Source organism: Sciurus carolinensis, chromosome 18, assembly GCF_902686445.1.
Source record: "Sciurus carolinensis chromosome 18, mSciCar1.2, whole genome shotgun sequence".
Taxonomy (NCBI): domain Eukaryota; kingdom Metazoa; phylum Chordata; class Mammalia; order Rodentia; family Sciuridae; genus Sciurus; species Sciurus carolinensis.
Window position 1 is genome coordinate 9,187,810 of NC_062230.1, and position 128,245 is coordinate 9,316,054.

Genomic DNA, 128,245 nt, shown 5'->3' on the forward strand with positions numbered 1-128,245 from the left:
TCCAAGGTCTGGTGGCTTTGCCTCTTGGCTCATATTAGAAAGCTCCTCGGGCTGATTGGAACTGAGGGAGGAGCCATGGGCAGCCATCTGTTGGTTGAGTGTGCAGGAACCTGGCCATTCCAACAGGCGACCAGATTTTCAGATCTTGGGCTGCAGCATGCAGTTCAGTGTTAAAGCACATGCTTAGCATGGACAAGGCCCTGGGTTTGTCACACGCATACACGCAACACGCACACACACACACACATCTGCAGATCTTTTCTGTTATGTTGGTTAGTTTCCCTGGAGATGAATCATTCAACCTCTGGGACATTTATACTTATCTCCTTCCATTCTTGCATTCACTGGGCCGGGCACAGGAACAAGGTCAAGTTGTTCGTGTTCATTAAGTGAAATATTTGCTCGATCTGCATTTTCAGTGTTACTCCTCAGCTGTGATACTCACCAAATTCATAGTCCTCAAAGTTCATCCTCCTGGAGAGCCTCCATGCTTTTAGTCTAGGAACTAAAAATTTACCCAGATGAAGTTCCAGATTCCATTAGTGGGGATTATTATTGACATCAGTATTAGCTGATGTCAGGTGCTGGATGTTCTTTAAAATGGGTGGTGGCACAGCCCTATTAAAGATAAGGACACATGTTCCAGGGGTGAAGATAAACACAGTAATGGCAGAGTCAGGATTCACCCCGCAGGTCGACAAAGCTCCAGCCCTGTGAGTTAGGGGGAGCAGTTCTGCTCAGTGGGGGACACAAGCATACACCACTGCATCTTTCAGAGTTCTGGCTGTGGTCACTTGCCTGAGTGCCATTCAGGAAAATGGCAAAAAGCAAAATTCTTGCACTTCAACCAAGACTCTGGGGTGGGACTGATATTACTGATGTTTTTAACAGTTTTCCAGGAGGAGTTGATGTTTAAAGTTTGGAAGAAAATCTGAGATGAAGTTCCTGTCCTCAGGGAGTTGACATTCTCCTCTTTTTTGGTCTGTGTGGTACCAGGGATTGAACCCAGAGGCACTCTGTTCCTGAGCTCCATCCCTAACCCTTTTCATTTTTTATGTTGAGACAGGATCTCACTGAATTGCCCAGGCTGGCCTCAAACTTGTGATCCTTCCACCTCAGCTACCTGAGTAACGGATTACAGGCATGTGCCTCTGTGCTGGGGTAATATTCCGGTCTTTATTTGGTGGGGCATGGGTTACCTGGGATTGAACTCAAGGGCACTCAACCACTGAACCACATCCCTAGCCCTATTTTGTATTTTATTTAGAGACAGGGTCTCACTGAGTTGCTTAGGGCCTCACTAAGTTGCTGGATTTGAACTCACAATCCTCCTGCCTCAGCCTCCCCAGCTGCTGGAATTACAGGTGTGTGCCAACATGCCCAGCTATTTTCTAGTCTTAACTGACACACATCAATACTGAAAAATTAAACCATAACTCTGGTTCTTATTCAAGTCCAAAAGATCTTGTTAAGTCCAATTTTGTCAAGATAGGAACAAAAACATTTTAAATTTTATATTAAAAATACAATGAAAAATATATATAATATAAATCCCAGGCAGAGGCAGGAGGATCCTTTGAGTCTAGGAGTTTGAGGCCAGCCTGAGCAACATAGCAAGAACCCCATCTCAAAAAAATATATATAAACCATTTATATATAGAATGTGCATGGTGAGTGTATATTAATTCAAAGCCAGCCTCCACAACTTAACAAGAACTTGCATCAAAATGAAAAATGTAAAAAAAGGGCTGGGGATGTAACCTACTGATAGAACACCCCTGTGTTTAATCCCCAGTATCATAAAGTTTAAGAAAATATATTAATATGTAGTATGCATATATAAAATATTTATAATGTTTGTATATTACATATAGCATTAAGAATAAAAAGTTACAAATGGAAAGAAATGATCCTACCACCACTATATTTATGTTTGCACTTTCTCTTCCAGTTTGAGTCTGCATACACATATACGTGTATATGTTTTTATAGTCGGTCTTCCAAAAGGCTGAGGAAAAGCCATACACACATTTTTAATGTGATGGGGATCAGAATTTTTTTTCATCATTTTAAAGCATCGCTTTCCCCCCATCAGTAGACAGAAGTTGAGAAGATAACATAGTTTACAAAAATATGTCTGTAAGAGAGAAATGTCTTAAATTTAAAAAGTTGGAGACCCTGTTGAACTTAGTCACCATTGCGCAAGTGGCCTAGCTTGGGCTTATCACAGGGCGAGCCTCTTTTTTCTCCTCTCTCAGTCAACCATTCTTTACTCAAATTGCAAAACAAAGGAGCATTTGTAGTTTGAAGTTACTGATACCAACTCGTCTAGCAGGGTTTTTTAAAAAGGAGTTATTTGCCTTTTGTAAATGGTCTGGGTGCCCAGAGATGGTGTTAGTCACCTTCTGGCCAGGTGCCCATGCTTGGACTCAGCCTGTTGGGATGGCTGGCGGGGCACCAAACACTGGAAGGCAAGGGTGACTGGCAATAGGTCAGCTTACAGCATGAAAGCTGAACTGGAACAACTCTGACCTTGCACTTGCCCCCAGATTGGTCATGTACCATAGAAGAAATTCTCTTGGCTGGGCATGCACAATACATAACTTACCTACTCTCTGTTTTTCTGGAATGTGGAGTGTGGCTGTTTGACCATCGCAGCTCGCCCTGTAGGGCAGCATGTGGGACTTCAGGAAGGGGAGGGAAAGTGACTTGAAGCCACAAGCCCTGGATTTCAGTCCTGAGTCTTTTTCTAAATAGTTTCTACAGCTCGATCCCTCGTGTACTTTCTCTGTCCACGGAGAACCTCACCTGTCAATTATTTTCTGTCCATACCTTTGGGCTTCAGTTTTTCATCCCTAAAATCAAGGAGCCAAATGTTAAACCTAGGTGAGGCAAAAATGGTTACCCTTAGTGTGTAAGAAACTAGAGCTCATGGGTCCGTGTATATGTCTGTTTTGTATTCCGGGAACACAGTTCCTGTGGCTGGGTTACTTTATAAAAAATAAATTTATTTTGCCTCCAGTTCAGGAGATTCAATGGCCTGTATCTAGAGAAGATTTTTTTTTTTTTTTTTTAAACTGGGAGAGTCCCACGGTGGCACAGGGTGTCACATGGTAAGAGACAGAGAGCACATGTGTATGAATTTCAGTCTCTCTCCCCCTTATAAAGCCACCAGTATTCAATCACGGGAGCTCCACCCTGATAAACTTATCTAATCCTAGTCACCTCCCAAAGGCCCCCGCCTCTAACTGCCATGGTTGTAATGTTTCCATCCTTCTTAACACCTTAAAATGGGAATTAAATTTCAACATACAAACACTGGGGGAACACACTCAAATCAAATCCAAACCATGGCAGTTAACCAACTTTTCCTGTATCTTTTAATGAGTGGTACATCAGGGACTTGGGTACAAAGCCCTGTGGATTAGTTATCTGCAATGTAACTAATTTCCCAAAATATTTTTTTTCCTAATTCTCTTTTATAGTTGTAGATGGACAGCATGCCTATCCTTTATTTATTTGTTTTTATGTGGTACCGAGGATCCAACCCAGTGCCTCACACGTGCTAGGCAAGTGCTCTATCACTGAGCTACAGCCCTAGATTCCCAAAACATTAATGGCTTAAAAAAATTTTATCGTACTCAGTTTCTGCAGCCAAGACTCTGGGGACAGATTCTTAAAGCTGGGTGGTTCTGGCTCCTGGTCTTTGATGAGGTTGTACTCCAGCTGTGACCAGAACTACAGACTCATCTGGAGGCCCAGGTGGGAGGCGATCTACTCACTCAGTGCATGTAAGTGGTAGGTAGCAGCTTCATTTCCTCACTGGCTGTTGGCTGGCATTTCAGTTCTGTGTCACCTGGCCTCCCCCTAGGCTGCCCGAATCTCCTGATGACTAGGCAGCTTGGCTCTCCAGAGCAAGTGATAGGTGTGAGAGAGAAAGAGAGGGAATGCATGGGGGAGAGAATGCTCCAGGAAGAAGCCACAATCCTTCCAGCCTGATCTTGAAGTGACATATCATCAACCAGGGCTCTGGTACCTGCCTGTGACCCCTGTGACTCAGGAGGCTGAGGCAGGAGGTTGTTAAATCTGAGACCAGCCTCAGCAACTTAGAGAGACCCTCAGCAAACTTACAAGACCTTGTCTTAAAAATAAAACTCAGTGTAGCTCAGTGGTAAAGTGCCCCAGTACCAAAAAAAAAAAAAAAAAAAAAAAAAAAAATATATATATATATATATATATATATAGAGAGAGAGAGAGAGAGAGAGAGAGATGCATAGATAACTGATAAACATGATAAATATATATAGAGAGAGATGCATAGATACATAAATATGAAAATTTATCAGAATTGAAGAAAATGAATCTCTAGGCTAAAAGAGCTTGCTGAATGAATGACAAGCAAAATAAATGAAAAAAAATATCAATTCCTGGATTCAATGCCGTGAAATTTTAGAATACCAACAATAAACAGGAGATCCTAAACAAGTTTCCAGAGAGAGGGAGGAAAATAAAATAGGTTACCTACAAGAGAATGATACTCAGCCTGGCATGAGGTTTGTCTTCGGGAATACGGACTGCTAGAAGATAATGGAACAGCGCTTTCAACATCGCGCAGGAAAATTAGTCAGAACTTGGAAGTCTATAGCCCTCTAAGGCAGAGTAATCCTATTTTTGGATATAAACTCAGAAGGATTAGCTTTCAAGTGGTAAGTAAACTACATGAGATTGTTCTCCATCAAAAAGATGAAGAAAACCTACGCCCTGCCCCTCCGCTGGAGAGAGGAAGACATAGAACACGAAGGCGGAGCCTGCCCAGGAGTCCATGGGAAAGTTTAAGAACCATGCGGAAAGCCTGGAAAGAGGCTTTCCCCCCATTAGAACAGAAAGGCAGAGAGTTCCAAGTACTGTGTCAATCGATGAGAAGAATAAAGTCGATTCCAAGTCAATAGGTTGTCAGTAGAGGCTAAGAAGTCGCATGACATTAGTGCTATGGTGAAGATAATGTGTTTTCCAACAGTAAGCAGGAAATAAGGCAATTAAGAGCAATAGGGGAAAATAGCATAAGAAACTACAAATTTGAAGCAAACTCAATGTGATATGATCTTGATCTTGATTTTAAAACAATAGTGGAAGTTGCCAGGTGCAGTGGCCTTTGCCTGTAATCCTGGTGACTGGAGGCTGAGGCAGGAGGATCGCAATTTCAAATCCAGCCAGCCATGTAAGGAGGCCCTGAGCAACTTAGTGAGATCCTGTCTCAAAATTTAAAAAACAACAACAAAAAAAAATAAACAAAGTGGGGGTGTGGGTCCGTGGTTAAGCACCTTGGGTTCAATCCCACCCTGTACCAAACCAAATCAAACAAAAACCCCGAAACACAGGGAAGTCAACTGTGTCTATAGAAGTGAGTGCAAATTTTGTCATCCTTGACACTGTTCAAGTTCAACTGGCAAAAGATGAAGGTGGGAATGCAGAGACGTGGAACAGAGGGCTGGAGACCAGCATCTTCAACAGGGAGAAGCCACAGGTAACAAGGTGATAGAAGAGGAAACACAGTGTCAAATGAATGACTTTAAAATACAAATAGAAGCACTGAAAATATAAACTATGGGAATGGAGGCAGGGGGAGGGACGTCTAATCACCTAACTCCTCATCTGTCATAATGGGGAATAACAGAGTCTTCAATTGGTTAAATTACAAAGAAATAACAGTGTACATATACTATTTGTTAAAATATCAAGTATCTGGTTATATACATATGTATATGTTATAAATATATAAATATATAAGTATATATATGTATGTGTGTGTGAGTGTGTGTATATATATATATGTATGTATGTATGTATATATATAAATTTTGGAATACTGTTTGCCAAACTGAGAGATAGAACTCAGGAATATCTCCATTTTGTCATTGCTGGGTTTTCAGTAATGAAAAAAAAAAGTTACAATCTCAAATACACTAGAATTGTGCAATGCCATGTAACAGGCATATGGTTCTGAACCCACACTTCTGAAGCATAACCACGTCCAAAGTCTGACAAAGGACTGGGGAGGTCCCTGTGCAGTCTTTCCGTGTGTGAGTTATTCTCCTCCAAAGGAAGTGCTCTTTTGCTCACGTTGGGTGAATCATAAATTGAAAGATATTCCATATCCCTGAGGTACTTGTCTTTGAGGAATGTGATATTTAAAAAGAACATTTAAGATGTTTTGGGGTTTTGTTTTTGTTTTCTCTGGGGCCAGGATCACAACATCATTTATTTTAAATTATGGGAAAGTTTTATTATTATTTTTTGTAATGATGATCTGGTCAGAAACTGTGTATTCTGTTGAGTCGACACATGAAGGAAACCAAATTTTCTTTCTTTGGAAACTTGCAGGTGTCCATACAAATACTCTGAGGTCAGGAAATGTTTAAATGACTCCTTTGCAAAGTTCTTTCACAGACCCCGTTTTCTCTACCAATAATGCTTATAAGAACAGAATGACATTGGTGTCACCTCTAGTTTACAGGTGAGGAATCAGAGGTTCAAGGGAATCACCCAATGTCCCATAACAAAGTTGGAAGGACAGCACCAAAGTCTATTCTGCTGATGCCCACCCATCCCAAGTAATATCTCTGTCATGAAAATCACCAGGAAATTCATTGCTCTGGGGTCTCTCCTGGTCTTACATGCCTTGGGTTTTTAGCCCTCCATGTATTTTCTGGGAAGAAGATTCTGGTGTGTGTTGACTTTTTACAAAATAGTTCCTGGTTTGAGGGAACATGGGGAAAGTAACATATGAGTTACCAAGAAATCAGAATCCAGAGGAGGAGCCAAAGCCAGATGTTTATGGGACACCTCATGAAGGATTTCCAAGGGATCTACTCACCCCAATAACCCTGGTATATGGTTGACAGATGCTTCTCTTTGTGCACAGTCATAAGTCCAGTTTTCTGACTTACAGACACTACCAAAACCCCAGGAATCTTTTAATGTGAGTGACTGAGGGTCAAGGTGGCAACTTTTCCTTTTGAACTGCCAGGACAATTCTTTTTGACCAAACAACCTAGTGCTACCCAACAACATATTCTAGGTGACTGGTTGGTTCATAATTCTCCTAAGTTGTTCATAGTTGGCACAAGTCCCAGGCGGAAAGTCCTTCAGGGGAAGAATGAATTAGTCCAACGGGTTTCATGAAACTGTCCCTAGTGAAACAGCCCCACCCTCTTTCCAAGACAAGCCTCCTTGACCAACCCATTATTATCAAATATTCCACTCAGATGTACTGTGGCTTGCAACAGTTAACATTCAAGACTTCTCTTCATTTTTTGTCTATGAGTTGAGAGCTCAGCCACATCCATACATTCAACGGTCACCAGTCCAGTAGCAGCTAGTACTTTCCTTAGTGAAAATAAAGCCATTTTCCCATTTCATGCCGAGGACTCCCCCTTATTAAACAGAGGCATAGCAGCCCTGCTCTGGTGCTGAGTTAAGACATCCCAGATTGCTCTCTGAGCAGATTGCAATGTCTGAAATGATTAGATCTCTAAGTGACAACCTAAGATGAAAACTCACAGCAGAAATAGAAGTGAAATATAAATACAGAGCTGCTTAAGGCCTTTCAGAAAGCAAAGGTTGGGGTTTGCCTCACAAGAAATAAAGTTACCAAAGCTACATCCCAAGAATGTGGCATTGGAGTGGTTGATGTTTCTGAATTAATCACTACTAATTTCTGTATATCTTAAGAAACTAAGATATGTGGCAAAACCAAGACATGGAAGTGTCCACAAAGAAAGGGGAGACTTCTTTCTGACCTTCTATCGCATTTGTACATAGTTTTAATGATTAGCTTAGAGAGCTGGTCTCCACTACTAGATGTGAACCAAACCCATAGGGATCAGAGACTTCATGGACCCCTTAGTATTCCTTGCATGGTAGCATATTGCCTGGTCCCCAGGAGGTTCATAGTAAATGTTTGCTTAATAATCTACAGAACAAGAAAGAGAGAAAAAAATGAAATACTCTTTTTAAGAGTTGCATATAAATGGCAAAATGGTGTTTTCTAAAATATGACTCCTGAGATTAAAAAAAAAAAAAAATTGAAGTCTTAAAGCCATTTCACAGACTAAGTTCCATTCCTCCAGAAAGGTCCTAGGCAGGTAGCATGTTAATGCAGGTTCGGGGAGAGAAGAGATGGACACAGTGTTCACTTTTAGCATACTACAGTATATGACAGGCATCGAAAAAAGGGGACGAGACTGGATTGGAAATATCTATCCTTGAAAATCTTTATTGTGTTCCCTAGGCAGAGAGAGTAGCTGGTAATTATACGGCATCCCTCCCTCACACAAACCAGATGTTATTAAACCCCAAATTAACTTAATTTGTTTAGATGAATGCCTTAAAGGAATGAGGTACATCTCCCACCCCTTTCTGGGTACTAGGGGAATCTTTGTCACATTTATGTGTACTTGTTTCTATTTTTGCACAAACAGGGTGAGATTAGAGCTTTGCTGGATCTCAGCAGAAAGATGAGTTTGATTTTGATATGGTGGGCAAAGCAGCCATCAAGTCAGGATTCTGTTACCAGTTCAGCCCATCGGTAGGATGCCAGCAGAAATTATGGTTGGTTTTTCACCACAACTGGCACTTCCTATAGCTCCTTTTAATAATCTGTACAAGAAGGCCTGGTTCATGGATTTTCCAGTTTGCTTAAAATCATAGACTTCCTTCAGCCTCTTCATCTTCATATTAGAGCCAGTGTGTCCTTGAGGAATCAAAAACGAACTCTAATTGAAATGCTGGTGTTTAATCCAACCCCAGGATATGTAAATCTGCTGCTCTCTTTCCTGCATCATGTAACTGAGACAACCACCAAGCATTAGAGGGCTGTTCAGTCCCCTTCCTACTGTGGGGGGAAACCCCTACTGTGTGTATTTACGGCAGAAGATCGTATCCAGTTTTCTCTACTAAATTAAAGGGACTTCTTGTTTCCTCCTTGAAGTTCCCAGGCAGCCTTGGCTGTTGAGATGTATTGATCTCTGCATTCTGACATAAGATCTACAAGGATCCTAAGACTCCCTTGAAGTTCTAATACCGCCCATTTTTGCTTCGGTTACCTACAGTTGTTAACATCTGAGCTCCAACACCTTTGCCTTGGATTTTGTACATTGCCGCTCTCTCTCTTTTAAGTTAAAACAACAGAAAAGTAACTGTATACTTCTGATTGTGGTTCTCAAATGCAAGCTTGCAGCAGAATCACCTAAAGGGCTTGTTAAAGCATAGGTGGCTGGGCTCCATCCCCTGGGTTCATCCCCACCTTCTTTATTTATTTATTTTTTAAATTTTGAGACAGGGTCCTGCTAAGTTGCTGAGGCTGGCTTTGAACTTGTGATCCTCCTGTCTCAGTCTCCCCAGTCGCTGGGATTATAGGTGTGTGCCACTGCATGAGGCCAAAATTACATTTTTAAATGAACAACAACAATTCAATAATCATCTAATTTTCACTCATGACCTTAGCTGTATCTGAACATAAATTGTGGGGTATAGCTAGGGTCTTTAAAAGACTTTGTATTCATTTATTCATTCATTCATTTTTAGAATCATCCCTGATACCTGGCTACATATGTTGGAAGAAATTGTATCTCACATAATTCCATGGCCATATAACCCAACAATGAAACACTTATTAGAATGGCTAAAATAAAAAATAGTGATAACACCAAATGCGGGCAAAGATGCCGAGAAACGTTGCTGGTGGAAAAGTAAAAGGCTACAGCCACTTTGGAAAACAGGTTGGCAGTTTCTTATAAAATGAAGCATGCAATTTCCATATGACTCAGCAATTGCACTCTTGGGCACATATCCCAGAGAAATAAAAACGTATGCTCACATAAAAACCCGTACAGAACTGTTCATAGCAGTTTACATGTAAGAGTTCCAAACGGGAGTGTCAGCCAGGTGTTCTTCAAAGGATGAATGGTTAACACACTGCCAGTGCTTCCCTACCTCGGAATGGGAGGAACCTGCTGTTGATCCCTGTAACAACTCAGACGAATTTTCATGCAATTACACTGTGCGTGTATGTCGGGGCAGGGGGACCAGTTTCTAAAGATTACATCCTGTATGATTTCATTCCTATAGTATTTTTGAAATGAGGATATTTTAGAAATAAAGAGCAGAATCATGACTGGCAGGTGTTGCAGGGTGAGGTTATAAAAGGGCAACAGGAAGGATTTGTGTGGTTTTGGAAGAGTTCAGTATGTTGGCTGTGGTGGTAAATACAGGAACCTACACACACACCCCAGTACAAGTAAACTGGGGGGATTTGAATAAGATCATTAGCTTGTACCCATGTCAGTATCCTGGTTGTGATACACTACAGTTTTGCACAATATTACCATTGATTGAAACTGGGTAAAAGGTACAAGGGATCTCTTTGTATTATTTCTTACAATTATTATTATTGCATTATTTCAATTATTATTTACAATTATTATTTGTATTATTTCTTACAATTATTATTTCTTATTGTGAATCTGCAATGATCTCAATAAAAATTTCAGTTGAAAAATAACATGGATCACTCCTTTTATTAGGGGGAAAGGACTTACATCATGACCTTCATAATGCTTAATTCCTATTTTGTTTTGTTTTTGAGAAAGGGTCTCACTCAGTTGCTTAGGGCCTCACAAAGTTGCTGAGGCTGGCCTTGAACTAGCCTTCCTCCTGCCACAGCCTCCCAAGTTGCTGGGATTACAGGTTAGTTCCTATTTTGATCAGTTGTATATGAATACACACTCTTGTTGCTTTTGCTGTTCCAGTTAAAATAATATACATTCCATAAAGTACTTCTCCCATTAAGTTTGATTATGTATACTTTGCTTAGTTCTGTTTCAAAAATAAAATTTGTTAATGTCTATTTTATGTAAAATATGAAAATTTAAAAACAAGTAATAAACCTGATCAATAATAATATTGCAATGCTTATATATCGGTGACAATTAATTTAGGTTGTAATGAGAAAGAGCCCAAAGACCTCTGGGAATGAATAAATAAAGGGTTGGGAACGCAGCTCACTGGTAGAGTACTAGCCTAGCATGTCTGAAGCTCTGGGTGTTTTTTGTAGTTTGACCCTCAGCACCAAAATGAATAAACAAAAAGAAAAGAAGAATACAGGTGCTAATGAATTCCAATTTTCTACATCCAATTGTTAAAAAATTTGATGTAGGGGCGGGGGTATGAAGGACAGTGGCATGAGACAGACATCATTACCCTCTGTACATGTATGATTATATGAATGGTGTGAATTCACATCGTGCACAACCATAGAAACCAAAAGTACCCCATTTGTGTACAATGAATCAAAATGCAGTCTGTAAAAATAAAAATAAAATTTGATGTATTAAGTGAAAGGCAAAAGAAACCTAGATCTACTTGTAGCTGTGAACTTGAAGGCTGATATGACTGCGGGCACTGAGGTTCCATCTCAGGTACAGAAACATGTTCTCAAGGGGCATTTGCTATAGCTGTTCACTCCCACGAGGGATCCTCTGTGCCATATCACAACAGATTTCCTCAGGGTAATAGCACTAGTAGGTTTTGGAGCCAAGTCTGCTCCACACATTTTACATGTGTTAATAAGAACTACCATCTATTGAGGGCCTGCTGTATTAGATTGCTAAATCTACATCCATGATTTAATTTAAGCCTCACCAATAGCTTTCAAGGAGAGTATTATCCCCATTTTACAGATGAGCAAAGTAAGGCTTGGGGAATTTCATTAACTTGCTTCAGCATTAGCTGTGGTGACAGAGTAGGGGGAGAGTGTGGCTCCATGTGGGTCACAACTGTTCAGTTTTTAGCACACCCGATACCTTTATGAGGGTCTACTCCTGATCTGGCTCCTTCAACATGTACGTCTGGGATACTCCCAGTATTATTTGCTTGACCATTTCCTTTAGGATAGTTCTTCGTCTAAGGTTTATGGTCCCTTACTAGATCCACAAATTGGTTTCAGGAGATCATAAACCCACTGAAATCAGATTAAAATTGATGTGTATTTGAACATCTGAATTTTTCTGGGGGAAAGGGTCTAGAGTGTGTATCAGATCCTCAAAGACATTTGGGATTCAAAAATGAGGGTTAAGAATGATTGCAGTCAGGTCCAAAGAGTTTTGTTTTTTTTTTTTTTTTTAAACTGGAAAATGTTTCAAATGCCCAGTAACACTGACACAGGAAAAGTGATACATTTTAGGAAATAAAATCAGTTACCAAGTCCTACATAGAAGCCAGGGTCAAAACTGCTGTTTGTAAAGCCATTGCAAAGAGGACACTTGAAGAAACTCACTGAGTGCGACTTCTGTCTCAATAGAATTGTTTGACATTTCATAATTATTTATGCCAGATAGTTCTAGGAAAGAGTATGTTTGTCAGATTTGATACCCGATGAAAGTATACACCTTAAATTTAATGAGGGCCAGGCTCATAGCCTTGTAACAAAATAGCGGCTCATGATTTTTAAGTGGCAAGTACCTTTTATTATCTTTATCCACTTTTAATGGAGTGAAGGGTGTGGACAGAAGATACAGCAAACACAACTGCACTTTCGTTGAAAACTGAGCTGGAAAATGCCTTTATTCTCATGGCTTAGGCTGTTCCTCCTGACTATAATGCCCTTTCCCCCAGCTCTTTGGCCAGCAAACTTGAACACTGCTTTTAAGTCCTCAGACCAAGGTCTTCTGTGACTCCTTTGAGTCATTCCCATTTCTCAGGCAGAATTATTCTGTAATCTATGTTCTAGCCCTCTGCACACATCCCTATCACAGAATCACTGCTGTTTCAGAGAATGGAGTCTTCAACATGCTGAAGCTGTGACTGATTTGTGTTCCTTGTCCCTAGACACATAGTAGGTGGTTGATGTTTGTGGAATGAATAAAACATTAGCTTTCATCTAGGAAAGTCATCCTTGATCAGGATGTTGTGAAATACACTGTTAGGTGTATATCTAGTTAAGTGACAACATGAACTACGTGTTAATGAGTAAGGCAAATGACTTTCAGTAACCTCCAGATGCAAACTTGTGACTCAAAGGTTGAGGAAACAACCAAGCAAAGAAAGGCCCAGACATCTAGGCAGGTAAGAAAATAATGAGGTGGAGCCAGAAAAGGTTTCATAGTCAGGAACAGTTGGGGACAGGAACAGGGACTGGACTCCTGTAAGGGGGAAGTGGGAAAGAGGGAGAGGGAAGATGCTTAGTTTGGCATACAAAGACTTCTTGAACATGAAATACTGACTGGATTGAGAGAATGGGAATTACCTGGAGGCATTAGAGACCCTGGTCAGATTTATGCAGTTACTAAGGGCTTATTCTTAGTGATGACTCCCCACAAATGGAAGCAGAGCTGGATTTGGGTCTACTGCCGTTGCTCATATTCTTCCCTGTCTCACTAGGATCACTGAAAGTCTGAACTGCAAAGGGTCATAGAAATGGTCTGGGGTCATCCTTTTATTTGATGGACTGAAACTTTAAAAAATGATCCCTTGAAACCAGCCCACCAGAGACTGCTTTCACTGGGCACACCTGCGACAGGCAGGCATGTCGAAGTGTTCTAGGTAGTCGACTCTAATTGAAGACTGTGACCTCAGGAAAGGCTCAAGGCTTCAGAAAATGCAGCAAGAGCCCAGAACCTTGTTTCCTTGGGACACAACCAAATAAAGGCTCTCCAAGAATTTGTAAGTTAAATGAATTAGGAAGCAGATCAAGAATAAGTTTGATAAACAAACCCAGTTTTTCCTAATAACATTTTCTTTACTTCCTCTCTATAACATGTTACCATAGAGATGAATTTGTTTGCAGGAGAAAGCATTGCTTTTAGTTTTTATCTGTAACTCTGGGAGGAGGGGAAATTTAGCAAAAAGCAGGTGAACACAAGCCCTATTGCGGCTTGTTGGTTTATGTGCAGATTGCGTAACAACAAACATCTACCTCTCAACTTTATTCTTCTCATCTTGTTTACCTTGTCCATATTTGGTACTTCCTGCGATTCTGGCAACTTTGTTACCAATCAGTGTCAATAGAGCACACTGGTTGCACAGAGTACACCTGAGAATCTGTCTCTTTGAGAAGTCCCTCTCTTGAAACTGCAGGATCTAAAAGCTCTTTACTCAAACATGGTATCGCATGCCCGTATGCAAGGTGCTCAGTGTAGGTACAGGCCGCCGTCTCCGGCAGTCCTTCTTTTCATAGCTCGTTAGGAGCCTGGAGACCTGGAAAGCAAATCCATTCCCTGAACCTCAGGGTCCGCATCTGCAAATCGGTTCGCTCAGAAATGTGGTCACGACTAAAGGCGACGGTGCGCAGCAGCGCCTTCCTACCCGCGTTGGGGCGCAGGTGCGCGTTCCGCCCCAGTTCCCGCTCTCCCGGCTCCCGGGTACACACTACGCGCCGGAGTCGCGAAGCCCCAGGCCCCGGGTCCAAGACCCGCGCGCGCCAGGCAGAAGGGCGGGAGGGCGACGTCGCGGCGCGCCCCGCCCCTCCTCGGCGTGGCCCGCGGGCGCGCGCACGCACGCAGTCGCGGGGGCGCACGGCGCGGGGGCGCGCAGGGCCGGGCCGGCACGGCGGCGGGCACGCGCGCGGCTCCGGGAGGCGGCGGCGGCGGAAGCGGCGAGGGCGGCGGGCGTCCGGCTCTGAGGAGGTGGAAGCAGCGGCGGCGGCTCGGGACTGGGCTCGGCTGGCAGGAGCGAGGATCGGGGCGCCGAGCCGAGCGCCGATCCCCTGGCTGGACCACCCGCCCGCCGCCCAGACGCCTGGGCCGCGGAGTTTGTGTCCCGGCTCGGACCCCGGCGCCCAGCCCGGAGCCGTAACCTTGAGGCGGCGGCGGCGGGGCCGGGCCGGGCCGGGCCGGGGGGCGGCGGCGCTGGATCCGCGGCTGCCCGATCGTTGGCGGGAGATGTCGAACCCCGGGACGCGCAGGAACGGCTCCAGCATCAAGATCCGTCTGACAGGTACGGCTGGCGGGAGGCCCACCCGCCCCTCGGGCGCCCCCTCGACCCCCGCACGGCCCCGGAATTCCCCGCAGGGCGCCCTTGGAAGTGGCCCTCCCCCACGCCGGCCGTTGTCCCAGGACCTCGTCACCCCCCTCGGCGTGTGCCCCTCGCTTCTCCCTCCCGGCCCCGCCCCCTCGCCTCTCCCCGGCCCCGCCCCCTCGCCGGTCGCCCCCTCCGCTCCCCTCGCTCTCCCACACCTGCCCCCGGCCGCTCCGGCCCCGCCCCCTCGCGCTCCCCTTCTGCTCGCCACCGCCGTCGTCGCCCCCTCCATCCTTCCCCTTGCTTCCCTTTCTCTCCCCCAGCAGCCTGCCCGCTTCCCCCTGCTGCCCCCACCTGCCCCTCGCTTCTCCCCTCTGGTCCCGACCCTCGCTTCCCACTACCTTTCCATCCTCTCCTTTGCCTCCCTTCCTCTTCCCCAACCTGCCCTTCCACTTGGCCCCGCTGGTGCCCCTCACCGCTTCTCTTCCCCTTCCAGCCTGTCTTGCGCTCCCCCCGCGCCGCCTCGCTTCCCCCCACCTCCTTCTCGCCCCCTCCTCTGCTCCATCCTTCGCTTCCCTTTCCCCCAGCCTCCTTCCTTCTGCCTCCCTGGCCCCGCCCCCTCACTTTCCCTAGGCCACGCCCCTCGTGCCTACCTAGCCCCGCCCCCGCTTATCTCCCAGCCCCGCCCCCTCGCTGTCTCGCGGCCTCCACCCTTTTCCTTCAGACCCGAATTCCTCGAGCCTGTGTAGTAGCGAGCGTCACCCAGTCGGTTCTCCTCGCTTCTCCGGTGGTCCAGCTCTCTTCAGTCTAGCTCACTTCCGTCTTCCCTCGGGCCGGGCCACTAGCTGCTGTCCACTGTGCTTCTTCAGTTCTTGGTTTTCTGTCTCGCACTTCGCGGTCACCCCGACTCCACAACCTTGAGCCCCTGTTGGGCGCGATCCCCCTCCCACACACTGGAGGCTGTGGCAGCTGCACCGGCGCAGGCTCCTTGATTCACTCCCATTTAGTCTTCAATGAAATGCCCGTGTTTCCTAGGTGGCTCTGTAGTGCCACCTTCAAGGGTGAGCGCCAATCTCTGCTGTGGGCCTGCGACGTGGTGGTTTGGGTGCGTGGAGATTCCAGCTTTCTGCTACCGCAGATTCTGGACCGACCTGCAGCCTCATCTTCCCTCCTCGCTCCCCTCTGTACTAGCTGCTGCCTGGTCTCCAGTTCAACCCCCAGGGCTTGCCCGTTGAAATTCATCCCTAAGGCTGGATTGTAGTGTTGCAGATAAGGTTCTGCTTTGGGACTTTCCAAACTCGAATTTTTTCAACTTGAGAAGGAAATAAAAAGTTCATGCTAATGCCTGTCCGGGATTTTTTCCTGGATTTTTCTGTTCAGTAGCCAGTCTGTTGAGGACTTCAAAGTCGGGGTCTGGTCAGGTTCTTTCAAAGACAAGGATGTGAGGATTTTGAAATTTTATCGCACATGCAGAGCCATAAAGTCATTGGTTAAAAAAATCTGTGAAAATTGGTAATTTTTTTCAAACTGAAATTTACTTTGAAAGTCTGTAGCTGTTGAGTGATCTGTTTTCTTTTAAGAAACGTGTTATTTTTGTATAAAGAGATCAGATAATGATTTGAACCTTATCCCAGACCCTGGTTTTGTAAAGTGACAGGTATATCCTCCTGATCTCTGCTTCTGGAGAAACCTACACCTTTTACACCAGAGCAGACGCTTCCCACAGGTAGATACTGTATATACATAGTTACTTTTGTGTTTACATTAAATCACATTTTTTTGACATTGTAACACTGACAACATTGGTTCTGATTTATAATGTAACCTGCAATTGACCTCTGATTGTTTTCAGTTTTCTTGTTAAAAGCGGAAGTATCTGATTTGGGGAGTTTAGTAGAAATGAGCTGAATGTTTTAGAAGGAATAGGTTTTAATTAAGGTATTTGTGTCAGGTGGATATGTATATTAACCAATCTTAGTTGACTGATCTGGGTCTTTTCCTTGTGAAAGGGAGAATTTAGTTAGTTTAGATGGTATGGATGAAGGAATGCTTTAGAGTTTGGGTAGCCTTTGATATGGAAGGATCAGGTGATAAGTGTTCTTTCAGAAACACTTTTTCCCTTTCCCCCACTTAAGAGGATCTGAGTGTGATCATTCTTACAAGAGTATAGTGGTAATTGTATTCACGTGTGATGCCAGTAGTTGCTTAAATGTGTTGAAGATAAGACAGGTTTGGCCTTATCTTTAAGGGAAATTTAAAACATTGGGTTTTAAACATCTTTCAAAAGTTGAATACTTTTGTTATAGGTTTTCAGAATTTATTTTCAAATTTAATATTTGAAAAAAAATCATTTAAAGTGAGCAATATTGTAGTTAGTTAATGACTAACTAATTAACTAATGTAATACAAAGAGAATAAAATCAGTCAGATGCCGGGTGCACTCCTGGAATCCCAATGGCTTGGGAGACTGAGGCAGGAGGATCGTGAGTTCAAAGCCAGCCTCAGCAAAAGTGAGACGCTAAGTAACTCAGTGAGACCCTATCTCTAAATAAAATACAAAGTAGGGCTGGGGATGTGGCTCAGTGGTTGAGTTCATCCCTGATACAAAAACCAAAACCAAAAAACAAAATTATGGAAGTTATTAAAGAACATTTATTTAGTGTATGGAGTTCACAATTGTGTTTGGTGAACAGAGCATTAGATTTAGATTAGGAGACTTGGACTGGTTAGATCTATCATTAACTGCATGATATGGAACAAATTATTTAACCTGTCTTCGTCTCAGTTTCCTCATTTATCAAATGAGATTTGAACTCCATTATTACATTCTTTGATCCTCTTTCTTGCAGGATGTACCAGTTTGGCTACTCACTTATTTTTAAGCTGTTGGATGTGTATGCTTTCTGTTGTTCTCGGTCCTGATATTTAGGAGTTTGTGTTGAAGCACGGCACTTTCTGTTTGATTTATGCCTCACATTAATTTTATGTATTGATTACATTTATGCTTTTTTCCCTTTCTTCCTATGGGACCCTTTTTGTTTTGAAAACTATTGGGCAATATGGCAAACTGCCTTGGAAATCTGGTCTAAACAGTAGAAGAATGAGTTTTCATATTTAAAGTAATTTAATGAATGTGGTATTTTAGTAGGAAAATAGTTTTTAAATAATTTCATTATGTTTGGGGGCATAATATGTGCAAAATCAAGTGATCGCTGTTAAAAAGTATTACCTTGCAGACATCTTGCCAGTTTACTGGCAAATCAAACACTTTCGGAAACATTTTCATTTGAAATTCAAGCAGGATTTGCAAAAACTTTGTTCTTATGTGGTATACAAATGAATCCCAGATACATTATTTGCACCACTTTGGGTAAAAGAATGGAATTTTGAGTTCTAAGGTTCCACAGTGCTTTTCAAAAAAATTAAATTTTATTCTGATGTTAACCAGTTGGTTGAAATACCAAATATCTAAACTTTTTTTTTTTTTTTTGCACTTTTATGCCTTGAAATACTGTCAGAATTCCTTCTGTATTTATGTCTTTTGGAGTGTGACTATATATTGTGAAAAGAAAAATTCTAATTCCAAGTAGAGGGAGGGGAACGAGTATTCATTGGTAGTATATGGAAATACAAGAATGTTTTAAAGTTGGAACATATGTGATATAAGGCGACTTGTGTTTGGCATTTGGATTTTGCATCTTGGAGTGAAACAGTTGTTAGTAATAGCTGTTAAACTTTGATTTGATCGATAACAGTTGGCCTAATTGATTCAAAATAGTTAAGTGTCTCTTAAGAAAGATTAAAAAAAACTTTTAAGAGTATCAATTGCTCCAGCAAAGAACCTCACTTAATAAGGCACACAGAACTTTATTTCAGTAACTGTGATAAGATGGACTGAGTGGTCTGGTTAGGTTTTAGCTGAGCTCTGCACCACAATTTACTTGACATTTCCCTGAGTTTGCCTCAAAGTTAGTAGGGTACAGGCAAGGCATTTCTTTGTGCTGAATTATCTAAACTTATAGGATAGGTTAGATCAAATGTTCCTGCAGAGTTTACTTTTATATTTTAAAAGGAATCAATGACAAGTTCTGTCATTGATTTTGTGAGTTAACAACCTTTGTGGATTTGTGGGTGGTTTTTTTGTGTGGTTGGGTGTGTTGTTGTTGTTTTTTTTTTCCTTTTGGTACCAGGGATTGAACCCAGAGGCACTTAACCACTAAACTATATCCCCAGCCCTTTTTATTTTTTGAGAGAGGATTCACAAAGTTGCCCATTCTGGCCTTGAACTTGGGATTTTCCTGACTCATACACCTGAGTTTCTGGGATTGCAGGCATGAGCCACCAATGCTGGGGTAAAACCTTTCGTATACTTTATTTCTACCTTTATTTAAAAAGTAGTTCTGATCCATCAAATTACTCCAGGTTTGTTTGTCAAAGTCCAAAACTTGTATTTTTGCAACCATAAAAGTTGTTTCTTGAGTGTTAGATTTCTCCTTCTCTTCCATGAATTTCTTCTCTTCCATGAGTTTTCATTTTCTTGGTTCAGTGGAGGAGAGGTTCTGGTGGCTGGGTTACTTATGGAGTAGTTTCTTATGAATTGAGAGAGAGAGAGAGAGAGAGAGAGAAAGAGAGAGAGGTGGGGGGAGCAATATCCATATTTCAACATTAGTTCAATGATCCAGTTAACTAGACTGGTTTGTAACCCATTTGTGGGCACCACTTAAATGCTAAAAACAGCCAAATCGTGCATTTTATTAAGTAGTTGCCAAAACTCAGATGGATGAAATATTACCATATCTTCCCAGTGCTCTCATGTTCTGGTGGGGAACCTTAACTTTGGGATTCTTACTTGGATCAAATTTTTGTAATTCAAAATCATTTTAGAGCCTAAATATTTTTAAACAAAGAATTTTTTAAAATCTGTTTTTGTTACGGAGCAACTTAAACCACTGCTTAGCTTATTGTTTGGTAAGTGAATTTTATCAAGAGAAACCCCTCAATTTAAATTTGATTGCTGTCCACAGCACACTCTCTGGCTCTTTCCCGAGCTGACTAGTTCCTAAGGTCATTGTAGTTAAAGGAGAGCGGTGGAGCTGTGTTGTAAAAACAAAAGCACACAGCCATGTGGATCGGCATATCTTTTAAAAATGTTAGAATGACTGTTGTGTCTACAGATGCAATTTAACCCATTTGGATATTTAAGCTAAATGGAATGTTGTTTCCACATTTCTAGATTAACGGGAAGAAAACCTTTTATTGTTTTAAAACAAGGCTTAAGTAATGTATAATCAATGCGTCTGGTGCTGCGCCCCGCTCTGCAATTCCAGCTGTGTGCACCTCCATTGCAGCTGAAAGGAATTCTAATTGGCTGAGGAATGTCGGCAACATCATGTATCACTGAGCATGAACCTATTCTGCTGGCTGCCGGCTGATGCATTTCAGATGTTTTAAGCTCCTGAATCCAAGTTGGAGGTTGCCTTCAGGAGCCTGGAGGAGAATGTTGCGAAGCTTCAGTTGTAGATGGCAGCCCTCTTTCTTTGTATGTTGAGCATCCCTGAGTGTTCTGAAGGCCATGGTGCTTTCTGGTGGCCAAACATAGGCTGGGGAATCAGAGCCTAACTCACAGAATACCTCAATGAAGAAAGGGGGTGTGTAGAATTACAATCTTTTCATGACTCAGTTTTCCTCTCTGTAATTTGAGGTATCTGCCTTTTTTATAACACGTAAGACCCGATAAAGATGGATTTAACATTTTAATGAGCACTTATGAATTATTTATGAAATAGCACAGTGTGAACACCAGTCATAGATTGGTGTTTTATATACATACATATATATATATATACATATATATATATATATATTTTTTTTTTCCCCCCCCCGGTACTGGGATTAAACCCAGGGACACTTAACTACTGAGCCACATTCCAGCCCTTTTTTATACTTTTTACTTAGAGACAGGGTCTTACTGAGTTACTTAGGGCTTCACTAAGTTGCTGAGGCTGACTTTGAATTCTCAGTCCTCCTGCCTCAGCCTCCCCAGCTGTTGGGATTACAGGCCTGTGCCACCACGCCTGGAAGATTGTTGTGATTTCTTATGTCTAAACAACCATGTAAATGATGGGGCTAAAGCTGTGCTTGGATACTAAAGAAAACTGATGGAACCGATTGATAGATAAGCATGGGAAGATAAGACTCAGAAATGAATTGTTAAATTTAACGTTTTCAGAAACTTCTATAGAGAAATAGTTACCAGCTAAAGCTAGCATCATCTTTAATGGTGAAACCTTGGAAGCATTCCTGTTAAAACCAGGAGCAAGGAGGTAATCTAACAATCAGAATTATTATTAACTAGAGAAAGACTTCAGAAAGCAGGAAACTGAACTGTTATGATTTGCAGATGATATGGTTATATATCTTTGAAAAAACCCAAAAGATCAGCTGAAAACTGTTATAAACAATAAATAATTTTAATCAAGTAGCTGGATAGAAAATTTCTTATGCTAAAAATAGAATGAAATATGTATGCAAAGGTAAACTAGGAAAAATAAATTGTAATCTGAAGAAAATGAAAGTCTGGTATTCTTAATATATAAAAAGCTTTTAAAAATCAATTTGAAAAAGGGCAAGTGACCTGATAAAGAATATAGACACTTCACAGAAAAGAAAAAGTGGATTTCAAACTTGTGAAAAGACATTTTCTTTTATTAAGAATTATAATTTTTAATAATGTCTCTAGTCATATTAAATGAAATATACATTTTTAAATTAAGAGTGAATCTGTTCTTCATGTAGCAGATGGGCAGACCCGAGAGTTTGAAATATTTTCTATGATAAGGGTATGGAAAAGTAACCTTTTTACATTGTTGGTTTAGAATGCAAACTTACCCAGTAAGTGCTATCAGATAAGAAACCTGTGTATCCTTTGATCTAGTAATTCTGCCCCAAGGCTTTTTTCTTGCAGGTATATTTATACATTTATTTAATATCACATGGCAACATGTTTGCAGCATTGTTTGAAATTACAAAAGACTGAAATCAATCATCAATCAATAAGAACTAGTTACATCAATACAGAACTAGTTACATAAATTATCATGTATCCCCAAGGACGCATAGCTGTTCAAAAGCATAAGATAGTGCTTTAATTGTGATGTGGAATATTCTCTAAGATATATTACTGAGTGGAAAATAAGATTCATGAGTGGATTGTATACTTACTATATGAGATATAATTTATATATATGTACTATATATATAAAATACATCTCAAATAGTATTTTCAGTATACTTAGTATACTCAAATAGTATATTATAAATATGTTACATATATATAAATTTATAAACGTTTGTATAGGACATCACTGGAAGGATACTGTTGAAAATATTGACCATGGTTGGGCGTGGCAATGCACACCCGTAATCTAGCTACTCTGGTGGCTGAGGCAGGAGGATTGAGAATCACAAGTTCTAAGGCCAACCTGGGCAACTGTAAGACCTTGTCTTGAAAAATAAAAAGGAACCAGCTGCAGCGGTGCATGCCTGTCATTCCATATACTCTGGAGACTGAAGCAGGAAGATCAAGGATCACAAGTTTGAGGTCAGCCTCAATAACTTAGCCAGACTCTGTCTCAAACTTAAAAAAAGGATGCAGCTCAGTGATAAAGTGCCCCTGGGTTCAATCCCTATCACCAAAAAAATAAAAAGGGCTGGGGATGAGATTCAGTATTCAGTCCCCAGTGCCACAAAGCAAAACAAAAACAAAACTCAAAATCATTAAAAATAAAAAAGAATCTACTCTTAAGAAGAGTTTTTTTTTTTTTTTTTTTGCACCCGCCCCATCTTAAGAAGAGTTTTGTAGAGCAACTAGCACATTAATTGCCAGTAGTAATCGTTGTACAATGTGGGTGTTCTGAAAATTCAAAATAATTGTGTCAAATGTATTTTAAAGGCCAAAGTATTGTACTAGTGTATTCATGTTTCCAGGTGTGACCTCACCAGGAAGGCTTCTGGGTTTTGCAGAGTAAAATACTTTGTACACTTGTCTTATAGCTCTGGAATGTTTCCATAGAATGTATTTATTCTGATACTCTGAACAACCCTGTCCCACCAAAGAAGCTGTTCTAGAGTTTTGGAATAAGCCTAAATTATTCTTTCCAGATCCAGAAATTTAGAACTCCTTAAACCTAGTTCACATAGTGAGTTTTTTTGAGAAACTGGGGTCTTGATTCTGAATACTCATGCTATTTTATGTAACTTATTTAAAATGTCATTTGGGGTTACCTCTGACTAAAGTTTTGTAAAATAACCTTATCTCTAAAGTGAACATAAAAATGCAAACTTACACAAGCTGGTAGTAATAATTTAGTATTTTCCCAAGTATTTATAAACAGTATGTTTGCTCTGAACTTCTTTAAGGACTTGTTTTTAATTTTAGCAGTGCCTGAAAAGGAAATTTTGATATCTGATTCTAGAAAAGTAGAAAAAGTGATAATTCCATGTAATATATTGCATAACCACCCCGCTTAGATCTGTCGGATGAAAAAGTCCAAAGTGTCACCCAATTGTATTTCTGAGTGTATTACCTCCCAATTATATATTTAAGAATTATTTGGTGCTTGTTGGTACACGCCAGTGATACTAATGTCTTAGATCTGTTTCATAGTTTCCAAAGGGTTCTCACAGACAATTCCTCTTTTGAGCCAAGACATCACGCCAAGCTCAAAAAAAAAGCCTTTTTTTTTTTTTTTTGTATGCATTTTATTTCTAGGTTAAAAAATAGCACACAATTTGTTTTATTCTCTAAAAACAGATTGTACAGGAGAGAAAAGGATGTTCTCTTGTCCTAAATGGAAAACCATCTCTTGTGCAGGTACAAAATACTCAGAGGCACCCTTAAATTCATATGCTAAGTCTACTCATGGGACATTGATTTAACTCATCTTAGGCTGTAGTGAAGGTAATTCGCACTTACAAAATTGGCAAGTTTTTTTTTCTGTTTTGTTTTGCTTTAGGTCAGGTAGCCTTTTCTCCCCCCTGTAATTATGCAAGATTGGAAACTTGACATTCTCCTCCCTGGTAGATGTTCTAAGCTTAACACTCTTAGTAGTCAACTTAAGCTAACATGTCCAAACAGCCTTCCTGACCTTCCCCTCCGAAGTCTTCCTCCCCTCTTTATTTAATCTACCCACTTGCTCAAATAAAAAAATCAGGACCCTCGTCATCCATCATGTCTCTTTTGCCCTAAGTCGTCTTGTTCCTGTCTCCAGTGCCTATCTGGACTTTGTCTCTCTTCATGCCTGTTTCACCATCCCAGTTCAAGCATCCTCAACTCTTGCTCAGACAGCCACATCTTGCCCTGTTTTATTTAGTTATCACTTATAACCTAAACCATCCTGCTGGGGTGTTATTTTCCATTTCAAAGATGTTGAAAGATTGCTTGTGAAAGTCCTTGAAGATGGAGGGAGATTTGCTGCTAACCTTGCTTTTTCTCTGGGCTGGTGGAACCCCCTTCACTTACCTCCAGCTACAGCTCTGGGGAGGTTGACCTGTCATCTCTGTCAGGTTAAAGAGGTGCTCTGATGACTTAGAGATGGCCAAAGACAAGTTGAACGGTGTCCAAGACTGCTTTGTGGAGTGGTGAGAGAGACCAGGAAACCAGACTGAAGACTTCTGCTGGAAAGAGTTGAAAAACACTTCTAGAACACATCGTGCTCTCAGACACAACAGCATGCGGTTTCCTCGGCTTGGCTCATGATTTTATCCCTCACCCGAGTCTCAAGGGTCTTTGACCCTCCTCTGCTTCATCTTAAGTGTCACCACATGTCACTTAGACCACAAACTTTGCTATTCTTCTTGATTCCCTTGTTCCCTAGAAGTTGTCCCTGTCCCTCTTAAACCCTGCCTAGATCTTTCTGCTTTTCCCCATCTTCATTATCACTCCTGGTCCTAGGCATTATTCCACTCACTTGGATGCCTATAATAGTTTCCTAATGGTCTTTGTGCTTCTGTGTGTTGAAATGTCACTTATCTACACAAAAGGGCAGTGAACAGAGTGTTGAAATTTTATAAACTGAACTTACCTGTGTAACTAGCATCTAGATCAGCAGTTCTTAGGTGGGGGTTTTGCATCCCCCCCGGGACATTTAGCAATGTCTGGAACACATTTTTGTTTGTCATGACTTCGTGGGTGCTTCTGTCTCTACAGCATAGAGACCAGAGATGCTGCCCAAATGTTCTCCAGTGCAGACCCCCAAAGAATTATCCAGTTCAGAATGTCAGTAGTGATGAAAAAAACTGGATGTAGATCAAGAATGATTATATGATTACTAGTACCAGGAATGTTTCCACAATACTGTGCTTCCCGGTTTCTGTGCCCTCAGTCCCTAAAGATAATCACTATCCTGACTTGTAACAACCTGATTTTGAACTTCATATTAATGGAATCATACTATATGCAGTCTTTTTATTCAACATTGTGAGATTTGCATGTATTGGTGTGTGTGGTTATAGATATTTATCCACTTTGCTGTTCAGTTTTCTGATGTGTGAATATACCATATAGTTTATAACTTTACCTGCTGACGGGTAACTGGGTACTTTCTAGTTTTGACTTTTATGAGTACTGTTGTTAGGAATGTCTATATATATATATATAAAAATATATATATATATATATATATTTATATATATATATATAATATTCTTTTTAGTTGTCAGTGAACCTTTATTTTATTTATTTATACGTGGTACTGAGAATTGAACCCATGGCTCACACATGCTAGGCAAGCGCTCTACCACTGAGCCACAACCCCAGCTACCGTGTGTATATCTTTTGGATAGTATTTGTATATATTTCTGTTGGGTATATACTTAGAATTGCTGAGTAGGAATAGAGTGAGCGAGCATATGTTCAACTTTAGCAAAACTTGCCAAACACTTTCCCAAAGTGCTGGTACCAAGTTACCAGCAGCATAGGAGAGTTCTGGTTACCCCAGATCTGTTTCACTCTTGTGTGTGTGTGTGTGTGTGTGTGTTTTTTTTTAATCTTTTTCAGTTTAACCCTTTCAGTGGTTGTCACTTGGTATCACACTGTAGTTCTGCTTCTACTTTATTGCATTTTATTCTGCAATCTATACTTTAAATGGAAGCCTTAGGAATCTTTTCTTCTCCTCTGCCTCCTTTTTAAATAAACACCTTATATTTGGCTGAGTATGATGGTGCAAACTGATAATCCCAGTGACTTGGGAGGCTGAGGCAGGAGGATCTCAAGTTCAAGACTATCCTCAGCCACTTAGGAAGACCGTCTCAAAAAATAAATAAAGCCAAAGATCTGGGGATATAACTCAGTGGTAAAGCATCCCTGGGTTCATCCTCAGTACCTTACCCCACAAAACAAACAAACAAACAAAAAAACCAAAAAACCCACAACATATATTTGAAGTAATTATAACCTCACAGGAGATTTGGAATGAAATGTACAGGGAAGGTCTGTGCGTCCTCATCTCAGCCTCTCTTAATTTATTTTTGCTCCTGTTTTGAACATCTTGTATACCCATGGCATCATATCAAAACCAGGAGATTGACAATCACTATCAGTACAGTCCACAGAGGTTCTTCAGATTCTACCAGTTGTATGTGCAGTGTGTGTAGCTTTCTGTGCAGTATTTAAAAAAAAAATTGTTTTTAGATGTTGATGGACCTGTATTTTATTCACTTATTTATATGCGGTGCTGAGGATCGAACCCAGTGCCTCACATGTGCTAGGCAAGCGCTCTACCACTGAGCCACAACCCCAGCCCTGTGCAGTTTTATCACATATGCAGATTCATGTAGCCACAACCACAATGAAGACTCAGAACTGTACCGCCACCACCACTGCAAGGGTCCTTGTCACTCTCCCTTTACAGCCACACCCCCTTTCCTGGCTGCAACCAGTAATCTATTCACCTGCTCAGAATCTTTTCAGAGCATAAGTCAGATCATGCTATATTCCCTTTCTTAAAGCCTCCTGTGGGAGCCCCTCAGAATAGAATCAGACTCCCTGTGCGATCCTGCGGGCTGTCCCCTCTGTGCCTCTCTGCTTTACTCTGCAGGCACAGCCACCCTGCTCCTAAAGCAAGGCAAGCTTATTCCTGCTTTAGGGTCGTGCATGAATTATTCCTTTTTATCCCCTTTGGTGAAATGCTCCAATGCTCCTCTTGACTTTGTTTTTTAGCTTCTTGTCACTCATATGCCAACCTAAGTGTCCTCACCCTTCACAAAGTCACTTGTACATTCTTATGTAGCCTGTGTGCAGGGCATTTATCACTTCATGGTATTTTTCTGGTTGTTCATCCATCTGGCTGTCCAGTCAGTTTTATTTTCTGTCTCTGCTCCTATTGTGTAAATTCTATGGAGCTGGGATCTCCTTGTCTTCTTTATTCCTGTGTCCCTGCTAAATACTGCTTGGTACCTGGTGGAGTTCATAAACACTAGTTGACTGAAAGAATTGACGGCCTTCTTAATGAGCGGGTTCCTTGGCCACCACTAATAGTTATCTGTCAGTAGGTCACTTTTTTTTGTTATTTAAAAAAACTTTTTAATGTGTTCTTTTTAGTTATACATGACAGTATAGTGTTTTTTGATATATCATACATACATGGAGTCTAACTTCCCATTCTTGTGGTTGTACATGATGCATTACACTAGTTGTGTATTCATACATTAACATAGGAAGGGATGTCTGATTCATTCTACTGTCTCCCCGATTCCCATTCCCCTTCCCTTCCCTCACTCCCCTTTGTCTAACCCCCCCACCCCACTTCCCACCATTGTGAGTCAGTATCCCTGCCAATTGGAGAGAACATTTGGCCTTTGGTTTTTTGGGATTGGCTTATTTCACTTAGTATGCTAGTGTCCAGGTCTATCCAATTACTGGCAGATGACATAATTTCATTCTTCTTTATGGCTGAGTAATATTCCATTGTGTATAAGTCCCGCATTTTCTTTATCTATTCACGTGTTGAAGGGCAAGTAGGTCACTTCTTGATGTGCTTTAGGGGCTTAGGGGCTGGGCAATCACAAGTTGTCCTCAGCCAGGCTTGGGGTTTCTTTGGCTTTGTGATGCCTAAAATCCTAGTCTACTTTCTTCTAGGCAGCCGGGCAGTTCCAGGGCTTGAACTGAAGCCTGACATTTTCTTAAGTTTCACTTTTACTCAACTTCATTGCCTTTGGTTTCCTGACCTCTTCCTCAGGGCTGTGGGAACTCACATGGATGCTGGGACATCACTCATTTCCCCCTTGCCTGATTTTCCTTCTCCTGTCTCCTTCTGGGTTCTTCTAAGTGCTGCGAAGTAGGCACATCTCCAAAGGGGCATTTCATCATCTTGAATCTCTCCTATGAAGTTCCATAATGTGCCTTGTCATCTCCGTTCGCATTAGGCACCAATCTGGTTGTCTGTTTCTCAGATTAAAAACAGAAAGTTCTTCTGCCGGGTTAGAGGAATTCATTGACTTTGAAAATGCCTCCTCTCTGCAGCTGATTGCTCATTTTTAGTTCTCCTTTCATTTACAGTGTTGCCTTTTTATTATTTTTAAAAAGCAAGATACTTTCAGATTTAAGCAGCAAACAGCCTAAATTGGCTCAAAAAAGAGAATTTTTTTCCAATTAATTAAATTAAAAATCGTAAAGTGGATCCGGTGGCATGGTGAGGGCCTGGCTCCTCTCCATTTCCTGGTGTTGTGACCTCAGAACCATTGTTGACCATCTCTTGCCCCTGTGCTCAGGTGGTGGCCAGTGGCTCCCATGACTATTTGCTTCTTACTTTAGAGCCAGCAAAAAAAGTAGGAGAGTTTCAAGATGATGAAATGCCCTGTTGGAGATGTGCCTACTGCTCAGCCCAGTCTTGAGTCGAAGCCCTGGAATTGTATCCTCTTGTCTGATTGGCCTAATTCAGGTCAAGTTGTGTCTCTAAATTAACTGCCGTGGCTACCGACAGGATGTGCTGGCTGGACAGTTGGGGTCCATCTTGGGATCCCAGTAATGGGGTTAGTCCCACCCAAAATGCAGGATGGGAACACTTGGGGGGACTGGACGGTGGATGCTGGGAAGGCAAGCAACAGAAAACTAGATAACATCAATTGTTTTCTTTTGGAAGTTATTACATTAGCTTTGGGTATGCTAGTGTAAGGATGGTAAAGCTACCATTTATTTTGAAAAAGAAGCCCGTCATATTCTTAGTAGTACGAAGTAAAACATGTATTTTTGTAAAAATGCCAAGTATTTTTGCCAGGGGTTGGGAGTGGTACTTCTATTTGTGAACCTACCCCAGTAAATTTAACTGTTGCTTGGTGTTGTAGAATGTTCCTGGATTATTGTATAGTGTTGTTTTACTTGGTACTATTTTAATACTAAGTCTTCAATAAAATTCAGGTACAGATTGTAGGAATATATTCTACTTTATTTTCCTAGAGATCATAGGGCGTTTTAAAAAAAAGAACAATATATGTATATTTATTGTTTGTAAATTGAACTCAGAATGTATAGAAAGAGAAAAGTAATTTGGTTTTTATGCAAAAATATAATTTTTTAAAAGGCAAATGATTATCAATCCTTTGCTATAATAAATGCTTAGAATTAATGTCTGTTCTTGATATTTGGAGCCCTGTATTTTCACTTTTATATTAAAAAAAAAAAAAAAAAGGTGCTTATAAGACTCTTGGCGGAGGTTTGAATCCTGGCCCTGGGCAGTGATCGGCTGTCTCAGACCCCAAACTCTTTCCTCTGTGGAGTCAGCGAGGTGGGTGGCCCACGGCTGGGTTGGAGCCAGCCTGAGTCTTGAGACAAGTGACTGCCTTTCTTAGTTTCCTTGGCTATAAAAAGGGGGGAAATGATTGGAACCACTTCAGAGTGTTTCTGTGGGTATAAATGAGATAATCTACACTCACTGTCTGGGACATTGTATCAGCTAATATTAACATCGTCTTACTTCAGTGACTCTCAGATGACTTTGCCTGAAAGTCGCATCATTGTTTAGTGTACCACTAAAAGAGAAACACCAGTAACTACATTATGGGATTCACTCAATGATTTCAGAGATGTTAGAACATGAAAAAAATGTGTCTTAGAATCCACGAGATATGAGGTGATGGCTGCCTCTTACTTGAAAGGCCTGGAAATTGTTTGTATACTCACAAATTAATGCCATGTGTCTTTGTTTTAAACATCACACAGTGTGATCTAAAGTTTCTTCATTTTTTTGTTTTGTCCGAAACTTACATTGGATTCGGCCATGTGTTTTGCAATTTTGGAAATTTAATCATCACTAATTCACTCTGTAGGTTTAAATGATGGATTACAAGACCCAAGATAGACTGGGCAACTTTGCTTATTTGCTTTTCTTCAGTGAGTTTGGAAAAATATGAGCAATGTTTTTGGAAGTCATTACTATGGGTTGGATAGATCTGTTTGGAAGCTAAAGGCGGGTTAAATGGCGGTGTCCATAACCTTTAGAATAGCAGTTATTGGCAGAGAGCCTGCCCAGGAAAATACCCTAGATACACCCAGTTTAGAAAGCATTATATTGATATTTGAAAGCAATGTGGGGTAGTTGATTTTCCACTAAAATTTAAATGTGGACAGTATATTGTAGCGCTTGAGTGATAGTCACAGGCAGTTTAAGTGCCAACTTGGTGGAGTAGAGAGTTGCTATGTAATATGCTTAGCATAACTGTAGAAGTAAAACCCTGAAGATATTATATAACCAAGATAGAGCACGGCTTCTCTTAGGGGCCTGTTTAGAATGTCATAAATGGGTGGTATACACCTATCTTTTTTTGTAAGGTCTGTTTTTCTGTATTAATATTGCAGTGAATTATAGAAGTCTTTTTGGGAACTTGACCTGTTTGCTTATTGCATTATTTATGGTTCGCCTCATCCATTGAATGTTGGCGGGATTCTACTTTTGTATAAGACAGCCATGCAAAAGGAACAGATGTACCGTTGGGTTACCTTGTCGTGAGCTCCAGGATCTGCTCCCTGGCACATCTAGCTCATGAAATACCTGAATATTATTTGAGAATGTCAGTTTTAATTTTGTAAAAGACTGTATTCCAGTGCATTCCATGTTTTATTATATTCTGAAATAGCAGTGTTTTCTTTTTGGAAACCTAAGAGGGTCTATTTACTGTATTCTGTACAGGGTTGAGCTTAACAGTACCAAAAATACCTTTATGTTTTAGAAAAAGAGTTTTGTTTTGGAAATGGTACCTAAATTGAAATAAAAGAAACATTATTCTGCAACGGAGACAGTAAATCAACTGAAGTGTTTCTTGCGTCACCTGCATAGTGGTCCTGTTGATGTTTAGAGTAAACAGAGGCCAGTCTGTGACCTCGCAGCAAGACTTTACAGAAGGACGTGGTCATGCCAGTGCGACTCTGTCTGTTCAGTTTCAAGCAGGATGAGTCAAGGATTCAGTCTTTCCTCTACTAGAATAGATTGGACTTTTTTCAGAAAAGAAAAACTCATTAATTTGAAGTGCACACCTCATAGCTTAACATTTATTTTAGCTACTGTTTTAAAATAGATAATGCATGCATGTGATATAAAAGGATATCCATTAAAAGTAAGTCTCCCTTCCTCCCTGAGCCTCGTCAGCCAGCCAGCCAGCCTTCAGAGAAGCAGCTGTTCTCACATGGCTTTACTCCTTTCCTCTGTGTTCTTCCAGAGATTTTCTGTGCTCCCTCCCTCCTTCCCTCCCTAAGACATTTGATAGCGCACCTGTGCACTGGTGTGTACCTTGCTTTCCCCATAGTATAGATCAGGGATCTCTCCATTTTCCAACCACCTGGGCTGCCCCTGTGGCAGGGACATTCATGATGTCTCCACACTCTTCACCTCTTCCCAGGTGACTTGTCCCACTTCAGGCTGGGGGCATTAAGGGTCTCCACTCTGCCATGGGAGCCCCCAGAAGCTGTGTGCCCTGTGATGGAACCTCCATCAGCCTGGGTCCCTGAATGGTTATATGTTGCTGAGGATGTCCTTCCTCCCTGTCCCTCTCAGACCCACCCTGTACAGGTAGTTACAGCAAGGAATAAGCCCCTTTTAATTTATTTCCATATCATCTCAGCCTTTCCTAATTGATATAGTCTGTGTTTTTTTAACTACTGTGAAGTGCATAACATTTTGAATGAAACCCAGATTATCTGATAGTTTATTAAAGAACAAAAAAACAACTAATTAAAGAACAATAATTTTAATAAACAAATACCAGATATAATGCATTTTACCCCAAAATGTTATTGCACAAATAGATATATATAGTTTTTAAAGAGATTTCTTATTGAAAAAATGCAAAGGAGAGATAAGTATTATTTTAATGAGACTGATTCTTTTAACATTGCCCATAATTTTTGTATTGAACTTTGGTAATAATTATCGAGTCAAGTTATTTATAAAGTATGATAAACACCAAAGCTGTATACACTATCTATACTCATTACTGTGATATAGAATATAATAATTAGCATCACAGGATGCAAAGAGTTTTTTAAAAAAAGTCTCTACCAGGAGTCTCACAGGGCATAAGAAGACAGTCACTAGAAACAGTTAAGTGACATTAAAAGTGCCAGATTGAAAGGTGAATTCCTTGTGGATCTATGAAGTCTGACTACGTGGGAGGCCTAATTCAAAAGGCTCTGGAAAGATCTGGATGGGCAGAAGGATTGTGCAATAACCTATGACAAAGACCAAGCAGAGCAAGAGGGTGACAGAATTCTGTAAAAGTGACAGCAGGTAGAGCAAACAGAGGTCACATGGCTTCTGGGATGGGCTCAGGGTTCTGGGCTGGAGTGTGGTAGCAGAGGGGAGCATGGGAGATGGGAGCAGGAGGTGAGGAAATCAGTTCTGACCTGTACAGTAAAGGGTCATTTTTTCAAGCCCAGCGGGCAGCACATGATCCAGTGAGCAAGTAGCAAGTAGGCAGAGGGTGGGGGCTGGAGGCCAGTGACTGGAGGTTCAATCCTGGCCTTGCCACCTTCTAACTGTATAAAGTGCCAGGAAGGGTACAGAGGGACAGTGCTTAGAGGGTACTAGTGTTGGGGACTGCTGTGACTGCCACTGCTGCTACTTCCAAAGGACTATGGAAACAGCGCTCTAATGAGGGAATAAATTAGTTCCTCTCACAAAGTGGTGAGTGTTGTGTTACGGTGCTTGTGCAGTAGACTTTCTTTCCAGGGTGTTTAACAAGGACTCCTTTATTGGGGCTAAGTTAGACTGAATGGCTTATGAAGATTCTTAAAAACAAAAACAAACAAAAAACAAAACAAAACACCAACATTTATCAAATAAAGCTGCCTGGCAAGTGGTATCCTGGCTGTAATGAAAGACACAGAGACTGGATGAAGGAAATAGTTACAAAAGTAACATCAGATCCCTTTTGGCCCTTGAAAAACCATTCCATCTAGAGATGATGAGGAGCGTCTGCAAGCAAATTCAATGTTAAGGACTCATGATGCTGCGTATCCAGATACAGTGCAGTGGACACTCCCGGGAAGTGCAGTTATTGGCTTATTCTAACTTGCTTTCTTAAAACATTCTGAGAAGTACTAATTGGAGCCCAGCTAGTTGATGGGAAGTTGGTATTTGTGTGACGATTTCCCTGCGTCTTTTGACACTGGTCCTCTTTCCATTTACTGTGGGCAAGGGAGGTCAAAGCTGAAGTGTGCAGGAGGGAAGTGGTCAGCGAGGAGACAGGTCCTGTGGCAGCCCCAGCCTGCTTCCCTGGATCACTGAAGCTGGAACTATGCAGCCTTCACACCCAAAGCTTGGAGCTTCTCCCCAAAGATTCCAGAATCAGATGCTGTCACGGGCTAGCTTTAACCCTTTGGGATTGGGACATAAATCTTTTGAATGCCCCTTCTGTCCTTTGGTCCTTTCTATGGAAATGAGGTCAGGTTGGCAAACTACACCATAGCTGGCTAGAGGACTGGTTTTCCATTGCAACTAACTTTGGTTCCATTCCAGCTTTGCTCCTGGTAGCTGGGTGACTTTGGACAATTATAATAAAGGTTTTTTGCCAATCTTAAAGCCTTTAGTATTTGCCAGGCAGGAAGTATGCTAAGCACTTTCCACGATTTGTCTTTCCTCTTCTCAGTAAACTCATGTGGTAGGTACTGTCTGCGTTCCCATTTTGGAGACGTGCAGTGCACTGGAGTTAGCAACCCAGTTCCACCAGATTCTAGTGGCATTGGGCAGATCGAAGCCTCAGACAATCGCCACCTCATTGGCCTGGATGAAGTAACTCAGCACCCAGCTGATGCCAGGGCCGGGTAGTGGCTAGCTTGCCAAGTCTTCACTGACAGTATTTTGTAAGTAGACTTACGTTGAACTGCTTTGTGAAGTCACTTGGCTTCCTAGCTTATAAGTTAAAGTAAAAAGCGCTTCTGAATCTTTTGTCTTTTTCATCTCCAAATTAAACTCTCATCATCACAAAGTTTGGAGCTCCCATGACCTTCCCAGGAAGCACATCAATCCAAGCGTTGTGCATAGAGGAAATGATTTTGGCTTAATGGGGACAGAGAAGAGTAAGAATATAAAAGGAAAATAGAATATTTGTTCTCCCCAAACTTCCACCCTCTTTTCCAATCTTTGTTTTCTTATTGCCACTTAAAACTTGACCTACACCCTTATTGATTTTTTATTAAAAAATCAGAATAAACTTTCCTTTATTATTACTCATTGCATCTATTTTTGAAATGTTATTTTGTAATTATAGTTCACTAAAAAAATAAAGTTTCAGTGACTTCTCAGAGTTTGAAAATTCTTGGTTCAGCCCTGCTCTGGGTTACTGTTTGACCTGTTCCTTAGGCGCTTCCCTGTGAAAGAACTTTGCTTTGTATTTGATTGAGACTGGTGGTGATGGTTGTGACTTTGAGAAAGAGCAGTTTGTAGTTCTGCTTCATCAGCCTGTGAACCCATGAACCAAGTTTAGGAGAGAATTTATGAGTATAGATCATTGCTGGATCTTGGAGACATTTTGAATGGTATCCAAATACAACACTAGTAGTTGTCTAGGAGACACCAGAGAAATGATGTGAAATTGTGATTATGTAAAAAAATGCTTGGCGGTATAGTTGATGTCAGTTGAATTGAGTCAGCCTTCAAGGACACTTAACCTTTCAAAAACATCTAAAATCAGATTCTTCTGGTATTTTTTTCTCCTGTCCAACATCATTTGTTGCTATTGGCTTCAAGCAGCTCCTGAGGTGGCGCAGTGAAGGTAACCCACACATTGGCAGAGGATGGACTCCTGGTGTCCCCCTGGCACCTCTGATTCCTGGGTGGAGTCCTTTGGGCACTTTCCGACCAATGACTTTCCACAGCATTTGAGGATCTTGTCTTGGGTGTGGCGCTATGATTTTATCTCTCAGCAATGAATGCTCCAGGAGGTTTGAGTGGAAACAAACAAACAAACAAACAAAAAAACCCTGCCAAACCACCTGTCAAACAGTTAGAAAAGAGACCTCTTGGGATAGGGCAGACAAAGTGGTCTAAGAGCTGAAGCATTTCCTGGACCAAGTGTCTCTTAAGGCTGAGCTTTACTTCCAAACTAAGCTTGAGCAGAATCTGGGAATGTTTCCCAGCTGACTGGGGGTGGGAAGGAAAGGAGAATGCAAATCTTCAAGAACAGAGAAAATATCACTGTCTCCTACTTTTATTTATTTCTCTACTTATTTATGTATTTTGTTGTTATAGGGGATCAAACCCAGAGCGCTTTACCACTAAGCTATACCACCAGCCCTTTTTATTTTTTATTTCGAGGAATGGTCTGAGTTGCCCAGGCTGGCATCGAACTTATGATCCTCTTGCCTCAGCCCCCTGGGATTACAGGTGAATCTGAATCTAGCTCTCTTCTTTTTATCTTCTCTAAATTATCTGCTATCATCTGTATACAGATGTAACCTGCAAAATAGAAGCTGCTTTGAAGTAGGAGAGAGCTACTAAATGTTCATTTTAAAATGATATGTAAATATTTACATTTTATTTTGGAAATGGAACACTGGATGCAATTAGCTTTTAAATGGACCGACCATACTGTTCAAGATTTAAAAAAAAACATAGAATATAGCTTTATCTTCCTCTTGTCATTAATCTTAAGTCACACCCGTTTTTTGCTATGACCCTTATTCTCTCTGAGTTCACGATCTGCATCGACATATCTGGGAAGAACAGGGTGTGTGGAAAGAGCAGGTAGGCAGCTGGTTTCCTCTCACTCCTGACTCAGTGTTAGGGAACTCCACTTCCCACCACGTGTCGCTTCCTGATTATGCCTTCGCTGACATCCTGGTACACCAAGTTCATTGCTCTTTTCAAGTCTTATAAGGATGATCTGCCTTCCTCAGTTCACTCATCGTTCCCTGAAAGCTTTTGTTGATCCTTTGTACCCTTTATTGGGAATTAAGATGTTGGTGATGCCAGAAGAAAATTTCTTTGGGCTGAAGAGTGCCAGCTTCACTTCCTCAGCGATGACACATTTATATGTATTTTAAAGTTGCCCCCATCCCCCGCCACACTGCTGCGCAAACGGGTTCCCTAGCTACAGAGGTTGGCATGGGTGGTGAAAGACTTTAATCTAAATTTAGATTCTCTTCAGAGGTTTCGCAGAATACTTCCTCAAATTAAGTCTCAGGCTGGAATAACTGCTGCTTAGCAGGGCTTCCAGTTTGGTTATTTTTTTATTTTCTGGCTCGAGACCTAAGAAGACAGGGCAGGAAGGCTGACTCTTCCCCCAAGTCTCTTGGGGAGGTCCTACTATTGACAGAATTGCTGGGAGCTTCTCGAAAGAATCTTTAGATTAGGAGAGAGGATTTGGTGGTGATCTGAGAGGAGTAGAAACAATCCAAGTCTGAGGGAGTGTGGGCGAAGCTAGTCACTTTGTTTGGGTGATGTTGTCAGATTGTAGGTTGGAATGGGAGTGGTAGGACTTCCTTTGGTCTGACACCTGTAAGTGTACCTGGAGACTTAAACCCATGCGTTTAAGTTTTAGAGACAGTACTACAGTTGGAAGATCTTCAAAGTCAAGAGTTGAAAATGAGTGTTGGACCATAATCATGGGTATCTTATACAATCTTTTCCTTGCATCATAGAAACAGTGTTTTCAGGTTGCTTTCAATATGGAGGACTTGCTTGCCTATCAGGGAGTGCTGGGGAGATCTGAAGTGGATGGAGGCAGAAAGGAGGTAGGGGCAGTTTTCCTGCCCCTCGAGAGACGTGGGTCTGTGGACTGCCTGCTGGGGACCCTTGTAGCTGGTCATACCTGTTGTCACTCAAACAGCCTTTTAGTCTCTAGCTTTTACACTGTTTACATAATCTTACATTGGGGAAATGCCTAATCAGATTCTTAAAAATCATTCCAGTGTCCATCACTGTTAGTTAAACACACAGAGACTCTCAGTTCCAGTGTTTTTCCCCCAGCATGGGTCAATAACCTTCCCATGAGCAAATTTTCATTATATAACTACCCCTCTCCTTAAATATTTACTCTTTTTAAAAAGGTTAATTTGTTTTTTGGGGAAAGGTAATATATACACAGCACAGCATTGAAACTGTACAAGATGGGATGTTTGGAAAGGAAGTCTCTTCACACTGGCCCTGGCCTTCCAGCTCTCCCCAGAGGCAACCCGCTACTTCCCCAACCCCTCCCCTTTTTAAGGGAGAGTGAACTATGTACAATTCTGTACCTTGCTTTTTTCACTCAATATATCTTGGAGATCTTCCCATATCAGTATAAAGGAGCTGTCTCATTTTTCAAACATTGAGATAAAATTCATGCACCATAAAATTCACTGTATAATTAATCCAGTGGCTTGTAGTGCATTCCCAGTGTAGTCTAGCCACCTCTACCATCTAACTCTAGTGCGTTTTCATCACCCCAAAAGAAACCTAATACACCTCAAGCAGTCATTCTCCATTCCCCCAACCCTGACCTTGGCAACGACTGACCTTTCTGTCCTATAGATTGACCTATTCTGAACATTTCATAAAAATGGAATCTCATAGTATGTGGCATTTTGTGTCTGGCTGCTTTGACCTGGCATAATATTTTTAAGATTCATTCATATTGTAATATGCATCGGTATTTAACTCCTTAATTTTTTTTTTTTTTTTTTTTAAATTTAGCAATTGGGGATGGTGTGCAGGACTTTGCCCTCCCACCCACCCCATGAACTACACCTCAGCTCCTGTGCTTCATTGCTTTTATGAATGACTAGTTACACGGATAGACCACATTTTGTTATCCACTCATCTACTAACATTTAGGTTGTTTCCCACTTTTTGACTAAAATATATAATGCTGCCATGAACATTCATGGGCAAGTTTTCATATGAACTTATGTTTGCATTGCTCTTGGGGATGTACCTAGGAACAGAAATACTGGATCATATGGAATTGGATGTTTAAATTTGGGAAATTTCCAAACTTCTCCACAGGGGCTGCATCATTTTACCATCCCCCTAGCAAGTTACAAGTGTTTCAGTTTTCCCATATCCTACCCAACACTTTTCTATCATTTGGATTTTGTTTTGTTTTCTTTTCAGTTATTACTATAGCTATCCTAATGGGCATGAAGTGGTATCTTATGATTTTGATTTGTTTTCTCTGTGACTGCTAAGGATGTTTTCACATGTCTATTGGTCATTTGTGTATCTTCTTTAGAGAAATGACAATTGATTGAGCTGTCTTTTTTTTTTTTTTTTTTTTTTTGGCGGGGGTATTGGGTATTGAACTCAGGAACCACATCCCCAGCCCTTTGTCGCATTTTCTTTAGAGACAGGGTCTCACTGAGTTGCTTAGTGCCTTGCTATTGCTGTGCTTTGAACTCAAGATCCTCCTGCCTCAGCCTCCCAAGCCGCTGGGATTACAGGCGTGCACCACTGCGCCCTGCTTGAGCTTTTTGTTGTTTTTATATCTTGATACCAAACCCTTATGAGACTTATCATTTCCAAATACCTTCTCCCATTCTGTGGGTTGTCTTCTTGCTTTCTTTTCTTTTCTTTTGGTACCAGGGATTGAACCCAGGGGTGCTTAACTACTGAACTACATCCCCAGCCCTTTTTTATATTTTATATTTTATTTAGAGACACTGGGTTACTGAAGGCCTTGCTAAGTTGCTGAGGCTGGCTTTGAACTCACAGTGCTCCTGCCTCAGCCTTCTGAGTCACTGGGATTACAGTGACATTGCACCTGGCTAATAGTGCCCTTTGATGCATAAAAGTTTTTAATTTTGATGAAGTTCTTAATTTTAAAAAATTGTTGTTGTGCTTTTGGTACTATATTGAGAAAAAATAATTATTTACTCAAAGTAATAAATAACTTGGTCTTGTCTTCTAAGAGTTATAGTTCTTAGGTTTTTAGTTCTTAACTTAGGTTTAATGTGGATTTTTCCTTTATTAATGTGATATATTACATTGATTTTGTGTGTGTGTGTGTGTGTGTGTGTGTGTGTGTGTATGTTTGTGGTTCTGGGTATTGAACCCAGGGCCTTGTGCATGCGAGGCAAGTACTCTACCGGCTGAGCTGTATCCCCAGCCCTCATGATTGATTTTTGTGTATTGAACCATCCTTGCATTCCTGGGATAAATCCCTTGGTCATAGAGTATAATACTTTTAATGTAGTGCTATATTCAATTTGTTGGTATTTCACTGAGGATTATTTATTATATTCATAAAGGATATTGTGCTGCAATATCTTTTTCTGACTTTTATGTTAAGGTGATACTGGCTTTCCAGAATGAGTTAGGAAGTTATTTCTTCCTCCTTTATTTCTGGAAGAGTTTATGAAGGATTTTTTGTTAATTTTTAAAACATGTTCGATAAAATGTAAAGCCATCTAGTCCTGGAACTTTCTTTTTTGGAAGTTTTTTGGTTACTGAATTGTTGTTTTACGTGTTTTAGGTCTGTTCAGGTTTGCACATTCTTCTTGAGTCAGTTGTGGTAGTGTGTATGCTTCTCAGAATTTGCTCTTTTCATCTAGGTTACCTAATTTGTTGTGTTAGGATTGTTCTTCATGTTTTCTTACATCTCTTTATTTTTGTAAGGTCAGTAGTAATGCCTCCATGTTTGTTCTTTATTTATTTGGGACTTCTTTTTAGTTTGCCCTTTTGGTTGATCTTTTCAAAGAACCAACTTTTGGTTTTGTTGATTCTTTCTGTTCCTGTTTTATTCTCTAATTCACTTATCTCTACCCTACACTGAATTATTTCTTCCTCACACTTGCTTCAGGACCGTGTGCTAGCTTTCCACTGCCTTGGAAACAACTGACAAGTTGCTGTTGCTGATGAGAACAACTTAGAGGAGGGAAGATTTATTTTGGCTCATGGTCAGGGGTTGACTCCACTGTCAGCTGGCTCAATGGAGCTCTTTGGGCCTGAGGTGAGGCAGAACATCATGGCAGAAGGGCTTGGTGGAGGGAAAGTACTCAGCTCATGGCAGCTGGGAAGGAGAGAGAGAGGGAAGAAGGGAGGGAGAGGCAGGCCAGAGAGAAGATAAACCCTTCCAGGTCATGCCTCCAGAGGCCTGCTTTCACCAGCTAGGTCCCACTTCCCGGTACTCCATTCAGTCATTTGGTGGATTAACCCATCAATGAGCTCAGAGCCCTCATGAGCTATCATTACCTAAAAGCCCCACCTCTGAACCTTACTACACTGGGGACCATGCTTTTTTGGGGCATATTTCTAAACAGACAGTTTCTGTTCATTTCCTCCTCCTGTTAATCAGGCTTTGCAAATGGCGTGTGTGTGTGTGTGTGTGTGTGTGTGTGTGTGTGTGTGTGTGTATCTATCTATCTGTGTGTCTGTGGAGGCAAAACTTCAACTCTCAGCCAGGTAGTTTACAACTCTACCTGAGTCTTCACTTCCTGCCTGCAAAGAGCCTGAAGGTCAGCCAAGGTGAGAGCATTAGGGAGCTTCTGAGGTGTTTTTCTGAGCTGTGCCCAGCCTTAGCATGCATGTAGCCTTTCTGATCCACAGGAATATATATGTGGGAGCTTTTTCAAAGTCCATATTCCCTGAGGCATCTCATGCCTCAATGTTTCCTCTGAAGCTTTTGCATCAGTTGTTTGCCTCAAGTGGTTGTCCCTTGCCCCAGGAGATATCAACTAGTACATTGGCCTTTAAATGTTTTCATCAAATGTAGACGCCCCCATTACCCACTCCCCTGCCATGAGCCCTGGGAGAGTTCTGAGTTAGGCACAATGAGGTCATACCCTTTGGGCCACTTCTTTTGGGGGGCATCAGATAGGTCAAAACATCCAACCACAGTTCTTTGAGGATAAAGTCTGTACTGTTCCCTCTGGTCCTGGGTACCTGTCATGGTCCTGGGTACCTGTCATGTCAGGAACATCAGCTGTTGTTTTCAAGGCTGCTGCCTAGTTGGGGTGTGGGAAGGGGCCAGGTTAAGTTAAAATGTCACAAAGTTCTTGTACTGAAATTCAACTGTTTATCCTTAAGTGTTCCCTTGCTTGCAGTTAGTTTTTGATTGTTTTCCAGAGTTCTGAAAAGTTGATTATGACTTTTTTTTTTTTCCGGTTTGTCATAGAGTGACAGGCTTTTGGCATTCCCTACTCTGACATTTTCACTCTTACTCCTTTTTAATAACTGCATAGTATGCCATTGCATGGATTTGCATTCAATCAACTGGCCCTCTTTGATGAGCTTGTAGAGTGTTTCTAGTCTTAGGCTTTTATTTACAATGCTACAGTGAATATCCTTGGATATATAGAATTTTACACATAGGCAAGCATATCTGTGGGTTAGCATCTATAATATGTATTTAATTTAAATTTGCTAAATAGCTTTTCATAGAGATTAATTTGTATTCCTACCAGAGTTGTATGAAAATCAAATTCCTTGATCTTTGAAAATTGATAGATAAGAATTGCTGTCCATTTTGGTTTACTTGACTGTTATTTTGTGATTTTTTTTTTTTTTTTCCTGGTACTGGTGAGTGAACAGGAGCATTCTACTCTGGGTACATCCCTAGCCCTTTTAATTTTGTATTCTGAGACAGGGTCTTTCTGAGTTACCCAGGTTTGCCTCAAATTTGTGATCCTCCTGTCTCAGTCTCTCCATTTGCTGGGATTACAGATGTGCATCACTGTGCACAGATGGATAAACATCCTTTCTTGTGTCATTTGTATTTTTGCCCTCTGTGCTTTTTTAAAAATAAAAGGCCATTAGGTCATTGGCCTTTTAAATTTATTAATTATGTTATTTTGAGTTTTTATTACCTGTTGACTAGGTTCAGAAATCAAACCGAGGTTAAAAGGAGTGCTTAGTAAGTCTTGGACCTGCTTTTGCTTCATTTATCCTTTCCCTTCTCTCTCCACAGGTAATTTTAGTAACTAAAATGATGAGTTTCTTGTTTATCCTTCCAATGATCTTAAAAATGAGAATAAACAAACATAATATACTTTTTCCCACCCCCCTCATTCAGAAAAGGTGGCACCTTATGTATAACGTTCTGCATCCTGCTTTTATCAGGCAGTGTTTCCCTGGAGATCTCTCTCATCAGAGAATTCTGTGGATGCACCAGAGTTCACTTAGCCAGCCCAGGTTGCTGGGCCACTTGGTTTTCAGCGATGTGCGTGCTGGTAACCCCAAGCATAAGTCATTTCTGTACGTGCACCAGTTTGTCTATGGACTGTGTTCCCAGAGAAGATTGCTGAGTCAACAGGCACATATGTTTTTAAAATATGATAGATATGGCTGGATTTCCCTCCGTAGGTGTTGAACCATTCTGCATTTGTTCCAGTCTGTTTCCTCACAATCTTTTCAATAGATCCTTTTATCAGACCTGGATTTTTGCCAATCTGATGGGTGAGAAATAGCATCTCGGTGTAGCTTTAATCTGTGTCTCTCTTAAGTGAGGTTGAGTGTCCATTCAAATATTCTCAGGCCATTTAGCTTTATTTTCTGAGTTATCTGTTGATATCTAGTTCCCCTTTTCCAAGAAAGATTCCATTGGTATTTTAACAAGATTGCATTGTTTCTAGATTCATTTGGAACAAACCGATGTTTACAACATTGATTATTTCCACAACTTGTTATGTTTTCTCATTTGTTCAGTTCTTCATATAATTTTATTTATTTCTAGGAATTTTATCTTTTTTTGCCATTACTTTAAATGAGGTTTTCCTGATCTCATTATTGTAATTGTGTTCCCAGTTATATTACTGAATTATCCTTTATAACAGTTTTCAGTTGATTCTCCCGATAACCATAGCGTTTAAAAATAAAACATGCTGAAGGACCTTATGTTTTATTTCCAGCTCTTTCTCTTATCCTGTTGAGTCATTAGCGCCTCCCAAACACTCCTCAGCAGTACTACTAGTAGTGTTGGTGGTGCTGGGGATGTCCTTGCTTGCTCCTGACTGATGAAAATGTTTCTAGTGTTCCCCCAAAGCCTGATGCTACCTTTTGAGTTGAAGTGTGTATCTTTTATAATAGAGCATTTTATATCTTGTTCTTGCATCAAGTTTTAAAAAATCATGAATGGATGTCAGATTTGACCCAGTACTTTCCAGCGTCATTGGTGATCGAGTTAACACGGGGCGGCGTGAGGACAGTGTGCAACTCTGTCCCAGCATGCTGGTGTCTTGAGGAGGCTGGCAGAGGCTGGTGCTAAGAGAGGAGAGAAGGTGGAGGCTGGAACCACCATCTGCTGCTGCTCGGGTGCTACTGGCAGAAAGAGGAAAACAGGAAGGCAGCCCCATCTCTCTCTCCTCTTCCACCCTCCTGGGGACTTCCCTGAGCAGGAGGGAGCCTGCCAGCCTGGGGTCCGGGAGGCACAGTCTGCAGATCTCTAACCAGCACCAGGAGTAGAGAGCGCGGCAGAGGGGCTGGGGAGGAGAGAACAGGCAGATAACTCAGCAAGGAGTCGTGCTGTTCCTGCACATGTTATTTCTAGATGAACAGAACGATTTGCAACATGGTGAATTAACTTCTGAGTATCTCATTAGGAGAAATCAATCTTTTCTGAATTCTAGATCATGTCAAAAGTTTGTTCACCCTGTACGTACCGAATCCCTGGCTCTTCCTGACTGTCCCCCTGAATGTAGGTGTGCATTTTGCTTCAGGCTGGCAGCTCTGTCTCTAGTGATTGAATTGAAAAAATGGCTCTGCAGCCCTGCTCTGTCCTCACGTCTCTGATGAACCAGAAGGTGATCTCTTCCTGCATTAGCTTATTATAGGGACCATGTATTTCTTTCTTTCTTTCTTTCTTTCTTTCTTTCTTTCTTTCTTTCTTTCTTTCTTTCTTTCTTTCTTTTTTTTTTCTTTTCTGTTCTTGGAATTGAACCCAGGGTCACTCAACCACTGAGCCACATCCCCAGCCCTATTTTGTATTTTATTTAGAGACAGGGTCTCACTGGGTTGCTTAGTGCCTTGATTTTGCTGAGACTGGTTTTGAACTTGTGATCCTCCAGCCTCAGCCTCCAGAGCCACTGGGATTATAGGCATGCACCACCGTGCCTGGTTGGACCATGTATTTCAAGTCTTAGCCACATTGTACCTTCCTTTTGTTCCCAGTTCCTATGAATGCAGCTGTCATCAAACAGTATGCCTAATAGCAGGTAAATTAGTAAATTAGTGCATGCTTTGGCATCTGTGGGATAGAAGACATATCTCTTGGAAGTGGGAAAATTTTATCTTGTGGGCATATTCTGGGGTGACCATATTTTCTGTTTTTGCCTGGAACATTTCTGTTTTAAATCTATTATCCTGGCATAATTAATTGCTGCATCCCCTGTTTTTCCAGTTGCCCTGGGTTTGGTTGATGTGGGCAGTTTACATAAAGTCTCTCTGACTGATGGTCAAGCCCCCTTCTCTGTATAACTCTATTCTTAGAAATTCTAAAAGTTAACCTTTCAGATGTTTAGCTGTGTTCCCTCACAGGTCACCATGTGAGGGAGACAGAGGCTAGCTATCATCTACACTGGGGTGACACCTGGGCCTACACTGTCAGGTCACGTGTGTCCATATGGACCTGCACATGCAGGATCTTGGGCTTAGATGCTTTCATAGGAGGTGTGCTTATGTCAAACACGAGCACATCTCTAAAGAGATTTTTTTTCCTGTAAGTGTCAATTTATAATTAATAATGAAATTTATTTATCTTTAAATATATTTCATTAGCATTTAGTTATACATAACAGCAGGGTTCATTTTGCCATAATCATATGTGCATGGAATATAATTTGCTCCACTTCAGTCCCCAGAACTTCCTCTTTCCCTCCCCCTTTGCTACCCCCACCCTACTGGCCCTGTTCCTCTTCTTCTAGTCTATGGTCTTCCTTGTATGTGTTTATTGTTTGTTTATTGGTGCTTTGTAGATATGCATAAAGGTGAAATTCTCTGTGGCATCTAGCATTGTCATTTTTCAATAAAGGCCTGATTCTTTTCAAGATGAGGGGTCCTATTAATCTTTTAGAGTTACAAGTTTTGAATCCAAGGGCGTAACAGGGAATGCCTGGTATGGCCAGTGGCTTAGACTGCACTACAACAATGGTCCAGTGTTCCTTGGGTCATGAGCTGGGTGTGGGTTTCACCACAGTTGGTTAGGTTTGCCCCGTTTATGATTTTCACATACTTTCAAGTGATTTTCTTAAACTTTTGAATTTGGGATGTCTGTTATGAATGAGTTTCCAGGAAGAATGGTTTCTGAAAGTGTTTCACAGGCAAATTAGATCAATAACCCCACTTTGCATCCTTTGGGGACATTTGTCCCATGTTTTTGGGGACAAGTGTGTGTACATGCAAATAGGTTTGCCATTGAGGTGAAAAAAGACTGTCTAAATACTTCAGTGTTACTAGGACCCCAAAGAAAAAGGGCGACATTTTATTAAGATTTAGCTCTTTTCTCTAGGAATGCCAGACACTCAATGCCACTTCGGAGCTGGCAGGTTGGGACCAGCTTCCTAATCTCCTAATTACTTGCTTCCTATAACAGTATGCCGTTTGGACAGAAGGATCACTTCCTTTGGGAGTTGCTGGGGCTGACACCTAACTTTCTCTGTCCAACAAGAATCATCCCCCATTGAGTCAGGTGGGATTCAAGGGGGTTTCAAGGAAGGCCTCATGCACCTGAGTGACGTGGGATCAACTGACCCCCATGGGAAATGCCTTCCAGTAGGTCTCTGTTTTTCACCACTAAACCTTAGTGTCCCTAAAGAATGCTGTCTTTAGGTGCTGTGCTGGCAGGTTCCTCTGTGTGAAGGCCACTTTTGCCACCCCTTCCTGCCGATGGCCTGGGATGGCTCCTCCTTTAGGTCTGCAGGTGGTATGCGTAATGAGATGTCTTTTGTTAAATCTTATTTCTTCTGGTGACACAGAAATGTGCCTTTACCAAAAACTCATCACAGAATCTAGTGTGCTATTTCCTTTTGGTTAATAATTATAATTCCATTTGAATTTCTTCCTGCCATCGTTCTACATTTACTTAGGGGGAGTACAAGGTCATGTTCTGTCTTCATGGCAGTAGTGCTGAGGATAAACAGGGTTGAACAGGTAGCTCAAAAAGCAAAAAATGTCTTAGCTTTGATGTAACTTGTACATTGCTTGAGGAAAACCAACTGAGGGAAAAGAGGTTGCAGAAGGCCATGGAAATCTTCAAGTGAGAGTCTGGCTGTCTTGTCTGATTGGCCTGCGGTGATTACTCTCGCTGCTTACTGCAGTAGCGGCCAGAAAGCTAGGTCCTTTTCCTTGTGGTTCATGTGACCTTGTGTTCCCAGTATTTACCGAATATTTCAAATAGTTATCCAAAAAATTTCCTCTTTCATTTTGCAGTGTGCTCAGACCATAAAAGGACCTATTGAGATAAATGTTAAAAGTCCACAAATCACAGTGCATCTCAATGAGAGGTTTTTAGATTTAAAAGGTGTTTGTAGTAGTTTCATGATAAGCTGAGTGTTTCTAAATCTTTTATATTTTCCAGTTTGCCTCCTTGGGATCACATCTGGTAGAGAAGTTTAAATACCCCGAGTTCCTTAACTTAAGTAGTGATTAATTGAGCACCTACTTCTTATAATAACTGTTTTCTGTATATTAGTTAATACCAAGTAAAGGAAGAGAATTTGTCAGATGTAGTCCCTACTTTCTAGAACTTTACTTTGGGAAGGGTGCAGTCAGGAGAAAGAATTTCAGTTCAACTAGAAGTAGACCAAATCACAAGAATATAGGGGAGAGACAGATTGATTCTAGCTGGAGGGATTTGAAAAAGGTTTGTGGAAGATTTGGCATTTGAACTTGGCCTTGCATGATTGGTTAGAACAATTCTGTGGGCTGGACTCATGGTCCAAGTGGGAGAAGCTACAGTAGAAGATTAGGTACATATTTATGGGAGTCCAACTCTGTGGCAAATATCCTCTTGCCATTTAGGTGCCCCCTGTGACACAATAAAAGTTTAATATATAATTAAGGACTCAAAAATCTGTCATGATAAGACAAAAGTCAAGAAGCACAGATTTTGTAGCTGAATTACCTGGATTCAGATTCTTAGTAGCAGTGCGACCTTGTACAGGTTATTCAGTCTCTCTGATGCCTCAGTTTCCTCACATATAACATGGGGATAATAATGGTACTTATTAAGGGTTAATTGCAAGAATTAGATTGTTAGTATGGAAAGTGTTTGCAACAGAGCCTGATGAATAGTACAATACTATACAAGTGTTAGTAATTAGCATCAGCAGTAGCTGCAGTTTTAGTATTCGTATTTGGGTATAAAGGGAAGTTTGATTTCTTTTCTCTGAGAAAGATTAGTCTTTCTATAGCTTATATATTCTATAAGTATATCATCCCAGGCTTGTAAGTGCATGATCCTCACAGCAGAATTTTCCCTAGGATGCAAATGTCTGTGTGCTTAGCATTACGACTACTTCCTGGGTCACGGTGGAGTTTGAAGGTTGGCTGGTTGTGTCGCTTATCATTTATGTATGTGGGTGTGCATATACACATGCATGCACATCTGCATGTGTTAAAGGTTTTCAGTGAGTCACTTTTGAAATTTATGGGATCTTATGGAACAGAATGGTATCTTTCAGTAGGTGTTTTGGCGGCAAGCCACAGAAACTGACTTTGGCTAATTTAAGCATAAGAGAATTTACTGGAAGGCTTTTGGTAGCCCTGGAAGGGCTAGATGGCAGGACATAAACTTGAGAACACGTGAGAACCATGGAAGCTTGCGGTTTGGTTTGCAGGTGAAGAGCCTGAGCCACTGGTAGTCTTTGTTGTTGTCATTGAAACTGTGATTCAGGATCTCCACCTTTCAACTGTTCCCACTCTCCTTGTATAGCTGCCCCGTTGTATGATAGCAAAAAATTGGGATGTATTTTATACACCTGGCAGTGGGTACCTGGATTCATTATGGAATAGCCATGTAGTGGCATATCTGATGACAGGGAGAGGGTCGGACATTCTATTAAGTGCAAATGGCAGGTTGCAGAATGGCAGGGGATAATTACATCAAAAATTTGATGAAGCATATGCTGCTGCTATTTCTGTTTTTACTAGGGGGCATAGTGATATTGACTTTTGCCCAAGGTTACCTGGCTGGTAAGTGAAGGAGGAACATTTGAACCTGGGGTTTAGGCTCACTCTGACAAAGACAGAAGGACTCAACATAAAAAACAGTTACAGCTAGGTGGTGAGATTATTGGTGCTTTTGATATTTATTTTATTCTATTTCTATCATGAGCTTATGTTACCTCTCATGACCAAGGTAGTTTATGAGGCTGAACTGTAAAAAAAGAAAGTTTAGAATACTTCCAGTGCAAAGTTATTTGTCCAGATATGTACACTGGAAAATGCCTTTTTATGTATCAAGAAATCCCAATAATCATCTCCATTAACATAAGAATTTCCTCTTTGAGCTTGTGTGTTTATCATGGATAGGACAAGGAGTCGCCATCACCAAAACCAGAAAATGTCACTGGAATTTTAAATTCAATGTTGCTGCATCTTCGGGATTACATAAAAGCATCGATAAAATTGTTCATGCTTTAAATGTAAGATTTACATCTGTGAAACTTTTTAAGATTTGTGTTTGTCACGTCTTGGCATGAGTTTCTTATTTGTGAAGTCTGGTTATGAAAAGAGTCTGGTTTCCATATGTATATTTAAAATACTCTGAGTCATGAATTCAGATTAGGAATTGACACATCTTTGTCAGATTTCTGCTCTGTCATACCTTGACATGAGGGCAGTCTATTTAGTAATTAAGAGCAAATTCTTTTAATTGGCAAAATGGTATTCATTTGAAGGATTCTTCCCCAATGTCTTGTATGATTTCCCAGAAATTACTTTTAGTGGACCAAAAAAAAAAAAAAAAAAAAAAAAAATGGTGTTTGGTTTCGAAGGAAGCCTAGGAAAAGGGCCCTCAGAGGTGCATAGCCACAGGTATATGGTTTGCAGACGCAGAGTTTGGAAAACAAAAAACATCATATCACCATTTCTCCACTGTGGTTAGTAAGTCTCAACCCACATCTCAAATTGCATCAATTGCAAGATGTACAATTTTACACACCATTAAATCAGAAAACATGCTGCATTAAATGATGACCATGCTTTCCACTTACCTATAGATAACTTTTATACTACTGAAAGAACCACTTATTTAATTATAGGGTTTTATCAGGTATTGTTCTCATGCATACATAAATGAAAAGTAGAAAAATAGACTAAAATATCTTCCCATTTGGTGTCCATCTATTTTGGATCAGCTGACAAAATCAGTATTTGTGTTCCTACGTAGCATGCCGTCAAGTGTTGGCAACCCAACTTTTTTAGAGTGTTCTGAAAGCATTTTTTTAGAAAGCAGTCTTATTAAGAGACAGTTCACATACTCTCTTAATAAGAGAGTAATTCACCTGTTTAAAGTATCAAAATCAATGGGTTTTGGCATATTACAATATTCATTTTAAAAAAATTATGATAGAATATATGTAACAAAGTTTGCAATTTTAACTGTTTTTAACTATACAATTTAGAGGCATTGGTTACATTCAGACTGTCATGGAACCATCACCATTATTTTAAAAAAACTTTAAAAAGTAACCCCAGATACTTTGTAACTATGAAGTGATAGCTCTCCATTTATGTAAGTGTTACATCTGTAAGTTAGGCCAGGATGTGGTCTCTGCTCCGTTAGTAGATTTCTCCAGGAGTTCGTTCTTCCTGTCTCTTGGTTTCCTTAACCGGTGAATTAAGGAATAATCACACACACTCCACAACCATAGAGCATACCTTTGTCATGACATTGATGGGATTATCTAGTGGATAGATTCTGCAAACTCTTTAGAGACAGATGTATCGGGTATTATTAATATGGACAAAGAACAGAAAAATATTGAAATGATTTCATCAAAATGTTAGTGATATTTTAGGATGTTTAATAACTCCAAATCACTGTTCATAGGCTCATATTTAGCTTCTCTTTTGTATAGAGTGCAGATTTAAATGGAATGAAAATTCATAATCCTAGTATGGCCTAGATGACCAATTTATGCCTTATCCTTATTTCAGATATGCACCATATCACATTAAAAGTCTTTGGAAGCCGGGCGCAGTAGCCCATGCCTGTAATTTAGTGACTTGTGAGGCTGTGGTAGGAGGATTGTGAGTTCAAAGCCAGCCTCAGCAACCTGGCCAGGTTCTAAGCAACTCAGTGAGATACTGTTTCTAATAAAATATAAAAAAGGGCTGGGGATGTGACTCAGTGTTTGAGAGTCCCTGAGTTCAAACCTTGGTACCGAAAAAAAAAAAAAAAAAGGTCTTTGGACTTGCATAGTCATGGAAGCACAAAATATGAAAAACTCAATTATTGTGTATTTTTGCATATTTTGCTTTTTTCCCCCTTCAAGTAAGATTGAAATGTCTAGACTTTCAGATGTGGATTCTTTCTTCCATTTAGAAAAAATTGATTGCACATTGTACAGTAAATTAAATTTGCTTTCTGTGTTTCAGTTTAAAATTTAATTGTGCATGTCTCTTGTAGTGTTTAAACCTGTGCTCCGAATATGAGTGACGAATGCTGTATCTCAGGTTTCGTGTGTGCGCGCGCGCACATGTCTGCAGGGCTGGGGATGAAACCCAGGGCCGTGCAGGCCAGGCAAGTGCTCTACCACAGAGCTACACTCCTGGCCCTGTATCTCAGTTTTCAAACTAGTGGAAAATGCATGTGACATTGAGGGTACATTCTTACCCTACTCTGTACCTCCCAGATTTTTTGAGAACTTAGTAAGAGCATTGCTTCATGTCAGGATTCAAATTCATAGGAAGTTTTTCAGAAAATTAGACTGAATTCTGAAATGAAAAGAAACAGCTGAAAAATGCATTGAGTAAGTTGAAGATTTCCTCTGTTTTAAAAAAGTCTCAAAATCACTTGACTTGTATAGTGTTCTTTTCCCTGCCTGGTTTATCTCTGGGCCATCCTTTCTTGTATTTGGATTTAAAATCCAGTAAGAATTATCTTGTATCTCTCTTTGACTCTGCATATTTTTGTTGCTTTATAGGATGTGTATGTATAAATTCTACCTTGATTTCTCTCCAATCATGAGTCTTTCTTTAATCTTCTACTTCAAATTTCAGTTTGATTATTAATAGATTGTTGCTATTCACCTACAAGCTGCGACCATGAGTTAATGATTGTTGTTCTAACAAAGAAAAGAAATATATTCAAATTAAACTCCTTCTTGACATTAGTTCTCTGGGAAAGCTGGATATATCATTCTGTGATGTTGAACTTGGAACTTGGAACTGCATTTTTAAATTGAGGTCAAGTGCTGGCTGCCCTTTCACTTTCCTATTAGGTAAAGTACTACACCTTTTCCATTTTAAATTCATGAATTTCCTTCTATCTGGCCTCTTATTAGTTTCAGTGTATATAAATGAATGCTTGAGTGTTAATTATAAGACTTAGTTCTTAATGATTTAAAATTGTTTACTGTTTTAAAGAAAGAGCATCTTTTAGTTTCAAGCACAATTTGCTTCAAACCTTCTGAACACAGAAATAAATGCCTGCATTTCTATTCCAGTTGATTAAATTGTTAAGGCCTATATATATTTATTGTGTGTTTTTTCCATATATATATAATTTTTTTGTGTGCACGATAGTTGTATATAATGGTGGGATTTGTTACTACACATTCGTACATGCATATTTATTGTGCATTTTTTAGCCCAAATGCCTGAATAGCACTGGACTTTGTAAAGACAGGGACCATTGATCAAGCTGAAGAGATGAACTTGACAGTTTTTAAATAGATCTTATTCTGTGTAGGAAATCAAGAGTATGAAGTGTTGATATTACTTAAAAATCCCTCCCCACTTTTTTTTTTAACTATTATTTTGTTTTTTGTTTTGTTTTGTTTTATTTTTTGGTACTGGGAATTGAACCCGGGGGCACGCAACCACTGAGCCACATCCCCAGCCTTTTTTTTTTTTTAATATATTTTTATTAGTTGTTGATAGGCCTTTATTTTATTTACTTATTTATATGTGGTGCTGAGACTTGAACCCAGTACTTCACACATGCTAGGCAAGTGCTTTATCACTGAGCCCTAAACCCAGCCTTTTTTTTTTAACTTTTAACTTTTGCTAAGTTGCTTAGGGTCTTGCTAAGTTGCTGAGGCTGACTTTGAACTTGGCATTCTCCTGCCTCAGCCTCCCAAGCCGCTGGGATTACAGATGTGCCCCACCATGCCCGACTCCAATAAATTTTAAGCTGTTTGTTTATAGATGGGGGAAAAAAAAAAAACCCTATCATCACAGGTACCATATTTTTAAACATATACATGAGAGTTTTATTGAAATATATTTTACATACTTTAGTGTGCAGCTTTTCAGAGTACACAATTCAGTGGCTTTTACTTTTTTTTTTTTTTTTTTTGCGGTACTGGGATCGAACTCAGGGCATTGTGCTTGCGAGGCAAGCACTCTACCAGCTGAGCTATCTCCCCAGCCCTCAGTGGCTTTTAGTATATTCACCAGTTATACTACCATCACCTCTGTCTTATTTTAACATTTTCATCCCTCTGAAAAGAGATCTCTACACATTAGCAATCACTCTCCATGTCTCCTCCCCCAACCCTTGGCAATCACTGATTTACTTTCTCTGGAATTGCCTACTCTGTATACTTCATATCAATGGAGTCATACAATGTGGTCTTTTCTTTCACTTAGCATAATGTTTTCAAGGTTCATCCCAGCTGTAACATGTGTTAAGACTCCATTCCTTTTAATTGTTGAATAATAGAATAATATCGCATAGTGTAGATATGCTTTATTTGTTTACTTATCAGTTGATGGACATTTGAGTCTTTTCCACTTTGAGAGTTATAAATAATGCTGCTAATGAACATTCGTGAATAAGTGTTTAATGTAAGTATGTTTTCAGTTGTCTTGGGGTATATATCTAGGAGTAGAATTATTGGGTCATATGGCATCTCTGTTCAACTGCCAAACCATTTTCCACGATGGCTGGGCCATTTTACGGTTCCACCAACAAGGTTTAAGTGTACTAATTTCTTTATGTCTTTTTTTTTTTTTTTTTTGCGGGACTGGGGATTGAACCCAGGGCTTTGTGCTTACGAGGCAAGCACTCTACCTGCTGAGCTATATCCCCAGTCCTTTCTTCATGTCTTTGCCAGTACTTGTTACTGTCATTTTAAAAAAAATTTTAGCCATGATTTGAAATAGGATCTGCATTTGATTTGCATTTTCTGATTACTAATGATTTGAACATCTTTTCATGTGTTTATTACATTTGTATACATTCTTTTGAGAAATGTCTCTTCAGCTCTGGTGCCTGCTTTCGAACTGGATTGTCTTTTTATTGTTGATTTGTAAACATCATCAAATATCTACTATTGCTTGTATTTGATTTCAGGAACAAGGTCTCCATCAGGGAATCTATGGATATGCATAGAATTCTTGTATCTCTGGATAAATCAGTGAGTGCAAAGCTAAAACAAAAACAATGGACTGACATAATCTACATATTGAGCCCTTTGTTTAGTTGTTTAGTTTACATTATTAAAAAATATGTGTGTGGGTCTGGGGTTGTGGCTCAGCGGTAGAGTGTTTGCCTAGCATGTGTGAGGCATTGGGTTCAATTCTCAGCACCACATATCATTGAAGGTCCATTGACAACTCTGTTCAACTGCCAAACCATTTTCCACGATGGCTGGGCCATTTTACAGTTCCACCAACAAGGTTTAAGTGTACTAATTTCTAATTTACTAATGTACTAATTTCTAATGTACTAATTTAAACATTTTAAAAATATATTTATGTGGCTGGGCATGGTGGTGCACACCTTTAATCCCAGTGATTTAGGAGGTCCAGTCAGAAAAATCACAAGTTCAAGGCCAGTCTCTGCATGTTGGTGAGACCCTCAGCAACTCAGCAAGCTCATGTCTCAAAATAAAAAGGGCTGAGGATATAGTTAAGTGGTAAAGCACCGTGTAAACTCCCTTGCCTTTCCTGCCTTGTGGGGGCGGGGAGCCAGGCATCCTGTGTTCAGGGCATTTGCCTTGCTAATTTTTGTTTTGTTTTCTTTTACTTTACCCACTAAGATTTTGAAGATCAGTGGAAATGTGATGATACAAGGAAGATCTGTGAGAACCAGCGTTCTCCAGGGGCTTGTTTGTATATTTGAGTGGTGTGAAAGGTCATAGACATGCTTTGGCCAATTTGTTCCCTTCCCTGTTCTGGGAAAGAAATCACTGCACACACTTTAGAAAGCAGGTAAACTGCTCTGTAAGAAATTTAGGTATTTTCCTCCTGGTATCAATTCAATTTAGCATTATCGTTCTCTTTTATGTGTAAGGCCCTGGGTTAGGTGCTCCAAAGAGGTCAGCCTTCCTGCTTCCTGCCCCTCCCCATTTCTTCTCCTTTTCTACTCCACAGTTAGAATTTGCACCTTTCTTTAAAAAAAAAAACCTAGTTTTGTTGACTCTTCATTGTTTACAGGGAAAGTCCAAGAAGTCCAAGTTCATTAGCATTGTGTATAAGACCTTCTCTAGTCTGTCTAGTCTCTTAACTTACAAACCAAACCTCCCAGGGAGTGCATACAGTACTTCTGGAACATGCCTTTAGGGCTCAGTGCTGGCCTGGTTTGCCAGGCTCTGGGTTAGAACCCCAGCACTGCAAAAGCAAGAACAAAAAAACCCCAAACACACCTTTACATGTATGTGTTCCTAGACCAGTCACGCCTGGTCTCCCCACCACTGTGTCTTCATAACCCTATTCCTGTTACTTATTTCCTTGTCTTTGCTGCTGCTGAAGACTAGAGGCTGGATCTCAATCATCTCTATTTCTCCTAGGGCCTGGCACAGAGAAGTTATTAAATGTAATTTTGTTTTGGTGCTAGGGATTGAACCAGAGCTTTGCACATGCTGAGCATGCGCTCTACCATGGAGCTGCCACCGCAGCCCCTAAATGTTCTTTTAAATGAGTGAGGCTGAGTACCTCCTTAAAGAATCTTAAAATCTAATGGGGAGAGGAGATGATCAAAGAGCTGAAAAACACGGATATGTGGCTGAACAGAAAATAGTGTATATTGTTCACCTAAATCCTGCAGTTTCTCTTGCGCAGATATGGGACAAATATAAATCTGTCCGGTTCTATCTGCTCTCAGAGCTCAGTGTTCTGGGCCTTTCTCAGCCACCGTGTCCTGCTTTCCTATGTTGCTGTCCTTTGAGTAGTTCCAGTCAGAGTGCCTGTAATGGGGGCTGGTGTGCAGAGAGGCAGGGTAGAAAGGGGAGTCACTTCATGGTGAAGACAGGACAGTGAGCTGTTTTGCATTATAGACACAATTTTGTCAGATTAGAAAATTCTGTTCTTTCCTTCCAGCCGGTTGGCATGTCCACAGACAGAGGTCCTTCCAAGCCAGTTGCCATGGCTAATAGCCAGGTGAAGATGTTCATTTTGGGGTTAAAATTCTAGTCTTCCCCTACCTTCACCACATTTTCTTTACCTTACCTGAAAAAATAGGTTGTTATATTTTAAAATCCCAGAATCAGATTTAACTCCTGAAGATATGAAGAATGTAGATTACTTTGTTTATTGTGATATTAAGTTTAGATTTATACTATAATTTCTTTATAAAATCCCACTGGGAATTTTTTCTTTTGTGTGTGTGTGTGTGTTTTTTTTTAATGTATGTTTTAAATAAAAGCACTTGAGGATAACAAAACTTTGCTGGTGGCTAACTCAGGATTCATTTGTCAGAAAAGATCTTTATTTCATCTCGACTCTTGAAAGCTATTTTGGCTAAGCAACAAATTCCAGGTTACTAGTTATTTTCTTGAAGATGTCCCCCTGTCTGTGGAGAGGTAGGTCAGCAAGATTTGGAAAGTAATTTTCCCTTTTTTCTGTAGCAGCTTTTAAGATCTTTCTGCTTTTCATTTTCTACAGTTTCACTGTGATGGAGTCAAGTTTGTATTTATTTTTGTTTATTCTGTTTGGGCTTTTTGAATTTCTGAATTGATGTTTTTCATCACTTCTTGAAAATCCCCCACCACGACATCTTTCTTTGTTGCCATGTTCCCAATCTCTCTCTCCTCTCTTTCTGGGACTCCCTGTAAACTGTTTCTCACCATCAGACATGAATTTACTTTCCTTAGTTAATATCTGCAAGTATAAGTTTAGACTTTTGATTTGTGACTTTCCTTTTTTTCTGATAAAAAAAATTAAATCTTAAAAAATTTCTTTTGAAGTATTGCTTTAATTGTCTCATAAATTTTGATTTTTTTCATTTTCTTTCAGTTCAGAATATTCTCTATATTTCCTTGAAGTTTCCCTCCACCCATGGATTATTTAGAAGTGTGATGTTTAATATCAAAAAAATTTGAAGATTTTCTTTTTGTGTGGTGTTCTAGTTTAATTGCATTATGATTGGCGATCATACATTATATGATTTCAGTTCTTTTCAAAAGTTGGCTTTGTTTTATTCATGTTCCATGTGAAAAGAATGTGTATGCTTCTGTGATTGGGTGATCTATAAATGTCAATTCGATCCAATTAGTTGATGATGTTCAGTTCTTCTATATCCTTCCTGACTGCTGGTTCTGTTGATTACTGATTGCAGTTTTGAAGTTTCCAGCTATAATTTTGGATTTGTCTGTTTCTCTTAATCACATCAGTTTATGCTTTATGTATTTTTATGCCCTCTTCTTAGGTGTATACACACACAGGATTGGTGTCTTCTTGGTGAATTGACCCTTTTATCATTATGTAAGTTCCTGCATATCCCCATCATTATTATTATTATTTTTTGCTCTGAAGTCTACTTTGTCTAATATTAATATAGCCATGCCAGCCTTTTTTATGATTAGATTTTGCATGGTATAACTTTCTCCCCACGTGAGTTGCGATTGCCCTGTTTCTTCATATGCTGAGTAATTTTGGATTATATCTTAGACATTTTGAAAATTATGTTATGAGATTCTGTGTCCTGTTTAAATACCATGGAGAATATTGATGTGTTTGTTTTAGCAGGCATTGACCTAGATGGGTTCAGGGCATGTGTTCTAACCAGCCTTCTGTGGGTTGCTGTTTTAGTGTCAGTTCTGTTTTCAAAATGGTCCTATTTGTACCGAATTCATTTATGTGCTGCCTAGTGGCCACCGGGTACCTGGTCAGTGGTTTACCCATGGTTCAGACATGGCTGGTCATTTATATTTGGAAGTTACTCAGAGTAGTGCAGAACTGAGACTTGGAATTTCCTTGGCCACTCGGGTGATATAAAACTGGGCTCCCCTCTGCTGCCTGACCCCCAGCTGCTAGCCTTTGGAGGGCCAGCCCAGTCAGAGAGAGAATTCACCAGGGCCCACATCCTTAGCAGTCAAAGGACTCCAGCTCTCATCCTGCAAACCCTAAAAGGACACCCTTCCGTAAATGACTGCAGCTCAAAAGCAGCTGGACTTCTGGGTCCTCGCTAAGCTTAGGTGCTGTCTTGGATCTGGGCTCAGTATGTCCTCACTACTTTGTTGGCTCTTTGGTGCTTTTAGGAAGATGCTTTTTGTATTTCTTTCATCTTTTCCTGTCTTCATCAGACTGACTTGTTTCATCTGCCATTACCAGGAACTGGGAATAATGATTTAAAAAATATTTTCCAGTTTGTGCAGTAGACATGGTTATGGGTTGAACTTGTGTCCCTTCAAAATTAATATGTTGAAGTCCTAACTAACCCATGGCATTTCAGAATGTGATCTCATTTGGCAGAAGGGTCATTGCAGATGAAATTACTCAAGATGAGATCATCTAGGAGTAGTGTGGACCTCTTAATTTAACTGCAGTCCTTTTCGAAGGGGAAAATGTGGAAGCAGATACACACACAGAAGAGTGCATGTGAAGGTACAGATCAAGGTGGTACTTTAAGCCAAGGTCACCAACCGTGGCAGCAAATCACAAGAAGCTGGCAGGGAGGCCTGGAACAGATTCACTCCCACTCCTCAAGCAGAAACCAACCCTACCAGCACCTTCATCCTAGATTCCTAGCTCCAGAACCAGGAGACAGTAAATTTCGGTTCAAGCCACTCAGCAGATGGTACTCTGTTCTGGCAGCCCTGGCAAAGGAATGAGATATTCGTTTCTCCACTTATCCCCTCTGTGGCTAAGTTGAGATCTAAGTTGAGATATTCTTTTAGGTTCTTAAGTTTTAACTTAATCACCTAGCCTATTGCCAGTACATAGTAGGTAGGCACTCAATAAATATTTATAGATGATTCTGATAGAATGGAATATCTGTTTCTGAAATAACTTGTATTCCTCACAATCATGCACTAAACATAGTAAGTGTCTTAAGAGAAAAATTGTGGCAGATCTCTCAAAATTAATGCAATTTGGTAACTCCTAATCCATACTTTGTGGGGGTACCCTAGGCCACCAGGGGAGCATCTTGGTGTGGCTGGATGTTGCAAAAATAGATATTAAAAATATACTAAGCCAGCAAAGTGGAGATTTTGGTGGTATTCAAATTGGTATATGGGTGTTGGGACATGACAAATCGAAGTAAAGCTCAGAGCCAGTGGGGCTCTTAACAATGGCCACCAATAGGGGCTGGTGGGGACAAGTAGGCCCTCTGCCTGGCAGCGGGTGCCCATCTGGGGAATGAGGCCCAGCTGTGGTCTCTTTCACAGTCTCCTTAACACACAGCTTCCTGTTGAGGCCTGGCTTGTTCCTTTCTTGCTTAAGATTTCACATCATTCCTCTTGCTACTTTGCATTGGAAAATCACAAATGAATCGGTGTGACTTCCACACTGTGAGGACGTCCTTCCCACTTACCAATCAAACCTGAGCTACAGAGACACCGGACAGAACAGGTGGAGTTGGAATTGAGTTCTCTTATTGTATTTCTCAAATTCACCTGAGTCTTCTGTGCAGCTGCTTATATCAAATTCACGTGTCTTCAAATTCATTGAGTTAGCCAGAGCTGGATTTTTAAAATAGACTGTAAAGTTATTTAAAAATTAACTTGATATATATATTGCCCTAAGCTTATTCAGTTTTAGCACTGTTTCCAATTTATAGGAGACATTCTCTGCATAACAGAGAACTATTCATTTTTCTGTTGATTTTCTCACAAAAGGGGTTATTTATGAATTTTTAGTTTGGTCATAATTGTATTTCTTCTATTTTTAGTTTGCTTCCCTAAAATATTTAAGGCTACTTTTATGCAACACTTTAATTTTAATTTCAAGATTAACTTGAACTCACATAACTTATATCTTTTAATTGTTCTTAGTTTTGTTAATCTTGTACATAAATTTCAACTGAGTTATTCATAGACACTCATAAATTGACTTTCATTATCTCCTTTTTTCAAAATTCAAATATTATATTGCAAATAAAGTTTGTCAAACCTTTAATATTTAGATTGTAAAATTTTTTATTTTAGCAAATTTATTTATAACCAATTCATAATTGAAGGATTGGCTCTTATCTCAATTCAACCTGGGATATATAATTTTTTTTTCTCTTGAAATATATAGGAAAGTGCACATCTAGAGAGGAATAGACTTTGGAGCAGGTTAATTTTTCTAAATAAAAATTTCTTAAAGAGAGCTACTCCATCTGAGGAGAAAAGTCATACTTACACTATATAGGAACTTTTGCATGAAAATTTTAGGCATGAAACTATAAAAACTAAGGATTTAAATACCATTTCCATAAGGATCTGGCAGTTTGACAGTAATTTAATGTCATTGTAGGGTGGTTGTTTTGAATGTTGGGCAGTGTACTCCAGGAGAACATTTCCCAAGACAAACCTCTGTATGTTAATATGGTGATAATACTTTTCATATTCTCACATGACTTCTGTAGCCACAGCTGGAAACAGAGTGGAAGAGTGGCTTTGAAATGGGAGGACCAGCTGGGCATGGTGGCACATGCCTATAATCCCAGCAGCTCAAAGGCTGAGACTGGAGGATCACAAGTTCAGGGCCAGCCAGCTTCAGCACTTTAGCGAGAATCTGTCTCAAAATAAAAAAGGGTAGAGCACCCCTGGGTTTGATCCCCAGTAAGACCAAAAAGGAGGATGGGAAAATCAACATTTATCAAGAATGCCAGTGGAAGGCAGCTTTTAATTTGATTGGCTAATTTCTAATTTGTTTAGGGTGAACGTTTCCTAAACAACAATTTCAGAGAACACCAAAGCTTAAGATTCTGGAGTGGGAAGGAGGAGAGAGTAACTGTTTTTAGTGTGTAGTTTGCATTCTCTCCTGTCATCCTTTTGAGCAGTATGATTATTGGACTGCCGCAGTTACCACCTCCCTTCCTTTGACCCGAGTTGGTTTCTATGTCCCTACTCCATCGCTGTGTCTCATGGATGGTGTGATATAAGCCATGGGGTGGGGGGAACCTTCTAGCGGGAGGCTGTGTATAGTGCCTGCAGTGTGGTTAAGCCAGCCCTGTTATTCACAGTCGTTATGTTTTATCAAGTCACCACGAACACTGAATTAGTGAATACTGAATCATCGCCCTTCAGGGAATGCCAGATTGGGTTCCTGTGAGCCTCCTAGCATTTTCACTAGCTGATTAGTACCTAACCTGTTTTATATGTGCTTTTGTTTAAAGACACCTAATTTACTGTCTGTTGTTGATTTGTTAACATGGAGTTCATCAACAGCACAGGAATTCATGTCTGACTAAAGCGTAGCAACTACCTGTGTCTTCCGGTAAGGTTCTACACAACCTTGATTCTAGGAACACTAGACGGCACTTCAGCACCACTGTGGGGAGAGGCGGAGTGGGGGAGGGCATTTCAAAAGGAAAATCACCTCGATGAAGCACAAACGTGAAAAATAGGACACTAATAGACTGAGAAGGCCACTTGTTTACGGCAGGAATGCTGAACAGGAAAGCAGAGTGTTCCCTTGTTGATCTCAGCTGGGAACATGCCCTTGGGATGACTCAACTTTTGTGGCTTTGCACACATCTGTGAATGCCCAGGGAAGTATATGGGTATTGGTTTTGGGGTTTCAAATAAATTTTACCAAGAAGGTGAATTCACAAGTGCAGAATCCACCAGTCATGAAGGTCAGCTGTACTTGAAAGATTGGGCTGGGAGTCCTGTCTCTGCCACTTCAGTGAGTTCCTTAACCTCTCAGTTTCCATATGTACAGAATGGGGACAGATACTATGCACATCAGACATTTATGAATACTATTAAGATTCAGTGAGAAAAGGTCCACTGGCAGGTATTTGTTGGTCCTTAGTAAGTTGTAGTGGTGGTGGTAGTAATTATTAAGACAAGTTACAAATAACAATAGCAGTTATCTTCCTTGAGTACCTATCCTGATGCTCACAATAATCCTGAAAAATAGGAAGTAGTATTATCTGTATGGCACAGAAGAGAAAACGAAGGCCCAGAGAGGTCGAGTAATTTGCCCCTTGGCAGATAAATAGTCAAAGTGGAATGTGAACCCAGGGTTTTGTGATTTCAAAATCTACTCATATTTTGGCCTGGTTTAGTGAAGAAAGATTATGTATGGCTCAGGTCCTGGATAATCATGATCTGGGTGAGAGAGGGGGAGGGCAAGGAAGGGGCTGGGGGCTCATGCTTGCCAGGCCAGAGGTAGAGTCCAGAGCGATCCCAGGGCCCAGTGAAGACATGGGATATGAAGACATAGAAAAGTCCTAACTATGGGGTTGAATCCAGGGGGGCCAGAAAGAGAATAGAGACTTCAGGGACCACCTAGAAAGAGGGCCTGGGCAAGGGGGATTTTGTATTTGAGGAAGGTGATGAACTTGAGGCTCGTCATTGTGGTTACTTTTATTGGTCATCTTCCTAGGCGCCCCAAACAAATTAGGAAGGGCGGGGCTTACAACTGCGTTCTTGTTTCTGACCTTTGCAAGTCTTCACATCTGTGGGAAAGTTAGCAGTTTGTGAAAGCTGTTTCTCAAGGGCTCCAAGTGGCTGACTTGAGAGCGTTATTTTCGTCCAAGTCTTATGGGTCCTTTCTTGGGGTGGCCTTGGGGAGGGGCTTGGAGTAAATTGGGAACCATTCCATTTCTCATGTGGTCCTAACCCTCTGGGACCTAAAGGCACTTGCCCTCTCCCCTCTCAACGGTTGCGTGGAGACTCTTCTGAGCCACAGCTGCGCAGTTGCGAATGCCCAAATTCTCTGAGAGACACATGGAAGTTTTCTATTATTTTCTACTTGTTATTCTGCAAATATTTTTCAGTGGACCACAGCATAGCAATTTGAGAGGAATGCTTCATGAGGTTCTTGTGGAATGACTACTACTTACATCTGGTTCAAGTTTGGTGGATATGCATTGCGTGAATTTCGCCAAATTGTGTTTGAAATCCATGTACATAAATGAATAAGTAGTCAACAGCCAGGGTAGTATTTTGGGAATGTGTTTTTCTTTCTTTCTTGGGTTGACAAGCAAACTCCTGAAATGCCCAGATAGTAAATATTTTACGCTTCATGGCCATATGGTCTCTGCTGCAGAGTACTCAACTCTGATGTTGTAGCCATAGATACTGAGTAAACTGAGGAGCATGGCTGTGTTCCAATAAAACTTTATTTACAAAAACAAGTAGTACTTTGCCAACCCCTTGATATAGAGCAGTGCTGTTACTTTAAGATCTGCATATTTCTTTGTAGGGTTGCAAAGTTCTGTGTGTGCAGCATTTTAAAGTTTGCATTATAATCTTGCAGGTCAGGCAGTGAAAGTAATGTGCTACAGAAAGTTATCTCAATGAATTTTGCATTAAGAAATATTTTAATACCAAAGTATTAAATTCATTGAACATTTTTTATTGGTGGCTAGAAAGAAAAACGGAAATTAAAAATAGAATTTCTAGCAACTTACTTACATCCTACTGTTTTTTTCTTTCCTATTGCACATTGAGCATTTAGTAATAAATCCTGGGGTACAGTAGTCCCCTCTGATCCACGTGGCATATGTTCTAAGATCCCCAGGGGATGCCCACAACCAAGGGGTACTACCAATCCTACATATACTGTATTTTCCCCATACCTATGGTAAATGTTAAATTAGGCACAGGTAATCACAAAGTTTAGCAATTATAATGATCTTCTCTACAAAAAGTTTTGTGAAAGTGGTCTCTCTCTCAAAATGCGGAATTTTCCATTTAATATTTTTGGACTGTGGTTGACCTCGGGAAACCTTAGAAAACAAAACCTTGGGTAAGTGCGGATTGCTGTATTTAATATTTCAGAACAGAAGACAGAGATTGTTAATTTTATTTTCCTCCCCAAATATAATGTGTTCTCCTGCCTCTGCCCTTGCCCTGGTCTTTCCCCTCTGGAATTGACTGAGGGGTATGGATTCATGGGGGAGGAAAAGATGGGGATCTCCATGGCCTCTGCCCTGCTCTGCTCTGTGGGGAGGAGAAGGGGCACGTTTATAGCTCTCAAGCCATAATCAGCTTGGTTTGGCCTCCATGATTGTCTGATCTTCATCAGTTAGTGGAGGATCCCTTTCTAAAGAGCTTTGCTTTCACGCTTCTGTCTCCAGACATCTTTGATTGCACCCAGCACCTTCTACTTTAGGCCACAGAGGGCAAATGCTGTTCCAGCATTTTTGCATGGTTTCCGCTGGAGTAAACTAGTGCACGTGACAAGCATCAACAATTTGCCACCTGTTTCCATCTCTTTCCAAACTGATTTTCACTACTTCATTTCTATGAAAATGTTTGTCTGTAGTTATGAGCACTTCATAAATTCATGGTCCCCTTGCCCCAGGGAGTAAGTCCTTTTCTTTTAAATGCTGTCTTATGAAGGCAGTATGTGCTTTTAGGCCTTTGTGATATTGGTATTAATATGAAGAATGAACCCCTCTCTACCAGATACATGTTATCTATTTGGAGGTTCAAGTTAAGTGAGCAGAAAATAGTCATATGATAAAAGGTCTACGTAGGAGGGTTTACAGAAAAGTTAACCCAATATCCTATTACAGGTGAGTAAGAGATGGAAAGCTTAGGTCTCTGACTGCCAGTGCAAACCTCCAGCTGAGTGGATCATGATGCATTTCAAACTGATTTTGATGGATAGTATAACATTTTGAAAGACTTCTGAAGACAAAATGAGTTGGTTTTATTTTAAAGATTCAGTTCATCTGTGTCTCCATCTATCCTAAAGCATGCAAGTGATTGACACTAGAGTCCTGGGATGTGCTGTGCTGTCCCATCTGCTCCTGGAAACCCAGCCTGTCTCAGCTCCACCAGAATAGATAAATAATAAATAGAAAACAAAATCAAACTTCCTGATCATTCCCATGATTATATTATTTCTCTGAATTCTCGTGATCTGCCCGTACCGTTCATTTTGAAAGTTGGTTGCGTGTCTGTCCATTGTCTTGGATCCACCCCTGTCATTAGAATCTTTTTGGAGAGTTGTCAAGGTAACTAATAAAAAATGCAAACTTTACAGGGCAGTCAAGGACAGGTGACAGATGATCAGAGAAGGGAGACTTGACACAGACCTGAGGAGCAGGATTCCGATGGGTAGAAAAGAGGCAGAGGGTGGAGAGACACCCTAAGCAAAGGAGCACATAGAAAATGCACATGGTGGCTCTGGGGACATGCACATGACCATCTGCCACAGGGGACAGGCTTTCGAGGATGATGGGTGATGGGATCAGAAAGAGGCTGGGATGGGGGATGCAAATTTTAAGTGCCCAAATGCCAGAAGTTTCTATTCTTTTTTAAGACATTGCTTACTTTAGGAATTTATGTTTTGTTTTGAAAGTGATGCTGTGCTCAGAGCCTTATGTATAGGGGAGTTATCTAATGAAGAGTATTTTGTTCACTTATCCAACAAATAATTATTTCATGGTGAAAATGAATTAGAGCAAAGAGATGCCAGTGCCTATTGTAATAATCCAGACACTAGATAAGAGTAGCCTAGAACTGAGCAACAGCAGTGGGACTGCAAAGAATAGACTTAAAAGATGTGACAGAAGATGAATTGATAGGGCTTAATGAGTAATAAGTGTGGTTAGCAAAAGCGATCGGCTGTGCACTGTTGTTCTTGGTGATGATTTTTGGTCTGTCGAGCTCAACTGCCAACTCTCATGGGTCTCTCCACCTCATTCCCCTCTCCTGGCAGCCATTAACCTACTCTTATCTATAGAGCTACTTGTTCTGGCCATTTCCTATACATGGAATGATGTAAGATGTGGTCTTTTGTATCCAACTTCTTTCCTTGAGCACAATATGTTCAAGGTACATCCATGTTGTACAGCTTGTATCAGTATTTCCTTTCTTTTATGGCTCAATAATATTCCATTGTATGATTTGCCACATTTTGTTTATCCTTTCATCAGAGGATAGGCATTTGGGTTGTTTCTACATTTTTGCCATGATGAAAAATGCCACTGAACATTCACATACAAGATTTTAGGTCCCACATGTTTTCAGTTCTCGTGTGTCGTGTGTTCTACTTAGGTAGGGATAGAATTGCTGGGTCATATGGTATCTCTGCAGTCAACGTTTTGAAGATCTGCTAAACTGTTTTACAAAGTGTCTGCACTATTACATTCCTACTCTCGAGACAGTGTATAGAGTGTTCCAGTTTCTCCACAGCCTTGCTGTGGCTTTGTCCATCTTTTTAATTTTAGCCATCTTGATATTGCATATAGTTTTGGTTAGCATCTCCCTGATGACTGACGAGGTCAGACATCCTTTATGAACTTCCTGGCCATTTATATATCCTCTTTGGAGAAATGTCTGTTCAGATCCTTTGCTTGTATTTTAATTCAATTATTTGTCTTTTTTACTTTTGATTTGTAAGAATTCTGAGTGAACAAAGGCGATCTGAAAAAGCTGTATACTCTATATGTCCAAGTATGGGTCATTCTGGAAAAGATAGAACTATGGATATAATTTTTTTAAAAAAAGGTTGCCAAAGTTTTCAGGGAGGGATGATGACTGGGTCACGCAAAGAGGATTTTGGGGACAGTGTAACTATTCTTAACGAAACTACAACATGGCATATATGTCATTATACACTTGTCACAACCCTCCGAATGTACACCAAGAGTGAACCTTAACATTTACTAGGTGCTTGGCATGATCATAATGCGTTGATCATGACAAACGTACCAGCTGGCGTGGGCTGTGCCTGTGGGGGCAGGGAGTGTGTGGGAACTCCCTGTACCGTCTTCTCAGTTGTTGTGAACCTAAACTGCCCTAAAAAAGGAAGTCTACTTAAAAATATTCAAGGTAGTGTAGATTCATGTGTCAAAGACAGGAAGTACTTTAGCATTTTGGAGAGAGAAGCCATTGTTGGCCCTAGAGATCAGGGAGGAGATTGGTAGGGTTGGAACTGTAACCTGAATGAACGGGATTTCAGTCATCAAACGGTATTGATTCTGTTCGGGCAGGTGACTCTCAGACCTTTGGTTTCTTTAGTGGGTTTGTGGAGGGGGTGTGGGAGGTAAGCGGGTGAAGTGCTTAGCAGAGTCCTGCGTAGGTCAGCAAGGAGCACTCTGCCACAGAGGTGATTGAGTCCCTGTCATGCGCCGCTTGCACGCATGGCTTAGATGTCATAGAAAGGGGACAACACGCAACACAAAGGTCCAGAGGGCAAATTGCTGTGTTGTGATCTGTGAACTGTTAAGTAAACCACATTTGGATGATGAAGTTGATAAAGAAGATCAAGAGAAATTGGATTTTGTGCTTTAAATGCCAAAGAAAGCAGTTTGTAGACAGTGAGGTCCTTGAAAAAGGAAAGATTTTGATAACGTTGGAAGAAGAATTCAACACGGGAAGCAGGGATTTTTATTTGGGAGACCCTTCCCATAATTTTGACATCATTGCTCAAGACTTTAGTTGATTTGCTTAATGGGCAGGTTATTTGCCAATCTAAAATGTCCTGGATCAACATTCCATTTAATAATAAACAGGAGTGAATGGCAGGACCCCTCCCCCACTGCTTCTTGCCCTAGTTTAATATTACGGCAGTTACATCAAACTTGGCTTCAGACTAATTTAATGGGAATTAATGTTTCTAAGTAAATTACCAGTATCTTCTCAGTGCCTTTTTGACACTGGCCTTATGAAGTGGAGTCTTTTTTCTATTGAGGTAAATGAAACAGTACACAATGCTAAGAGCTCTTTCATCTACTCAATGTAACTCTAACATTTTTATTTATTTATATATATACATATATATTGAGAGATATATACATATATACACACGTATATATACTGTATACCACAAAATGTTTCCCTTTCAAGTACCATGAAGTCCTTTTTTTTATTATTTAGAGAATAGTTTATTAGTTTCTGTAATCAAACCCACAAAGATAAGATCTTGCATATTTAATATGCATTACCCCTGTATAAATGGGGAAAAAAATTAACATTTCTAGACCAACATGACTGTTAATTTCTGTACAGTGCCAACTCAACAAATAAGCTGGGATACTTTTTCCAAAGTTGACAGCACAGCTTAAGTTTCCAAAAACTCAACTTTTATATACATGTATATGTGTGTGTGTGTGTGTATATGTTTATATATAAAGACCAATAATAGCCGTATGTTATGCATCAATAGCCGCCACAACATGCAGTCCTTTTTAGTATATTCTAAAATTACCACCATAGGCACAGAACATTTTCATCACCCAGGGAAACTTTGTATGTAGTTAGTGACTGTCGCTTTAAGACCCCTCAGGCCCCCAGCTCCGATCTCCCTGTACAATCTCTTGAAAAAATGAGATTCTTTGCAATTAATCTACTGAGATTGAAAAAAACCCATCTCATTTAAAATAGTATACAAAGAATAAAATGGAATTTAAAAACGAATAATTTCAACAAAACTACAGATGCATACACTAAAATCTACAAAACATTGTTGAAAAAAATACATGTACTTGTATCTAGTTATAGACAGGACTTAGCAGAGTTCCCATTTTATTTTTTTAAGTCATATTTGTTTACTTTCTTAAAATATGTTTCTTTGCAGCCTTCTGGCTTCCTTATGTCGAATGTCATTTTGTCACCATAATGACACCTTTTCAAAAAGCACTGTGCGGTGTGGTATAGAGTACAGGCTCCAGCAGCAGACAGTCCCAGGGTTTTCTTCTCGAAAGTTGTGTGGTCTTGGATGAGTAATTTAATCTCACCTAACCTTGATTTCATTATCTGTTGGGCAGATTAGACAAATATAGTCCTTCAAGTGCTATTGATAATTCTCGGCACCCTGTGTGGTGGTGCACGCCTGTAATCCCAGAGACTTGGGAGGCTGAGGCAGGAGGACCTAAAGTTTGAGACCAGCCTCAGGAACTTAGTGAGATCATATCTCAAAAAATAAAAAGGACTGGGAATGTTGCTCAGTGGGAAAGAGCCCCAGGGTTCAATCCCCAGAGCCAAAAAGAGAAAAAAAAAAAAAAAAATGCTCTTGGCCCATAAAAAGCTCTCAATAAATATTAGCAATTACTATCTTTTAGTTGTGTGGTTAATAATTATTAAATCTATCTCTAGATTCATCTGTCCCTACTGGAGACATTGCTTCCTACCAAAAACTTCTTTGAAAAATTTGCAACTCTTTTGAAAAACAAATCAATCATGTTTATTTTCACCCTAGTTTAAAATGAAGATAAACAGGGGAAAATGCAACAGTAAACAGTTTAGTCTCCTACCTAGTAAAGAGGTCATCATAAGAGCTCTTCCCTCCAGTGAGGTGCTGCAAATACTGTAAGATTCTTCTCCAGATATTCAATTTTAAGTGAAGTTTTCCTTCCGTCCTTCCCCCTTAACCTTCTTTCCTCTCCTCTGCCCTTTCTCTTTTCCTTTTTTCTTGGACTCACAAGATTTATTTTTAATTAAGAAAGTACATGTAAATGCATTCTCCTTGTGGAGAGACAACAGTGTTAGACTCAAGGCCGCCTTTGTCTAGCTGTCTAAGCCTGGCGTTCCCTGCACTGTCCCTCTCTACCCCAGTCCTGCCAGCACCCCAAGAAACCATCATTTATTTTTTGCTCATTATTGTGAGTCTGTAGCGACTTTTTCCATCAACTCAGATGGTTACTTCAGGCTTCCAGAGTCAAGAAGATCTTTACCTGCCATTGTATACTGTGACCCAGAAGGACTACAAATGGCTTTTAATATAGGCACTAGTCATATGGCCCCGGCTAACCGCAAAGGGAGCTGGGAAATGTAGTCTTCCATTAGCCTGGAGGGAGAGTAGCCATAGTTGTTGGGAGTAGTGGAAGCATGTGTAACTTTACTGTCTTTTGTCATAGTTTGCCGCTTTAGTGTCAGCCTCATAACTTCACTTTGGGTGGCTTCTCTATGGGTGGGAACAATATATATATATATATATATATATATATATATTTTTTTTTTTTTTTTTTTTTTTTAAGGTGGAAGCTGTCCATTCCTTGAACTCTTGATAGAATTTTCTTTTTCCTCTAGGGTTGGGGATGTAGCAGTGGTAGAGCACTTACTTGCCTAATGCTCAAGGGTCCTTGTCCCCGTCCCCCAGTTCAAATCCCAGTACATAAAAAAAAAAGGATTTTTTTTTAATAAAACTGTCTCCATCTGGCTTGGTTCCTTGTTTCTGTGGGTACAGTTTCAGCTACCATTTCCACTTCCATGGTTATTGGGCAGGGTTTTAGTACTTCTTGGGCCAATTCTGGGCAATTTATATGTTCCTAGAAAAGTTTTCCTTCTAGCTGTTTGTTTAAAGCTGTACCCCTGATGTGGTATGTTCTTCATCATTGGTAAGTATCTTCTTGTGTGTTTATTTCTTCTTTTGTCTTCAGTGGATCATTTGTACCTTCTTTGTTTCTTTCCCCCTAGCTTACGTGAGAGGTTTGTTCTTTTCTTTTAAACTTATCTTTGAAAAGAACTGGTTTCTGGTTTTATGGACAACTCTTCTGTATTATTTTTCATTAATATGTACCAGTTATTAATTCCTTTTAAAATTTTTATTTGGATTTATTGTATTTATCCTCAAACTGAAAGCTTAGTTCGTCTGTTTTCCATCTTTCTGGTTTTTTAACGAATGAATTTTAAGTCTGTACATTTTAACATAGAATTTTTCATTGAATTCTAAAGTTGCTCATGACTATTTTGACTTCCTTTTTATTCCAAGAGCTATTTTAAACTGTTTAAAATTTTCCTGTTGTGTGGATTTATTTTGAATGTGTATTTGGTGTGGATTTTTAAAATAATTATATTTAGCGAATGAATGCAGACTTTCTCAATTTGGGAGAACTGTTAAAGCTTCCCTTGTAGTTTAATATATAATCAACTTTTCTCAATTTCATGAATGTTTAAAGAGAATATGAATTCTCTGTTTTAGGAGAAAAACGCTTTTATTGAGTTTATTTTTCACTTTCATGATGTGACTTCCTGTAGACATTGGTGATTCTTAGTTTAAGTTCATTCTTATTGCTGGAATTTCCTTCTTCTTGGTCAAGGTGTAGGGGATGCTGGAGGAGGTAGAAGTGTCCTGTGGTAGGACTGTTACTGGGCACTCTGTCCTTCTGTCACACTACTGCTTAGAACTACCATACTGTGTCCCAGAGCCAAAGTTCTAGGGTCAGTCCTGCAACTGGATTTAAAACCTGGCCCCAGATTGCTGGCCTCCACTGGGGGGTGTGCCCTAGCAACTAGGATCCTGGCACACCTGATGCTGTCTTTTATGTGCTCCAGACCATCACTTCAGTAGCTTCCCTTGGGTCTAGTGTCCTCTCCTGAGCCTCAGCTTCCCCGCTCCCACCTGGGAACACCAGGAGAGTTGATGCGGAGCAGAGCTGTGTGTGTTTACCTCTCATTCCTCTTGGATTGCAAGGAAGAGGTGGACTGCTGCGTGTGTTCAGTTTCTCAGTCTCAGGCTCCTCATCTGTTCATTTCATTCAGGTTGGAAGTCAGAAATTAGGCTGTCAGTGTGATGCTGCCATTTATTTTTTTTTAAAGGAAAGGCACAAGATTTCAGGTAGCAGTGCAATTAGCAGAGTAATTGAACAAACACTTTCAGGGCTCTGTGAAAACTATGTTGTGGGTTGATTTTTGAGGAATTTTATGTTCGGAACTATATTTGAGGCTTTGTATTTTATGCTGTGGCTGCCTTCAGCGTTGTTGCTTTTTCATTTGTTCCTTTCTCTACTGGCATACTTATGTACCTACCTGGAAAAATGCCATGTCTGGCGCTGTTGAGTTCAGCTGATGGTGAAAATCACAAGTGGCATGTTCATATCAGAACAAGGAATGGAAGGTGAAAACCAGCCTAGAATTGGGAAGTGTGTTGAGAGTCTCCACTGCTGGTTTCACAGTCTCTTCCATACAGTAACTTATATTGCAGTGTACAAAATAAGATTTTATTTTTCCTAAGTGTTTTTCCTATTTTCATTCTTTGAAGGAAATTTAAAGATTATAGCTAAGTGAAAGAAGAAAATAAGTTTTACCACAGTATTTATATTGCCCCAGGCAATACAATTAATTTAGGCTCACAGGCACAATTTCACCAAAAGGGGATCACACTGTACATACTGTTTTTTTTTAACCTTTTTTCGTTTTAATTTCTTATCAACAGATGACCTTTTAAAAACAATTTTAGATTTACAAATTATTGCAAAGATAATATAGGGAGTTTCCATAGCACCCTTATACATGTGCGTGCACGTGCGCATGCACACACACACACACACACAGTTTCCCCAGTTGTTAACATCTAACATCAATGTTTTATGTTTGTTATAATTAATGAACCAATATCAAAATATTGTTATTACCTGAAGTCCATACTTTATTCCGGTGTTCTTAGTTTTTACCTGATGGCTTTTTCTGCTCTACCATTCCATCCTGGATATGGCATTACACTTACTTGTTGTGTCTTTAGGCTACTCTTGGCAGCAACAGTTTCTCAGACTTCCCTTGGTTTTGATGAACTTGGCAGTTTTGAGAAGTCTTGCTCAGGTATTTTGTAGAATGTTGCTCATCTGGAATCTGACGTTTTTCTCATGATTAGACAGGGGTGGTGCATTGGGAAGGAAGGTCACAGAGGGGAAGTGCCCCTCTGATCACAGCATACCGTGATACATACTACGGTGTGACCTAACATGGTTGGTAACCTTGATCACCTGGTAGAGGCAGTGTTTGTTATAGCTCTCCATTACAAAGTTACTCTTCCTTGCCCTCTTTCCACTCTGAACTCTCTGGAAGGTAGTAGCTGGAACAGCTCATGGCAGAGGGTTGAGCATCAGCATAATTGATTTGGAGTTCTCTGCACCTTGGCCTTGTCTCTTCTCCCCCATTATTAATTTACTCTGTCATTTGTTAATATCAGCATGTACTCATGAACATTGATTTTTATGTTCGAGTTATAGCTCAGTGTCACTTTGTTGTATTGATCAGAATTTTTCAGCATTGATGGTTGGTAGCTCTATCAGCTGGCTCCGGTGCCCTTTGGTTCTCAGGCTTTGGCAGTGTTCTCAGGCTTTGGCTGCCATGACCCTTTCACTACAAGGTGAACACATGTGTATACCTTCCTGGGGTGGAATTACTGGGTCATGATTGAGTTTTTTTTTAAAGTTGTAAATAATCTTATGAATTCATTGTTGGTCACACTGATTTGGAAATTTCAAGGTTGTCACACATTGTCTTACTCTTGATGCTTAGTGGTCTTGATGCTGTAGCATAGTTCACTGAACTATTTTTTTCATTCTTGAGATTGATCGGTTCTTATTTCCATCACTGGTTTTGCTGGGTCACCTTGAGCTGCTGCTATCTATCTCTGAGTGCTATTTTTCTCCACTAAATTGAGCCTTATTTTACCCTGACTTTATTACACTATATGAACGATGATAAATAAGTACCAAATATTTTATGATGAAAGCATGCAAAATAACACCATTAAATACTTCAGTGTTATGGAACCTAGTACTATAAAGAAATAAATAGGAAAGAAATAAGGGACTTTGTTCTAGAAGATTGTGTATTTTCTGGGTTTTTCATACATGTGTGGAATTTTGCAGTGTGTTACCTAATGAACTTTGTCTTCACTTTAGATTGTCTGTTGACCTTCCCATAATTTATAATTTATAATTTAATAAAAATTATTTTGGCAGGACGGGAATCAAAAGAGAGAAAATGCTGATAGGACTTCTTTACTTCTTTTTTGGGGGGTGGTGGAGGATACTGGGGATTGAACTCGGGGCATTTGACCACTGAGCCACATCCCCAGCCCTATTTTGTATTTTATTTAGAGACAGGGTCTCACCAAGTTGCTTAGCGCCTCCCTTTTGCTGAGGCCGGCTTTGAACTCGTGATCCTCCTGCCTCAGCCTCCCAAGCAGCTGGGATTACAGGCATGTGCCAGGGCTTTACTTCTTCTTTCCCTCCTCTCCTCTCCTCCTCCGTGGTCCCCTTCCTTCACTCTACCAGTCTTCCTTCTATTTATTTATTGGTTTTTTAAAAATTGGTGCTTTATAGCTACGTGTAAAGGTGGAATTCATGTGGTATATTCATAGACATACAGAGCATGATTTTGTCAAGTTCAATTCTTGGTTTCCTTCTTTCTCATCCCTCCTCCCTCCCCCTTGCCTGCTTCTTTTGTCTGGTCTGATTATCAGATTGTAGACTTATTTTCTAATTCTAGCCTTTCCCTACTAAATCCCTGAGCTTTCCCTTTATTCTCAGCTAAAGCACCTTATTTAAAGTGGCTGCATCTTAATAATGGAGCTTTATTTATGTATGGACAGGTCTTCAAAAGTGAGCATGTTTGGATTTCTGTGGGGTTCATCTCCCCGTTCACCCTGCATTATTTCCTGTTGATAGATTTAATTCAGTTCCCTTCTAGAATGGTGATCAAATTCAGTTTACCTAGTGACAGGTTTTTGGGAATTACAATTCATTTCTCCTGGAAAGGTTTAGTTTTATATTGTACAACCTTCGGAGGATACCCTGAGCTTGAGAAGTCAATTTCAAGCAGTTAGGAAAAGTCAAAAAGTGATTGATATTTGTTCACTTTGCTTAAGAGCCAAATCCTCCTGCAGGGGCAGTAGCCCCAGGACAGGTGCCACTTGCTTTGGTTCCCGTACTCCTCAACTTGGAACAGGGCTCCGGTGTGGTTGGTGATCAGTGATCTGTACCTGTTGGTTAAATTCTCAAATAAAGCTGGGTGTGATGGCGCTAGCCTGTAATCCCAGGGACTTGGGAGGCTGAGGCAGGAGGATCGTGAGTTCAAAGCCAGCATCAGCAATTTAGCAAGGCCCTAAGCAACTCAGTGAGATCCTGTCTCTAAATAAAATGTATGAAAAAGGGCTGGGGATGTGGCTCAGTGGTTAAGTGTCCCTGGGTTCAATCTCCATTACAAAAAAAAAAAAAAAATGTACAAATAGAGTCACTATCCAGAAGCAGCAGCTTTTTTCTGACTGTGACTGTAGTTGGTCATGTTTTCTTATAAATAAAATGATATAATAACTACCTCATGGAATTGTGATGTTGAGTAAATATGGTCATGTATACATAATGTCTGCTTACACCATAAGCATTCGATGAATTTTAACTGCTATTACACTATTACACTAAAGGGTAAATTGCATTTTTAAATTTTCACAAAACAAAATTTCCAAACTTCCTGATAAGTTTGGTTGAGGATTTTTTTTGTGCGGTGGGTGGGTACTGGGGATTGAACTCAGGGACATTTGGCCACTGAACCACATCCCTAGCCCTATTTCCTATTTTATTTAGAGACAGGGTCTCACTGAGTTGCTTAGTGCCTCATTTTTGCTGAGGCTGGCTTTGAACTGGCGATCCTCCTGCCTCAGCCTCCCAAGCCGCTGGGATTACAGACGTGTGGCACTGTGCCCATTTATTGAGTGTTTCTGGCAGGTGCTTGTGCCAGTGGTTTCTGGGAGATTCTACTCTCCAGGGTAGTAGTGTTGGATGCAAACTGCTGTGATCTTTTCAGGAGACAGGAGATACTAGACATTGGGGAATGACTTGTTGGAATTAAGAAACGTTGTCATATGTGTGCTGTTTAAATAAGGGACATTAGAAAAGGAAGATAAACTTGTATAGAGACAGCATTAAAGAACTAACTGACCTAGGAACTGGTTGCTTTTGGATTGTAAGTATTCAGGCAAAACTTTGTCAATGTGGATCTGAAGTTTCCTCTGCTTCAAGGCAAAGAAATGTTTCCATCTGTAACATGGCCCTGACCCTTGATGGCCTTGTTCTACTTAAATGCGGTTGACAAACATTCCATCAGGTGTATGTAAGAGAGAAACGTAAAGGACTCAAAAAGCTCAACAATAACAAAATCCCAAATAACCCAATCAATGAATCAGCAAAAGAACTAAACAGACATTTCTCAAAAGAAGAAACACAAATGGGCAACAAATATATGAAAAAAATATTCAACATCTCTAGCAATCAGGGAAATGCAAATCAAAACTACACTGAGATTTCATCTCACACCCATCAGAATGGCAGTTATCAAAATATAAATGCTGGTGAGGATGTGGGAAAAGGTACACTCATATTTTTGGTGGGACTGCAAATTAGTACAACCACCCTGGAAAGCCGTATGGAGATTCCTCAAAAAACTAGGAATGGAACCACCATATGACCCAGCTATCCCACTCCTTGGTATTTATCCAGAAGAACTAAAATCAGCATACTATAGTGGTACAGCCACATCAATGTTTATAGCAGCACAGTTCAGAATAGCCAAATCATGGAACCAGCCCAGCTGCCCATCAACAGATGAATGGATTAAGAAAATCTGGTGTATATACACAGTAGTGTTTTACCCAGACATGAGAAGAATGAAATTACGGCATTTTCGGGTAAATGGATGGAAATGGAGAACATCATGCTAAGTAAAATAAGCCAGACTCAGAAAATCAAGGGTTGAGTGTTTTCTCACACATGTGGAAGCTAGAGAAAAATAGGGGAAAAAAGGAGGGCAGATTTGATATCACAGAGATATTGAGAAGGTCAATGGAGTAGGAGGAGGAAGTCGTGAGGGAAGAGGGATGGGAAAGGGGAGGCAATGCAGAATGAACTTAATAAAAAAAAATCATGCTATGTGCATATATAAATATCCCACCTTTATTGTATATGTAAAAAGCACCAATCAAAAATAAATAAGTAATGGGCTGGGATGTAGCTCAGTGGCAAAGCATCTGCCTTGCTGGGTTCGACCCCCCAGTTCCAAAAAAGAATAAAAAAATAAATGAAGGAAGATCAGTAGAATAGAAGAACAGGAGAGAAAAGAGAGGGAGGGAAAGTGGGGGGAGGCAGGGACTGAAATGGAGTGAATCAAATTCCTTGGGTATATGACTGTCAAAACTATTACTACTAACCTGGCTACTGTGTATAACCATAATGCTTTAATTAAAAACAACAACAACTATCCTACAGAAACAGGCTCTAAATGAGACATTTTTCTTATCTTCCAAAGTTAAGGTGTTGGTTGTTGGTGATACTTGGGAAGAAATCAAACAAAGAATAGCAACTTTGGAAATTGTTTCCTGTGGGACCTGGCTTCCGTCTTCACCAGGAGGGTTCGCCTGCTGCGGGTGGGCGCTGTGGATTCTGTAGGGGCAGGTGGTGGGTGGGGAAGCAACATTTTAAAAATAGAATTTAGGGGCCAGGAGCATGGAGCTCACTTACCTAGCATGCGTGGGGGCCCACATTCCATCCCCAGCACTGCAGGGCAAAGCAAAAAAGTAAGAGTTAAAGATTAAGTATGAACCTCAGTTATTGATTTCCCTGGAATATAATGGCCTCACAAATCCTTGGAGATTATCTCTTAGGATGTAAAAATGATTTTGTCCATTAATGAGGGTTTGTTAAAATAGAGTTCCAAATGTCTGTAGGACTTTATGACTTCTTTTTGACTCATAGCTCATTTCCCCCTCACTGTAACAGGACCTCTGGTTTGAAACTGCACAGCATTCTTGCCAAATGTCACTGAGGGTACCTTGCGCAATAGCGTCAAGTTGCTCTGAAGAGTGAGCTCTGCCAGGCGGCAGCGTCTTCGAGGATCCAGATCGCAGCCAAGGCGCTGGCAGAACAATTGCATCCACTCACTCAGTCAGTCAAGCAATTATTCATTTATTTCAACACACATTCATGGAGCACTAATTCACAGCGGGGCCCTGCTCCACGGCAGGAAAGTAATGGCTCAGCAGACAGCCCGCCTTCCCGCAGCTTTTAGTCCAGTGGGTAAACAGGTAGTTTTAAAGAGGCCATCACCTAATTTAGCAAATCTTTTTAAAGTCACCTTTGTGTACCATGCCCTGAGGATACAGTAGCGAATAAGAAAGACAGGGTACTTGTTCCAGTGCAGCTGGATGTTAAGCGGGTTACAAGTTTAATTTCAAACTCTTGAGCGAGGGTGCTGTCACCAGAGTGCTCAGTGACTGGAGGTGGAAGGGAGATGCATGGTCAATTTCTGAGTCCTTTCGATTTCTTGATTTCTTTCTTTCTTCCTCCTCTTCCTTCCCCCCCCCTTCCCCCTCCCCCGTCTTTATTTCTTCCTTCCTCTCTCCCTCCCTCCCCCCTGCTTCCCTCCCTCCCCACCCTCTTTCCTTCCTTCCTTCCTTCCTTCCTTCCTTCCTTCCTTCCTTCCTTCCTATGCTGGGAACTGAACCCAGAGTCTACTGATGCTAAGCAATGCTCTGCCTCTGAGCTCCACACAACCCCCTCTTTCTGAACCATAATACTTTCACCCATAAGGTGGGGGGAAAGGACACCTGCTCTGTGCATCCTCTTGCCCCATCCTGGGAGTAACTGGAAGGTAACGTAGATGAAAGTGCTCTTTAGTCTATTCAGAATCACAAATAGTATAGTGTTTGCTGCCAGGGTTGGCATGGGGACAAGTGGAGGGACAGGCACCTCAGCTCCCTGTCCTTGGAGCTGGCTTGGCGTCACATGGGGGTGGGCAGCATCACTGGTGTGGTCTACCTCACCCCACAGGGCCTAGGTTTTGATTTGAACTCTGACATACCTCTGTTTTCAAACAGTTCACATGGATTTGTTGTTTATTTGGAATTTAATGCATTTATAGAAGATGAAGCTATGGCTTCCATATTTTAAGCAAGGATGTATTTTGGAAACCCATCTCAGGGTCTTTACCAGAGACTTTCCCAGAGACTTACCCCAACCTCTGATGTCAATAGGTTAAGCTGGGATTGCTAGAATGTTTTGTTAATGTAGACAAGTTTCCCCTCAAAAGAAGAAATTATCTTACCATGTAACGGTGCCTGGAGAGTGGGGATGTGTTTTGAGAAGGACTGGAAAAAAGTGTTTCCGTAAGCAGGTGATAGAATGGAGTTAGTTCTGGTACATGGGTTGAAATTCTTTGGCATTTTGAGTCTATTGATATAACTGCAAGATGTTCTCCTTTTTTCCCCTTCTACTATAAATCTGAAGATTTCCTAACTGCATCTGAATTCACTAATCAATGGCTCGGTACAGTGGTTTTGAATGTGGCATGGCAGTAAAACTCATCTGGCAGAAAACCCCCCTTCACTGTCTTTAGCAGGGATTCTCTTCTTACTCCCTTTTGTATCTTAAAGGATTTTTTTCCTCAGAGAAAAATGTAAATAGTGAGTTTCAGACCTAAAAGTCAGATAAAGTAGATAACTAACATGTGTTGGCAGATCTCCTAGGTGGTAAGTTATATTTTCTAATTAAAAAAAATTTTACTTGGATGTTTAAAGCTATTGAGACGATAGCTTAGTTTTCTGTTCCTATCATTGTTTTTCTTTGGCTTATATTTGTTTTTAATTCATCATAAAATCCTGGAGGTCAGTGCCACATTTACACATGCCTGAAGGCTGGAGATTTTGTCTCCTCCCAACAGAGGACTTCAGCTGGGTGACTAGCCACCTGCATGGAAGGTTGTTGAGTGCTAAACCCTTTGGTTCTTAAAGTAAATTGCACTAAAAAGAGGACATACATCGTCCATGGTTAGGGAAGTAATTTTCAGATCAGTCCAAACATTATGTAGATGTGTGTATCAATATATTGTGAACTTTTTATTTGGCAAAGTCACTGTTAAAATTATCAGCATGTTTCGTTACCTCATTTCATTAAAGAGAGGATATTTTCACAGTAAAAAAGTAGGAAAGATATAACCTCAGGAAAAAGGCCAGCTGTTTACAAGTCATTAGTTTGGTCTTGTGAAAATTCCACTATGGTGTCATTGTTTTGTTTAGGCCCTAGTGGAAAGGTGACCACAGAGTGTTGTTTGGGAAACACCGGCCTGAATGAGGCTTCACTGGGGAAGTGCCTGGTCTGGAAGACAGTGCAGACAGGGATTGTCCTGTGGGTTAAGGAGCAAGGCCTAACCCCCTGGGGTAGGCAGGAGGGGGAATGAACCAAGAGTGGGAAATAAAAGTGATAGTACTGGATGGGAAAACTTAAAACCCAGGCAGAAATTTAGATTTCAGTTTCAGAGATTACAGTTATTAGATCTTTTTTGAGCCTAAGAACATGAAAATGGCATTTCAAAGGATTGATCCAACTGGGTATGGTGGTACTGCCCTGTACTTCCAGCTACTCAGAAGTCGGAGGCAGGAGGATCTATTAAGTCCAGGAATTTGAGACCAACCTAGGTAACAAAGGGAGACCCTGTCTCAAAACAAGCAGGGAGAGAAAAACAGAGCTGGATCTGGCAGCTTGCAAGGAGGGCACTGTTTTGAGTGGATCTCAAGAATAAGAAAGGACAGTTCAAGAGACAATTAGAGGAGGAAGAAGGAAAATCAAAAGGACACATAAATAGGAAGAGGGAAGAGTAAAAAAAATTACAATGAAAATTTCTAGCTTGGTGGATAGAAAAATAGTGAAGAATTGACACAAAAAGGACATTTCTTAAGATAGAATAAAGTGCTAAATTTCTGTCGTGGCTCATTCTGGGAGTGCGTGACATCACACATAGCATTCCCATGACCCCATCTTTTGTGAGCAAGACACTTCCCTTCCATGATTTCAGATGTTCAGTGAACGTTGTGTAATTTGTTCTTCCCAGATCCCCAGTGGTAGGAGAGCTATGGTGTGAGATTAGGAAATCATGGGATGCAAGAGATGGGATGTGGTCAAGGTCAAGGGGCACTTCAGAGCTGGGGCTGGGGCAGCCATGCAGTGGTCGCCACTGGAAAATAAGTTTCATTTTCTACAAGAATAAATATCTCTTTTATTCATTGTTGGGTCCCCAGAACCTCATGCATAACTGGTACGTAAACTTACTTGTTTAGAAAGGAGTGCTAGATTTAGATAGAATAGAATTTTATACCATCTAATGAATTATCTTCTATCATTATAACCTCCTAGAGTAGAGATAATTATATCTCAAGATCACAAAATTATGTTAGATCACAAAATTATTTTAGTAGGAAAAATCATATGCCTTTAAACTAGATTCAGAAGGACCCTAAATGACCTTTACACAAATTGAGGCAAAATTTTCTTTGTGCTAACATTACTAAGACCTTCTCCATTTTATGATGTAACCAAATTCCACTGGATTGAGCATTAAATTACAACACGACTAGCCTTGTAAATATGAACACAGAATAATGTTTTTGAAATGTGGGACCAGAGTCATTGGCATTCAGAAGCCGCCTGACACCAGCTCCTTTGGGGGCCCAGAACTGGTGGGTATAGAGATGCAAAATTCCTTGACAAAATACTGGCAAAGTGAATACAGCAGAGTATTAAAAGGATTATGTACCACTACCAAGTGAAATTTCTCTTAGAATGTAAGGTTGGTTCAACATATGAAAATTAATATAATAATCCTATCCTGGATCAGTAGTTAAAGGCAAGCACTGAATAAAAGTCTTTGTAGATGCAGGAAAAGCATTTGTTAAAATGTAACACCATTATATGGTTAAAACATTTAATACTTAAACTAGAAATAGAAGAAAATTTCCTCAGCCTAATAAAGGACATCTATTGAAAAACCAACAGCTCACATATTCTCCATTGATTGAATTTTGAAGTTTAAGATCAAGAACAGAGAAGGATTTCCACCAGTGGTGTTCAATATTGTACTGAAAGTACTGTGCAATTAGGCCAAAAAAGAAAGGCATCCAGATTGATGGAAAATGTTTTCAGATGACATGATTTCATATGTAGAGAATGCAAAGGAATCCACGAAAGAGTATTAGAGCTAATTAATTCGTTCAGCACGGTTGTTAAGTATAAGATAAATATACAAAAATCAATTGTTTTTCTGTACATGGTCCATGGACAGTCAGAAAATGAAATTCAGAAAACAATTCAATATGCCATAGCATCAAAAAGAATAAAATAGAAATAAATTTAATAGAGGTGCAAAACAGATCTCTGAAAATTACAAAAAAAAGCTGAAAGTATTGAAAGAAGACCTAAACAAAAGGGAGAAATCTCACATGAATTCAGATATTTCATATTATTTAGATGGCAGTGCTGGGCTGGGGTTGTGGCTTAGTGGTAAAGCGCTTGCCTAGCATGTGTGAAGCACTGGGTTTGATCCCCAGCACTGCATATAAGTAAATAAAGTTCCATCAACCACTAAAAAAAATATGTTAAAAAAAAAAAGATGTCAGTGCTTCCAAAATTCACCTACAGATTCAGTGTAGTCCTTATTGAATCCCAGCTGGCATTTGCTGCAAAAATTAACAAGCTGATTTTAAAATTCATATGGAAACTCAACAGACTCAGAATAGCAAAACCAGTCTTGAAACAGAAGAGCAAGGATGGAAGATCCATCTTTCCTGATTTCGAAACTTACTACAAAACTGTAGTAATTAAGAGAGTGTGGTCATGGCTTGAGGAGAGACTTATAGATCCATGGAATAGAAGTGAGATACCACACAAGGATGTTAAGAACAATCAGTGGAAAAGAATAGACTTTTCAACAAATAGTCGTGGTATAACTGGATATTCCCTGGCTAGAGAATGGAGTTGGACCACTTCACACCCTTAAAAAACAAAACAAAAATCTCAAAATGGATCTAGATCTAAATGAATAATTAAGAGCTAACTAATAAGCATCTGGATTATTTCTACTTCTTAGCTATTGTAAATAATCCCATAGAAGTTATTATATAGACATGACTTATTTCTCTTCATTATAAACGTATGAATGAAGTTGCTGGAGGGCAATAAGGTAACTCCACATTTAATGTTTTGAGGGACTTCCAGACTGGTTTCCACGGCACCTGTACCGTAATCTGTTAGAAGAAAAGAAAGGAGTGAATCTTCAAGACCTTGGGTTAGGCAGTTGCCTTAGATATGACATCAAAAGCACAAACAACTGAAGAAAATAGATCAATTGACTTAATTAAAAATTAAAAACTTGGGTGCTTCCAAGGACACCATAAAGAAAGAGAGAACCTTTCTTGGGAGAAAATTGTCTTACAGTTGATAAGGATTTTTAGAATATAGTATAAGGAATTCTTAATAATAAAAAGACAACCCAGTTTCGAAGTGGAGAAGAGAATGGACAAGAAATTTCTCTGAAGGACAGGTTCAAAGGCATTAGTGATCAGAGAAATGCAAATCAAAACCATAGACATGGGAAATCATAGAGGCAGACAATAACAAATATGAATGAGGATGAGGAGTTAGTGGCGCCCTCATACAGAGCTGGGGGCTATACAGCATGGTGCAGCACTGGGGGATGGCGTGGCAGTTCCTCAAAATGTTAAACATACCCCCTCCCCAGCAACGTCACTCACAGGTTTATAATGACGAGTACACACGTCTATAAAATAGCAGGTACAGGATTATGTATAATGAGCCAAGAAGTTGAAACAACCCAATGTCTACCTGCTGATGAGTGGAAAAGAAAATGTGGTATATCCATACGGCAGATAACTCAGTCACACAGAGGACTGACTGTTAACTCATGCTACAGACCTTGAAAACACCCTGTGGAGTCAAAGAAGCCAGTCATAAAAGGCCACATATCATGTGATCACACTCATGTGAAATGTTCATAATAGGCAAATTCTCAGACACAAAGTAGGTTAGTGGTTGCCTAGGGCTGGAGAGCTTGAGGTTAAATGAGGAGCAGCTGCTCCTGGCTGTAGTATGTCTTTTGGGGAGGATGAAAATGTTTTAAAATTCATTGTGATAGTTGTTCAATCCCATGAGGATGCTAGAAACCATTGAATTATGGGTGAATTGTATGGTATATAAATTATATATTAAATAAAGTCATTATATAAAAAGCAAAAAGTTTGTACAATAATAAAAATATTTTTGTAAAATAATATTTACAAATTCTTAAAACTTTATATTCTTTTTTTGTTTTTTCCCCCTAGTACTAGGAGTTAAACCCAAGGCCTCACGGATGCTAGGCAGGCATTCTACTGCTGAACCACATTCCTAGAACACATTCTTAAAAATTAGCAAGATTGTCAACTCTCTCCCCCCAAAGTAGCAAAATTTGTGAAGCGTACAAAAGAGGAAAGTACATTGCATATTCTCTCTTGACCAAGTAACTTTTATGGTGTGACATGGGCGTGGTGACAATTTCTTAATGGAAACTGATACTATCTCATTAATAAGAGAATAGCACTATTTTTTAATATAATTTTTGTTGTAGATGGACACAATACCTTTATTTTATTTCTTTATTTTATGCGGTGCTAAGGATTGAACCCAGTGCCTCATACATGCTAGGCAAGTGCTCTACCACTGAGCTGCAGCCTCAGTCCCAAGAAAATCACTATTAATTGCATTCTTTCTATATACCAACACTATGCTATATTCTTAGCATACATTTTGTCTTTTGTTCTTCACAACACTCTGATTTTATATATATATTGAATATATATATATTGAATATATATATATATATATATATATATATATATATATAATTGAATTTTTTTACCATATTCTCCAATATACCAAAGTTTACGTTTATAAAATTGCATCATTGACTGGGGATACAGCTCAGTGATAAAACACGTACTTAGCTTGTGTAAGACCTTGGGTTCAAATTACCTCACACAAACACATACACAAAAGTATTATAACACCAAAAATGCAGTGGTCAAGCACCCTCTGAGTTCAATCCCTAGTACCCCCCCCCCAAAAAAAAGCATAGCTCCTTTTGTTGTTATTAACAATAACTAGCTATAAAGGTAAATGTTTCAGGTCTTTATTTCCTTATTTGAATTTGTTTTTATGTGATCCTATGTAGTTTAAGAACATATCGATGATAAATCTACCTCTGTTTAAATACAATTTTAAATTTAAACTAAAGCATTTCAGATTTGTTATAGCTGGTCTCCAATTTGAGGAGAAAGTGCTTTACTTTTTAGGTCATTGCTGGGTTTTTGTTTAATGTGGTACTAAATTTGAAAGACAAATTATTGGTGAAGATAATCTTTAAAACCTTTGCTTTCTGTTGCAAATATAGACTTGTGATGGTGGAAATCTTGTCCCTAAATGTTAATCCTAGTATTTTTTGTTTTTGTTTTTAGTATTATGTGCCAAGAACCTTGCAAAGAAAGACTTCTTCAGTAAGTAAACACCCCTTTTGCTCTTCTAATATCAATATCGTTCGTGTATTTCTGAAATTTTAACCTTTATAAAAAACACTGGGCGTAGTCTCCTAAAAACCTTGGAATAGAAATACATGGTTGACAAACTTTGTTTTCCAGTCAACTGCCACACAGGGGCTCCCTCGCTCAAAGGCATAGAATTTTTAAATCATACCAGAAAAAACTGTCACTCTTCATTCTAGCCACACCCGGGCTGTCTGCCTCCCTATTGAGAAGATATTGTGTTCTGTGGAATGAAGTGTTTTCTGTCCAAATACAAATGAGACGTTTTCCTATAAAATAGTTGACTTGAGTAGAATTATTAATCCAGTTTTATAAATTAAATCACATTTTTCAAGTCCTGTAATTAAAAGAATTGTAAAAAATAGAGAATCCTAAAGGAAGAAATCACTCCTCAACGTAAGAAATTCACCTACTTTCAAGTAGATGCCTGCAGCATTAAATTCTTCACACTTTCTGATCCTCCCAAGATAGCGGCTCAGCTCTTAAGTGGTATTATTCACACTTTAAAGATGAATCTCAGGCTCAAAGGCTTTATCCAAGTAGCTAGGAAGCTCCAAAGCAGTGGCTCACTTCCAGGTCTGTTTCCAAAACCCTCACACCTCACCACCTGTCTGATCCCACAAACCTGTCTGATTCATACGCTGACATTTAGGGACTTAACAAATCAAGGTAGGTAAGACATTCCATAGGTAAGACGACTAAGATTTCTGGCTATTATTATTTTAGAAGGCATACAGATACATTTTCTTCCATTTAATTAGCTCCACTTAGTGGTCATCAGAGATGGAAATTTCTTTGAATTTAAGTCGATATTTTATAGTTTTCTGTCCTCTAAAAATCTGAGAGTGAAGACGCACAGGGTGTCTCTCTTAGAATGCTAAATATAGTAATTTACTTTGCTAGTTGAAACTAACCTTGGGTCACAGAATAACGTCCCAGGACAATCTTCTGCCCTACTAACTGACCTTGTGACTCCCTCTAGCCTGAAAGATGTGTCTGTGCCACTGAGTCTCATCCAGGTGTGGCTCCTCTCTCCTCTAGGACTCCCTGACCCTTTTGCTAAGATTGTTGTGGACGGCTCTGGGCAGTGCCACTCAACTGACACTGTGAAAAACACATTGGACCCAAAATGGAACCAGCACTATGATCTGTGAGTTGAAAGCCTGTGAGCCCCTTGGGGAAAGCCGGAAGTAGAAGTAGGTGTCTCCTTGGAAGAGGAGGATTTAGGCAAGAAAAGACAGGCAGGGGGCATTGGGCGGGGGGAGAGGGAGGCTTACTAACTTTTTATTGATTATAGGTGAATGGCAAAATGAACACGTATCACCAAATTTTACAGTTTATGTCCTTGGAAGGTCTTTCCTTTGGTATTTGCAGAGATTTTTATGGTTTCTTTCTTTAATGGTGATCCTCGGACTTTTCAATCTCCTGGCCATTTTAGCAGGAAAGAGTAGGTTGTAGTTCACGTCCTCAAGGTTCCTCTGTTTTTCAGTGAAACCCTAAATCTAGTTATAGTTTTTACCCAAAAAATGCATTATTAGGATCGAATAGTTTTGTTGATTTTAAAAAACATTTTGCTTTTTAATGCAGATAAATTTTCTGCAGAAGAAAATTTAGTTTTGCATGACCAAGCATACATAAGCCCACAAACCAGCAGACGATTTTGTATATTCATCCATGAATTGAATTGCACTTTGAAGATCACTGTTTTATAAGCACCTGTGTTTTCATCTTCATCAAAGTGGCCTGGCACCATGACGCACGCCTGTCATCCCAGCAGCTCTGGAGGCTGAGGCAGGAGGATCGAGAGTTCAGAGCCAGCCTCAGTAACTTAGCAAGACCCTAAGCAACTCAGCGAGACCCTGTCTCTAAATAAAATATGAAAAAGGGTTACGGACGTGGCTCAGTGGTTAAGTGTCCCTGGGTTCAATCCCTGGTACCCAAAAAAATTTTCGTCAAAGTAATACTGATTTTTTTTTTAATTAACAAATTGTACTATGTACATTTGGGTCAGATTTTTAGTAGTAGTTATATTCTAAGATTTAGTTTCAATTACCTGAAGGGTCCAGAAATGACTTGGAAAGTGGTTGTCACCTCTTGTCCTGAAAGTTGGTCTCTGTGGTTGACATACACTGAGAATGAGGGGGACTTTAATGTCTTAATGTACTTTTGTATACTTTGGATGCATCTATGGGTTTATAAGGAGTCCCTTGTTACAAACTAGTATTTTTTGTTAAGTCCAATTGGTGGGTACTTATGAACATGTCACTGTCCTACAGAAGTATTAGAACACAGTAAACCTCTGTTATAGCATTATATTAACATGAGGTGATCTGCATCTGCTCCTTGCATAATGGTTATAGTCTTTCCCCCAGCTTCTTAAAGTTAGTATGGGGTATATTTATTGAATATCTGTCACATGCAAGATACAGAATCAGTTTTATTATATAAGAATCCTTGACTCAATCAGATAAAATTTCAACAAGATTATCATAATTCAGAAATACAATTAAAATGTTCGCATTTTCTTTTCAGATATGTTGGGAAAACTGATTCTATAACCATCAGCGTATGGAACCACAAGAAAATACACAAGAAACAGGGAGCTGGCTTCCTGGGTTGTGTGCGGCTGCTCTCCAATGCCATCAGCAGATTAAAAGATACCGGCTGTAAGAACCAAATGCTCTTCTGCCTCTTATTGCAACTGAAGAAAGCTTAGGAGGCATCTGTTTTTATTTTGAATGCTGAATACAGAATTCCTGCCTCCCCCCTAGTTACCTTTCCTTGGGTTAAGTTTTGAATTGTTTGTTTGCAGACCAGCGTTTGGATCTATGCAAACTAAATCCCTCAGATACTGATGCAGTTCGTGGCCAAATAGTGGGTAAGAACTTTCTCATCTGTATAAAGGATGCTCTTACAGAACATAACACTCAGCTGGTCCTCACTGAGGAACACACATAGGCACTGACATACTTCCAAGGACAGACCACCTATGGGCCATCTCTAAAACGTTGCGTCGTGTGTGGTGTTTATTATTTTATTGAATTCCCTTCATCTTATCATTTACATTTGTACAGAAAGATCTGGGGTTATAATTTAAAAAAAGTCATTCTGATCATCACATTAATGGACAATTAATTATTATTAATTCTGATCATCACATTAATGGACAATTAATGTATTATTCAAAGGTTAAGAATGGTGGCCACATATGCAAGGACTGGGGCCATAGTTTCTTTGGGAAGCCCCACCTTATATGTATAAAGCAAAGATGATTTGTGATGAATTTCATAGAATGTAAATTTTAAAGTCAAGGATCAGATTGTGCAGAGAGAAGAGTTTAAATGTGCCAATGTTACTGTACTGACTTGAGGCATTCTGTAGGAAGTGATCTATCTGTTAAGTAGCTCATTCCATTATGCACCCCATTTTATCAGTATTTTAGGTAAGGCTGATGTTGGCCGTTTGCATTGCAAGGAATCAAAGGAAATGGTATCACAGCATCGGAGTGACTTTCTGACTCCTATCTTGTAGGTTTTATCTTAGGTAGACTTGAGCCAAGACTATGAACAGTGCATATACATTCCGAACATGATCATAATGAAAAAGTTCTCACTTACTGCTTTTCCATTTGTGATTTCTTCCTTTATTTGGGGAGGGATGTTCCAGGGGGAGAACAACTGAAAACGACTTAATAAATGTTTTTTTATTGTCCACAGTAAAGCAAGAGTGTAAATATTGAGCTCTAGACTTTGCAGATAATGAAAGTGCTCATCCTTATTAAACATAAGTCACAGTCTCCTTAAGCGATAAAGTAATTTAAGGAGCCGAATTTTGCATTGTTACTTTACGGGGAGCTTAAGAACCCCATTGCCTTTTCTGCTGCACGTTTTCAGGGACTGTCCAGGTGGTATGTGGTGTATGCAGCTACTGGAGTAAAATCCGGCATATTGAAAGCACAGGAATTTGTGTGTGTGTGTGTGTGTGTGTGTGTGTGTGTGTGTGTGTGTGCACGTACGCACAGGTGCGCATACATACAGGTGCCTCATTTTTTATGCTGTGGTACATAAATTATTAAGTTGCAATGGCTCATTGTACTACCCTTGTATAAAACACCACTGGTTTTAATGCAGGCTGTTCTTTTCTGTTTTAGTCAGTTTACAGACGCGAGACAGAATAGGCACTGGAGGGTCGGTGGTGGACTGCAGGGGACTGTTAGAAAATGAAGGGTACGTATGACTGTGGTGACACCAGCCAAGCACTCTACTTCCATAGGCTCTCAACCTGTAGGAAGGTAACCCTCCTCTCATGTTGCTGTGCTGGACACTTGGGATGCATTAATGGCTTTTGGGATAAAACTACGATCCAACTGACTTGTTTATAAAGGTGGCTGTAATTACTGGGGTTATGCCCAGAAAACTCAGGATCCAGCTTGGGAGCCTCCCTCTGGCCAAAGATGGGACAGTTTGAGCATCAATAAGAATTATAACTACAATGAATTGAAATATCAAATCTATTAAAGATTCATGAGTTCATACTTGACACTAAGGGGAGGAATCTAAAACACACACACACAAAAACCCCCAAATATTTAAAAACTCATTAGTCACTCTCACAATCTTGCTATTCCCCAACAATCATTAGTGGTTTCTGACAATATCACATTAACATACATACAGGGCGCAGGGAATGTGTCACTTTGCCCCGAAGGAATTCAATAAGCAAGATCCAGAGTGGACATTCTGTAGGGTGCACTGAATGGGTGCATTGATGGTACTTCAGCTATCCCATAAGAAAAGTTAAAAAATAAAAGGAGGGAAGGAGGACCTGTAAATTAATGATATAAGATAGGTACTAAATGCAGTGTGTGGAATTTGGATCCTGATTTATGAGACAACTGAAGAAATTTGAATGCTGATATTTGAGTTTTTTCAAAATTAATGTGTAGCCCAGTTAATGGAAAAAGTCCTTAACTTTGAGAGTTGTGTGCTGAAATGTCTAAGGATGAAATGGTAAGACATTGGCGGGGAGGAATCGGAGAGCACCCAGGTGACGGCTTTGTCGCTGGTTGATGGGCACAGGGTGGAGATTCCGGGGGGCAACTCATAGTTCTAATCTCTCAATTTGTGTATCTATTAGAAAACTTTCAATATGAGTTTTTCTTTTTCATGTACTTAGAAGGGAAAAATAGCCTCTTAAGGTAAATTGTCTTCAAAATTGCCCAGGGGGTGAAAATTTATACTTAAAAAGCACTTAGAGTCATTGTGGTATTTTATGTAACCAGGAATTCTATTAGAGAGTAAAATAATAAGTGAAATGGAGTATTTGGATTTGATTTTAACTCCAGAAAAATGAAATCTCATTTTACAGCCTCCTTATAGTGCAAAATTATCTTTTTCCCATCATTCAGCTTTACCCTAAAGTGCACTGTATGGGTGGCTCTGATGGCACTTTCGTTGTGGCTCCTTCTAGCTGCCTGTTCCTTTGAAAGAGCCCGCCCTTTTAAATTAGAACATGATGGAGTTTGTAATACTCAGCACTCGGGGCACGCTCAATTGTTAAAGGAAAGGAGTATCCAGTGGAATTTGGAAGGCCCAGATCTCATGACAATTCCACGGGTTCCCATACCAGTTGGGCCTTCTTCCTTCCAGAACGGTGTATGAAGACTCGGGACCCGGGAGGCCGCTCAGCTGCTTCATGGAGGAGCCGGCCCCCTACTCAGATGGTACTGGTGCTGCCGCAGGTGGAGGGAACTGCAGGTTTGCAGAGTCCCCAAGTCAAGATCAAAGGCTTCAAGCTCAACGGCTTAGAAATCCGGAGGTCCGAGGTTCACTACAGACGCCCCAGAACCGACCACATGGCCACCAGTCACCAGAACTGCCGGAAGGCTATGGTGAGAGGACACTGCGGCGTCCCTGACTGGCATCACATTCTTGCAGAGATCGCTGCTTTTGCAAGTGTTTTTAGTAACCTCGGCCCACCTTCCTCTGCCATTTGGCGACTGTGGCAAAGAGGTGATGAGTTTGGCTGACGGTGAATCCTCAGCAGTTGCTCTGGTCTCTCAGTTTAGAAATAGTGAGAAATTTTAGGCACGCTAATGCCAAAGAGAACACAGGTACTGTGTAAATAGATGAGGGAATCTGCTGTGGTCTGTGCCTAGAGTATAGGAAGGACAGCAGGGGACAAGGGTGAGAAGAAGGATCCCTTGACCCTCCCCCCCAAAGAGGACAGACGCGAAGGGGGCTGTAGTTTAGGCTTGGCAGATAATCCAGAAGCAAGAGCACGCAGAGAAAATGGGTGTAAAAGTCAGGTCAGTCTCAGGGTGGCAGAGAGGTGACAGATGTGCATAAAGGTGGCTCCTCCCGCTGGTGGCTCAGTGAGGGGAGTAAGACCCACCCAGATGTTGTGCCCTTTCCGGTCCTTTCCCAGTGAAGTTAAAGAGCGGTGAAAGGAAGTGTACAATCAGTGTGAACAGAATAGAGGAAGGGTCGACCACTCTGTGGAATCAGACTTCTCTAATTCTCTCCCGATTTCTTGTGCAGAACAGAGAACGACAGTACAAGGGCAAGTTTACTTTTTGCACACACAGACTGGAGTTAGCACGTGGCATGACCCCCGGATACCCAGGTAGGTTTGCTGAAATGCATACCATCCAAGCTGGTCTTCCAGCGGTTGCTATTCAGAGCCAGTCCCCTTCCAGATGTGTTGCTCTTAGTTTAAAAGTATGGATGAGTGAAATGAGAGTTGCTTCAATAAGGTGGGTGAGGTGTGAATGGGATGTATTTGAAATGAGGTTGTCTGTGAGTTGATGATTGCCAGAGTGGGCTCATGGGCGATTTCATTATGGTCTCTCTCAACTTTCTTATATGCTTAGAATGTTCTACAAAGTAAAAAGGAAATATAAGGGTGCTCTTACCCTTTCTCTCTTCTACTTGATTATCCCTCTTGCTCAGTCCCTGTGGGCCCATTCTGGGGAGATGAAGCCTTTCTGTACAAATCTCTTCTACAAGACTATACAGCTGAGCCTAGGTCAGAGAGCCCCCCAACATGCCCATAACAGAGTTGAGTTTCTTTTTTAAAATAGCATTACTACCTAATAAGACTTTTGGTAATGTTTATTTCCTTTTTATGCATACTTTGTTTCACCTGAGAATAAGCTTCCTGTCTTTGATTCTCCAAGTCCATGTTGAATTTACATTTCAGTATCTATAATTACAATGGAAATATTACCTGCAAATGAATGAGGTGTCTCTCCAGTACTCCCTGTAAGGAATGACAGGCTTTTGTGTTAATTACAAAAGCATCCCCGACAGAAATGCCGTGCCCCCTCCCCCACTGCCCCTGTCTTCTGTGGCTTGTACTGAAGTAATTAATCAAGAGCCTGATAGTGAGACTGCTTGCTTAACAAAAAGCAGCCTGAAAGCAAGAATGCCCGGGCTGATGCAGCTGCTCAGAATCAAATTTTCCAGCGCACATCGTACATCCCCCTTGACCTTGAAAAATCCTGAGCCCTCTGGGAGCTTTTCCGTGAAGAAACCTTTCTGACTTGGAGCATTTGATTGGACTTGTGAATGCAGGTAGCCTTCTGACAGCTTTGAGATGCCTCCCGCTGTGCTGGTCTCTCTAAGAAGTGATGTTCCTGGGGTAGACCTAGTCTTGCTTCTCTGTACTCAGTTGGATAAACCTCCCTGTTTCTTCCATTTTGGTAGAGACCTTAACAGTGTGAATTGTGATGAACTCGGACCACTGCCACCAGGTTGGGAAGTCAGAAGTACAGTTTCTGGGAGAATATATTTTGTAGATCATAATAACCGAACAACCCAGTTTACAGATCCAAGGTTACACCACATCATGAAGTAAGACTTTCTAAAAAATCTTTGTTGACCTCTTCCATTGACAACTGAATGTTTTCTTCTATTCACACTTTTCTTGATTTGTCTACTGCATTGTTTGTTGGACAATAACTATGAGCAAAATTGGGTAAATATTTAGTGGACAACTGCATATTTTAAATTCTTAAATTAACATGGATACTACTGAGGCCATATTTTATTGCTGCTTTTCCTACATGCAGCCTAAGTAAAAGTCACCAAGATGACAGTATTAAGCAGCTTCGTTGATGAAACTTCAGCACACGGTGCTCTAATGGCAGACCTGGCTCAGAGAATGAGAGGTATAGGAATGAGTTTGGGAATGACCTTGTGTTCCACATTCAGTGCTATGGATTTGTGATGTCCTCACGACAAAACATCTCACTTAGCTTTCCTACGTGGCAGCAGAACCTGAGCAGGGCAGATGCCACTTTGTCATTCCATGGATCCTAGTCCTTTATTTTACTGATACTTTGCCCTTAATGAACAGATTTAGGAGTTGAAAGGAGGGATGCTTAGCATTGGATTTCACTCAAGTTGTTTGCTCTTGTGTGTGTGGCCTCCTCCGTGATTATCTCCTTAAAAAAAAATTCCCATCAACCCAGTTTCATTCTGACTGCCAGTGTGCAGCTAGCTGTGTGCTGGTCAGTCTCATTGGTGTGTAGTAGATGCATGAGAAATGAGAGCAATTTCTGTTTCTGTTTGTAGCAAAAATGTACAAGATAAACAGTCGCTTGGAATTGGGGAATCTCCTTTATTGTACCCTAGGCCTATATGGAGGTGGATGTTGTTGTTGCACATCTGGGTACCTCCTTATGTCCTCAGAGAAAAGAACTCAACCTGAAGTTGTGTAACAAGTTCTTCTGGGTCCCTGCCATGTGCGGGGCCTTGTTTGCCACTCTTGGCCTTTGCTCCTGGTGTGACTTGACTGATTTTCTTCTTCTCCAGTCACCAGTGCCAACTAAAGGAGCCCAGCCAGCCGCTGCCGCTGCCCAGTGAAGGCTCCGTGGAGGACGAGGAGCTTCCTGCCCAGAGATATGAAAGAGATTTAGTCCAGAAACTCAAAGTCCTCAGACACGAGCTGTCACTTCAGCAACCCCAAGCTGGTCATTGCCGAATTGAAGTTTCCAGAGAAGAAATATTTGAGGTACAGAATTCATCAGGTGTAGAAAGTCAGCCCTGTGGATCAGCAGAGGGTGATGTGGGCTCCTTTGTTTTAAATGAACTGACCTGTGGGTGGGTTCCCATTGCAGCAAGTCCTGCTTTCTGTTTAGTATTTCAGGTGTCCATTCTGCTGCTCAGTGAAATGCAGGGCTAATGAAGACCGAGGCCCATGGAGAGAGAGGGACTATATTTCCTCAGGTGCTAACGGTTTGAAAACTAAGTAGATGGCTTCTGAGGTGAAAGCCAAGAGAGACATGCAGAAGCTAGCCCTCAGCCGCCTTGGGGCCCTGTCTGTGTTGTGCAGATTACGATTCTCTCCTCAGACCCAGTTGCTCCGGGCCCTGCTGCCTTCCATGGGGGCTCCACCATGGAAGCACTTTCTTCTCAGAGAAGCTTGGTGGCCAGGCAGCCTCCCTGTCATTTCCAGGCACAGGAAGAGCAGATGGTTCCTGGGAAGGGCACCATCAGAGTCCCTGAGCAGATAGGGCCCTTTTCTTAGGAAAGATGATCATGAGGCAAAAGCTCCCCTGTGTTTGGGCCATTTCTCAAACAGTGGGGACAGTGGCCAAAAATGACCAAATGAGACCATTCAGGAAGTGCACAGAGCTCCTCTCTGAGCTATGGCAGCTGAGAGAGGCCTGGGGTGCGAGACCCCCACTGCAGGGGGCATGTGCCTTCCCCCTGTGGGGAGAGTGCCCAAGAAGAAGGCCCAGGTGTGGGGGGGACACTGGCACAGCGGTGCTGGAAGAGTGAGGGGCTGCAGCGACCACTCCTGCCCACCGGGCAGCCCTCAGTGGTTGCCTGGAATGGAAAAGAGCTGAATTACTGCTTCCAGAACATGCTCACTGGTGTTCCCTTTCCCTCCTAGAATGGTAGAGTTTGAACTGTGCTAAACTTAAAGCTTGAAAAGATTCTGAAGTGCCCTTCACTGAGAACAGCTAAGTCAGCGGCCACTTGCATTCTGAGTGCCGAGTCTGAGGGAGGACGTGCCAACCTCGCGGCTCTGTGCTGCTTGTGTCTACTTAAACCCTTGCTACCTTTTCACTCTGGAAATCATGTGTGATTTTCCACTTAAAACAGGCACAAAATTCTTGGAACATCCAGACTCAATGACATCTTCATTTTGGTTAAAATACATAAATTTTTATAGGGCACATTAAAATTAATTTATGTAGAGAAAAATCAACTCTCATGAGGACATTTGTTCTTAAACCTTAGTGAGTGTGCTGAACCCAGACTTACGTGTTTCCTTCAGGATCAGTGTTCCCTGGGCTGTTTGTTTCGCTGTTCTCTTGAGGGAGAAGCTGTGGGAGAAGAGATGGAACATTCTAGAGCTAGTGGCAGTGCACTGGGGTAGGAACCAGAGGAGACTCGAGTGTGAATGGATGCTCCGTTATCAATGGAATCCTTTAAGAATACAAAACATTCAACAAAGAGCAAAAGAATAAGAGGTGTTCTTTCTCAACCTGTCTTGATCCCTAGGAGTCCTATCGTCAGATCATGAAGATGCGCCCAAAGGACCTGAAAAAGCGACTCATGGTGAAGTTCCGCGGGGAGGAGGGCTTGGACTACGGTGGAGTGGCACGGTGAGTGGATCTCGGCGTGACTGTAGCCGGAGCTTCAGAGAGGGTGGCGTGCTGCTACCCAGCGCCTGGGCAGTGCCAGTGTAGCCAGGGCTTCCCTGCTGGCCTAGCTAGCTGTCTGCGAGAGGGATCAGAGCTCAGGTGATGGTCTCTATTCTGTTACTTCAGTACAGCTAGAATTACACTTGCTGTCTTCAGCTCGGGCATCTGAACCTGGGCAGGAGGGCGTGCCAGTTGCATTGGTATCATGGGACTTTCGTAAGATACAATTTGGGTGAAAATAATTCAAGCAAATAATTAAAAAACCAGAAGAGCAAAAATCTACTTCTTGTGCAACCTCTCATTTCACCTTTGAGACAACCGCTCAACCTTGGCTCTTTTAGCTGATTCTTCTAACAGCATCTTTGCATCATTCAGTTGATCAAGTTCAGATGATTATGCCCTGATTTAATGATTTATGGTCATAGGTGCAGACCTGTGGTGACAAGGACTTAATTGCATGTGCTTACTTCCCAGTTAGTAACATCGATCTTTCTAGTCTGCCATTGTCTGTCCTTGTCACTGTATGTCATGTACTTACACCTGTGTTTTTGGTTCATCAGTTAGAAACATTATCTCTTGGTCTCTCATTTTCAAGAGGAAAAGATACTAATCTCCTCACTTCCTTCAGCCTTCCTTCTCCCTTCCATTCCGTCATCTGTGTATTACATTTCTATTGTCCATGGTTTACATTCTCTCTATTACCAAAAATTAAGTCAGTCTCCTGTACTTGTCTGATTATTAATTGTAAGGGTTAAAAATAATATACTAGCCAGGCGCAGTGGCACATGCCTGTAATCCCAGCAGCTAGGGAGGCTGAGGCAGGAGGATCACGAGTTCAAAGCCAGCCTCAGCAAGTGAGGTGCTAAGGAACTCAGTGAGACCGTGTCTCTAAATCAATTACAAAATAGGACTGGGGATGTGGCTCAGTGGTTGAGAGCCCCTGAGTTCAATCCCCAGTACCAAAAAAAAAAAAAAAAAAAAAAAATCAATATACTGTTTATATTATGATAAAGTAAATAATTGTTCACAAAGGGGTTAAACAGTATTCTATAATTTATATTTTTGGACAAATTTTAATTTTTCAAAGAAGTTCTTTTTTAACCAGGCTTTGTCTTTATTGCCCTTTTAAAATTAAAAATCCTTCAGATGGGCACAGTGGCACATGCCTGTATTCCCAGCTACTCAGAAGGTTGAGGCAAGAGGATCACAAACTCAAGGCCAGACTAGGCATTTTAGCAAGATCCTGCCTCAAAATAAAAAATGAAAAGGGTTGGGGCTGTGGCTCAGTCCCAGGACAGTGTCACACATTGTGTCCTTTGACATCCTCCCCCCTCTCCTTCCTGCCCTTAAGGACACCTGCCCTGTTTCCTTCTTAGAGGTCTCGTGTGGCCTCTCAGTGATGTCCCCGGCCTCCCCCTGCCCACTGTTGGCATGACCACCACTGCTCCTCTGCGTGGTTTGAGGCCTCCTCCCTTAGCTCCCGCCCTGTGTCACTGCCACCACCTGAAGGTGCTTGTGTGGTGTCTCTTGCCTGCGGCTCCCAGCAGACATGAGGTGCCCTCAGTGAGGGTGTCTTCTGGAGCTCAGGCCTGCACCCCAGTTCCTAGAGCAGCTCCTGAAGCTAAAAAGCTCACCTATCCATTAACATCCGCCGCAGGAATGGCTGCACTTTCCTTAAGTTTCTCTCCTCCAGTTCCTTTCTTCAGTCTTTCTGAATTGCCCCTTCACCGGATATTGGGTCCTGGACTGATCCTCTGTGTGTCTCATCTTTCTCCTTTCCTATGCCTTTTTCCCACCTGTCCACGATCCCGCTTTTTCTGGGAGATTTCTTCAACTTATCTTCCAGGGCTTCAAAAAATTTTGTCTTGAGTTTTAAAATCGCCATAGCATATTCATCTATTGAACTCCATGGTGCTAAATATAAAACAAAAGAATGAAACTAGGTCTGTCACAGGGTTGAGTCTTCTGGATGCCGCCATGGGAATTATAGGAGCTCCTGTCCCCTGTGCTGGGTACTGGAGAGATGGCAGAGCCAGATGACCCTCCTCTGCCCCTGCCACTCCTCCCTCACACACAGGAGCTCAATCGGATGAGGTGCAGGCGTTAGTCAAAGAATTATGCAAGCGAATATAAACCACAACCCTGGCAGGTCCTGCGAAGGAGGCTGTGCAGTGGCCGAGTGGCGGGAAGCTGACATGGGACAGCTTTGTGTCTCCGTCATGTTTTGGTCTGACCCTTTTTGTAACTTTCCCCAATTTTTTTGCACAGGTGATTTTTATTTGTGCTTACCCTTCCTGTTCTGTCTCATTTCTGTCTTTTCTGGAAGAGTAAGAAATGACAGAATAAAATTGGGGGCTGGTGTGACAACAGGCTGATCTGAGAGTTTTGAGGAAAAGGACACTTGGCCGTGGAGGCTGTGACTGGCTGCACACCTGCACAGGTGTTCGTGTACCCCATTCCTGGGTGGAGAGCCACCCAGCCACAGTGATTGGATCACACGGTTTCTATCTAAAGTGCTTTGTTTGTTTGACTTGTTATGATTTTGGAGTTTTTAAACAATAAAGTAATTCAAACATTAAAGGAATTCAGGAAAGAATCTAACTCATATATCCCATCCAGATTTAAAGCTCTTAAAATTTTAAATATTTAAACTAGTTTTTTTTTAAGGTACCAAACTAATAGATGTTTGTGGTAAAAAAGAAAAAGAATTGAACAGAAAATTGGAAAGGGAAAAGTCATTCTTTTCCCTTTTTTTGGTAGCAGGGATTGAACCCAGAGGTGGTTAACCACTGAGCCACATCCCCAGCCCCTTTTTAATATTTTATTTAGAGACAGGGACTCACTGAGTTGCAGAGGCTTGGTTTGAACTTTCGATCCTCCTGCCTCAGCCTCCCAAGCCTCTGCACCCTACAAAAGTTACATAACTCCTCTCCTGCTTCCCTAGACTTTGAAATGTTTTCAACTTCTGTAAAACATTTTACGGTAGAACATTTAAAACCAGAAATAAGCAAAAGAAAACATGAAAATGACCCGGAATCTTAATACTCAAGTTAACTATGGATAAAGTGGGGTCATATTATTTTATTGCCTTTTTATCAGCTAATATCACATCATTAATGTCATCACCTGAGATTTTGATCACTGCAGTTTTAGAGAAAACTTGAGAGGCAGGAAAGATGACGAGTACACTGCCAAGAATGCAGTCCTCTTACAGGGACTATATGTGTCGTTGGAGTTTTGGTCACTTCGTGATGACGGGTTGCTTCTGGGTGCTCTTCTGGGTTCTGTGAACTTTACTAGGCTCCTTGCTCAGTCTGTACTCCTCGGAGCAAGTGCCCTTTCCAATTTCTCACTTCACGTGACACTCTTGGCCTCCTGGGGCGTAGTGAATGAATCCTTTTGATAAGATCTGAAACCAGAAATGTTAGCACCTTTGAGATGTGTTGTTGTTGTTCCTAGGGAGTGGCTTTATTTGTTGTGCCATGAAATGTTGAATCCATATTATGGACTCTTCCAGTATTCAACGGACAATATTTACATGTTACAAATCAACCCAGATTCTTCAATCAACCCTGTAAGTATCTGTGAGTAAAGGTCGGGCATTTAGTTGGAGGAATTTTAAGAAGGATTTTCAGTTTCAGTCTGGGTTCATGGTTTACTCATGGTAGACCTAAAGACCAGGGTAAATAAAGCACTGGAGGGCTGGGGAGATAGCTCAGTCGGCAGAGTGCTTGCCTTGCATGCACAAGGCCCTGGGTTCGATCCCCAGCACTGCAAAATAAATAAATAAATAAATAAAGCACTGGAAGTTGAAATCAGGACTGAATTACAGAGGGTGAGTCCCATCCTGGACTTTTAGTGCTGGGGTTACCAGCATGTTGTTTTTGAGGAGAATACAGTGAAATCCAGCTGTTCACGCAGCAGAACACTTTATTGCCATTTGAGGGAACTCTGATTTGATGGCCCTGTTCGTTGAAGGTGACATTCTGAGAAGTGGATTAAGACACTCTTTGAGTTGGGGAGGTCCAAGCCTGGACCATGGGATTCCCCTAGAGCCATATCTGTCTTCAGTACTGTCTCAAGGCCCCTGAGAGGAAGCCAGGGCCCAGCTCTGTTTGAGTATTCAAATGTGAAAGAACCTTTAACCAGTGTGGAAGTGTTGACTAATTTTCTGAGATAACTTTAATTCAAGCCTGAAAGTAAAAAGTGAGGTTCCCTAGTTAAAAACCAGCACAGCTCTGGTTTTGGAAAGGTTCCCTTTTTTCTTGGCTATTCATACTTATTTTCCTCTGTGTCCCCTGCCACCCTCTTAGGATTCTTTTCTTTCCTTCTTGTGTGGGGAGGGGTGGTGGAGGAGGGAGGAAAGTCACCCTGGGCTCTTCCTTTCTTTTGAGTGAGACAGAAGGGAAGGGGAGGCAGGGTGGTTTCCTGGGCCTGTAGAGTGCACAGGGCCACCGTGCTTGGCTCGCTTCTCTGCTGTCACTATGGCGACACTCTGAATTTTGGAAGAAGGGTCTCCGCGTGTTCATCTTGCACTGGGTCCCTGCAGTTAGTCAGCAGTTCTGAGGACGAGGTGTCCTACTGAAACATACAGTGTTGTCCTGCTAATCTGCACAAAAGACATGCTCTGAATTTCAGCTACCAAGCAGCCTTATTCCATTTGGGGGAATGGAGTCAGTGCTCAGCTGCCTGTGGGACAGGCCCAAGAAGTTTGGAGAAGGCGGGAGATGCCCAAGGTGGCTGATTGTTCTCCTCATGAATTCGTGTTCTCTGGTGCCCCCTACAGGACCATCTGTCCTATTTCCACTTTGTGGGTCGGATCATGGGTCTGGCTGTGTTCCATGGACACTACATAAATGGGGGTTTCACAGTTCCCTTCTACAAGCAGCTTCTGGGGAAACCCATCCAACTCTCTGATCTGGAATCAGTGGACCCAGAACTTCACAAGAGCTTGGTGTGGATCCTGTAAGTATCCACTCACTGTTGAGCTAACTGAAAATTCACACGTAGCCCCATCTCGCATGCTGCTGTGTCTGTGGGTGTGCGCTTGCGCATGTGTTTGGGGGATGGGTATGAGACCGAAGAAGAGACGTAGAGAAACCACTGTACACAACCAGAACTGAGAGCAGGTTTGACACAATGATGCTTGCTCAGTGTCTCTTCACGGGCTAGTGTCTTTTGTCATTTCCTTGAATGATAGGCGTCAGTAGCTGTTCCTTGCCTGGTGTGTGCGTATGTGTGAGAGAGAGTGTGTGTGAGTGAGAGAGAGACAGACAGAGACACGGAGACCCCACAGTGTCTCCAGTTAATTTGTAGAAGTCCTGAGAAAGTATCAAGAGAAAATTAACACTTAGTCCCCTTTGCTTTAGAATCATCCTAAAAACTTTTCAGAGTGGCAGGCACAGGAAAGAGGGACCAGTAGGCGTGGCAGGGCCCTGCAAAGACCAAGGCCTGGCGTGGCAGGAGAGTTGCTGAGTGGAATCAGGTGTCAGCTGCCTCCTGTGCTTCACGGGCGCCACCTTGCGAGGGGCTTAAGACCATCCTGTGGGGACCTCTCACTCTGCCTGTGTCAAGAAGTAGGCCAGATTAGAGAGCCAGTGTGTACTTTCAAGTGCTTTTTTGCTGGAACAGATGCCTGCGTGGCTTCTCTGGGTGACCTCCCTTTAACTGGGCCACCTCTTCACCATCTCTCCCTTGTCCTCCCAGACTTATTACAAAGCACTTAGAACACGTGTTTCGTAAGATCACAGAATGGTAGAGCAAGCCACCACCCTCCTTCCAGTCAGCAGGCTAGGAGACAGGGAGGGACCCTGGCCCTGGAGCTGCGGCTTCTAGCTCTTTCCAACACCAGTACTCCACACGGCTCCACCCAGCTCTGTGTCCACTTAGCTCTCTCTACTGGATCGTTCCCTTCAGTGTTCCCCTAATGCCCCATGGTGGCAAAGGTCTCACTGACATTGGCCTTGTATCCACTTTTGACAGAGAGAATGACATCACCCCTGTGCTGGATCATACCTTCTGCGTAGAGCATAATGCTTTTGGGCGGATTCTTCAGCATGAACTGAAACCCAATGGCAGAAATGTGCCTGTCACAGAGGAGAACAAGAAGGAATATGTCCGGTAATGTCCAGGGCAGGCCTTGGTGGTGGCCTGGGGGTGGGGGCAGGTGCCTGGAGCTGTCCTGGGCACAGCTGGGTTCATGTTGGGGTCGACGTAGCTTCTTGCTGCTTGAGGCTCACTTGTGCTTGACAGCACTCATGACCAGTGTCACATGAACAGAGGTGACTTTTAAGAGCTGTCAGCATGGGGTTTCTGCTAGGAGGGACCCTGATGTGGTTGGAGCTGGCCTGTTAAAGGGACAGGGCCTGCCAACTCTGGGTACAAAGGTGGTCAGCCCAGGAGAAGGCAGCAGGCCTGGGAGGCTCCACGTTGCCAGCCTCAAGGGAGAAGTCCACTCCAGCCCCCGCACCTGCCTCTTGCTCAAGGCAAATCCACATAAGGAAGCTGTCACTTGGTTGGAAATTCAGAAACACGTGGCTTGTGTGCTCAGACTGCTGCCCATTTCTCACACTGATCCTTCTTTTACTGCCAAATGCACTTTTAAATGATGTCAGTTATAAACGACTGCCGCAGGTCAGGATAGATCCTGCTGGTTTTAGTCAGCAAAGCGTGAGCCGATTCATCCTCACTCGATGGCAAGCGAGGCACCGCCAGCCAGGGGTCTGCCTGTCTGAGTGGCGAGGCCAGGCTGCCTGCACCGCCCCAGCCTGCTGCACCGGCCCCCCAGCCCACTGCTGGGCCCAGGCCTTCTCCTGGCCTGCCTGGCCTTGCGTCTGACACGTGGCTTTTCTCCCAGGTTGTACGTAAACTGGAGGTTCATGAGAGGAATCGAAGCTCAGTTCTTGGCGCTCCAGAAGGGCTTTAATGAACTCATCCCTCAGCACTTACTGAAGCCCTTCGACCAGAAGGAGCTAGAGGTAGGTGCTCGCCTTGCTGGCAGCCCAGCGCACAAGCTCCCGCTGGCGGCGGCAGTCGTCTGTCAAGAGCCCGGCTGTGAGCGAGGCTTCTGTGACGTTGACAGCAAGGTGTCCCCTTGGCAGCAGGAGTCTGAACAATTCTGGGGGAATCGTTCAAGGTGCTTGTGATTTTCAGGATCTCTGGCACCGAGACTCCACGGCCCTCACTGGTGTGGTACCTTCAGACCAGGTGTTTTCTCTTCCGTGTGCCCATCTTCTTTTTACTCTGGCTGTTCACAGACTAAGAGTGCAGTGCTACTGTCCTAACTGATCGCACTTTGTGGACTTGACAGAGATTCATTCATCCCTTATCCATATCTGCCTGGTGCCAAGTGGCCCAAACCTTCCAGATTGTTCTATCTTTCTGCCACCAGTGAGAAGCTGAGAGCATGTGAGGCAAGAGTGCCTTTGGGTGGGACAGTCGTACCACCGCAAACCTTCACCCCATGCCACTTGCCAAGTTCCCTTCAGCCTGCGCCCTGGTGTATCGCGCGTGTCCTTGAGAGACACTGTGGTGGGGCCTTATTTTAAGTTAGCCTGGGACATGCTGCCCCGGGGTTCTGAGCTGTTCATGCCTCACCACCCAGAGCAACACCAGCCTGATAGTAATAACATCACACTGGTAGCCGTGCGCCTTTGTCCTCAGGCTGGGAGCCAGTCCGGAGGTGGCACCGTGCGTCTGAGCTGTGTGCAGCTTTCTTCTGTCTAAACATCTGTCCGGTTCATTTGGTCATAGCTGCTTATTGGCTTTGGAAATCAAGTTTTTAACCCCCTTCACATATCGAGCCAAGGAGGCATGTCAGGGAGGGGGCCTATATGCTTCGGAAATGACACCCCAAAATGCCTTCCCAGTTGATAATAGGAGGCCTGGATAAGATCGACCTGAACGACTGGAAGTCCAACACGCGGCTGAAGCACTGTGTGGCCGACAGCAACATCGTCAGGTGGTTCTGGCAGGCGGTGGAGACCTTTGATGAGGACCGCAGGGCCAGGCTGCTGCAGTTTGTGACCGGCTCCACGAGAGTCCCGCTCCAGGGCTTCAAGGCTCTGCAAGGTGACTGACGGGGGGGCGGGGCTGGTGCCACAAGCTGTCTTTTGAAATGTCACCTGCTAGAAAACCCTGTGGGCAACGTTCAGAACTGTGGAGGTACACAGCTGGCACGTGCAGGTCCCCATGGCCCGTGGCAAGGCACAGTTCCCACAGCCTCACTGTGGTCCAAAGCCAAGAGGGCCGGCTGGGCAGGGCCATGGCGAGGTCCAGTGAGCCAGCATTTCCCCCTGTGCGGGAGGCTGGGAAGAGCGTTGCTGGGAGCTACCCACAGTCCCCGGCCCCACAACTTGAGACTGCAGGTGACCCCTGGTTAGCCACAAAGCACATTGAGAGAAAAGGGTGTCCTGCTCACTCTGAGCCACTGAGGTCACTGTGCAGGCAACTGAGTTCCACAAGAAGGTTCCCTGGCTGCTCTGGGCAGGTGGCCTAGTGTGTCATCTAGGAGGGTCATGTGGCAGAGCTGGAAAGAGCAGGTGGGGGATGTGAACATCCTAAGATTTAGCTAATTGGACGTAAATATGGACAGGCATTCACATTCACTGCAGGTAGAGACTCTCCTCTCTGACTTGAGAACCTCTGAGTGAGAGGAGGGTCATCCAGGGGCACTCAGCTTAGGTCATAAGGCACTTGTCCACAGTGACGTCTGCCTCTGGGATGGCTGCAGGGGGTCCTGCAGGAGCGGAAGGGGCTCAAGACTGAGCACCCTGGAACACGGGCATGCTCACCTGTGCAGTCCCCCTGCTCCGTGCTTGGTGATCTACAAATTCCACTTTCAGTCCTCAAGACCCTGGAGGGCCAGGCCGAGCAGGGCTTTTCCCCGTTACACAGATGAACACCGGGGTCTTGGGATTTATTCCCCCTGGTAAGGGAGAAATAGATGGTAAGTGTTGAGCCAGGCCCAGATCCAGGTTTTGTGAGCCAAGACGGGTTCTCATTTCGTTGCTGACTTCTCCCCTGCAGGCCTGTTGCCACACATTCCTGTCCCCCAAAACTCCCTGTTGTCATTAGGGTCTTACCCATATCCTCCATAATCAGATAGAATTGGGCCACTTGTCCCTGTGGACTCTGCAGCTGGGGTGGCCCAGATGAGGGCTCGGGTGTGACCTGGGACCGTGGAAGGGCTCCTGTCCAGGACTGGAGTGGCTGGTGCTATGGAGTGGAGTGTGCACGCTGCCTCTGCAGGGCAGGCGGGGGTCCCGCCACGGGGACACACCAGGCTCCAGGCAAGGCACTCCCCCCAGCAGCACCCTGTCTTCTGGAGCACCACTTCCCAGGGGAGGGGACCCAGAGGGTGCAGCCTGAAGAGGGAGGAGCGACCAAGGGCCTAAGGCTGAGGGAGCCACGTGGGCCTCCCAGTGGCCACAGGGACCTGTGAAAGGCAGTGGTCTCCAGGTTGCCATCTCTGCTATGGGCCCCAGTACTGCTGCTCAAGGTGGCCAGCCTTTCCGGTTGAGGAAGCCTGCAGACACAGAGGCGGACACCAGCCCAACAGGCCCACAGCCTCTGCAGCTCCCTGTCCAAGCGCCCTGGGGCCCTCAGGAGTCCACAGGAGGGGTCCCTGAGTTTGCAGCAGCAGCTGTGGTCTGTGCTGGCCTGCCTGATGTCACCTGGGGCTGAGTCTGGAAAGATCCAAGCAAGGAAGAGCCCAGTGGTTGGTAAGGGTGGGTGCAGACAGATTTCACCCGACACCCTTGCAGCTGCTCACGCAGGGGGATTCTCAACCTCTGGGTTCTGTCCCTGGGTTGTTCTGAAATTTCTTATTTCTGTCATTCAGTGGCCACTGCAGGTGTCTCCTAAAACTGGCCAGGGGCTTATGTTGTTAGGTGGCCATCACAACAGGACAGCTTGCCCGGGTGCTGGGGCTGAGGTGTGTGGGAGCCGCCGGCGGCAGCTCCGGGCCTTTGCCTGCGAAGTGCATTAACTAGAGTGTCGTTCTGTAAGGTTCTACAGGCGCGGCAGGGCCCCGGCTGTTCACCATCCACCTGATCGACGCAAACACAGACAACCTGCCCAAGGCCCACACTTGGTAAGAACCTGCTGCGCCGTGGAGTTGGGTGTTCCCGCAGCCAGCTCCAGAGGTGCGCCTTTCACCCTGCGCTCAGCCATTTTCTCATCCGTGGGGCTCTGCATTTCATTTCTGCAGAGTTGAGGTGGTGCTGGCGGCAGCACTTGTGCCCAGTGGGACAGCACTTTACAGGCTACCAGAAGACTGTTCTGACATGGAATAGTGGACCTGGTATTTTGCTCTGTTGGTGGCTCCCACTTCTTAGGCTCGAGTGACCCTCTTTGTTGGACCTTGTTTTTGGTACCAGGGATTGAACCCAGGGGTGCTTAACCACTGAGCCACATCCCCAGCCATTTTTTGTATTTTATCTAGAGACAGAGTCTCATTGATTGCTTAGGGCCTCGCTAAGTTACTAAGGCTGATTCTGAACTCCACATCCTCCTGTCTCGGCCTCCTGGCCGCTGGGATTACAGGCATGTGCCACATTGCCTGGCTTCGCTGAGTCTTGCTGTATGTGTATACATACGTGTGTTTGCCCATCTGAAGGGAAGCTGTTTTTACTTTGGATTTATTGCTTATCACTTCATCTAACATTTCTGGGTTTCCACTTTCCTTCTTGTATCTTTGCCTGTGACCAGTGTCCCTTGTCTACTGAAAAATGTTTTCTCCCTAAATCTTAAGCTTAAAAGTTAATATTCATAGTGGATTCTTCCATTGTGGTTTAAATGTCCAGTTCATACATACAGTTTGTCCCAGGACCACTTACCTCTCCTTCAGGTTCCAAACATTCCTGGGGTGTTAAGTGATCTGATAGAATGTTGCCAATTGGGAACCCAGAGGTATGGATTCAAGTGCTGGTCCTGATTCCCTCCAAAAATGGGACATGGGGCAAACCACTTCATATCCTAACCTGGTTTTCCACATCTGTAGATGGGCTAATGCAGCTGTTCCCAGGACAGCTGTTCCTGTTGTGGGACAGGAAGTCCCTGCCTGAGCGTGGCTGTGGCATCGGACAGGAAGGCGCCATGTTGGCCACGGAGCCACTCTTCTGCTCAGGAGGCCTCTGTCCTCTAACACTTTAGCACTGGTGTAAAACAGTCATAAAAATGTCCCGATGTGAACGCTCTAGAATCAAGGAGGGCCACTGCAGTCAAGCCAGCTCTTGACAGAGCTGCTTCAGCTGCCTGATCCCAGTGATCCACAGGTCACTGGGTCCCCTGGGTGGCAGTTCTGTTCTGTTGAGACAATAGCTTCCTAAAGGATGTCTTTTCTTTACATAAATTCTGGAAATTAACTTCCCATGGAACTATTGAGTCAGAAGTTTAATATTCATTTCATCTTTCAGGGATTTCACATTTACCTAGCTTTGAAATATAGTTTGTTTTACAGGGAATTTTCCAGACTGCCTCATTTTGGTCTGAGATCAAATCCCACAGGAACAGACAGACATGCAGTAAATCGTTGGTGATGACTTGATTGACAACCAGTCTAGGTTACAGGGGTCAGCAAAGGGGTGATTCCTGGTGTGGAGAAATAATTTCTTCCCAAAGACAAAAAATCAATTATGAGATTTGTCCTAATTATAAGCAATAAGTAGTAACTTGGTTATGTTTTGGTTTTGAAGTCCTCAGATTTATTTTGCTGTGAGTTGATTGGAAAATCAGGGCAGAAAAGCGTCAGGGGAGGCGTTGATCTCCCTCGTGCCCCCATCCGTCACCACCCTCCCACATACCTGTGACTTGTCTCCTGCCTGCCCTTGACCTCGCAGTTGGTCCTAGGGCTGCATTGCCCCAGCAGTGACTGTGCCTCCTTTGTCCTTTTCCAGCTTTAACCGAATCGACATCCCACCCTATGAGTCCTATGAAAAACTCTACGAGAAACTGCTGACGGCGGTGGAGGAGACCTGCGGGTTTGCCGTGGAGTGAAGAGCGTGCTGCGCAAGGCCGCAGAGTCTCACTCATGACCACCAGACCAAAAGCATATAGCTTCCGTGTGCCTCCTGCAAAGCTGGCTGAGGCCTGGAGTCCTGGACAACCTGAGGGAAAAGGCTTGTCCCCCTCCTTCTTGTTGGCAGAGGGAGGGGGCAGGGGACTTTCGTAGGTGGCTCCCACCATATATCCCTCCTTTATTATCGTCCTCCCCGCCCCCCATCACCCATCCAATAAAACAGCCAGGTTTTGCCCGTGCCTCGGTGACACATGGTGAAAAGGCTCATGGCCCTGTGCTCTTCATAGGAGCGCTGACCCAAGTTGGGCTGAGCTGGGTCCATGGAGGGTTGGCCTGGTAGCTCTACCAGCTTTTCCCTCTCAACACAGCCTCCAGGCCCCTGTTCAAGTTCAGCAGTTGCCGGATACCCAGCCAGAGCTCAGATTTCCAATTTCACATCCCAGCAGCCTGTTGCGGGCAGCAGATTATTTTCTACCTGAAAAATAACTGTACAGTGTATGCTTATAGGAATTCTGTCATGGCAGGAAACTTGAATCAAAATGTGTTTTCCTTTTGAGAGTAAAGGAATCCGAGCAGTTTTCACTGAGGCCCAGGGTTTTATTCAGGGTATCCTGGCTGAAAAGTTTGTTTTGCACAGAGAAAAACTATCTTTCCTTTTAAGAGTCCCTTTTGCTGCATTCTCTATCCCGTTTGAAATTCATTCTGGTGAAAACACCACATAACAGAGCTTAGTAAAGAACAGACCAAAATCAGCCTCAGATCCAGCCACTGGGTCCGGAGCTGACTCCTTCCTGTGCCTGGTTGTGCGTGGAGAGGCGTCCACTGTGTCTCCTGAAATGTTAACAAACTTTCATGTGGTATCGCTAAGAGCTAAACTAACAAAACAATCCTGTGACCAGAGCTGCTGGCCTGGTGCAAACCAGCTGAAAATGGAGAGGGGGACAGTGGCCTTGCTGGGAAGAGGGCGTGGGTGCGACCTGTTACCATGGGGTGGGGACAACTCCTCGCGAACCGGTTGGCCCTTTTCCTCAGTGGCAATGGTGACACTAGCAATTGCACTTGATTCTCCTGCCCACGTGTCTCAACGTGATGAACAAGGCCCAAGCCAGCCCAGACTCAAGGCTTCTAACACCATTTCCTGTTTGCACGAAAGTTCCAACAGTGTTTTATTTCAGCAGAGTGGCCTGGTTCCAGATGGCTAAGCTTCTGTGGAAGACAACAACAACGCATTTCCTCTCTGGCTTTGTGGTGGTTGCTCTGGTTTGGGGGTGGGGGCGAGTACAGGGTAATTCATTAGTAAGACATTTCACTGCTGTTGAAGTTTGAGTTCAGCATCGGGCTCCAGCTGTGGTCTGGGGTGGAGCAGGATGGCCCTGGTGGACACTTATTGTTGTTACTGTTACCCTTGGACTGGTGGGTGTGGAGGAAGGTATAGCCTCCCACATCCTGCCCCGATTCCCCTGCTCACCCTGGAAGCAGTCTGGTTTGATGTGGGGAACACGTGGACTTCTTAGGTCACAGACCCTCCCATCCCAAGGTTTTCCCAGTTCCACAGCTGCATTTTAGACACCTGAGGTTCTGGGACAGAAAGGATGCTGGGTGGGATTCTCTGCAGAAGGGAAGTTGAATCCGTGCAAACGTCCAGGCCAGCTTGTGGCCTTAGTCTCTTTCAATTTCTGCCTTACCCCTGTAGGGCTCACCCTGTGTCTCATTCACCCCGATGCTTTTGAGGGCATTTTAGAAACTGGTTCCAAGATGACTCCACCCGGTCTTCCCATCTGATCTCCTTCTTGAACAGGGAAGTAAAAACGGCAGGCCCCCCAGAAAGACCTGCTCTGTGACCTGAGCCCAGATTCTGGGAGGTGGACAAGACATGCAGAGTTGAAGCAACACCTCCAGATTTTCTGGCTGTGGATCCTGAACCTGTGGTGGTTGGGAAGGAAACGGTCTGTGGTTTAAGAACGTGCAGCAGGAACTTGGCCTTTAAACTACCTTCCTGCTGTTGGGAAGAGTGGGGGAGGATCCTTAGATACTGTGGTCCACATCTGTCTCTGTGACCGAGATCCAGAGTTCCCTGGGCTGGCCCGCTACACCTCGAGTTCTGTCGCGGGGTTTCTGCTCGGCTTTGCCACTTGCACTTGTGCGTGGTCTGCCTCTCCCCTCAGCGCTACCATCAGCTGCGTCAGACCTACCCAGGGTGCCTCTGCTCTGTCCACAGCCTGTCGGTGGCATTGCACTTGCAGAGTCTGAACAAAACAACCCAAAGGACAGTGTGAGAAGCCCCTGGGAAAAGCTCCTGGTTGCCCCCTTTGGGTCTGTGTGAAGCCCTTGTATGTGTGACTCGTTTGTCATCCCTCCCGGTGGTCCCAGGCGACCCACCTGCCCCACCTTGCCTCTCGCCTCCTTGCCCAGACGCTTCAGGGGCCCAACTTTCCAGGCTCGCCCTCACCAGCGGCCGTCAGCCGACACTCAGGGATGTGGCGAACACCACTCTGCAGCGCTTGGGTAGGAAAACTGAGGCAGCCGCGGGGCAGCCTAGGGCGACAGCAGATAGCGCTGTCTTGATTTCTGAAAGGAGAATCTGCCACTAGATGGAATTTTGACTCCTAAGCTGACTCAGCCGCATGGGCCAAATTCAGGTGAGGTGGCCTCAACTCTGAGATGTCAGGAATGGCCTTCTGCAGAGCGCATGCCCTGCCCCCACCTGCAGCAGGTGTGTGCACACAGCAGCCTTCCCGAAACATAGTGTGGATTTTTAGAATTTGTTTATTTTTGTTTCTCAACCACTTTATAATGTATTTTTTAATTTATTTTGTAATGTCTTGTTTTTAAGTATTGCTGCTATCCTTGTTATTCTTCCCACTGTTTTTATTGCTGATTTATTTTGTGAAAGTTGTACACTAATGTTCTGTTTTATGTCAAAATCAAAAGTATTTAAAAGAAATACTAGTTCTATTTAATGTGGTTATGGAACCAGCTGGAAACACAAGCAGCGATCACACAGCAGGCTGGCCCCGGGAGGTTCATTTTGTTACATATGCAATAAACTCACGACTTTACAGTTTTGGTGTCTGCTATTTTGATGTGGAAATGAGATTTCAGTTTCTTTACAGCTTTATGAGGAAGGAGGTCAGTGGTTGGAAACGGTGGTCAAGGCCTTGGGAGGAAAATGGGCCAAAGTAAGGACACACTTAGGAGCAGCTAATGAGAATGTGCTAGTGGCCTGAAGCGGCTCTGCAAGCACCCTTGTGGGCTTGCGAGCATCTAGAAGCTGCTGGCTGCCCACACTGGTCGTATAAGTTGGTTTTTTTCTTTTCCACATTTCTTTATTGTGGTGAGATGGCTATGATGCTGTGCCATTTTAACACAGGGTGGAATCCCCCGTTTTCCTGGAGGATGCCAATATATACTGTGGTCCTGCTTCGGCCACTTTGAATAGACTTTTACGAGCACATCCCTGTTGGAAGCCCCGCTGTCGGTTCTTCTGCGTGCATACCCTGGCGTAGCACTGCCGTGTGACATCTTTTTGAGGAACAGCCAAACCACATTCCACAGCAGCTGGGCCATCTTGCAGCCAGTGTCCCCGACCGGGTGCCTGAGGCTGAACTTTACCCACGGCCTCACCAGTACTAACTTCTTTAGTGTTTCTTTTGCCAATGGCTAGCCCGGCAGGTGTGAGGTGCTAGCTCATCGCAGTTTGTTTTGCATTTCTTTAGTGATGTGGAACATGTTTTCATGTGCTTAATGACCATTTGTGTATCTTCTTTGGAGAAAAGTCTGCTCCAGTTTTGGCCCCTTGTTGAATCAGGTCATTTTGGTTGTTGGGTTTTAGGACTTCTTTACATATTCTGGATATTAATCCCTGATTATGATTTGCAAATATTTTCTCCCATTCCAGAGGTTGCCTTTTCATTCTTTCCATATTATCCTTTGATGCACAAAAGTTCTTAATTTTGGTTTACCCATTTGTTTGTTTGCATGTGATTTTGGTGTCAGACCTAAGAAATCACTGCCAAAATCCAGCGTGGCATGGGCATGTGACGCAGCAAAATTCCCCTACAAGGTATACATGCAAAAGAATTGACAGCAAGAATTCTGACAGATGTGTGTTCATAAAAAGCTTTATTCAAAACAGCCAAATGGTAGGACCAACTATAGTATGTATTAGTCAGCCTCCTCCAGGAAAACTGGAGGAATTTTTATCAGTGGTTGAAGATTTTTCTCAGTGTTTTCTTCTAAGTTTTATAGTTTGGGCATAAGCTTAGGCCTTTGATCCATTTTGAGTTAATTTTTGTAAATGGGGCAAGGTAAGGTTTCAACTTTATTGTTTTGCATGTGGATGTCTAGTTTACCCTCCACCATACCTTCAAAAAACTCCCTTCCCCAGCTAGTGATCATGGTAGTACGTTGAAATACCAGGGTCCACTTCTGGTCTGTTTTGTGGCATCGGTCTGTGTGTCTTTCCCTACGCCATTACTACATACTGTTTCAATTACTATAGCTTTGCAGTACTTTTCAAAGTCAGAAACTGTGAGTCCTCCAAGTTAATAATTTTTAAGGTCATTTTGGCTATTTGGGACCCCTTGAAATTCCAAATGAATTCAATAATTGGATTTTCTGTGAAAAGGGCTGTTGGAATTTGATAGGGATGGCATGACACTGTAGATCATCTTCACCAGGTTAAATCCTCCAATTCATGAACACAAGGTGTTCTTCCATTTGCTTAGGCTTTATTTTCTTTCCATGATGTTACGTTGTTTTCAGCCTAAGTGGCAAGGTTTTCACCTCCTTGGTTACGTTTATTCCCAGGAATTCTTCTAGATGCTATTATGATTGAAGTTCCTATTTGGAGCATTCACTGCTGGTGTGTGGAAACAGGTGTGTTTGTGTGCTGGCCAGTCTTGTTTCCTGTAACTTGCTGAATCTGTTAGCACTACTGGCTTTCCTGTGGATTCCTCGGGGTATTCTCTACATGGGATCTTGTCACTGATTAACTGGTCCTCCTGACTTGGATGCCTTTACTTCTTTCTCTTACCTGATGTGCTCACACTTCCTAGGGCAACCTGGAGGAGTGGTGTTGAGCGGGGCACCTTCCTCTTGCTCCCTGTGGAATGTCTGCATCAAGGCATACATGTGTTTTGTTTCCCCTCTGTCCTTTTACATAATGTGTTACACCAATTCATTTTCTTCCACTGAGTGCCCTTCCATTCCTAGGGTAAATTATACCTGGTCATGGTAAATAATGCTTTTTAATAAGCTCTTGGACTCCATTTGTTAATACTTTGTTGAGAATTATTCCCTCTCTATTCATAAGGAATACTGGCCTGTACTTTTCTTCGTATCTTTGTCTGGCTTTTGGGATCAGAGTCATGTTGGCTTCATGAAATAATTTGGAAGGCATTCCCTCCTCCTCAGCTCTTTAGAAAGGTTTGAGAATTGGTGTCAATTCTTTAAATGTTTGGTAGAATTCCCCAGTGAAACCATCTGGCCCTGGGCTTTTCTTTGAGTCAGCAATCAAAAATCTCCCAACACTTTTCAGTTTACAGGTCTGTTCAGATTTTCTGCAGTCTGGGTGGGACGTGTTTCTAGGACTGTCTGTTTCATCTATGTCAGCCATTTGTTGGCACATAGTTGATTCATAGTACCCTCATTTTTGTTTCTGTATAATTGGCAATAATGTCTTTTCTGATTTAACTGATTCTTCTTTTATCTTAGTCATCAAGCTAAAGTTTTTCAGTTTTGTTGATCTTTTCAAAGAACTACTCTTGACTCCATTGATTTGTTTTTATACTTTCTCTGCACACACACACACACACACACACACACACACACACACTCTTCTAGCTTTGGGTTTAGTTTCTTCCTTTTTTTCTGTTTTTTCCAGGTGTAAAGCAGGCTGCCCACCGAGACCTTTCTTTTTAGTACAAACATTTTCAGCTGCGGTTGCCTCTGGCACTGCTGCTCCTGCACCCTGAGCGTTTTGGTAGGTTCTATTTCCCTTTTCATTTGTCTCCAGGTATTTCCATGGTGATTTATTCTTTGGCCCTTTGTTTCATTTCTATATATTTGTGAATTTCCCAGTTTGCTTCTTAGTGATTTCTAGTTTTATTCCTTTGTGGTCAGAGAAAATATTTCATATAATTTCAGTCTTTTGAAATTTATTCATAGTTGTTTCGTGGTCTATTCTGGAGATATATAGTCCTTTCTGGAGAAAAGACATGTACTGGAGAAGAACATGTATTTTGCTGCTGTTGGGGTATTCTGGACCTGTATTTCCTTACCAATCGTATCTATCTAGTTGTTTTAGTCACTACTGAAAGTGGGTAATGAAGCCTCTTACTCTTGTACAGCTGTATTAGTTCATCCTTCAATTCTTCAGTGTTCACTCTGGGTCCCTTTGGGTTTTCCTTGTTGGAAGTCAGTGAGCTTCTTAAATTTGTATATTCATTTCTTTTGTCAAATTTGGGGAGTTTTCACCCATTATTTCTTCAAATAAGCACTCTGCTCCTTCCTCTCTGGAATTTCCATAATGCCAAATTGCTCCACTTGAATGGCACATTGGGCTCTTTACTTTTATTTTTTGCTCCTCCAATTCTGTGACTTCAAATGATCTATTTTCAAATTTTCTGATTCTTTTACCTATACAAGCCTGCTTTTGAATCACTGTTTTGAACTTTTGAATTGTTACTATATTTTTTCAGCTCCAGAATTTGCTTGGTTCAGTTTAAGAATTGCTATTTCCTTGTTGATATTTTTTCATACACCATTGTCCTGATTTTCTTTAGTTCTTTGTGGTCTCCTTTAGCTCTTTGAGCATATTTAAGATCATTGAAGACTTTTCTAATAAGTTTGATGCTTTTGTTTCCTCAGGAATATTTTTGGAGATAAATTTTGATCCTTTGAATGGGCCATGTTTTCCTGTTTCTTTGGATTCCTTGAGATCTTATGTGAAAAACTGGGCATCTGAAAAGACTTTGGAAGAGTGGTGCAGAAAACCTTCACTCATCAGCAGAGTGTGTCCGACACTTGGTATCCCCAAGGTGACAACCTGTAGTCTAAGATCCTTTCTGGGTACACGTCCTGCTTTGGGCCTCTGTCTGCGCCCCCTTTGGCTAACACCTGTCTACATGGCTCCTTTTCAACATCTTGGTTTCTCAAAAGGTCTCACCTGCACTTCTTGAAGTCTTTTGCCCAGTCTCCTGCCCCAGGTACCCAGGCTGCAACCCCCTGTAGCTCTCAGGGGGTGATGCCCACCGCTGTCCTCTATGGCGTCACTAGCCTGCAATCTGAACCATGCTGGATTCCTGTCTAAGCTGAATCAGGAAACAGAAACCAGTTCCTGTCAACCCACAGAGAGGTTGACATTGTAAGTTCTCCCTTCCTTCCTTCTGGTCCAAGAGAGGAAGCCAGGAACTGGTCAATAAAAATGCTACAAAAGGACTGTTTTGAATGCAGTTCAGGTGTTCACCTGGGTGCTGTAGATCTTCACTTTCCAGAGCTCCTAGGAAGGTGTTTTAGTCTCTACCTGTTTTCTTACTATTGTTCACATAGGGGAATGAAGGCCTTGAGCCTCCTAGTCTGCCATCTTCAATCTCTTGACTGGAAAGTTTAATCTACTTCAAGTAATTACTGATAAGGGCAACTGGAGACTGGCGCCATTTAAAATTTCCTTCATGCCTTGTAGGTTTTTTTTTTTTTTTTTGCCTCCATTATTATTATTTTTTTTATTTAGTTCATTTTGTGTAGTGATGGAGAGATTATATTACACCTGCCATGCTAACATGATAGCACTCAAACTTGAATTTATACCAACTTAACTTCAATAGTACACAAAACTCTGCACCTAGCCATCTCTCCTACTGCTAATTGATGTCACTAATTATATTATTATACTCGTGTCCCCAATAACATGTTAGTACTTGTTAAAGTACTTGTTTTGTAAATCATGTATAAATAAAAAACCAAAATTATAGTACTAGCATTTACAATTGCTCATCTATTTACTTCACTGCAGATCTTTATTTCTTCTTACAACTTTTATTGTCTAGTGTTTCCTTTTTGCCACTATGACTTTTTTTAAAAAAAAATTTAGATCTTTATAGTTATGCACGGTAGTTGGGTTCATCCTGACAAACTCACAGACATGCATGGAAACTGATTTCAGTTCATGATTCCCCCTTTCCCTCCTGTCCTCCCCTTCTCTCCGCTTCTCCTCCTTCACTCTCCCAGACTTCCTTTCACTCATTTATTAATTTGTATTTAATTAGTTCTTTATGAAAGCTTATTCTTAACTATTTTACTCTAACTTCTGCATATGAGAGAAAACATTCAACCTTTGAGTTTGCCTAATTTCACTTAGTGTAATATTTTCAATTTTCATCCATTTACTAGCAAATGCCATAATTTCATTCTTTTTAATGACTGAGTAGAACTCTACGTGTATGTATGTATACACACACATATATCACAATTTCTTAATCCATGTATCTATTGCTGAGTATCTGGGTTGATTCCATAATTCAGCTATTGTGAATTGTGCTGCTATAAACATTGATGTTGCTGTGTCATTGTAATATGCTGATTTTAGATCTTTTGGGAAAATACCCAGGAGTGGGATAGCTGGATCATACGATGGTTCCATCCCTAGTTTTTTGAGGAATTTCCAAACTGCTTTCTGGAGTGGTTGTATTAGTCTACAGCCCCTCCAACAATGTACAAGTGTTCCTCTCTTCCTTCAACCTTGCCAGCATTTGTTGTTTGTGTTCTTGATCACTGCCATTCCGACTGGAGTGAGATGGAATCCTAATGTAGTTTTGAGTTCTATTTCCCTGATTGCTAGAGATACTGAACATTTTTTTCATGTATTTTTTGACCTTTTGTGTTTCTTCTATTGAAGAGTTTCTGTTTAGTTCTTTTGCCCATTTATTGATTGGGTTATTCTTTTTTTGTGGTGTTTTTTGAGTTCTTTGTATATTCTGGATACTAATCCCCTGTCTGAGGAGTACCTGGCCAAGATTTTCTCCCATTCTGCAGGCTCTCTCTTCATGCTGTTAATTGTTTCCTTAACTATGCAGAAGCTTTTTAGTTTAATAGTTTCTGACTTACTGATTGTTGATTTTATTTCTTGTGCTTTGGGGGTCTTAAGGAAGTCTGTGCCAGCACCTATATGATTGAATGTTGGTCCTATGTTTTCTTCTAGCAGTTGTAAGTTTTCTGCTCTGATTCCTGAATCTTTGATCTATTTCAATTTGAGTTTTATGCAGGGTGAATGATAGGAGTCTGATTTCATTTTTCTACATATAGTCATTCAGTTTTCCTAGCACCATTTGTTAAAAAGGCTATCTTTTCTCCAAGATATTTTGGCACCTTTGTCAAGTATCAGGCAGTGAAAGGTTTTTGGGTTTCTGTGTCTTTTATTCTGTTCCATTGGTCATCATGTCTATTTTGATGGCAGTGCACACTATTTTTGTTACTATAGCTCTGTAGTATAATTTCAGATCAGGTATTGTGATGCCTCCTGCTTCACTTCTCTTGCTTGGTATTGCTTTGGCTATTTAATAATTGTGGTTTTTTTCTAATTCTGTGAAGACTGTCATTGGTATTTTGATGGGGAATGCATTGAATCTCTATATTTTATGTGGTCATTTGACAATATTAATTCTGTCTATTCAAGAACATGGGTTGTCTTTCCATCTTCTAAGGTCTTCCTCAATTTCTTCAATGTTCTATAATTTTCATTGTAGAGCTCTTTGGAAAGCTATTGATTTGCAGGTGTTGATTTTATATACTGCTACTTTGCTAAATTCATTTCTAAGCCCTAGAAATCTGGTAGAGTTTCTTTGGATCTTCTAGATGTAAGATCACATCATCAGCAGGTAGTTTGAATTCTTTTCCTATTTGTAGCCTATTTGATTTTCCTTTTTTTTTTAGTCTGATTGTTCTGGCTAATGTTTCCAGGACTATATTGAATAGGAGTGGTGAGAGCAGACAACCTTGTCTTGTTCCCGAATTTAGTGGAAGTGCTTTTAGTTTTTCTCCATTTAATATGATGTTGGCTTTGGGTGTCATAAATGGCCTTTATGATGTTGTGCTTAGTTCCTGTGATCCCAAGCTAACTGCAGCATTTTTAACATGAATGGGTGCAGGATTTTATCAAAGGCCTTTTTCTGCATCTATTGAGATGATAATGTGATTTTTGTTCTTAATTTTAAGTGAAAAATCACATTAATTTTATTTGCATATGTTGAACCAACCTTGCATTCCTGGGATGAAACTCACTTGCTCGTGGTGTTATGTTCTTGATGTGTTTTTGGAATGTGATTTGCTGATATTTTATTTAGAATTTTTGCATCTATGTTCATCAGGGATATTGGTCTACAGTTTTCTTTCCTTAATGCATCTCTGTCTGGTTTTGGCATCAGGATTATACTAGCTTCATAAAAAGTATTTGTGAGTGTTCCTTTTCTTTAGATTTCATGGAATAATTTGAAGAAGACTGGTGTTAGTTCTTCTGTGAGTCTGGTAGATTCTCAGCTTTCTTTTTGGAAGGTTTTTAATTGCCATTTCAATTTCTTTACTTGATATTGGTCTGTTTAGGATTTCTATTTTATCTTACTGGTTTAATTTGGGCAAGTCATATGTGCCTAAAAATATGTTGTTTTCCAGATTTTTCAGTTTATTGGAGTATAATTTTTCAAAATAGGATCTGACAATCCTTTGTATTTCAGAGGGGTCTGTGGTGCTACTCCTTTTTCATCTCTGATCCTGTTGATTTGCTTCTTCTCATTCTTTCTCTTGGTTAGAGTGCTTTTCTCGCTCTTTTGGTTAGTTTGGTTAATGGTTCATCAATTTTACTGTTTGTTACACTGATCCTGTGTATTGTTTTCTTATGCTCAATTTCATTGATTTCAGCTTTGATCTTAGTGTTTTACTCTTTTACTGATTTGGTGTTTAGTTTGTTCTTGTTTTTCTAAGGCCTTGAACATAAGCATATTTATTTGGGATCTAATTTCTTAATGTGGGCACTCAATGCTATAATGGCCTTTTAGTACTGATTTCATACTATCCCAGAGATTTTGATAGATTGTGTCTTTATTCTCATTCATTTCTAAGAATTTCTTGATTTCTGTTCTCATTTTCTCTTTGATCCATTCTTCATTTAAGAGTATATTGTTCAGGGCTGGGGATATAGCTCAGTTGGTAGAGTGTTTGCCTTGCATGCACAAGGCCCTGGGTTCATTCCCCAGCACCACCAAAAAAAAAAAAAAAAAAAGTACATTGTTCAATCTCCATGAGTTTATGTGGTTTCTATTATTTTTCTTGTTGATTTCTAGTTTCATTCCATTATGATCAGAGATAATACATGGGCTTATATCATTTTTTATATATGCTTAGATTTGCTTTGTGGCCTAGAATAAGATCTATTCTTATAGATCAGCTGAGAAAAAGGTAAATTCAGCCGTTTTGTGGTGGAATGTTCTGTAGATGTCCATTAGGTCCATTTGATTTATAGTGTTGTTTAGGTTGGAGGTATCTTTGTTGATTTTTGTTGTTGTTCTTTTGATGATGTCTATTGGTAGTGAGGGCATACGAATCCTCCAGTATTATCGTGCTGGGGTCTATGTGGAATTTAATGTCATGGAGTATTTTTCCATGTAATTGGGTGCATTGACATTTGGGGCATAAATGTGTACTATGGTTATTTCTTCTTGTTGGACTGTTCCCTTTACTAGGATGTAATATCCTCCTTTGTCGCACTTATTTATTCATTCATTCTTTTTAGTAACCTATGACAGTAGAATGTATTTTGACATGCATACATGGATATAACTTCCCATTCTTGTGGTTGTATATGTGAAGTTACACTGGTCATGTATTCATGTATGAACATAGGAAAATGATGTGTGATTCATTCTACTGTCTTTCCTATTCCCATCTCTTCATGCCCCCTGTCCAATCTGGTGAACCTCTATTCCTCCCCCACCCCACTTACTGTGAGTCAGAATCTGCATATCAGAGAGAACATTCAAACTTTGGATTGGCTTATGTCACTTAGCATGATTGTCTCAAGTTCCATCCATTTACCTGCAAATGCCATAATTTCATTCTTTTTATGGCTGAGTAATATTCCACTGTGAATATATACCACATTTTCTTTATCCACGCATCTGTTGAAGGGCACCCAGGTTGGTTCCATACCTTTGCTATTGTGAATTGAGCTGCTATGAACATTGATGTGGCTGCATCACTGAAGTATGCTGATTTTGAGTCCTTTGGGTATATACTGAGGAGTGGGATAACTGGGTCAAATGGTAGTTTTATTCCAAGTTTTCTGAGGAATCTCTATACTGCTTTCCAGAGTAGTGGCAATGATTATAAGTCCCACCAGCAATGTATGAGTGTACCTTTTGCCCCCACATCCTTGCCAAAATTTGTTTAATTGCCATTCTGACTAGAGTGAGATGAAGTATCAGTGTAGTTTTAATTTGCATTTCTCTAATTGCTAGTGATGTTAAACATTTTTTTTCATATATTTCTTGACCATTTGTATTTCCTCTGTCAAAGTGCCTATTCAGTTCCTTTGCCCATTTACTGACTGGGTTATTTGGTTTTTTTTTTGTTGTTGTTGTTGTTGTTTTTTGGTGTTAAGTTTTTTGAGTTCTTGTTTATATATCCTGGAGATTACAGCTCTATCTGAGGTGCACGTGTCAAAGATTTTCTCCCATTCTCTAGGTTTTCTTTGCACATTCTTGATTATTTCCTTTGCTGTGAAGCAATTTTTAGTTTGATACAATCCCATTTATTGATTCTTGATTTTGCTTCTTATACTTCACAAGTCTTGTTGAGGAAGCTGGTTCCTACACTGACATGATGAAGATTCGGGCCTACTTTTTCTTCACTCTTAAGCACAGGTCTCTGGTCTAATTCCTAGGTCCTTGATCCACTTTGAGTTGAGTTTTATGCAGGGTTAGAGATAGGGGTCTAATTTCATTTATTCCCAGCACTTCGTTGAAGAGGCTCTTTTCTCCAATGTATGTTTATGGTGCTTTTGTCTAGTACGAGATACCCGTATTTATGTGGGTTTGTCTCTGTGTCTTCTATTCTGTACCATTGGTCTTCATATCTGTTTTGGTGCCAATACCATGTTGTAGTATAAGGTATGGTATTGTGATGCCTCTTGCTTCACTTTTCTTACTGAGGATGGGCCTCTATCCTGGGCCTCTTATTTTTCCAAATGAATTTCATGACTGCTTTTGCTATTTATATGAAGAACATCATTGGAATCTTAGTAGGAATTGCATTTCATCTGTATGGTGCTTTTGGTAGTATGGCCATTTTAATTCTGTCTGTCCAAGAATATGGTAGATCTTTACATCTTCTAAGGTCTTCTTCAATTTCTTTAGTGTTCTATAGTTTTCATTGTAGAGGTCTTTCACCTCTTTTGTTAGATTGATTCCCAAATATTTTATTTTCTTTGAGGCAATCGTGAATGGGATAGTTTTCCTAATTTCTCTTTCTCAGTTGATTCATCACTGATGTATGTACACAATTGTTTTATGGATGTTAATTTTATATCCTGCTACTTTGCTGAATTCATTTATGAATTCTAGAATTTTCTGTTAAGAGTTTTTTAGGTCTTCTAAATATAGATTCATGGAGTCAGCAGATAGGGATAGTTTGAGTTCTTCTTTTCCTATTTATATTCCTTTAATTTCTTTCTTCTAATTGCTGTGGCTAGAGTTTCCAGGACTATGTTGAATAAAAGTGGTAAAAGAGGGCATCTCTCTTTTGTTCATTTTTAGAGAGAATGCTTTCAATTTTTCTCCATTTAGAATGATGTTGGTCTTGGGTTTAACGTATATAGCTTTTACAATGTTGAGGTATGGTCCTACTATCCCTAGTTTTTCTAGTGTTTGGAACATGAAGGAGTATTGTATTTTGTCATATGCTTTTTCTGCATCTATTGAGATGATCATATGATTCTTATTTTTAAGTCTACTGATGTGATGAATTACCTTTATTGATTTCTGGATGTTGAACCAACCTTGCCTCACTGAGATGAACCCCACTTGACATGCTGCACTATCTTTTTAATATGTTTTTGTATGTGGCTTGCCAGTATTTTATTAAGAATTTTTGCATATGTTCATCAGGGACATTGGTCTGAAGTTTTCTTTCCTGGATGTGTCTTTGTCTGGTTTTGGTATCAGGGTGATACTAGCTTCATGGAATGAGTTTGGAAGGGTTCCCTCCTTTTTTATTTCATGGAATACTTTGAGGAGTATTGGTATTAGTTCTTCTTTGAAGGTCTGATGGAACTCAGCTGAGAATCTGTCTGGTACTGGGCTTCTCTTTTTTGATAGGCTTTTGATGGCATCTTCAATTTCATTGCTTGAAATTGGTCTGTTTAAATTTTCTTTGTCCTACTGATTCAATTTGGCTATGTCTCTAGAAATCTGTCGATGTCTTCAAGATTTTATATTAGTGTATAAATTTTCAAAGTAGGTTCTGATTGTTGTCTGTATTTCAGTAGTGTCTGTTGTGATATTTCCTTTTTCACAGCAAATTTTAGTAATTTTTCTTTTTATTAGCTTGGCTAAGGGTTTATCAATTTTATTGATTTTTTTTCAAAGAACCGTTTGTCAATTTTTTGGATTAATTATTTCCTGTCTTCTACTGCTTTTGGTGTCAATTTGTTCTTTTTCTAGGGCTTTGAAATGTGATGTTAGGTGACTTATTTGCTGACTTTCTGTTCTTTTAATGAATGAGTTCAATGCAGTGAACCTTTTCCTCTTAGCCCTTTTCAAACTTCATAGTGTCCCAGAGATTTTGATATGTTCTATCTCTATCTATTCTCATTTACCTCTAAGCATTTTTAAATTTCATCTGATGTCTTCTGCTGTCTAATCATTCAATAGCATATTATTTAGTCTCCAGGTGTTAGAGTAGCTTCTATTTTTTATTTTCATTGATTTCTAATTTCATTCCATTATAATCTGATGCAAGGTATTACCTCTATTTTTATGCATTTGCTAAAAGTTACTTTGTGGCCTAAGATATCTATTTTAGAGAAGAATCCATGTGCTGCTTAGAAGAAAATGTATTCAGTCATTGATGGATAAAATATTTTATATATGTCTGTTAAGTCTAAATTATTAATTGTATTTTTTAGTTCTATAGCTTCTTTGGTTTTTGTTTGGAAGATCTATCCAGGGGTAAGAGACCTGTGTCAAAGTCACCCAGTATTACCAAGTTGTGGTCTTCTTGAAAAGGGTTTATTTGATTACGAAGATCCACCATTGTTTGGGGCATAAATTTTTATGATTGTTATGTCTTGTTGATATATAATCCCCTTAAGCAAAATGAAATTTCCTTCTTTGTCCCTTCTGATTAACTTTGTCTTGAAGTTCACTTTATCTGACAGGAGGATAGAAACCCCTGCTTGTTTATGAGATCCATGTGAGTGATGTTTTTTTTCCTCTGCTTTTACTTTCAGTCTGTGGATGTCTCTGCCTATGAGGTGAGTCTCTTGGAGACAGCATATTGTTGGGTCTTGTTTTTTTAATACACTATGCCAGTCTATGTCTTTTTTTTTTTTTAAGAATATTTTTGTAGTTGTCAATGGACCTTTATTTTATTTATTTATATGTGGTGCTGAGAATTGAACCCAGTGCTTCACACATGCTAGTCAAGCGCTCTACCACTGAGCCACAATTCCAGCCCCAGTCTATGTCTTTTGTTGAGTTTAGGCATTTACATTCCATGTTATTGAGATATGATTTTTATTCCCTGTCATTTTATTACTGGTTTTTAATTTGAATTTGTTTCTCCACTGATTCACTGTTTTCTCAGTGTAGTTCCTCCCTTTGCTGATTTTCACTTTTATTTTTCATTTCTTCATCTTGAAATATTTTATGTTTTGAGTATAGGATTTTGAGTTGTGAATTCTTTTAACTTTTGTTTATCATGGAAGGTTTTTATTTCATCATCAATTCTGAAGCTTAATTTTGCTGGGTATAGTATTCTTGGATAGCATCCATTTTCTTTCAGAGCTTGGTCTATATTAATCCAAGACCTCCTAGCTTTGAGGGTCTGGGTGGAGAGATCAGCTGAGACCTGGATTGGATTCCTTCTAAATGTCATTTTTCTCTGATAGTCTTTAAAATTCTATCCATATTCTGAATGTTAGGCCTTTTCATAATAGTGTGCCTTGGTGTGGGTCTGTTTTAATTTTTTATATTTGGGGTTCCGTAAGCCTCCTGTATTTGATTTTTCATTTCACTTTTTAGGTTTGGGAAATTTTCTGTTTTTTTAAATTGTGCATTCCTTTCCATTTGTATCTCTAAGCCTTCATCTAGCCATATGGTAAATTGGGTCTTTTCAGTTTATCCTATGTTTCTAGGAAGTTCGGTTCATGGTCTCTTAACATCTTTGCTCAACCATCAACTTTGTTTTCAAGATTATATATTTTGTATTCATTGCCTGAAATTTCCAAGTGATATAGTCTGTTGGTGATGTTCTCAATTGAATTTTTAATTTGGTTTGTTGATTCCTTCATTTCAAGGATTTGGTTTTAGTTTAAAATTTTTTAAGGATTTGCTTCCCCCCCCAATTTCTTTATTGAAGTCATCTTTCACTTCCTGTATTTTCTGTTTCACTCCTTATACTATCCTTTACTTTGCAGATCAGTTTATGTACATTCTAAAATCCTCTGACATTTCTTCCACTGTGGTGTTGATGGATTCTGTTACTGGAGTATCTTGGTTTGTTTGGGGTGATTTGTTCCCTTGCTTTTTTACGTCATGTGTCTACCCATTTAACAGTATGGATCTGAGGCAGTATAGTTTCTACCCTGTGAACTTATAGTATCCCTGAATGTTTCCAGTACCTCACTTGCTGAGAAGCTGCCTGTCTGTTTTCTTGGAAAAGCAGCCAGGAAAGTGACCTCCTCTATTCCACCATCTTGAAAACCTCGACCCTTCTTTGTCTCTTCTGATTAATTTTTGCTTGAAATCTCCTTTGTCAGATATGAAAATAGCTACTCTTGCTTGTTTTCTTGGACCATATGCCTGGAATACTTTTTGCCATCCTTTGACTTTCAGCCTGTGGGTGTCTTTGCCTATGAGATAGGTCTCGTGTAAACCACATATAGTTGGATTTTGTTTTTTGATGCATTCTGCTAATCTGGGTCTTTTAATTGGGGAGTTGAAACCATTAACATACGTTCAGCATTAGTATGGATATGCATTTGTGGTTTCCTGCCATTTTGGTTTTTTGCTGTATTTTATCCTAAGTCTCATTTAGTGGATTATTTTTCTACTGAACTTCCTGTGTGGGCTTTGGGAATTGTTTTTTCGTTCCTTTGCGTGAAGTTTCTTTGAGTATTCATTGCAGTGCTGGTTTGCTACTCCTGAATTCTTTGTTTATTCTTGCATGGAATGTTTTTTTCCCCCCCTCAAATTGAAATTGACTTTGGTTGACAGCTGTGTTCTTCTAGGGCTTGGAATATCTCATTCCAGGCCCTCCTTGATTTTAGTGCCTGAGCAGAGAAATGAGAAATAAGCCTTATTGATTGACAGAATTTGGCTGTTAAAGAAACAGATGAAAAAAGAGTATAAAACAAAACCAAAATACACTAATCGAAACCCCCTAACCCTCAAAAGACAAGGCAAGGAAAAAGTGCGGTGGCGCATACCTGTAATCCCAGTGGCTCTGGAGTCTGAGGCAGGAGGATCATGAGTTCAAAACCAGCCTCAGTAATGGTGAGGTGCTAAGCAACTCTGAGATCCTGCCTCTAAGTAAAATGCAAAATAGGGCTGGGGATGTGGCTGAGTGGTCAAGTGCCTCTGAGTTCAGTCCCCTGCCAAATGCTACAAATGAGAAAAAAAGAAACATATTTATATATGCATGTCCAAGAACCAGTCAGCACATGCACACACAAACACAAAAACCCCAAAAACACAAAAAGGGAAAAAAGAGTCATAATAAAAAATTAAGGACTCATTTCCACTGAGGTGATCTAAACAGTCAATGAGAACATATGGTCACTGTCTATGTCCAACTATCTGAGCCCAGCTGAGTGTGAGAGTAAGGGCCACGGGTTGTTAAACCTTCTTTCTGTGTTGCTCACCAGGTTGCCAGTTAAAAAACTCTCAGCTTCTCTTCTCCCCAGTATGAGGAAGAGTGGGATGGGAAGCGCTGCCAGCTGGAGTTTTGTCTGCACAGGCCAGTTTATCACTCCCAGGGCAAGGAGGGCGGGGGGGAGGGGTCTGTAGGGTTCTGAGTGGCGTTCCCCCAGGTGGGGCTTGGGTCTGATCAGGCCTCGGGCTTTGCTGGGTGGTGCGTGCTCTGGAGAGATGAGGTCAGCACAGCCCTGGGGCCTGGCAGCTGAGGATCTCTGCTAGAGTCTGGATCTCGGGAGCCTCCTGGGATTCTACTGCAGGGGCAGGGAGCCAATCACTCAACCCTTCTGCTGCCCACACACGCAGCGAGGCCTAGTCCCCGAGTGTACTCACACCCTCCTGTGCAGATTCCTGATCTGCTGCAGCTGGTCACCTGAGCCGCCAGAGTCAAGCGGGAAAGCAAGGCAGGTTCCCTTTTTGTTTTCTTTCTTGACCACCCCCCCGGGGAAAACGTTCTCCGACCTGTTTTGCTAGTGGTCTGCTAAGTACAGCCAGGTCATGCAGCAGGCACTTGCCAGGACTGTGGTGCCTCAAGGATGGCCCCGCCTCAGCTCTGCGCGGCCAGCGGGGAAACGGCTTTCCATGTACTAATGTGTAGCAGCTGAGGGCGGGCTGCTTTTCTGATCTCAGGACTTTCTGTACTAAATCCATCCAGTGTTTCTCTGCCCTCTTCCTCTGTGTGGATCCAGGGCCTCTAATGCTGCTGCTGCTGCTGCTGCTACCAGCTTGGCTCCAATGGACCCCAAATTCCCGAGTCCGACACTCCCCTACTGATTTTAGTGAAATCCCTCTTTCACCCACCTCGTAGAGAAGCAGTATTCCTGCTACTTGAATCCCAGCTCCTCTGCCTGCCATGAGCCACCTCAACTAGGAACCCCACTGTAGTATTCCAACCTGAAGGTTTCTCTTCATCATGTCTTGCAAGGAAGGGCTAATGGACATTAACTCAGGAATGTTTTAATTTGTAATTTTCAAAAGACAGTTTTTTTCCCCTTCAGCATTTTGAACATATAGGTTTTTATTTTTTGTTGCCACGTGACTTGCAGTGTTTCTGATGATAAAGTATGCTGATAATCTTGAGGATCTCTTGTATGACAGGTAGAACTTCTCTCGTGCTGCCTTGAATACTGTCTTTGATTATGTGGGTTTCCTTAAGTTCATTCTACCTGGGGTTTGTTGAACTTCTTGAAGTTACAGTTGTATGTCTTCCATTCAATGTGGAGTTCATCATTCTTCTGTAAGTACGCTTTCTGCTCTTCTCTCTCTTCTGAGATTCCCACAGTGCTTGTGTTCACCTGCCTGCTGGTGGCCCACAGGACCTGCAGGTTGTCTTTGCTTTTCTTCATTCTTCCTCTGCCAGAGTTGCCTTGGTGATCGTTTCTGTTGGTGCGATTTTGCTTCTTTGGATGAGCCATACTGGTCCTGTTTCTTGTTATGCCTAGTGAGTCTGTTGTGGAAAACTGGGCATTTGAATCTTCCATGGTATATCTGGAAATCAGTTTCTCCTCCTTCTCCAGCAGCTGTTCCCTGCACTGACTGCTGAAGGCATCTGATCAGCTTGAACTGAACACCTGATCCGCTCAGGTCTTTCTGAGCCCATGTCTTTCTCTGAGCAGCCACAGAGGCTTTCTAGATCCCCTGCAGCACTGGGCGCAGTGGCACGTGCCTGCATCCCAGCAGCTCAGGAGGCCAAGGCAGGAGGATCCCAAGTTCAAAACCAGCCTCAGCAATTTAGTGAAGCCCTAAGTGACTTAGTGAGAACCTATGTCGAAATAAAAAGGGCTGCATTGTGGCTCCGTGGCTAAGCACCCCTGGGTTCAATCTCTGGTACCAAAAAACAAAGAAATCCCGCAGTGGTTGCAGTCAAGGCGTCAGCTGGCTATTTCCACCTCCAGGGTCACCCAAGGAAGAATCCTCCATGTGTTGGCAGGATTCATTTTCTTGCAGCCTGTGACTGAGGGACCTGGCCTCCTACTATGCTGTTGGCTGGAGACCCCCTCTGGTCACAGAGGTCTGCCATGCAGTTGCTTTTCAATGTCCTGATCCTTAAATGTCCAGCTCCCAAAATGGGAAAAGAAAGATGATAATGGAGGCTGTTCCTCTAGATTCTCTGGAAGCCACTTCTGCCATGGGGCATGACCAAGCCTGCCTTCCGTGTCTGCTGCTCTGTGATCAACACCCCAAACCTGACACCTGAAGGATGGAGTCCTTATTGTTTGCCTGGCTCCAGCAAGTCACCAGGAACATAACTGCCGGCCACCAGCTGGGCAGGGAGGGGCAGCCACCGCCACACTAGAGGCTGAGAAAGACCAAAATGAGGTGCAGTGTT

The 128,245-nt window shown here is 41.5% G+C and overlaps 1 protein-coding gene across 3 annotated transcripts; it reads left to right on the forward strand.

Annotated features, from left to right (window-relative positions):
• Positions 1 to 14,613: 14,613 nt before the first annotated feature.
• On the forward strand, positions 14,614 to 110,798 carry Smurf1 (SMAD specific E3 ubiquitin protein ligase 1). Of its 3 annotated transcripts, none has more exons than XM_047533289.1 (18): positions 14,614 to 14,991; positions 84,975 to 85,013; positions 86,100 to 86,208; positions 87,591 to 87,724; positions 87,871 to 87,936; positions 89,209 to 89,284; positions 90,707 to 90,948; positions 91,598 to 91,682; positions 92,765 to 92,911; positions 93,875 to 94,073; positions 95,573 to 95,676; positions 99,175 to 99,289; positions 100,502 to 100,680; positions 101,698 to 101,835; positions 102,572 to 102,692; positions 103,584 to 103,785; positions 105,724 to 105,808; positions 107,613 to 110,798. In XM_047533289.1, the coding sequence occupies exons 1-18, from the start codon at positions 14,937 to 14,939 to the stop codon at positions 107,710 to 107,712; spliced, it is 2,196 nt and encodes a 731-aa protein (XP_047389245.1). In that variant the 5' UTR covers positions 14,614 to 14,936; the 3' UTR covers positions 107,713 to 110,798. The 3 variants fall into 3 exon arrangements, with proteins under 3 accessions (XP_047389245.1, XP_047389246.1, XP_047389247.1); XM_047533290.1 differs by having other exon boundaries at positions 105,733 to 105,808; XM_047533291.1 differs by lacking the exon at positions 92,765 to 92,911.
• Positions 110,799 to 128,245: the final 17,447 nt, after the last annotated feature.

What these genes read in the sequence shown, in the direction of transcription:
- Smurf1 (XM_047533289.1), top strand. Translation starts at nt 14,937, where the DNA reads ATGTCGAACCCCGGGACGCGCAGGAACGGCTCCAGCATCAAGATCCGT. An exon ending in AAGAGCTTGGTGTGGATCCT is followed by an intron (nt 100,681 to 101,697) that starts GTAAGTATCCAC and finishes CACTTTTGACAG; the next exon opens with AGAGAATGACATCACCCCTG. An exon ending in GGGCTTCAAGGCTCTGCAAG is followed by an intron (nt 103,786 to 105,723) that starts GTGACTGACGGG and finishes TCGTTCTGTAAG; the next exon opens with GTTCTACAGGCGCGGCAGGG.